Raw genomic sequence first — 144179 nt, forward strand, 5'->3', positions numbered from 1 at the left:
TGCTACATACTGAGTTCCTGAAAAGACCTTATAAAGTCAAACTCTGCCCTCCTTAAACAGAATCTTTTCTCCATGTTAAAAGTCAGTGTAAAAGTTGCCAACATATTTTTACTGATTATGTGGTAACTTCATATAATGTACATCACACTCTTTTTCCATTGCTCCCAGGTTCAAAACCTACCACCCATGTGTCACATTACAATTTATTTTCCATTTAAAATACATCAATTGAAGTATGTGTTCTTAATATGAACATTGCAACATGATCAGAGTATCAGTGCCAAGTCCCTTAAAGAAAACTGAGTCCATCCTTGCCATACCCTGCCAATACCGCAAGAATTATCCATAAGTCCTAAAGATGGATATACCTCATCACCTTGATCACAGTTTTTCTTATGTATTTATTTATTACAAAGTGTTCACTTTATTTCACCTCTGCTGCCTCCTTTCTCTTCCCCTTCTAGTCAAACCCACCCTCCTACGCAATTTCTAAAATTCACCTCATAGTTGAGGTCCTCCTCTCCCTTCTAATTAACCCTAGCTTGTCAGTTCTCATCAAGGCTAGTTGCATCATCTTCCCCTGCAGCCTGATTCTCAAGGTATTGTTTTCCTTGTGTCCTCAATTTCCTCTACTTTTGACACTCTTCCTGTCTCCTCTCCTGCAGGCTTCCCAGAACTGTGAGGGGAGGGAGAATTTCATAGGGGAATCCCATTTAGAGTTGGGTGTTTTAAGGTCTCTCTCAGCATAATATCAGATTGTGGGTCTTGTTGGTATAATGTTTTTGAAATGTATACACCTTATACTTGTTCATTCAAATGTTGATTTCTCCCCCCAACTCTCTGGTTTCAGTCCGGATATTGCATTGTGATACTTATTCTAAACATCCTGTCTCAACTGTGTATAAACAAGCCAAAATAAAGAAATTTTCCCAATAAGAGGTTGTCTGTCCTCTTCTTTAATAATTGGTAGTTGCTGGGATTTTAATCATTGTATTGCATGAAAAACTATCAGGATAACTATGTTTTGTTTTTTAGCCTAGAAGTCTGTCGATCTTCTTCCACTTTATGGTGGTTTGAATTATAATGTCCACTTGAAGCTTATGTATTTACTTGTTTACTCCCCAGTAAGAAAATGTATGGGAAGGGATAGGAAGTATGGCCTAGTTAGATAATATAATTCCTATTGGACTTATATTATAGGAGGTTGTGCTTTGAGGTTGATAGGCCAAAGGAAGGGATCAGATAGAATGGAGTCTCTGTCTCTTGGGCATGTAGCTTTATATCTTTGTTTCTGTTGGTTTTGGTCTCTCTATTTCTGCATCTGTCTCTAGATTTTTCTCTGTTGCTCTCAGTCTCCCTCTCTCTGCCTGCCGCTTGTGGTTCAGTATGAAAAAAACTCTTAGTTTTGCTGAAGGACTACAACAGATGACTGCTTGCTGACATGATATCCTGGATAGTGTCTGTAAATAATATAAGCAAAGTCCCAATTAATCGCTGTTTGTTCAAAGAGTTGCCTTGGTCAGGGAGTATTTTCACAGAAAGTAATTCACTGACTGAGGACATATATGTTCATTTAATATTTAATAATTGAAACTGTGATAATGTGAAAGTCACATGTCAAGGACACATGACTATTAATGAAAACTTGTAAGAAATATGTGACAATTTTCCTGAGCTAAAATTCTTAGGCACAGGAACTGTCATCCCTGGGTTCTGTGCTTTCAGCTGCTTGGATTGAGGCATGTAGGCTTGTTCAGACTTTCTCTCAAGCAGGCTCTCCCCTTGGCCCTTTTAAGAACTGGGTCATGAAACACTCACTGGCTCTCACCTATTTCACAACATCATTTTCTCTTTCAGCCAATCAACACCTGAGAGAATCTTGAGGTTGACATGGAGATGAGTAAGCAAAGTTTTCTCCTTGTCCATTATCTCTGATCCTGTGCACAAGTGACTTTTTCTTGTAAAACTCAGAAAGTGTTTATCTCATCCCTCTATCCAGATCCTCCACCTTTATTCCTATTTACCTCTGTGACAATGTCAGGTAGGAAATGAGACTTTAATGTTTATTTAATTAGACAGCTTTCTAAATAGGGTAACTTCAACAGGATGTAGGATTAAGGGGAATGTACCAAATGAAAAGGTGCTCTTCAACTGTCCTCTTGGATCTAAAATTTCCTAGGTTGTGACTTTGAATTGAACATTAACTGTTGTACTAACTAAATATACCTTCACATTCTTATTGATATAATAAGCTGGCAGGGTGTAGGGTTACCTGGGGTATTGAGTCTTTAAGAGCAAGGAAAAGAGAAAGAAACCTGATAATTTCTGGGACTGGTTTGGCTGAAACAGAGAAGGTCTATGAATGTAAAAGTAGATTTCATGGGCAATAAAATGTTTTATTTGAAAGCTGATGATGTTCCATGCTAGTGATGCCAAATCTCTATAAGCATGGTTGCCTTAGCTGACCTGGCTGGACTGGTAGCTGTGTCCTGCTCAGTGGTCAGTGAGCCATCCTCATCATTCTGTCATTTATAGTTAAAACTGGGCCTCACAGTTAATACCTTCAGGACTGGGCCTTCAGGACGGAGATATGTGCTATGTTATATAGCTAGGATACAAGAACAGCTGTGATTCCTTTAGTGGTCCTCTGGAGAAAGACTCTAAACATTGTGTTAGTAACAGGAATGATTGTTGAGACATGCCAACTGAACATCATGGGGTCTGAGGTAGCTGGGTAACCCCTCTTTCATGGTTATGATTTTCTGCTACATAATGACTTCCTGGAAAGCATGCCTTAAAAAGTCAAACTCTGCCCTCCTTTAGCAGAATCTATTCTCCATGTTAAAGTCTTTGTAAAAGTTGTGAACATGGGGGTGGGGGGCAAGATGGCAGGGCCGGGATAACACTGTATCTGAGAAGCAGGACAACACTCTTTGTGCAGTGACCATGAGACTGAAATCTGGGCCCTAAAACTACAGCGATCGTGTTTCCAGGTGAAGGGAGGCTCCCACATCATGGGAATAGGTCAGGTCCACTCTCCAGCGGCCCAGCCAGAACCCGGAAGAGATCCCCGGTAATGCAGGCTTTAAGTCTCCAGGCTGGAGCCGCACGCCTGTGTGTCCCAATCACTTTCCCAGGCTGATTGGTGGGCACAAGGGTGCCAGAGACTGGGAGTCCCAGTCTCAAGAAAACCCCATGGGGAAGGAGATCTGCGAGTCTGATCACGGGTCACGCAGTCTTTCCCTGGAAGGTCTCACTGACCACAGGTACCACAGCCATCACAACTGACCTCCCACCTTGCATGGAGAGCAGCTGCTCACCCAGCACAAAATCCCTCCTCCCTCTTCTGAGGAGGCAGGAGGCATCCAGCAGAATCTGCCACAGACCACATTGTCTATACCCCAACCTGAGATTGGGGCTGAGAAAACCCAATCCTTTCAGGCACTCCCCCAAACACCAGCATAACCCTGCCGCAGCTGAGCAGAAAGATAAAGAGGCACACAGTGTCTTCACAGTGCAAGGACCCCAGTGCTTCTGGCTGCTTCTAGCAAACTTCAGCTTGGGATCTGGGACTGTGGTCATTCAACACGTCCTGAGATTCTCCTGGGTCCAGTGCAATAAGGTCTAACACCAAGTCATATCACCAGCTCCCCCCACCCCGTTCCCTGGCAGAGAAACCCCAGCTCAGGATCAGACTGAGAAGTCCCAACCCCTTCTGACACTCCCCTGAGAGCACTGCCATAAGCTTGCCCTAGTGGAGGGGAAGGTCAGAGGGGAAGGACAGAGAGGCATTCTACCACAGAACACAGCACCCCCTCTCCAGCTCACCCAGCAGCCTCTGGCAGAGAAACCCAAGCTCTGGACCTGAGGACACTCAACCCTACCTGGTACTCTCTCGGGATCAGCAAATATAGGTTCTACCGCCAGGCTGCTTCTAGCAGAGAGATCTGGGCCCAGGATCTGGGATTGAGAACACTCAACCTAACTCTTTCCCGTGCTACCCTGGTACCAGTCAACATAACCCCTCCTGACAAAGGGAAAGGACAGAGAGGCAGCACACAGGAAAGGTGAACAGCAAGTCCTGCATCTACAGTGCCACAGAGCTGACTGTTAGCCTACCCGCCCATTTTCCGCAGCAGGACCAAATCAGAGAGTAGAGAACAAGGAAAACCCCTGTGCATTCCAACTGGTCCTGCAAGAGAGTGAGTGAGCCTTCTAGTGAGAGTTTCCCCAGACCCAGGGCCTCACCACAGAAGCAACCAGATGAGATCCCTGCCACCCACACCCCTAGTGTGGACATCATAGGGATTCTTGGGATAGCAACCCCAACATTGAAGCCTCTGTCTTGTGGGTCCACCAGTTTAATCCAGGCAAACAATCCCTGGATCTCAGGCAGAACTGCATAATAGTGGCCTGCAGGGCATTGCAATAGTCAAAGAATCCAGGCATGCACACTGCGACCGCTAAAAGCACATGCTAATAGCACCAGCGTCACATTCCTTAATTAGGCAAAACTGAAACCACAACACTTACTCCCAAACCAGTGAGCCTCTCTCATCTTCCTGAAAAAACAGTCCAGAAAACAGAAAGAGACGATCATAGCCTGAACTACAAACTCAAGGAACAGTGAGGTTTATAAATAACCAGAAGGCTAGAGGCAGACATAAGAACACTCCCAACAAAAATCCAGACAGAATGACCTCAAAAGCAACTCCACAAAACAATGGACACTTCAATTCACTAGATATACAAGAAAATGAACTCAAAACTATGTGTCTCCAGCTATTAGAGGCCCATAAAGATGAAATGAACAAAGCCTTCAGAGAAATAAACAAAGAAATCGAGACAAACCAAGAGGAAACAAATCAAGCTCTTAGAGAAATGACCACGGAAATTGAGGCAAACAAAGAAGAAATGCACAAAGCTCTCAAAGAAATGTCCACACAAATGAAGGCAAATAAAGAAGAAATAAACAAAGCTCTTATAGAAATATAGGCAATTATAGCCAAGGAAGTAGAGGCACAATTTGTGATACATAGAGAAGAAACAAACAAACAAACAAAAAATAGAAGCTGTCATTGAAAAGCAGGACTCCACATTCAAACAGATGAAGGAAATGATGCAAGACATGAAAACAGAATTAGAATCAATAAAGAAAACACAAATAGAGAAAAACCAGGATCTGGAGAACATAGAGAAAAAAATCGGGAACTACAAAGGTAAGCATCACCAACAGAATACAAGAGACGGAAGAAAGAATATCAGGAGCTGAAGATATACTTGCAGAAATTGACATGTCTCTCAAAGAAAAAATAATATCAGAAAAGTTCCAAACACAAAACATCCAACAAATCAAGGACACCATGAAAAGACAAAATCTAAGAATAATAGGAGTAGAAGAAAAAGAAGACATCAGTCTCAAAGTTCTGGAAAATAGTTTCAAGAAAATTATAGAAGAAAACTTTCCCAAATTAAAGAAAGAGATGTCCATAAACATAAAAGAGGCCTACAGAACACCAAGTAGACTAGATCAGAGAAGAAATTCTTCACGCCATGTCATAGTCAAAACACTGAATCTGCAGAACAAAGAAAAAAATCTAAAAGCAGCAAGGAAAAAAGGCCAAGTAACATATGAAGGTAGACCTATCAGAATCATACCAGAATTTTCAACAGAAACTATGAAAGCCAGAAGGGCCTGGACAGAAATCATACAGTCCTTAAGGGACCACAGATTCCAACCCAGACTACTATATCCAGCAAAACTTTCAATCAACATAGACAGAGAATTCAAAATATTCCATGACAAAATGAAATTTAAACAATATCTACATAGTAACCTAGCTCTAATGAAGTTACTAGAAGGGAAACTCCAAACCAAAGAAAACAACTACATCTAAGGAAACAGAAGAAATAGATAAGTACACAACAACAACAACAAAAAATTAAAAGAATACAAAAGAATCAAAAGAACTCAATGGCTGGCTATTTGAACTCCACCACATCCAGAGGGAAGAGCAGCCTTGCTAGGTCACAGTGGAGAATACTGCAGTCAGTCTTGAAGATACCTGATAATCTAGGGTCAGATGGAAGGGGAGGAGGACCTCCCCTATGGGTAGACTTGAAAAGGGGCAGCGAGGAGATGAGGGAGGAAGGTGGGATTGGGGAAATGAGAGATCAGGCTACAAAGTTAATAAACTGTAACTAATATAAAAAAATTAAAATGTAATTAAAACTGATCAACAAGTGAAAAAAGTTTCTAGCATTTGTCTATTTCCTCAAATGTGAGCAAATTTAAAACTAAATATTGTTTTGTTTTATTATTGCTAGCAGCCTCTTTGAGAAACTATAACAGATAGTGGATTCTTCAAAAGATAAATAGAAAACCCATGTCTCTGACATGATCTCAGGGCCTGGCTCTTTGAACATCTTCCCTTGATGGGAAAGCAGCCTTACCAGGCCATAGAGGAAGACAATGCAGCAGGTCCTGATGAGCGCTGATAGACTAGGGTCAGATGGAAGGGGAGAAGGACCTCCTCTATCATTGGACTGGGGGAGGGACATAGGAGAAAAAAGGAAGAGAGGGGGGATTGGGAGGGGATGAGGGAGGGGACTCCAGTTGGGATACGAAGTGAATAAATTGTAATTAATAAAAAAATAAATAAATTCTTAAAAAGCAGTAAACATATTATTAGAGTAGATTCTCATGGAACTGCATGCAAGTTTGCTAAGGAGCTTAAGGAATGAAGCTTTGAGGAGTTGCAACTCATAAAAGATGGCTATTTAAATGACATATCAACCTTGTATCACCCATGCTTTTGTAACTAACTTCAAATTGGCTTACTGGGGCTCTAAGCTAGGCTTATGTGGATTTGTTTCTTTATTCTTTGGTTGGTGTCCTATCTGATATGTATACAGTTTTTCCATTTCTCTTTAGGAAAAGCCATGTTACAAAAATTTGTTACCTATATTTAGAAATCTCATCATTAATAATTAAACTTTCACAGTCATGTCAAAAAAAAAAAAAAGAATACAAGCAATGAAACTCAGTGACACCACCAACCCCACATCAAAAGTAAATAACAATTGTTGGTCACTAGTATCTGTCAAAATCAACAGACTCAACTCCCCAATAAAAAGACACAGACTAACAGAATGGTTGTCTAAACAGGATCCAACATTCTGTTGCATCCAAGAAACACACCTATGCAACAAAGATAAACACTATCTCAGAGTAAAGGGCTGGAAAAATTGTTTTTCAAGCAAATGGTTCCAGAAAACAAGCTGGAGTAGCCATCTTAATATCTATTATTATGATATCAGAGGATTTTTTTGTTATCACAATGCTATTATGACATCACAATATTATGATATCCCAATAGTATTATCCTTTCACAATGTTCTTATGTCATTACAATGCTTTTATGATATCATGATTCCATTATGACATCACAATGCTTGATAACACACAATATTTTACAATATGATTGTGTTATGATAACACAATGGAATTATGATATTACCATGATTTTACAATGATATTAATACATCTAAATGCCATTAGGGTCAGATAGAAGGTGGTGAAGGACCTTAGTTCCCTATTAGAGAACTAAAAAAAAAAGGCATAGGTGTAGAAGAAGGAGGGAAGGAGATGAGGGAGGAGGCAGGTGAGGGGATTCAAATTAAACAAATCTTAAATGAATATAAAAAATACTGTGATCAAGGTGATGAAGTATATAGCTCTTCAGGACCTATGGTCTTCTTGCGGTGATACCCTGGTGTGGCAAGGATGAACTCAGATTTCTTTATGTAACTTGGCACTGAGACTCTGATTAAGTTTTAAAAGAGTATATGAACAACATATACTCTAACTGATGTATTTTAAAGAAAAAATTATATGTGTCTCATGGGTAGGAATTTAAACAAGGGAGTAATGTAATTGTAGTGTAATGTATAGTATATGAAATATCCAAATAAGAAAAATAATATGTTGACAACTTTTACCATGACTTTTAATATGGAGAAAATATTCAGCTAAAGGAGGGCTGAGTTTGACTTTGTAAAGTATGCTTTCCAGGAACTCATTATGTAGCAGAGAATCCTAGCCATGAATTAGTATTACCCTGCTACCTGTGACCCAATGAGCTCGGACAGCAACTCTGAACAAGCAGTCATGGCATTAACACTATGTTTAGAAAGTTTGTCTGGAGGATCACAGCAGAAAATACAGCTGCTCGTGTGTCCTAGGCATATAACACATACTCATTTCTCTGTACTGATGGCTCAGTTTTAACTGTAAACCTCCAGGACCAGAAGATTTCCTGACTCACTGTTGCAAATCCAGCCAGGTCAAGCTAGACAATCCTGCTCATAGAGGGTTGGCAATCTTTCTGTGGAATAGCACCAGATGTCAAATAGTTTATTGAGCCTCAGTTCTCCTTTTAAATTCACAGAACTTTCTCTGTTTCAGCCATACCAGTCCCAGGAATTGTCTAGTTTCCTTCTCTTTTCCCTTCTCTTAAGGACACAATAATCCATGGAAACGTAGACCTTGCCAGCTTATTATATCAATAAAAATGTGAAGATATATTTAGTGAGTACATGAGTAACTGCTCAATTCATAGTCACAATTTAGGAAATTTCAGATCTAAGACCACAGTAGAAGATCACCTTGTAATTTGGTACATTCTCCTCAACCCCACATCACTTTAAAGCTTCACTACTTAGGAAGAGGTCCAATTAAATAAAAATTAAAATTTCCTTTTCCTGACATTGTCAAGGAGGCAAACAGAAGTAAAGATTTGGGATTTGGATAAAGGGATGAGATAAAGGCTTGTTGGGTTTCACAAGAAAAAGCCATGTGTGCTCATCTCCCTAGATGCCAAAAAAAGCATTTGACAAAATCCAACACCTATTCATGTTTAAAGTCTGGGAGAGATCACGGATACAAGGAAGATAACTAAACATAGTAAAGGAAATATACAGCAAGTCTATAGCAAACATCAAACTCAACGGAGAGAAACTTAAATCAACCCCACTGAAATCAGGAAAAAGGCAAGGCTGCCCATTCTCTCCATATATCTTCAGCATAATATTTGAAGTCCTAGCTCAAGCAATAAGACAAGTAAGGGAGATCACGGAATACAAATCGGAAAGGAAGAAGTCAAAGTTTCACTATTTGCAGATGATATGATAGTATACTTAAGTGACCCCAAAATCTCAGTGAAGTGGCTGGATACAAAATTAACTCAAAAAAATCAGAAGCCCTCCTGTATACCCAAGACAAAGGTGATGAGAAAGAAATCATGAAACAACATGGGTGTTTCAACAATATCAATGGACTCAACTCGCCAATAAAAAGACACAGGCTAACAGAATGGTTAAGGAAACAGGATCCAACATTCTGATGCATCTAAGAAACTCACCTATGCAAAAAAGATAAACACTATCTCAGAGTAAAGAGCTGGAAAAATGTTTTTCAAGTAAATGGTTCCAGAAAACAAGCTGGAGTAGCCATCCTAATATCTAATAAAATAGACTCTCATCCAAAGTTAATCAAAAAAGATAAGGAGGGCCACTCTATTCTCATCAAAGGAAAAATCCACCAAGAAGACATCACAATCTTGAATATCTATGTCCGAATTCAAGAGCACCTACATTCATAAATGAAACATTATTAAAGCTTAAGTCATACATTGATCCTAATACCTTAATAGTGGGAGACTTCAATACCCCACTCTCGTCAAGGGACAGAACAACTAGACAGACACCAAATAGGGAAATAAAAGCACTCACAGAATCCCTAAATCAAATGGACCTAATAGACATCTACAGATCTTTTTACCCAAACTCAAAAGAGTATACCTTCTTTTCAGCATCACATGGAACCTTCTCCAAAATATAGTGGGTCACAAAGCAACTCAACAGATACAAAAGGATTGAAATAATCCCTTGTATACTATCTAACCATCATGGACTAAAGCTGGACATCAACAATAACAGAAACAACAAAAAGCCAACACTCACATGGAAACTGAACAACTTACAACTCAATGACAGCTGGGTTAAGGAAGAAATAAATAAAGAAATTAAAGACTTCCTAGAATTCAATGAAAATATACCCAAATTTATGGGACACATTGAAAGCAGTGCTCAGAGGAAAATTTATAGCACTAAGTGCCTGCAAGAAGAAATTCATAACATCACATACAAGCAACTTAATGGCCCAAGTGAAAACTTTAGGGAAAAAAAAAAGCAGATACACCCAAGAGGAGCAAATGGCTGGAAATAATCAAACTCAGGGCTGAAGTCAATCAATTAGAAACAAATAAAACTATTCAAAAAATCAATGACACAAAAAGAAATAAACCCACACACCTATAAATACTTGAGTTCTGACAAAGAGGGCAAAAACATTCAATGGAAAAAAGACAGCATCTTCAACAAATTGTGCTAGTCTAACTGAATGTCTACATGCAGAAACCTAGAATTGCTAAAACCATTCTTTACAATAAAAGATAATCTGGAGGTATGTCCTTTCAAGCTGTAATATAGATCAACAGTAATAAAAACTGCATGGTACTGGCAGAGAAACAGAAGAGTGGATCGATGGAAACAAATAGAACCCAGAAATAAACCCAAACTCTATGGAAACCTGATTTTTGACAAAGATGACAAAACCATACAACACAAAAAATATAGCATCTTCAACAAATGGTGCTGATCTAACACAATATCTACATGTTGAAATCATGCAAATAGATCCATACTTATCACTCTGCACAAAACTAAAGTCCAAGTGGATCAAATACCTCAATAAAAAAACCAAATAAACTAAATCCTGTAGAAGAAAAACTGGGGAAGAACTTTGAACTCATTGGCACAGGAGACAACTTCCTGAACAGAACACCAACAGCACAGGCTCTAAGAGCAACAATCAGTAAATGGGACCTCATGGCACTGATAATCTTCTGTAAAGCAAAGTTCATAGTCATCAAAACAAAAAGAATCCCTATAGATTGGGAAAGACTCTTCATTAACCATCTATGTGACAGTATATATGAAGAACTATATAAGTTGTAAAGCAATAAATCAACTAATCCAAATAAAAAAATTGGGGAACAGAGCTAAAGAGAAAATTCTTGATAGAGAATATCGAATGGCAGAGAAACACTTAAGGAAATGCTCAATGCCATTCAACATCATAAAAATGCAAATCAAAACAAACCTGAGATTTACCTTACATCCATCGGTTATGGCCAAGTTGAAAAAGAAATGACAACACAGGCTGGACAGGTTGTTGACAAAGGGGAACCCTCTTTTACTGCTAGTGGAAATGTAAACTTGTACAACCACTCTGTACATCAATCTGGTGCTTCCTCAGACAACTAAGAATAGCAATTCCTCAAGATTCAGTTATTCACCTATAGGCATATATCCAAAAGAGTCTCATGTACACAATAAGGACATTTTTTCAACCATGTTTGTAGCAGCTTTATTCGTAAGAGCTAGAACCTGGAAACAACCCAGATGCCCCCCAATTTAAAAATGGATTCAGAAATTATGATATATCTACACAATAGAATATTCCTCAGCAATAAAAAAACAAGGAAATCATTTAATTCGCATGTCAATGGTGGGAATTGAAAAAAATCTTCCTGAGTGAGGTATTCCAGAAGCAGAAACACACATACAGTATATCCCACTAACAGACATACAATATAAGACAGACCTACTAAAATCTGTACATCTAAAGACACTAATAAAGGAGGACTCTGGCTTAAATGCTCAATCCACATTCTAGAAGACAGAAAGAATGGACATCAGAAGAAGGATAAATCAGGGAACAAGTTAGGAGCCTGCCCCAGAGGACCTCTGAATGGTTCTGTCCTGCAGACTATCAAAACAGATGCTGAGACTTATGGTCAACCATTGGGAAAAATGGATGGAATATAATGAAAGAAGAAAGAAATAGTAAGATCTAGAGAGGCCAGGAGCTCTATAAGGAGAGCAACAGAACCAACATAATCTTAGTACAGGGGTGTTTCCTAAGATTTATACTCCATCCAAGTACTTTGCATGTATATATACTAGAACCTCTGCACAGGTGTAGCCCATGGAAGTTCATTGTCCATGTGGTTCCATAGTAATGGAAACAGGGACTACCTCCGACATGAACTGATTAGCCTTCTCCTCGATCATCTCACCCTGATGGGGGAGCAGCCTATCCAGGCCACAGAGGAAGACAATGCAGCCATTCCTGATGACATCTGATAGACTAGCATCAGAAAGAAGGAGTAGAATTTTTCCCCTTTCAGTTGGACTTGGTGAATGGCATGCGTTGAGAAGGGGGAGGGAAAGTAGGGTTAGCAGGGAAGAGGAGGGTTTTATGGTGGATACCAAGAGAATAAAGTGTAATTAATAAAAATTAAATAAAAATATTAAAAATACATAATTGCTTTTGGAGTTATAATATAGGATGGTGTGCTTTGATGTTGATATGCCAATGAAAGTGACCATACAGAAGGTAGTCTGTGTCTCTCAGTCTCTGTCACTTTATTTGTTTCTGTAGGTCTTTATTTTTCTATTTCTGAATCTATTTCTCTAGCTCTTTCTCTTTCTGCCTCCCTCTCTCTGCCTGCTGCTTGTGATTAAGTATGGAATGCTCTCAGTTCTGCTGAAGGATTACAACAAGATGACTGCTTGCTGATATGGCATCCTGAAGGTCTATGTAAATTATAAACGAGGTTCCAATTAAATGCTTTCTGTTCAAAGATTTGCCTTGGTCAAGGAGTGTTTTCACAATAGTTCACTGACTGAGGACATATCTGTGTATTTAATGAATCTGTAATAATGTAAAAGTAACATGATTTTATTAATGACCACATAAAGTAAATGTGTGACACTTTTCCTGAACTAAAAGTCTTGGACACAGCAACTGTCATCTTTGGTTCATGTGCTGAGTTTGAGGCATAGGGCTGCTCAGCCTTTTTCTCAAGTAGGCAGTCCACTTGGTGTTTTTAATAACTCACTCCCGAAAATATTACTGGCTTTCACCTTTATCATGACATCATTATTCCTATCAGCCAATCAACACCTGATATAATCTTGAGGTTTCCATGGAGATGGGTAAACAAACTTTTCTCAGTGTCCAGTATCCCTGATCCAGTGCACATGTGACTTTTTCTTGTGAAACTCAACAAATCTTTATCTCATCCCTTTATCCAGTTCCCCACCTTTACTCATCTTGACTACTGTGACAATGTCAGGTAAGAAATGGAACTTCAATGTTTATTTAATTTCCTAAGTAGGGAAGCTTCAAAGTGATATGGGATTAAGTGGAATGCACTAAATGACAAGGTGGTATCCTACTCTGTGATTTGATCTGAAATTTCCTAGGTTTTGACTTTGAACTGAGCAGTTACTGGGATACTCACTAAATGGACATTTAGTTCACCTTCTTATTGATATAATAGGCTGGCAGGGTCTACAGTTTCCTGGGGTATTGATTCTTTCAGGGCAGGGAAAAGAGAAAAAAAAACAGATAATTTCTAGAAGTGGTTTGGTTGAAATAGACAAAGAACAGTGTCTGAAAGAGAGAACTGAAGGGAAAGATATTATATGACAGCTGGTTCTATACCACACTAGTGTTGGCAACCCTCTATGAGCATGGTTGCCTATGCTGACCTGGCTAGATGGGCAGCTATATCCCTCAGTGATCAGTGAGCAAGTTTTCTGGTCGCTGGGTTTACAGTTAAAACTGGGCCATCAGGACAGAGAAATGGGTCAGTGTTATATGCCTAGGATACAAGAGCAGCTGTGGTACATGCTATGGTTTGCTAGACAAACCCTCTAAATGTAGTGTTAGATCCAGGAATGCTTGTTCAGACGTGCCACTGAAAGGGTTAGACTAACTTTGTAACCTGTATGTCTTCTAAAGCCTATAGTTTTGAGTTTTAGGTTCAGGTTAAGCTAAAGCCTCTTAGTGCCATTCCAGAGAATGGAAAAATGTGACTCTATCTATGAGGACAGATAGAAAAAAAAAAAGACAAACAAACAATGACCTTCACTCAGCAAAAAGAAGGACCAGACACTTGTCTTTGAGATAGTGTTTCTTAGCAATGAACCCAGACTTCTTCTATATAGCTTTAGACCTCAGCCAAAAGTCTGCAGCCCCTAATTTTCAAGGATGAGCTAACCACCCCCACCTTAAATTGCAGCTGCATCCACACTTGGCAGGACTAGCCAAGCTTGAGTACCTAATACTAACCAATTATCTTACTTTATAGCTTCCTCATCCAATCCTAAGTTGCCAAAACTGCAACTTCAAATTTCCCACAATTTTTCTTTTAAAAACCTAAATGCCTTTGTCTCCCAGTGCCACTGTTTGCCGACCAGCAGGGGTGGCCCCATTGCAGAATGGTTAAATTAAACATCTTGCTTTTGCAATGAGTTTTGTGGTCTGTGAGAGTTTCTGGGAATGGCGCGATCTGGAACTCCTGAGCTGTGAGACCCCAAGTCTTACACCACCTGAGCTCATGGGGTCTGACATAGCTGTAGAACCACTAGTTCATGGCAGGTATTCTCTGCTACATAATGAGTTCATGGAAAGAGTGCCTTACAAAGTAAAACTCTGTCCTCCATTAGCAGAATCTTTCCTCCATGTTAAAAGCCATTGTAAATGTTTTCGACATTTTATTTCTTTGCTGATTATGTGACAATTTCTTATTACGTATATTACACTCCTTTTCTATTGCTCTCAGGTTCAAATTCCTACCTAAGTGTCACACTATTTTTTTCTTTAAAATACATTAATTGAAGTAAGTTTTGTTCATATAATCATTGGAACATGATCAGTCTCAGTGCCGATTCCCTTAGAGAAAACTGAGTTTGTTCTTGCCTCATACTGCCCAAGAAGTGCCACATACTACACTCAAGAAGTCATCAGTCGTACAGATTTCTATACTTCATCACCTTGTTCATTGATAATCTTTCATATTTATTTATTACAAATTGTTCACTTTGTATCCCCTCTGCTGGCCCCTCACTCTTCTCCTTCCAGTCCTACCCACCCTCCTTCTTCTACCCCTATTCCCTTTTTCTAGTTCCCTTATAGGGTAGGGCCTCCTTACCCTAATATGTGGCAGTAGCTTATAAGTTCTCAAAAAGGCTGGCTGCATCATCTTCCTCTGCAGCCTGATTCTCAGGGTTTGTTCTCATTCCATCCTCAGCTTTCTCTACTTATGACACTCTTCCTGCTTCCTCTCCTACAGGCTTACTAGAGCTCTGAGGTAAGGGAGAATTTAATAAAGAAAGCACATTTAGAGATAGGTATTTTTAATGTCCGTGTCTGCATAATATCAGACTGTGGATCTCTGTATGCAATCCAATTTGAAGCAGAAGGAAGCACCTCTGTGGATCCAAGAACATGGCAATGATGTATCAGTTGAGGGCAGAGGGCAACATATTGTAATAATAATAGACTGGGTTAATTGACAATTTCTATAGGATGCCCTGATCCAACAGCACAATTAACTGCCATCCAATCCTCCTAGTGGAAGACTGGTTTGGTCACAACTGATGGCTTATTGTAACTTAATCCCACACTATTAGGAGACATCTTAATATGTTAATATATACCATACTTGTCTTTCTACACTTTAGTTACTTCATCCACCATAATTTTGATGGTTGCATTCATTTGCCTGAAAATATCTTGTTGTCATTTTCTTAGCTGATTAATACTCCCTATGGAAATATTCCATGTTGTCCCCAAAGGAGATTGTCACCCCTGTTCTTTAGACTTTGGAAGTTTCTGGGACTTTTCTCATTGTATTGAATGAGAAACTATCAGGATAACTATAATTTTTAGCCTAGAATTCCCTTCTTATTTCATTTCTTGGGGATTTGAATTTAATTGTCCCCTTGAAGCACATCTATATACATGTGGAGTCCTGTTGTAGATGGTATTAATATTTACTATAATTATCTTTTAGTAATGCTGCTGTTAATCATAAGCTGTGTAACCAAATCACTACACAGAAACTGGGTTTATTTAGTTAACCTAGATCACAATGCAGACCAATAGTTACTCTCTCCTAAACCACCAAGCCCACATAGTTTCCTAATATTTAGATATTACCCATTTTACTTGCTTCTAGTGATATATTAGGTCCAGTGCATCTCTCCATGTAGTTCCAAGATCTCTCCAGCTCTGCTCTCCCAGCTACCCTTGCTCTTTCTCATCCCACTCTTTTCCTGCCCTCTTGCTCCGCCCCTCTTTCCTGTCCTCTGGCTCCTCCAAGTTCAACATTGTGTCTAGTTGCTTTATTTTTTCTGTTCACACAAGAGTTGAGAAAGGATGCTTAAAGGAATGAGTATCACAATGCAATATCCAGATTGAAATCAGAGAGTGGGAAGAAGGGAGAAATCATCATTTGAATACAAAAGGGTCAGGAGTATACATTTTAAAAGAACATTATACCAACATTTCCTTCTTTAAGTTCAATAAAAGGGATCAATTCTTTCAATACAATAATAATTATGAAATTATGAAAACTGTTAGGTAAAATCTCCATGTGTAATGTCTAGTCCATGTTTATTTAGCAGCTTAGGAGAAAGTATCTGATTATCTTATCTATCTTGACAAATTAAAAGTTCTATATCTAAATTAACTTTTATCCTTATGGGGATTACCTATATGAAAGGATTTCTTAACTTCTAAACAAGTCAAGCTTAATTTGTGGCACTAGAACTATTTGGTCTTCAACCCATCAAAGACTTGAGAAGGAATTAAATTACTTGAGTAAATAGAAAGCACATGGTAAAAATAAAAAATAAATGACAGAAAACAGTTTCCTGCATGAACAGTCATCCAAAACTCTCTGTAATGTTGGAGCATCATTTTCAGCCTTCTGGCTCAGAATATTTGAGAGACATATATGCAAAGCAGGAAATATTTAAGACTTGCTTATCCTGTATTGGCAGAGTACGGCATTTGAATTTGCTGCTTTTAAGTGTGCCCATTTTTGGCAGAATTTGTCTGTTGTGAAGCAAGGGTATTTTCTTTCCCCGAGTGGCTTGTTTGCCACATTTGAAGCCATCTCCATATGGAGGTTCTTTGATGCTCATTATCTTCTTTGAGGTAGGCAGGGATTTGCCAGGAGATGACTTTTCTCATTGTCAAAGAATCTTTAAAATAATGAAAAAATATTTTAAATACCATATTCAGTAGATCTCTGAAGTTTTTGAACACTGCCTGTCTTTATATTTTCAATCTGTCTACAAAATCATATCTATTTGTTAAACCTAGAATGGATACTCCTGTGACAAAGTAGACTAGTGTCTGACATGATTATGAAGTCAATAACTAGCAATTAACTTGCATACCTAATATCCTAACCAGTTTTTAATAGCCCTTTAAAAGTATTGAAAATAACCTTGACTTCTATCAGTATACTAAAACTTATACCAATGTATCAATAATAAATTTATTTTTTCATGAATATGCAGAATAATATAGCAGAGTTAAAATTAACCTTATTTGGAAATAACAAATAAAACCCTAAGATGAGTAGATTCAATAATATAGCTTGCTTTCTCTTCCTATAAGATAATCCTGTATATTCCTTGTTTCACTTTGAATAAGACCTATAATAATAAACATCTTTCAATGACAATAAAATTTTGTAGCCATAGCAAACACCCAAAACATACCCAACTCCTCCTTAAGGAAAATTGGACAATGTTCTCATGGATTTCTTCTAGCTGATATATTGGACATGTAGAAATTTTGTAGGGAGCCCAAATAAAATTGGAAAGAATGGTTAATTAAGCAAGCAATAACATTTGTGATCCAGTCTTTGAATGTTGAGAAATTTCAGGCTTAATAAAAGTCCTCTTTGGAACAGTCTAAAATGCTGGACCAATTAAGATTAGTAGCCTTTCTTCAATGTTCTTTTGGGAACAGGCTTATATGAGAAAATTGCAACTGAAGAAGTTGAGGCAGGAACAAACAGAATGCTGGAACATGCAAGATGCTGGAACAGATGTGTCAATGTCTCAGTATGCTGAAATGATTCTGTCACTTTTGATCCAGCATCTCTGGTTTCCACTTCTTTTGTTCCGCAAACTTATAATTTCTCATGAGCCTTATACAGTTCTAAAATTATAAATGTATGAGATGTTCAGGATGAAACTAAACTGTAAGCCAATTTAATCTATATCAATTAAATGGTTAGCTAGTACATTTTGAGGATATTATAGCCAAGGATTTATTGGCCAAGTATTGTTGAAGTTTTGGCTAAAGACACATTTTTATGTCTCAGTTTTTGAGTTGTACCCATGTAAACGTATTAGCATCATAAGTTACCATTTTTATTGAACATACAATCATTATCAATCAAAACAAGTTTGGATAAATTAAAATATCTTTTTGGGCTCTTGTGTGTCTGTTGTATTAGGCCAAGCTGCTACCTATTTCTCTAATGAGAAGCCTCCCATTAGAGAGACAATCTGATTTCCTTGAGCAATAGAAAATGCATGTTTTAAGGAAACTTTATATAAACACCTTTTTTAATTTAGAATTAAGCATACCATAGGTATCTTGTACGTTTTTTGAGGTTTAACCCTAGATTTTTATATATGTTGTAGCTATTTGTCCTATCCCCTTGTTTATATAGAATGGACAGTTATGCCTTTATAACCAAACTGTATTTAAACTCCCTCTTACCTTTAGCATTTGTGCATACCCTAGGCATCTTGTACCTGGGCTTTACATTGATAAGCATACCTTAGGCATTTTGTACCTGGGTTTTACATTGTTTGTGGCTATACTTTGGCCTGTCCCTTATTTATACTGGATGGGAAGTTATGCCTTGGTAGCTAAACTTTATTTAAACTCCTTCTTACCTTTATCATTTATATAAACTCTCTTAGTATTAGCATATAAACTCTTTTACCCTTAGCATTTCAGCATGTCCTAGGCATCTTGTACCTGGGCTTTACATTGGCTATTCTTTGTCTTGCCCTTTATTGATATGGGATGGACAGTTTTGTTTTTTAAACACATGAATATAATTTTGAGTTTTTAAGACTAAACTAGGTTGGCATATACTTTTCAAACTGTAAGCCTCTTATGTCTTTTTTGCATCAGGCATGGCCAACATTTTTCCCTCGTGAAAATATCTCATGTTTGAAAGGACAAGGTAGTTTCCAGAGCAGTGTGACATTATCTCTCTTTACATAAACATAAAAATGATGTGAATCCAACTTCTAGACAAGTAAAGATATAACATCTATTATTAAGAAAATAGAATTTACATGGTAACCTTAAAGAAAATTTTGTTGTTTTGAATCTTTTACTATCTCTGCAAATGGCTAAAAAGCAGGAGTTGCCATCCTGGCTTTTATAATGTAAATAAGCTTGATTCAGAACTCAGAGATCTACCTGTTTCTTTTTACTTTGTGTTGGGAAGGACAGCATCTGCCTTCACCAACATATGTGTGTGTGTGTGTATACATATATATTATATATATATATATTATATATACGTGTATGTATGTATTTTTTCTTCAAATCAGTATCATTGTAACTCAAAGCCTTTAAATGGAAATCAAACAAAAAGACAAGAAAATTTTAAGTTTGGGGTCAGTTGTTACAATTAACACTCTAATACACAAATCCCAGTTGGTTATTTTTATTGATGTTTCAGTGAATTTATGGACCCTTACCAGAAAGAGCTGACAAGTATCTTGCAGCCAGAAAGCTTTGAATTTTAGCTGTTATTAATATAATTTTTAGGAAGAGTGCCCTTTTATTGTCTGTAACTTAGTATTCCAATCCTTGTTTTTTTTTTCCTCATTTTCTCCTTGAACTTTCTTGGAGAAGACATGGAGAAGAACCAAGAACATTAAACATTTTGCAAACAGATCCATGACTATGACAGCCAAAATGAAGCCAAAAGGGATTAAAACACCCATTGCCATGACATTCTTTTTTATTTTACATGCAGTTTAGGCCAAACTCTGTCTAGAGGTTTGTCTGCCTCCAGTTCCTTGCCCCCCCCCCCCGCCCCACCATGGCTGTGGAGCTGAGCCAGCCACAGTATAAAGGAGACTTGCTTGCTTACCCCTGAGTTAAAGTACAGCAGCAGCCAGTTTCATTATGGAAGTCTTAGGCCTGCCCACAGAGGCTGTTTTTGCTCCTGAGCAGGTTTAAGAGTGTCTCTTAAAGAGATAGTAATTAACCTGGGAGTTTTTCAGTTTTAAGTTTGGGTTTTATCACTGGGAGCTTATCCCACCCTCCAAATTATGTTTAAGTATGATTTAAAGGGTGTAGATTTTTATGTTAGTTGGGCTCCATTTGTTGTAGGTGGTAATAATATTTACTATAATTATCTTTTAGTAATGCTGCTGTTAATTCTAGGCAGCTGTATAACCAAATCATGACATGGACACTGAGTTTATTTAGTTAACCTAGAACACAATGCTGAGCAATAGTTACTCTTGCCTAAACCTCCAAGCTCTCATAGTTTCCTAACATTTAGATTTTACCCATTTTACTTGCTTCTAGTGATATATTAGGTCCAGTGCATCTCTCCATGTAGTTCCAAGATCTCTACTCCAGCTCTGCTCTCCTTGCCCTTTCTCTTCCCACTCATTTCCTGCCCTCTAGCTCCTCCCAGTTTAACATAGTGTATAGTTGCTTTATTTTTTCTGTTTAGAAATGAGTTGAGACAGGATGCTTAGAATGAGTATCACAATGCAATATCCAGATTGAAACCAGAGAGTGAGGAGAGAAATCAGCATTTGAATGAAAAAGAATAAGGAGTATACATTTTAAAAGAACATTACACCAACAGAGTCCCCAATGATGAAATGTTTGGTTAGGGTTAGGAGGTATGGCCTTGTTAGAAAACATAATCCTTTGTTTCCCTAATTTCTTTCTCAGCCCTTTTGTCTTTTATATAAAAAATGGCTACTAATATTTTTGAGTTAATTTTGTATTTAGCCACTTTTGCAAAGATGTTTATCAGTGGTAAGAGTTCTCTGGTAGAATTTTTTGGGTCCTTTGGTACAGTATCATATAATCTGCAAATAGTAATACTTTGATGGTTTCCTTTCTGATTTGTTTCCTCTTGATCTCATTCATTTGTATTATTGCTCTAGCAAGCAATTACAGAACTATGTTGAAGAGATATGGAGAGAGTGGGCATCCTTGCCTTCTCCCTGATTTCAGTGGGATTGCTTTATGTTTCTCTCTGTTTAATGCTGATAGCTATAGCCTTGCTGTATATGGCATTTACTATATTTTGATATGTGTCTTGTATCCCTGATCTCTCCAGTCCTTTAAATATGAATTGCGGTTGGATTTTTGTCAAATGATTTTTCAGGATCTAAGGAGATTATCATGTGTTTTATTTTTCTTTTAGTTTGTTAATATGGTAGATCACATTGATGGATTTCTGCTTATTGAACCAACCCTGCCTAATTGGAATGAAGCCTACTTGGTCATTGTAGATGATATCTTTGATGTGTTCTTGCATTTGGGCAAAGACATAAAGTCCATTGCTATATCCCTAAACAAGCAAGTCAAAGACTTGTATGAAAAAAATGTCAAATGCCAGGGACCGGCCCAGTCAGGCTCCCGCCATCTGAGGGAGAACAAGGCTTTGGAAAGGAAGACACGGATTCAGCGAATTGACAGACCAGTGAGGCTTTGTAATCTGCTGCACTTTACTGAAATCAAGCTAGTATTTTTATAATGATTTCCCAAAAAGGCACCTTAAAGTTGGCATACTTCCCAGAATATTTAGACTTTTACCAAGAATACAAAGTTTACATTTTAACATAATGGAGTGCCCACAAGAAGTCTTGGCCTATAAACCTTTGATCAAAGCAGACAAAGGAAAAGAAACCTCAAATGCAGTTTCATTATTGCTAACCAATGAATAGGAAAGTCAGGAGCTAAGTCAGATGCCTGCCAAAGTCTAAACACACTTTTGTCAACCATCCTCCCATATGTCCTGTTAAAGATTTACGATCTTCCCTAGAAACAAGACAATAAGGGGGGCAAGCTCGAGTCAGCTGTACTTCTCATGCTATTTTTTTAAGAAGGAGCCTATTATTTTTTTTACTATTCTTATAATGCCTATTGATACTGAATCTGATTTTATTACTTTTATTAAGCTTATTCTTTTTACATTTTATTCTTATTAAAGCCTTTAATAATTTACTAATGATAAATTTCTTTATAGAGTTTGTTGTGCTGTTTCAGGAATCATAAAGAAAGATCAAAAATCATTAATCCAGCCCCACAACCGCAACCAAAAAAGCATAGAAATCTCAAAATGTGTCTCTTTGCCAGGCGGGGGGGCTGCCAGGGACCTCCAGAGAGCATAATCCCAAAGGACACATATCTCTTAGTCTGAGTAGCATTATCTATTGACATGCTACACCAGGCACTGGAGTGGGTGTGGCAGTCAAGACTCTGAAGAAAGAATTAGAAGAAGATGTCAGAAGATGGAAAGATCTCCCATGCTCATGGCTTGGCATGATTAGCATAGTAAAAATGGCCATCTTACCAAATGCAATCTATAGATTCAGTGAAATTCCCATTAAATTACCAACACAATTCTTTACAGAACTTTACAGAAAAATTTTCAAATTCAAATGGAAAAACAAGAAACCCAGAATACATATAGCAAACGTCTACTATTAAAGAACTTCTAGAGGTATCACCATCCCTGATCAAAAGCTGTATTATAGAGCAAACATTAAAAAAAAAAACCCTACATGTTGCTGGAAAAGAAACATAATGGTGGACCAATGGACCCAAATAGAAGATCCAGGAATAACCCCAAACTCTATGGACACCAGAATTTGACATAGATACCAAAACCATACAAGGGAAAAAAGATAGCCTCTTCAACAAATGGTGCCAGTCTAACTCAATATCTACATGTAGAAAACTGCAAATAGATCCATACTTATCACCCTGGACAAAACTAAAGTCCAAGTGGATCAAAGACACCAACAAAAAATCAGACACATTAAATCAGAAGGAAAAGAGAGGAAGACTCTAGAAGTCATTCTTACTGGAGACAACTTCCTGAACAGGACACCAAGAGCACAGTCTCTAAGAGCAACAATCTTTAATGAGACCTCGTGAAACTGGAAAGCTTCTTTAAAGTAAAGGACACAAGCATCAAAACAAAACGAATGCCTACAGATTGGGAAAGAATCTTCATCAACCCTCTATGTGACAGTGGGCTATTATCCAGTATATATAAAGAACTAAAGAAGTTGAAAAGCAATAAATCAAGTAATCCAATTAAAAAATGGGGAACTGAGCTAAATCGAGAATTCTCAATTGAGGAATATGGAATGGCAGAGAGACACTTAAAGAACTGTTCAATATTATTAGCCATTAGGGAAATCAAATGAAAATGACACTGAGATTTAAACTTACACCCATCAGAATGGCCAAGTTCAAAAACTCAAGTGACAACACATGCTAGAGCCCTCCTCAACTGCTGATGAGAATGTAAACTTGAAACACTGTTAGTGGGAATGTAAACTTATACAACCACTCTGATAATCAAACTGGTGCTTTGTCAGACAACTAGGAATAGTGATTCCTCAAGATCTAGTTATACCACTCCTAGACATATATCCAAAAGTGACTCAAATACACAATAAGGGCATTTGCTCATAAATGTTAGTAGCAGCCTTATTTACAATAGCAGAACCTGGAAACAATCCAGATACCAGCCAAGTGATTAATGGATACAGAAATATTGGTACATCTACAGAAAGGAATATTACTCAGCAATGAAACACAGGGAAATCATGAAATTTGCATGTCAATGGTAGGAACTGAAGTGAGCTATCCCAGAAACAGAAAGACACACATGGAATATTCTCACTCATATAGACATATAATAAAGGATAAACCTCCTAAAATCTCTAGACCTAAAGAAACTAATCAAGAGGAAGAACTCCGGCTAACATTCTCAATTCCTATCCTGAACGGCAAAGAGGATGGACATCAGATAAATGAGAAAACAGGGAACAATTTAGGAGCCTGCCACAGAAGCCCTCTGAAAGCCTCTAAGGCTCTGCCCTGCAGATGCTAAGATTTATGGTCAAATGTTGGGCAGGGTGCATGGAATCTAATGAAAAAAAGTGGGAAATAGAAAAATATGGAGAGGACATGAATTCCACAAGGAGAACCAAGAAATTGAGCCCAATTGTCTGAGAAAGCGCCAGATTGACTTCCAAAGTGGTTGTACCAGTTTACATTCCCACCAGCAATGGAGGAGGGTTCCCCTTTCTCCACAACCTCTCCAACATGTGTTGTCATTTGTGTTTTTCATCTTGGCCATTCTGATGGGTGTAAGGTGAAATAGCGCTTCCTCAAGACCCAGCTATACCACTGCTAGGCATATACCCAAAATTTGCTCAAGTACACAATAAGGACATTTGCTCATCCATGTTTGTAGCAGCTTTATTTGTAATACGCAGAACCTGGAAACAACCCAGATTTCCATCAAAGGATGAATGGATACAGAAATTGTGGTATTTTTACACAATGGAATACTACTCAGCAATCAAAAAGGAGGAAATCATGAAATGTGCAGGCAAATGGTGGGATCTAGAAAAGATCATTCTGAGTGAAGTATCCCAGAAGGAGAAAGACAAACATGGGATATACTCGCTTATATAGACTTAAAAGATATGATAAACATAATTAAATCTATACACCTAAAGAAGATAATCAAGAAAGCAGACACAGTGTATGATGATCTATCCTCATTTAGAAAGACAAATGGGATATGCATTGAATGTATGACAGGAGTTTACCGCAGAAAGCATCTGAAAGACTCAACCTAGCAGTGCTCCAAAGTAGATACTAAGACTCATAACCAAACCTTCGGCAGAGTGCAGGGAATCATATGAAAGAAGGGGAGTTTGATATGGAAAGGATAGGAGCTCCACAAGGACCAAACATATCTGGGCACAGGGTTATTTCTGAGATGGACACTCAACCAAATATGATGAGAGGATAAAACCTAGAACCTCTGCTCAGATGTGACCCGTGATAGCTCAGTAATCAATTGGTTTCCCATAGTAAGGGGAACAAGGACTATTTCTAACAGGAACTCAATGACTGGCTCTTTGATCTCCCAACCTTCCAAGGGAGGAGCAGAACTGTTAAGCCACAGAGGAGGACTTTGCAGCCAGTCCTGAAAATACCTGACAAAAGGGAGTCATATGAAAGGGGAGGAGGTCCTCCCCTATCAGTGGACTTCGAAAGGGGCAGGGAGGAGATGAGGGAGGGAGGGTGGGATTGCGGAGGGAATGAGGGATACAGCTGGGATACAGAATTAACAAAATGTAAATAATGAGAAAAATAAAATAATAAAAAAAAAAACACAACAAAAAGAAATTGAGCCCAGAGGTCTTTCCTGAACCTAGTACTCTAACCAAAATACCATGCAGGGAGATAACCTACAGTCCCTGCCCAGATGTAGCCCATGGAAGTTCAGTGTCCAAGGGGGTTCCACTGTAATGGGTACAGGGAATGTCTCTGATATAAACTGATTGATTTTTTTTTCTTTGATCGTAACACCCTGATGAGGGAATATCTTTACCAGGCCCTAGAGGAAGAAAATGCAGCCACTCCTGATGAAATATCATAGACTACGAACCTAAGGGAGGGGAGGAAGGCCACCCCTATCAGTGGACTTATAGAGGGGTCTGGTGGACAAATGAGAGCAAAGGTTAGATTGGGAAGGGTGTTATTGGGGGATATAAACTTAATAAAGTGTAACTAATAAAAATTGAAATAATGTTAAAAATATAATTTCTGCTGTTATATTATATGAGGTTGTGCTTGAAGTTTGATATGCCAATAAAAGTGATCAGACAGAATGGAGTCTCTGTCTTTTGTTCTCTGTCAATTTGTATCTTTGTTTCTGTTCTTCTTTATCTTAATATTCAGAATCTGTTTCTCTAGCTCTTTCTCTCTCTTGCTCTATCTGTCACCCTCTCTCTTCCTGTCACCTGTGGTTAAAAGTATGAAAAGCTCTCAGTTCTGGTGAAGGACTACAATAAGATGATTCCTTGTCAATGTGACATCTTGGATGGTCTCTGTAAAAATGTAAGCAAGGTCCCAATAATTTTTTGTTGTTGTTGTTGTTAAAAGATCTGCCTTGGTTGGGGAATGTTTTCCCAGTAAGTAAGTCACTGACTGAGGACATATCTGTGCCCTTAAGAAATAATAATGGAATATGTGATAATGTGAAACTCACATATCAAAATCACATGACTTTATTAATGACTACTTGAAAGAAATATGTGAATGCTTTCCTGAACTACAACTCTTGGACACAAGAATTGAAATCTCAGTGGTGTGTATTTTCAGCTGCCCAGATTGGCCTCATGGAGGGCTGCTCAGCCTTCCTTTCAAGCAGGCAGTACACTTAGCCCTTTTAATAAATGCTTCCTGAAATACTAACAGGCTTTATATTGTTTCATGACATCATTCTGCCTCTCAGCTCTCAGCCAATCAATGCCTGAATGAATCTTGAGGTATCCATGGAAATGAGTAAACAAAATTTCCTCAGTGCCCAGTACCTTTTATCCTGTGCACAGGTGACTTTTTCTTGTGAGTCCCAGAAAGCCTTTATCTCATCCTTATATCCAGATCCCACACCTTTACTCCTGTTTACCTCTGTGACAATGTCAGGTAGGAAATGAAACTTTTATATTTATATAACTGGACAGCTTCCCAAATACAGAAGCTTCAAAGTGATGTTGGATCAAAGGAAATGCACCAAATGACAAGGTGGTCTCCTACTGTGGTCTTGGATCTGAAATTTTCTGGGTTGTGACTTTAAGCTGAGCAGTTACTAGTGTACTGAATAAATGTACCTTCAAAGTCTTATTGATGCCATAGGCTGGCAGTGTTTAGGGTTCCCTGGGGTAGTGCATCTTTAAAAGCAGGGGAAAAAAAGGAAACCAGATAATTCCTGGGACTGATGTGGCTGAAAAAGAGAAAAATCTATGTATGTAAAGGAGAACTGAGGGGCAATAAACTCTGACAGCTGTTGCTGTTCCACACTTGTACTGGCAACCCTCTATGAGCAGGGTTCTCATAGCTGACCTTGCTGGATGGACAGCTGTGTCCTACTCAGTGGTCATTGAGCAATCTTGGTCTTGGTGTTTACAATTAAAACTGGTCATTTAGGAGAAAATTGGGTATGTGTTATATGCCTAGGACACAAGAGCAGAAATGTTCCTAGATGTTGTCCTCCAGACAAACTATCTAAATGTAGTGTTAGTGGCAGAACCCTTCCTTCAGAAGTGCCACCTGAGCTCATGTTGTCTGAGGTAGCTGTGTAACCACTAGTTCATGGCTAGGATACTCTGCTCCATAATGACTTCCTGGAAAGCATGAGTTACACAGTCAAACTCTACCCACCTTTAGTGGAATCTCTTTTCCATGGTAAAAATCATTGTAAAAGTTGTGAACATACTATTTTTATTGAATATCTGGGAATCACATAATATACATTACAGTCCTTTAATAGACATTACTGTGGCTCGCACTACCGTCTCGCCAGCAAGAACAACGCAGCACACACAGGATCCTTCTGCAGTAAAGCTTTAATGCATCTTGAGAGGGAGAGCATAAGCTTACAGCGAGTAGAAACGAAGACCCCAAATGGCAGATACCCATCCCTTATATAGGAAACTGTCCTCCGCCTAGGATGTGTCAGTCCCTGACTGGCTGTTGCTCATTGGGCAAGATGACGTATCATCACCTGATTGGCTGCTCACCCATCACCCCTTATGTCGCCCCAGGCTGGGCTGGTGACAATGGTTGCCCAACAGTCATAACGGTTTACCAGTTTTGAGGGCGGAAGCCAGCGCCATGGCAACCAAACCCCGTCTCTCCACACATTACAGTCATGTGATATACATTACAGTCCTTTTCCATTGTTCCCAGGTTCAAATTCTGACCTTGAGTCACACAAAGTTTTTTTTCTTTAAAATACATCAATTTGGGAGTACAAGATGGTGGAGCCAGAAGAACTGTGTCTGAGGAGAAGGAGAACTTTTTCCATACAGCAACCATGAGCCTGAACTCTGGACCCTAAAAGAACAACCATAGTGTTTCCCAGGTGACAGGAAACCCCCATGGCATGGGAATCAGTAGGGTCCACACTCAGGTCACCCAGCCAGAACCCGGAAGAGATCCCAGGTTGTGCAGGCACTAGGTCACCAGACCAGAGCCACATGCCTATATGTCCTGATCACTTTCCTAGTCTGATCAGTGAGCACAAAAAACACCAGAGACTGGGAGTCCTCGTTAAGAGAACACTCCACAGGGAAGGAAGGAACTAGTATTGACTTGGGTTACCCAGTCTTTTCCTGGAAAAAGTCTCACTGACCAGCAGGTAATAGCCTCCATCAGTGAATTTGGCTCCAGGCATAGACACAGGCAGCTGCTGCATGCCAGATCTCCAGAACAGACAGAGCTGAGTGCCCCAGGGCAACAGAGACTGGGAGTCCCTGTCCCCACAGGGAACAAAGCAATTCCCCACAGGGAACAAAGCAAAGGGGACAGACCTAGGCTACCCAGTATATTCCTGGAAAAGGTCTAGCAGACTGGCCCAACCCAGGTACCTGATTTTTGCCAGATAGCCTGCAATACCAGGAGAGCAGTACCCACCCACCACCAATTATTGCTTAGATACTGGGGCACAGAGGCCCAATCTCAGACCTACAAAAGCCCGGAATCCCCGAGATCAACCCCCAGATAACTGGTTGCCTCCAAGGCAGTTATTCCTACCAAAACTGACCAAACCACGGGACACACAGTTTACAGCAGCAGATCACTAAATTTACAGCAAGAAACCCAGAAGCAGGGCAGCTGTCGTCAGGACTTTTCTGGGTGAGAGGAGAACCCTCTCGACTAACAAGGACCACAGTTACCACTAAGGTCTCTAGGTCTCTATGCCGGATCAACTCCTGAAAAACACTGGCCATCCAGGGACTATACACAAAAAGCTAAGAAGGCTTCCTTCATGAAAAACTATCTTTCTGCCAAGGGGATTCTATCCACCACACGATTCCAGGAACCAACAGAAACTAACCCCAAACATCTAAGAGAGCCCATTGGGCAGAGGCCAGCATAAAATGGCAACTAACAAGAGAGAGAGCAATATGGCATCTCCAGAACCCAGTTATCCAGAGGCAAGTAGCCCTGGACACATAAGCATAATTGAAATCCAAGATGACCTAACATCTATGTTCATGAAGAGGATAACAGAGGAAACAAATAAAATACATAAAGACCTAGAAGAAGATAAACTCAAATATATTAAGGCCATTCATAAAGAAATAGAGTTAGATAAAAACAAGCAGATTATGGCCATCCATGAAAAATACAGGAAGTTGCAGCCAACCAGTTTGTGGACTTTAGAGAGGAAATGCTTAAAACACTGAATCAAATAAAAGAAAGAGAAGACTGTTCAAACAAACAGCTGATGGAATTGATGAAAAAACAGGAAAATACAGTCAGACAGGGGAAGGATATCAACAAAATGACTCAAGATTTAAAGATAGAATTGGAAAAATTAAAGAAAACACAAATGGAAATTGTAGAGAGAAAGAAAGGGAAGAAAACAGGAATTACAGCATAACCAATAAACTACAAGAAGAACCTCAGGTGTGGAAGATACAATGGAAGAAATTGATGTATCTGTCAAAGAAAATGTTAAAGCCAAAAAATTTCTGACATGGACCATCCATGAAATTCAAGACAACATAAAAAGAGAAAACCTAAGAATAATAGAAATAGAGGAAAAAGAAGATTTCTTGCTCCAGCGCCCAGAAAACATTTTCAACATAATCATTGAAGAAAATTTACCCAAATTAAAGAAGAGGCCAATAAGAATACATGAGGACTACAGAACATCCAATAATTAAACCAGAAAAGAAAATCCTCCCACCATGTAATAATCAAAACAGTAAGGATACAGAGCAAAGAAAAAAAATACTAAAAGCTGAAAGGGAAAAAGGCCAAGTAACGTATAATGGCAAACCCAATAAAATCACATCTGACTTTTCAACAGAGACTATGAAAGCCAGAAGGGCCTGGATGGGTATCATACAGACCCTAAGAGAACACAGATGTCAGCCCAGGCTACTATACCCTGCAAAACTCTCAGTTCTCAAAGATGGAGAAAAAAAGATATTCAATGACAAAAACAAATTTCAATAAATCCTACACAAAAATTCAGCATTACAGAAAATACCAGAAGGGAAAACAGAACACAAGAAAACTAGCTACTTTCAAGAAAACACAGGAAATAATTGACCTCACTACAGTAAAACAAAAAGCAACCAAGCACACAACCTTATTACCATAGCCAACATCAAAATCAAAGGATCTAACAGCCACTGGTCATTAATCTCTCTCAACATCAATGGACTCAGTTTTTCAATAAAAAGATCTAGAAAAACAGAATGAGTATGTAAACAAAACGCAGCAATCTGTTGCATACAAGAAACACACCTAAGGCACAAAGATAGACATTACCTGAGGGTCAAGGGTTGAACGACAGTTTCCAAGCAAATGGACCCAAGAAGCAAGCAGGAGTAGCCATTTTAATATCTGATAAAAGAGACTTTCAACCAAAATTAATCAAAAGAGATGGGGAAGTACATTTCCTACTCATCAAGGGAAAATTCCATTAGGAAGACATTACAATCCTCAACATCTATGCCCCTAATACAAAGGCATTTGTAAAAGAATCATTGATAAAACTTAAACCATATATAGTTCTCCACACATTAATACTGGGAGACTTCAACACCCCACTCTCAACAAAGGACATGTCAGCAAAACAGAAATTAAACAAAGAAACAATGCCTCTAACAGAGGTCATGAATCAAATGGACCTAACAAATATTTACAGAACCTTACACCCAAACACAAAATAATTTACCTTCTTCTCAGCACCTCATGGAAACTTCTCCAAAAGAGACCATAGGGTTGGGCAGAAAGTGAGCCTCAACAGATACAAGATGAGTGAAAAAAAAAAGTCCCTTGTATCCTGACTGATCACCATGGAATAAAGCTGGAACTCAACAACAACAGAAATAGCAAAAAGTCTACACAAACACACACACATGGAAACTGAACAACTTGCTACTAAATGACAGCTAGGTCAGGGAAGAAATAAAGAAAGAAATTAAAGTCTTCCTAGAACTCAATGGAAAAAGAAGACAGAACACACCCAAACTTGTGGAACACAATGAAAGCAGTGGTAAGAGGAAAGCTCACAGCACTAAGTGCCTTCAAGAAGAAATTTTAGACAGCTTATTCAAGCAACTTAATGGCTCACTTAAAAACCATAGAAAAAGAAGAAGTAGACACACTAAGAAGGAGTAGACTGCTGGAAATAATCAAACTCAGGGCTGAAATCAATCAGTTAGAAACAAGTAAAACAATTCAAAGAATCAATGAAACCAAGAGCTGGTTCTTTGAGAAAATCAACATGACAGACAAACCTTTAGCCAAGCTAACTAAAAGGCAGAGAGACACCATCTAAAACAACAAAATCAGAAATGAAAAAGGGGACATGACTACAGATACTGAGGAAATCCAAACAAACATTAGGACTTACTTCAAAAGAATATATGCACAAAATTTGAGAATCTAAATGAAATGGCCAATTTTACTTGATTGATTCAACTTACTAAAGTTGAATCAGGACAGGGTAAATCAATTAAATACTCCTATATCCCACAAGGAAAAATAAGTGATCCTTGAAAGTCTCCCATCCAAAAAAAGCCCAGGAACAGATGGTTTCAGTGAAGAATTCTACCAGACCTTCAAAGAAGAATGAACTCCAGCTCTCTTCAAACTATTCCACAAAATAGAAACAGAAGAAACATTTGCAAACTCATTCTATGAAGCCACAGTAACCTTGGTACCTAAACCTCACAAAGATCCAACAAAGAAAGAGAATTTCAGACCAATCTCCCTTATGAATATTGATACAAAAATACTCAACAAAATGCTTGCAAACCAAATAACAGAACACATCAAAGATATCATCCACTATGACCAAGTAGGCTTCATCTCAGGTATGCAGGTGTATGGAATTCCATCAATGTGATCTACCATATTAACAAACTTAAAGAAAAAAAAATCCATATGATAATCTCCCTAGATTCTTAAAAAGCATTTGACAAAATCCAACATCCATTCATATTTAAAGTATTGGAGAAATCAAGGATACAAGGCACATCTCTGAAGTTAGTAAAGGCAATATACAGCACACCTATAGCCAACATCAAACTGAATGGAGAGAAACTTAAAGCAATCCCACTGAAACCAGGGAGAAGAAAAGGCTGCCCACTCACTCCATATCTTGTCAACATATTTCTGAAAGTTCTTCATAGAGCAAAAGACAGTTGAAGGAGATCAAGGGGATACAAATTGGAAAGGAAGAAATCAATTTACTACTATTTGCAGATGACAGTATATGTGATTGACCCCAAAAACTCTACCAGGGAACTCCTACAGCTGATAACCACCTTCAGCAACGTGGCCAGATACAAAATAAATTAACTAATATATATAATATATAATTATTAGTTTATATATATTATTAGTATATATATATATGTAATAAGTAGCTCTCCTATATAAAAAAACACAAAAGGGCTGAGAAAGAAATTAGGGAAACAACACCCTTCACAATCGCCACAAATGACATAAAATACCTTGGTCTAACCCTGACCAAACAAGTAAAAGACTTTTATGAAAAAAAAAAATCAAGTTTCTAAAGAAAGAATTGGAAAAAGATATCAGAAGATGGAAAGATCTCACATGCTCATTGCTTGGCAGGATTAACATTTTAAACATGGCCATCTAACCAAACAATCTACAGATTCAATGCAATTCCCATGAAATTACCAAGACAATTCTTTACAGACTTGAAAAGAAAAATTCTCAACTTCATGTGGAACTACAAGAAATTCAGAATTGATAAACCTATCCTCTACAATAAAGGTCTTCTGGAGGTATCTCAATCCCTGATCTTAAGAAGTACTATAGAGCAATAGTTATAAAAACTGCATGGTACTGGCAGAGAAACAGAATGGTGAATCAATGGAACCGAAGAGAGAACCAGGAAATAAACCCACACACTTATGGACACCTGATCTTTGACAAAGATGCCAATACCATACAATGGAAAAAAGATAGCATCTTCAACAAATGGTGCTATTCTAACTGGATGCCTACATGTACAAAAATTATAAATAGATTCATACTTATCATCCTGCACAAAACCAAAGTCTATGTGGATCAAAGACCTCAACATAAAACCAGATATGTGTAATTGGTTAGAAGAAAAAGTGGGGAAGAGCCTTGAACTCATTGGCACAGGAGACAACTTCCTGAACTGAACACCAACAGCACAGGCTCTAAGAGCAACAATCAATAAATAGGACCTCATGAAACTGAAAAGCTTCTTTAAAGCAAAGGATACCGTCATCAAAACAAAACTACTGCCTACAGATTAGGAAAGAATCTTCATCAACCCTTTATCTGACAGAGGGCTAATACCCAGTATATATAAAGAACTAAAGAAGCTTTAAAGCAGCAAATGAAGAAATCCAATTAAAAATTGGGGAACAGAGCTAAACAGAGAATTCTCTGTAGAGGAATATGGAATGGCGGAAAAACAGTTAAAGATATGCTCAATGTCATTAGCCATTTGGGAAATGAAATCAAAACAACCCTGAGATTTCTCCTTATACCCATCAGAATGGCCAAGATGAAAAACTCAAGTGACAACATATGCTTGAGAGGTTTTGGAGAAAGGGGAACCCTCCTCTACTTCTGGTGTGAATGTAAACTTGTACAACCACTCTGGAAATCAATCTGGTGCTTTCTCAGACAGCTAGGAGTAGTGCTTCCTTGATATCCAACCATACCACTCCTAGGCAAATACCCAAAAGAGGCTCAAGTACACAATAAGGACATTTGCTCAACCATGTTTGTAGCAGCTTTATTTGTAATAGCCAGGAACTGGAAACAGCCCAGATGCCCCTCAACTAAAAATGGATACAGAAACTGTGTTACATCTATACAATGGAGTATTACTCTGTAATGAAAAATAAGAAAATTATGAAAATTAATGGTAGGACCTGGAAAGGATCATCCTGAGTGAGCTGTCCCAGAAGCGGAAACACACACATCCTCACAGTATATTGCAGGTGCAATATTTAACCCATGGAAGCACTCTTCCTATCTCCTGCAGCAGTAAATTAACCTTCCCCCTTTTCCTGCCTTCTCCCTATATAAGTTAGGTAAAAAGAATTAATAAAGCTTGGATCAGACAAACAGACTTAGCCTTCACTTTTTGTGCTTCTTGTTTCTCCCCTCCCCCATTCCTTCCAGTTTTCTCCTTAGGAACCCCATTGAAGCCCCATGGAGAGGGGCATATCTGGCGCCCAATGTGACCTAAAATATCAGAGATCTGGATTGAATGTCACTAGTTCTTCAAGTGGCCACTAAAATACATAAGGATTCAGGATTTCCATGGGGAACTAAACTGCATAAGAGATCTCCACAGAGCCGCCTGTCTGTGAGCTTGATCTGAGAGGTAAATCAGAAAGACAAATTTTGGACAAGATTTGAGTAAACAAGATTTATTCTTACAGGGACTGAAGGAGTCCCCCAATGCTCGAGGAGTAAGGGTTAAGAAAAATGATTTAGTTAGCTTCTTTGTTTTTATTATTAATATTTGCCCCTGGTTTCCACAAGAAGGTACTGTTGATGTAAGATGCTGGCAGAGAGTTGGAAATTGTCTTAAAGAATTTTATGAATATGTGGTTCACAAAAGGTGCCTGTCCAGGCATTTTCCTACTGGAATTTGATTAATGATATCCTTCAGGTCAGACATTCCCAACCTGACCTGGCTGAGGTAGTTTCTCAAACTGAAAAATTCCTCAAAAACAATTCTAGGGACAGTCCCAAATCCCTTGAATTAGGTAGGGATGAGACTGCACTTGCCCAACTTTCCCAAACTCCCTCTGTATATTCTATCTCCATACCTATGCCTGAACTGATTCTAGTTCAGCCTGAAGCCAGTTCTCTCTACCCCTCCCTTACCGCCCTCCACTCACAGATGCAGCCCTAATGTTCAGCCTTTCCCTAAAAAAGCCACTTCCCTTGAGGAGAAAGCCAGATACAGTAAGTTAGACTGGCAACCACTCCTGTCTTTCCCAGCTTCAGCAGCTACCCCTTGTTTACCGCCTCCATATATTAAAGCTCCTCCTTTCTGTGCACCAGCCTTACATTTTGATTCTGACTTAGAGGATGCCAACTCAACAAGCTAAAACTAAACTCTGTCAGGAGGTCAAATTCCTCAGGGAACTTCTTCAAAAGAAAAGGGAGCATTTAATACTCCTTAAAGAACTGTGAGAATTAGATCTTGAATTGTCCCAAACCCCTCCCATGGCTGCCTCACTCCCGCCCAAGACAAAGAAAAAGGCTCCTAATAGCCTTCAGGCTTTTCATGTAACTCCTAGTAGAGTGCAGGCTCCTGCCCAATCCCTTGCCAAAGAGGTCAGGTCCACCTCAGGCCCTATAGTTGAAGGAGAAGATGATGAGGAGAATTTCACCTCTGGTGATGAGGTCCCTACTGTCAAAAATGAAATTTCTGTCACCTCAGATGGGTGGGAAAGGGGATGGAATGTATGAACATCAGTATCGTCGCCTTGGACTTAGATATATTAAGGAATTTAAGAATGCAGTTTCAGAATATGGCCGGGTTGCTCCCTTCACAGTGTCCATAATTGAAACTCTGAGTGACCGGTGGCTCACACCCAATGATTGGTATTTTTTGACTCGTGCTGTATTATCAGGGGATGATTTTGTCCTCTGGAAATCAGATTTTACTGAATTTTGCAGACAAACTGCACACCGTAAAGCAGTGGCTGGCAAAAATTACGAGGGCATAGCCCCTATGATACCAATGGGCAACAAGCCAAGTACCCTCCTGGTCTTCTTTCTCAGATAAAAACTGCGGGATTTAAGGCATGGAAATGGCTCCCCCCTAAGGGAGCAGTAACAACCTTCCTACCTAAATCCAGCAAGGACCAGAGGAGCCCTATAGGAATTTCATCAGCCATCTTACCGACGTGGCAGAATGGCTTCTGGGCTCACCTGAAAACGAGAGTGAATTCATAAAACATCTCGCTTTCGAAAATGCTAACCCTGCCTGCCAAGCTGCCATACGGCCATACCACAAACAGCAAGGACATTTCTGACTATATCAAGCTCTGTGCAGGCATCAGCTCAGCGCAATCTATTGGTGTAGCCATCCAAGCTGCATTCCAGGGCTTAACTCATAGCTCCTTCCTTAAAGCTTGTTTTAATTGCAAACAACCAGGGCATTTTGCCAAGGAATGCAAGGCTGTTAAAACTGAGCACCAGCCACCTTCTACTTTGTGTCCAAGGTGCAAAAGAGGGAAACACTGGGCCTCCGAGTGTTACTCTAAAATGGATACTCAAGGCAATCCCCTACCAAAGCAGGGAAACTTTTCAAGGGGCCTGCCCCTGGCCCCCAACATGAGACAAACCCCTGGAGCTATAGGGTTTGTCCCCCAAACATCAACCCCTCAAGTTCAGGCAGCCCAAGTATTTCCCCCATTCCCAAACAATCAGGCCTTTCCTCCCTTCCCCGAGCAACTGCAGGAAGTGCAGGGTTGGACTTGTGTTCCTCCACCAGCACGATACTAACACCTGATATGGGAATAAAGGTCTTGCATACAGGAGTTTTTTTTCCCCTGCCTCCTGGTACCTTTGGAATATTTCTTGGTCTCCCTAGTTCAACTCTCCAGGGACTACATATTTCTCCCAGAGCTATTGACAATGATTATAAAGATCCTAGCTTCTTCCACTTCTGATCCCTTAACTATTAACCAGGGACAAATAATTGCTTGGCTGTTACTGTTTCCCCTCACCCATTTTAACCAGAAAAAGTTTTCAAAAATCCAGAGGCAGCAAAAATTTTGGCTCCTCAGACGCTTATTGGATTCAGACAATTACTTAGGATAGACCCTCCTCAATTTAAAATTGGACGGAAAAAGCATTGAAGGGCTTGTAGATACTGGAGTGGATGCCACCATAATTTCACACACAAAAAAAAATTGGCCTCCCTCCTGGCCCCTCACAGCCTCCTTAACCCACCTCAGGGGCATAGGACAAATGTCCAAACCCAGCAAAGTTCTAAAGTCCTCACTTGGACCGATGAGAAAGGTAATACAAGCTCCATTCAACCTTATGTGGGACCTGGCCTACCTGTTAATCTCTGGGGTCTGGATATCTTTCCCAGTTAAATCTCATTTTGAGTAGTCCAAATGAAATTTTTGCCCACCAAATGCTAAAAAAGGGCTTCCTTCCTGGACAAGGCCTAGGAAAACATTCACAGGGAATAAAAGAACCTATCCAGGTAATTGAAAACATTGACTGCACAGGATTAGGCATGACAAATTTACCCTAATGGCTGTTGGTATCCCTGTACCCCATGCAGACAAAATCACTTGGAAATCTGATGAAGATGTTTGGGTTGACCAATGACCTTTAAACTCAGAAAAGTTAGCAATGGCTATGGTGTTAGTATAGGAACAACTTGCCACTGGTCACATTGAACCTACTACTTCTGCTTGGAACACACCTATTTTTGTTGTTAAAAAAGGGTCTGGCAAATGGCGGTTATTACAAGACCTAAGAGAAGTTAATAAAACTATGCTTTCCATGGGTGCTTTACAACCAGGACTGCCTACCCCTGTAGCCATCCCTGCTGGCTTTTATAAGATAGTTATAGATCTTAAAGACTTTTTTTTTGTTTTTTTCTTTTTACCATCCCCCTACACCCAGAGGATAAAAAGTGCTTTGCCTTTAGCCTGCCAGTAACAAACTTCAAAGGGCCAATGCCTCATTTCCAATGGAATGTTTTGCCCCAAGGCATGGCCAATAGACTGACTCTATGTCAAAAGTTTGTAGCTCAGATTATTGATTTTTTTAGAACACTCTGGCCTTCTATTTATATAATATATTGTGTGGATGATATCCTTTTAGCTGGACCTGATGGTTCATTGTTGCTTCATTGCTGTCAAAAGCTTTCACAAAAACTAATAGATTATGGTTTACAAACTACACCAGATAAAATTCAATTAAAAGACCCATATTTTTATTTAGGATTGAGCTCCATCATCAAAAAATTACTACACAAAAAATCCAGTTAAAAACTAGCCATTTAAAGACTCTAAATGATTTGCAAAAGCTCCTTATCTTAAACTCACCACAGGGTAACTTAAACCTCTCTTTGACATTCTCAAGGGAGACTCTAACCCCTCCTCCTGTTGCTCATTAACCTCTGCATCGACATAGGCCCTTCAGATTGTGGAAACAGCTATCAAAAATCAGGGAGTTACATTTATTTCCTATAAGGAACCCCTTCTCTTTGTCTTGTGTACCTCATCCCATACACCCACTGGAATGTTTTGGCAGCATAATCCCCTGCTGTGGATTCATCTTCCCACCTCTCCCACTAAGGTTCTTGCTCCCTATACTACCTTGGTTTCAGATCTCATTCTTTTGGGGTGCAAACAAAGCCATCATTTTTTTTGGCAAAGATCCTGATAAAATAATACTGCCCTATTCTAAAGATCAGTTAGAATGGCTCATGCAAAGTACTGATATTTGGCCCATTGTCTGTTCTTCTTTTCAGGGATAATTGATAACCATTATCCTGCTAATGAGTTACTTCAGTTTATTAAAACCCACCCTTTCATCTTCCCCAAAATTACTTCCTCTCAACCATTATTAGAAGCACATTTAGTGTTTATAGATGCCTCTTCTAATTGTGCCACTGTCTATACTATTCATGGAAAAACCAATTCTATCCAATCTCCTTTTAAATTGGCACAGCTTGTAGAATTTTTTGCAGTAGTTAAGGCTTTTCAGGTTCTAGGAAATTTCCCTTTTAATCTATATAATGACAGTGCCTATATTGCCCACTCTGTTCCACTTCTTGAAATGGTTCCCTATTTTAGACCTTCTACAAATGCTGTTCCTCTTTTTGTCAAGCTCCAGGAGTAAATTGACTCTAGAAGTAAACCCTTTTATCTTGGTCACCTCTGTGTGCACTCTGACCTTCCTAGTCCTCTTGAATAGGGAAATTTGTGTGCTGATGCTGCCACATACTTGACATTCCCCATTTCAGTAAACCCTGTTGAGCAGGCCAAAAAAAAAAAAAAAAAAGAAAGAAAAATGCCCTGCATCATTTAAAAGCCCAAACACTTCAACTGCTTTTTAAAATCACCAGGGAGCAGGCACACCAAATTGTCAAACAATGTCCTGCCCTTGTCTCTCACTTGTCCACTCCCCATTTGGGAGTTAATCCCAGAGGCCTCATCCCAAATGACATCTGGCAGATGGATGTTATTCACTTACCTGAATTTGGCAATCTTAAATGTCTTCATGTAATTATAGATACTTTTAGTTGATTGAAGTTTGCCAGTTTACATACAGGAGAAGCCTCAAAAAATGTTATAGATCATGTTTTAAATTGCGTCTTGGTTATGGGAAAACCTAAGGTTTTAAAAATGGATAATGGTCCTGGTTACACTGGAAAAAAAAAACTTTCAGGAATTTACCATCAATTACAAATTAAACACATCACTAGTATTCCATATAATACTAAAGGACAAGGCATTGTTGAGCATGCCCATCAAACTATTAAAAGCATGCTTCATAAGTTAAAGAAGGGGGAGTTATATCTCATGAAAGGATCTCCAAGAAATATTCTTCATCATGCACTGTTTGTTCTTAATTTTTTAACCTTGGACACCTATGGCAAGTCCTCTGCTGATCACCTTTGGCACTCTGAAACAAATAAAAATTATGCCACAGTCATGTGGAAAGAACCCCTCACTTCCAAATGGAATGGCCCAGACCCAGTCCTTATCTGGCATCGAGGATCAGTGTGCCTGTTTGACACCAAGGATGGGGCAGTCAGATGGCTGTCTGAAAGGCTGGTAAAACAAATAGATGGCCCCTCCTCTAAACAGCAGAAAAAAATAGAGCCACCTGGAGACAAACCATGTACTCCTGACATCCAGGGTGGCAAGCCCCCCCCCCCCCCCGAGATCCTTCTCTTTTCTTTACAGATGAGACCACTTTGAATAATATTCCTCGGAGTGATGATGCAAAGCCAGAAGGTCATTACAGATCAGAAGAACAATGTCCACCAACCCTACAAGTATACTTGGGAAGTTTTTGGAGAATATGGTGAGGTATATTATATACAATCACAAGTCACTTCTGATACTGAGTGGTACCCCAATATGTCCTTTCATGCTCCTGAGTCACTCTTCATCTGTGAGCAATGGGAACTAGCAATTGGGCTTTATGCCTGCCCAAATTATAAGAGGATTAAGGGAGTGGAGGTGCTGGTGACTTATGCTGCACCTCCTGGGGATGTGAAACTTCAGCTGTAATAGCCACAGGAAGCTGGGGACATCTTAATAGTGATGATTACATTGTAATAACTATTATATCTAAGATTGATATTAACTCCGTGAAATCACATTATTTGACAAATACCTGTGACAAGCTAAGACTGTCCTCAAGCTGGCAACAGCTCCAGCTCCCCATCTTAAAGCTATCTTTCACTTCTAAAGGAAAACAAAAATCAGTTCCCTGGCATAAAGGCCTCACTTGGCACCTACACCTATACTATGGGTGGGCCAAGAATGGTCCAGGAGTTATCATTTACCTCACCCTAAGAAAAGAATCTGCTATTCCACCTGTAGCTATTGGACCCAATCCTGTCCTCGCCCCTCCTGCACAGATAGAACCCAAGAAAAATTATTTTCCTGCATTAACAGAGCCTAAGCAGAATGTCCCTGCCTCCCTGATTCCTTCCTTTACTGATAAGCTTATCCCCTCCTTGATTGAAGATGGGATTGATACACGCCATATTATTTTAGACCTTGTTAATTATACCTTTTTAGCCCTGAATCATAAATGTCCCAAGCTTACTGAGTCCTGTTGACTTTGTTATGATTCTGCCCCTCCCTTTTATGTAGACATTGCTGTCACTGAGGAAATCTCCTACTCCTCTGACCATTCTAAATGCAGATGGTCATAACAGGCTGAAGCTAGATTGACGCTGACTTCTGTTTCTGGCCTTGAGTTATGTATAGGCAATAGTAATAGTATTCCTCAGAATTACAAACATCTTTGTAATGTAACCATTACACCATCAAGCCACCTTCCCAATTATATCCTCCCAGGCGACAATATTGGGTAGACTTGCAGTGATGGCCTTACTTCCTGTATATACACCCCTCACCTCAAAAGCAATCTTAGTACCTTCTGTGTCCTTGTCCAATTAATTCCTGGACTGACTTATTATTCTGGAGAAGATTTTGCCTGGTTTTGGGCATGACCATGCATTGCTTAGAACAAAAAGAGAGTCCATAACAGCTGTTACACTAACCGTCCTCCTCAGCCTCGGAGCTGCAGGTGCTGGGATGGGTATAACCTCTCTCGTTCTCTCCAATATGCATTACTGTGACCTTCGCCAGATAATTGACAAAGATGTTGAGAGAATGGAGAATGGCATCACCAACTTGGAGAAATCCCTCTTCTCACTGTCTGAAGTTGTCCTACAAAATCAAAGAGGGCTAGACTTGCTTTTCCTCCAGCAAAGGGGACTGTGTGCTGCCCTTAAGGAAGAGTGCTGCTTTTACACAGATTATACTGGGATTATAAGGGACAGCATGGCTAAGGCTAGGGAGGGCTAAAAAGAGAGAAAGAAACAGAGAGAACAAGAGGAAGGTTGGTTTCATAATTGGTTTTCATCCTCTCCCTGGCTCACCACCCTCCTTCCTTCAACCTTGGGACCCTTGGTGGGTTTCCTTCTCCTCGTATCTTTTGGCCCATGGGCAATTAAAAGACTCACTGCCTTTGTAAAACAGAAAATTGACTCCCTGGCATCTAAACCCACACAAGTTAATTATCACAGACTTGATTTGGCTGATAGAGGCTTGGCTGAGCCAGAGGAAGACTTCTGACAGCCCATCATATGGGTCTTGACTGCTTAGGTTTGGGTCTCATGAGAACAGCATGAAACTCAGATAAATGCTTTCCTGGATACCTGTAATGAGGTGCAAGATGACATTGCAAGGGGAGGGCCCAATTGCCCACTTCTGAGTCTCCTGAGAAGCAAAACTGATTGCATTGAGTTTGGTGTCTGATTACCCCTAACCACAACCTGCTGGGGATGCCCTCAGGTTTTGATTGGGTTTTCCTCTCCTCCCCAAAAAAGCACCCAAAAAGGCTGCAGAAAGCCTTGAGAGGATCAGGTCACTACTTCCCCCTCTGGTTAATGCCCACCTTTTGCAAAAGACCTCATGTTCAAAATCTACCTGCTAGCCTCGTAAATTGTTTTAGAAGGGAGGAGATGCCAGGAGCCAAAGCTATCTACTGAAGCCAAAGTCAAACAGTGAGCCAAAGCTATTTAGTGGAGACAAAGCTATTTACTGAAGCCAAAGCCAAGTAGTGAGCAAAGGTCATTTGGTGGAGACCTAAAGCTATTTATTTGAAGAGTTACCTAGGACCCAAAATCATGGGTGATAGATTGTGAGGACATCTGTTTGTTGGTTTTAGAGCATCCGTGAGATAGCTCAAGAAAATATCCTTACAATATCTTGCAGGTGTAATTTTTAATGCATGGAAGCACTCTTCCTATATCCTGCAGTAAATTAACCTTCCCACCCTTTCCTGCCTTCCTCCTATATAAGTTGGGTAAAAATTTTTAATAAACGAGAGGCTTTAATCAAACAGGCTTAGCCTTCATTTCTTGTGCTTCTTGTTTCTCCCCTCCCCCATTTCTTCCAATCTCCTCCTTGGGATCCCCGTTGAAGCCCCATGGGTCGGGGCAGTATGTACTCACTCATATAGACATATAACATAGGATAAACCTACTAAAATATGTACATCTAAAGAAACTAATCAAGAGAGAGGACCCTGAATAAAACTCTCAATCCCCATCCCAAAAGGCAAATAGGATGGACATCAGAAGAATAAGAAAACAGGAAACAACCTAGGAGCCTGCCACAGAGGGCCTCTGAAAGGCTCTGCCCTGCACACTATCAAAGCAGATGCTGAGACATATAGCCAGCTGTTCGGCAGAGTGCATGAAATCTTATGTAAGAAGTGGGAAATAGTAAGATCTGGAGAAGACAGGGACCCCACAAGGAGAGCAACAGAATTGGAAAATTTGAACACAGGGGTCTTCCCAGAGACTCATACTCCAACCAAGTACCAGGCATGGAGATAACCTAGAATCCCTGCACAGGCGTAGGCCATGGTAGTTTAGTGTCCAAGTGGGTTACATAGTAATTGAAAGAGGGACTGCACCTGACATAAACTGATTGGCCTGCTCTTTGATCACCTCCCCCTGAGGGCAGAGCAGCCTTACCAGGCCACAGAAGATGACAATGCAGCCACTCCTGATGAGATCTGATAGACTAAGATCTGAATGAAGGATAGGAGGACCTCCCCTATCAGTGGACTTGGGGAGGGGTATAGGTGAAGAAGGGGGAGAGAGGGTGAGATTGGGAGGGGAGTAGGGAGGGGCTTATGGGGGATAGAAAGTGAATAAAGTATAATTAACACAATAAAAATAAAATACATCAATTTTAGTATGTGTTGTTTATATACTCATTGGAACATGTCCAGAATCTCAGTGCCAAGTCCCTTAAAGAAAACTGAGTTTATCCTTGCAGCACCCTGACACTATCCTCAAGAAGAGGCCATCAGTCCTGAAGAGCTTTATACTTGATTACCTTGATCATAGTTTTTCTTATGTATTTATTTATTATGATTTATTTACATTGTATCCCCACTGCTACACCTTTCCAATTCTTCCAGTTCCACCCACTCTCCTTCTACTACCCTCATGCCTTCTTTCTACTTCCCTGATGGGTGAGGTCCTAGTCCTTCTTCTATTTGACCCTAGTTTCTCAGGTATCAGCAAGGCTGGCTGAATGTTTTTCTGCAGCTGGATTCTCAAGGCATTGTTCTCTTTGTGTCCTCAACTCCCTCTACTTTTGACAATCTCCCTGCCTCTTCTCCAGCAAAATTCCAAGAGCTCTGAGACAAGGGAGAATTTCATATAAAAATCCTATTAAGAGCAGGGTATATTACATCTCTCTGTGCTAAATCTCCAACTGTGGATCTCTGTATGCAATTCCTTTTGATGCAGAAGGAAGCATCTCTGTGGATCCAAGAACATGACACTGATCTATCTCTTGAGGGCAGAGAGACACATAGTTTAATAACAACCGCCTGGGTTGCTATAAAATTTCTGTTGGATGGCCTAACCCAACAACTCAATTAACTACCACCCAATCCCCCTAATGAAAGACTGATTTGGTCACCAAGGATGGTCCAATGAAACTTTATCTTCCACTATTAGGACATAATAATAAGTAACATTTATTTCTGCATTTTAGTTTCTTAATCCTGAATGATTTTTTTTGTTCCATTCATTTGCATAAAAATATCATGATACTGCTTTCTTAGCTGAATAATTCTTCATTGTGGAAATATTCCACATTATCCCTAAAGAAGATTGTCAGACCTAATCTTTAGAAACTGTAAGTATTATGTCTTTAAACATTGTATTAAATGACAAACTATCAGGATAACTATGTTATTTTAGCCTAGAAGTCCCTCCATTTTTTTCCACTTCCTGGTGATTTGAATTGCAATGTCCCCTGCAAGCTCAGCCATTTACATGTTTAGTCCCCAGTTCAGAAATGTATGGGAAATGTTAGGAGAATGCACTTGTTGTATAATATAATTCATTTAGGAGTCATATTATAGAATGTTGTACTTCAAGGATGATATGCCAATGAAATTGACCAGAGTGGAGTCGCTGTCTCTCTCTGTCTCTGTCACTTTTTATCTTTGTTTTTGTCAGTCTCATTCTATTTCTCAATCTGTCTCACGAGCAATTTCTCTCTGTGTCTATCTTAGTCTTCCTCTCTCTGCCTGTAGCTTGTAGTTCAGCATGAAAGCTCTCAGTTCTGCTGAAGGACTTCAACATGATGAATGTTTGCAGAGGTTACATACTGGATGGCCTCTGTAAAAATATAAGCAAATTCCCAATAAATCCATTTTTGGTCAAAAAGTTGCCTTGGTCAGATAACATTTTCCCAGTAAATATTTCCATAACTGAGGACATATATGTGCATTTAACTAATATTAATGGAATCTGTGATAATGTGAATGTCACTTGTCAAAAACATATGATTTTACTAATGACCACTTGTGATAGTTTTCCTGAGCTAAGAGTCTTGGACACAGGAACTGTCACCTCTGGGTTGGGTGTTTCAGCTGCCAGATTGAGGCATGTAGGGCTGCTCAGCCTTTCTCTCAAGCAGGATGTCCACTAGGGCCATTTTAATAACTGGTTCCCTAAACTTTTACTGGCTTTCACCTGTTTCAGACATCATTCCCTCTCTCAGCGAATTAGCACCTGAGAGAATCTTGAGGTTTTCATGGATATGAATAGACAAACTTTCCTCAGTATCCAGTGCACAGGTGACTTTTTTTTGTAAAACCCAACAAGCCTTTATCTCATTCAGTTATCTAGATTCCACAACTTACTCACTCCTGTTTACCTCTGTGACAATGTCAGGTAGGAAATAAAACTTTAATGTTTTTTTTTTTTTAAGTTGAAAGCTTCCTATGTAGTGAAGCTTCATAGTGATGTGGGATTAAGTTGAATGTACCCAATGACAAGGTGGTCTCATAATGTGGTCTTGGATGTGAAATTTCCTAGGTTGTGACTTTGAAATGAGCAGTTACTCCTGTACTCACTAAATGTACCTTCCCATTCTTATTGATATAATAGGCTGGAAGGGCCTAGGTTTCCCTGCTGTATTGAGTCAATAAGAACATCTATTTGTCTGAGAATATCAGGATGTCATTTTCTTAGCTGAATAATACTCTATTATGGAAATATTCCACATTTTCTCCAAAGGAGATTGTCAGTCCTGTTCTTTATTCCTTGGAAGTTGCTGGGAATTTACTCATGGTATTTAATGATAAACTATCAGGATAACTATATTTTTTTATCCTAGAAGCCCCTCCATATTCTTTCACTTTCTGGCGATATGAAATGCACTGTCCTCTTGAAGCTCATCTATTTACATGTGGAATCCCCATTAAGGAAATGTCTGGGAAGGGTTAAGAGGTATGGCACTGTTAGATAATGTAATTCCTATTTGAGTTATATTGTAAGAGGGTGTGCTTTCAGGTTGATACGCCAATGAAAGTGACCTGACAGAATTGAGTCTGTCTCTCAGTCTCTGTCACTTTACATCTTTGTTTCTGTAGGTCTCGGTCTCTCTATATCTTAATCTCTCTCTCTAGCTCTTTCTTGCTCTGTTTATTTCTGTCTCCCTCTCTTTGCCTGAAGCTTGTGATTCAGTATGAAAAGCTATCAGTTTTGATGAAGGATTAGAAATAGATGACTGCTTACTGTTGTGACATGCTGGATGATCTTTGTAAAAGTATAAGCAAGGTCCTAATCAAACACATTTTGTTCAAAGAATTGCCTTCATAAACGGAGGGCTCTCACAGTAAGTACATGACTGACTGAAGACATACCTGTGCATTTAACAAATGAAAACTGAATCTGTGATAATGTGAAAGTCATGTGACATTATTAATGACCCCTTGAAGGAAATAAGTGACACTTTTCTGGAACTAAGAGTCTTGGACACAGGAACTGTCATCTCTGGGTTGGGTGCTTTCAGCTACCAAAATGGAGCCATGTAGGGATGCTCAGCCTTTCTCTTAAGAAGGCTGTCTACTTTGACCTTTTAATAACTGGCTCCTACTGGCTTTCACCTGTTTCATGACTTATTCTCCATGTCAGCCAATCAGCACCTGAGAGAATCTTGGGTTTCCTTGGAGATGAGTAAACAAACTTTCCTCAGTGTCCAGTATCTCTGACACTGTGCACACCTGACTTTTTCTTCTCAAACCCAACCCTTTATCCAGATCCCATACCTTTACAAATCCTGTTTACTTCTGTGAAAATTTCAGATAGGAAATGAAACTTTAATAATACTTTATTTAAGACAGCTTTCTAAATAGGGAAATTTCAAAGTGTTGTGGGATTAAGGGAAATGTACCTAATGACAAGGTGGTCTTCTACTGTGGTCTGAAATTCCCTAGGATATGACTTTGAACTGAGCACTTACTGGTGTACTCAATAAATGTACCTTCACATTCTTATTGATATAATAGGCTCGCTAGGTCTGGGGTTGCCTGGGATATTGAGTCTTTAAGAGCAGGGAAAAAAGAAGGAAATCAGACAATTCCTTGGACTGTTTTTGCTGAAACAGGGAAAGAGAGGTGAGTATAAAAGGAGAACTGAGGGACAATAAACTCTGAAAGCTGATGCTGTTCCAGACTAGTGTTGCCAACCCTCTATGAGCAGGTTTGCTTTGAGTGACCTGGCTGGATCAGCAACTGTGTCCTACTCAGTGGTGAGTGAGAAACCATCCTGGTCCTCGGGTTTAGAATTAAAACTGCACCATCACAACAGACACATTGGTTGGTGTTATATGCCTAGAACACAAGAGCAGTTGTGTTTCTTGCTGTGGTCCTTCACACAACCCCTCTAAATGTAGTGTTAGTGCCAGGACTGCTTAATCAGATGTATCACCTGAGATCATGGTGTCTGAGGTAGCTGGGTAACCACTACTTCATGGCTATGATTCTCTGCTACATAATGAGTTCATGGAAAGAATGCCTTAAAAAGTCAAACTCTGCCATTTTTAGCAAAAACTTATCTCTGAGTTAATGCATTATTAAAGTTGTCAATTTTTATTGCTTTGGTGGGCATTTCATATAATATAAATTACACTCCTTTAACATTGTTCCTTTAACATTTGAACAAGGTTCAAATATCTTCCCATGTGTCTCACTAATTTTTAAATACATCAATTGAATTATGTGTTGTTTATATACTCATTGGAACATGATCAGTCTCTGTGTCATGTCCCTTAAAAAAAAACTGAATTCATCCTTTCCATACACTGCACCACCCCCAAGAAGAAACCAGCAAGTCCTGAAGAATTATGATTTGTTCACTTTGTATACCCTCTGCTGCCCCATCCCTCTTCTCCTTCCAGTCCCACCAACCATCCTTCTTCTACCCCTATGCCATTTCTCCAGTTTCCTGATTGGGAAGTGTTCCTCCCCCTTTTTATCTGACCTGAGCTTCTCAGGTCTCAAGTCAGGCTGCATAATCTTCCTCTGTGGCCTCATTCTCAGGGCATTGTTATCCTTGTGTCTTAATTCTCTCTACATATGACACTCTTCATGCCTCTACTCCTTCAGACTTCCCAGAGCTCTGTGGGCATGGATAATTTCATAGGGAAATACCATTTAGAACTGGCTGTACTTTATTACAGGATATGGATATATACAGGAGCATATATATATATATATATATGTATATATATATATCCTGGTTTAACAGATAGATTTGATTTTTTAGACAGATTTATTTATTTTATAAAGATAGGTAGTCTTCAAAAACTTCAGAAACCTAAAAATTACTGCACTTAAAATATTTTTATTATTTTGAAGATTCTTTGTTGATGAGACTGGTCATCTCTTGACACTACCCTGTCTGCCTGAAAGAAGATAATGAGCATTGAAGAACCTCCATATGGAGATGGCCTCAAATGTGGCAAATGAGCCACTTGGGTAAAGGAAATTCCCTCACTTTTGACAAATTCTGCCAAAAATGGGCAAGCAAATGCATGACAAATTGGCTGCCAAACTCTGCCAAGATAAGGTAAGCAAGTCCTCAATAGTTCCTGCTTCACATATATGTCTGTCAAATATTCTGAGCCAGAAGGCTGAAGATGATTTATAGAGAGTTTTGGGTGACTGTTTATACAGAGTTTATAGGGAGTTATGGGTGACTGTTCAGGCAACAATGTGTTTCCGACATTTTTCTTTTTGGAAGCTGCTAACATGCACTATGTATTTACTCCAGTAATTAATTTTATTCCTTCTCAAGTCTCTGATGGGATTGAAGACCAAAGAGTCATAGTGCCACATTTAGGATTAAGTTGTTTAAAAGTTAAGAAATCCTTTCATATAAGAAATACCAATAAGGATAAAACTTAATTTAGGTATAGAACTTTCAACTTGTCAAGATAGATAGGATAATCAGACATTTTCTCCTAAGTTGCTAAATACACATGGACTAGACATTGCACATGTTGATTTTACTTAACAATTTTCACAACTAATGATGTCTTGAAAGAAAAGGAGCTTTTTATTTGACTTAAAGGGGAAAATGTTGGTATAATGTTCTTTTGAAATATAGATACCTTACCCATGTTCATTCAAATGCTAATTTTTATCCCCCACTCTCTGGTTTCAATCTGGAAATTGCATTATGATTCTTATGGTAAGCATCCTGTATAAGCATCTAAATGTTAGAAAACTATGAGGGCTTTGAGGCTTTTAGGATGGCATAACTATTGCCCACCATTGTGTTTACGGTTAACAAAATAAACCCAGTCTCTGGTGATTTGGGTATACAGCTATTTAGGACTAACAGCAGCATTAATAAAAGATAATTATTAATAAATATTAATTACCACCTACAACAAATGGTGCCCAACTAATCTAAGTATCCACATACTTTAAATCATACTTTATCATAATTTGGTGGGTGGAATAAGCTCCTAATGATAAAACTCAAATTTAAAACATGAAAACTCCCAGGTCAATTACTGGCTCTTTTAGAGAGACTCTTAAACCAGCCCAGTTTCAAAAGACAGCATCCTATGGGCAGACCTGAGATTTTCATAACAAAACTGGCTGTTGCTCCAGTTTAACTGAGGGGTAAACAAGCATGTTTCTTTTCTGCTGTGGCTAACAACACTTGCTCAGCTTCACAACCATAGCAGGAATTAAAGGAATTGGAGTCAGACAGAACTCTAGAAAAAGTTTAGCCTTAACTGCATCTAAAATTGCCATGGCAGAGGGTGTTTTAATCACTTTGGGCTTCATTTTGGCTGTCCCATTCATGAATCCGGTTGCAATATGTGGAATGGTGTTGGTTCTTCTCCATGCCTTCTCCAAAAAATTCAAGGAGAAAATGGGGAAAAAGCCAAGCATTGGAATACTAAGTTACTGTTAAGAAAAGGGGCCCTCTTCCCAATAATTAGACTAATAATGGCTAAAATCCAAAGCTCTCTGTTTGCAAGATACTTGTTAACTCTTTCTGGTAAGGGTCGACCATTTCACTGAAACATCAACAAAAAATAAGCAACGAGGCTTTGTTATAGCATAAATTGCCACAACTGACCCCCAACTTAATTTTTTTTTCCTCTTGGCTTGATTTTCATTTAAAGGCTTTGAGTTATAATGATACTGATTTGAAAAGAAAAATGCAAAACGTGAAAACAATGTCGAATTTTCCTTAAAGGGGGTTGGGTATGTTTTTGGATGTTTCTACGGCTAAAAATTTTATTGTCATTGGGAGATGTTTATTATTAATGGTCTTATTCAAAGTGAAACAGGGAATATACAGGGATATCTTATAGGAAGAGAAAGCAAGGTAGATTATTGAATCTACTCAATTTAGAGTTTTATTTGTTATTCCCAAATAAGGTTAATTTTAACTCTGGTATAGCATTTTGCATATTGTTGGAAAAATAGGTCAATTTTTAATACATTGGTATAAGCTTTAGCATATTGATAAAAAATCAAAGTTAATTCCAATACTTTTTAAATAGCTATTAAAAACAGGTTAAGGTATTAAGTAAAGGAATTTAATTGCTAGTTATTGAACTTATAGTTATTTCAGACAGTAGTCTAATTTATCACAGGAGTATACATCCCAGGTTTAACGGATAGATATGATTTTGTAAACAAATTGATTACATAAAGATAGGTAGTATTCAAAAACTTCAGAGACCTACAGGTAAGTACATTTAAAAATATTTTTATTATTTTGAAGATTCTTTGATAATGAGACAAGTCATTTCCTGGCAGTACTCTGCCTACCTGAAAGAAGATAATGAGCATTGAATAACCTCCATATGAAGATGGCTTCAAATATGGCAAACAAGCCACTCAGGTAAAGAAAATAACCTTACTTCACAACAGACAACTTCTGATAAAAATTGGCAAACTTACATGCAGGACAAGTTGACTGCCGAACTCTGCCAAGACAGGATAAGCAAGTCCTAAATATTTCTTGATTCACATATATGTCTGTCAAATTTTCTTAGCCAGAATGCTGAAGATGATGCTCAGATGATGCTCCAATGTTACAGAGAGTTATGAGTGACATTCTGGCAGCAATTTGTCTCTGTCAATTTTTTAACTTTTGGAAGCTGCTAACATGCACTTCCTATTTACTCTAATAACTAATTTTATTCTTTCTAAAAGTCTCTGATGGGGTTGAAGACTAAATAGTTATAGTGCCACAATTAACCTTGAGTTGTTTAGAAGTTAAGAAATCTTTTCACATAGGTAATACCAATAAGGATAAAAGTTGATTTAGGTATAGAACTTTTAACTTGTCAAGATAGATAAGATAATCAGACACTTTCTCCTAAGTTGCTAAATACACATGGACAGGACTTACCCATGTCGATTTTACAAAACGATTTTCATAATTTCATAATTATTATTGTATTGAAAAAAAGGAGCCTTTAATTTTACTTAAAGGGGGAAATGTTGGTATAATGTTTATTTTGAAATGTATACACCTTACCCTTGTTCATTCAAATGCTGATTCCCCCCCACACACACACACACACTCTCTGGTTTCAATCCAGATATTGCATTGTGATAGTCATTCTAAGCATCCTGTCTTAACTTGGTGTAAACTTTCAAATAAAGCAACTAGACACAATTCTGAGCTTGGAAGTGACACAGGACAAGAAAGAGGGGAGGAGCTAGAGGGCAGGAAATAAGTGGGAGGAGCTAGAGGTAAGGAAATGAATGTGTGGAGAAGGGGAAAGAGGAGAGCTGAGAGACAGAGCTGGAGGAGAGATATTGGAGGACCTGGAGCATGAACCAGACCTAAGATATCACTAAAAGCAAGTATAATGTGGAAAATCTAAATGTTAAGAAACATTTAGATTAATGTTAATAAATGTTTTCATATTGGTAATACCAATGAGGATAAAAGTTAATTTACATAAGAACTGTAAATGTGTCAAAATAGATAGGATAATTGGATACTTTCTCCTAAGTTACTAAATATACATGGACTGGACATTGCACATGTAGATTTTACCTAATAGTTTTCAGAATTTCATAATTATTGTATTGAAAGAAAAGGACTTTTCATTGGACATTAAGGCAGAAATGTTGGTAAAATATTCTTTTGAAATGTATACACCTTACTTTGTTCTTTCAAAAGCTGATTTCTCTTCCCCGCACCCCCCCAATCTCTATGTTCAATCCCAATATTTCATTGTGATACTTATTCTATGCATCTTGTCTCATCTTTGTGTAAACAGGCAAAGATAAATCAACTAGCCGCAATGTTGAGTAAGGATAGGAGATGAGCCAGAGGACAGGAAAGAAGGAAGGAGCCAGAGTGAAGAAAATGAGTGGGAGGAAAAAGGGGCAGAGCTACCCAAGCTGGTAGGAGAACGAGGAACTAGGTGAAGAATGAACCAGACATAAGATTTGTCAAAAAAGTAAGTGAAATGAATAAAATCTAAATGTTAGGAAACTATGAGGGCTTGGAGGCTTAGGAGGGAGTAATTATTTGCCAGCATCGTGTTGTAGGTTAACTAAAGAAGACTAGAATCTCTGTGGAGATTTGGTTATACAGCTCTGTAGGAATAACAACAGCTTTACCAGAAGATATATCAATAGTAAATATTAACTGACACATACAACAGAGGTGTCGTACCATTGTAATGAAATAATAGCATTGTTATGTCATAATAGCACTGTGATGTCATAATACCACTGTGAAGTTGTGATACCATTGTGATATTATACTAGCATTTTGATGTCATATAACATTATGAAATCCTAATAGCACAGTGTTGTTATGACAGTATTGTGAAATCATAACACAATTAAGATGTGATACCATGTGGTGTCATAGAATTGTGATGTCATCATACCATTATGATGTCATATCATTAAGGCATAATAGTATTGTGATGTCATAGGAACATTGTGATGTCAAAATACCTTTGTGAAGTCATCCAGTTGTGAAATCATAGTAGCATAGTGATGTTATAATAGCATTGCTTTGTCATAAAACCATTGGGATGTCATGCCACCATTTTGATGTCATCATATCATTGTGATATCTTAACAGTGTTTTGATGTCATAGTAGCATTCTAATGTCATCATAGAATTGTCATATCATTGTGGTGTCCTCATACCATTTTCAAATGATAACATTATGAAGTCATAAAAGCATTGTGATGTCCTAAAAACATTTTGAAGCCATACCATTGTGAATTCATAAAAGAATTTTGTTGTCATAATACGTTGTGATGTCATATCATTGTGTTTTCATAACAGCATTGAGATGTCATACCATCACAATGTCATCATAGCATTGTGATGTTATAATGGCATTGTGAAGTCATACTAAAATTGTGATGTCAGTATTGCATTGTAATGCTGAAATAGCATTGTGATGTCTTGATACAATTGTGAATTCATATCTTTATGAAGTCATAAAACAATTGTTATGTTATCATAGCATTATGAATTCATAATGCCATTGTGATGTCCTATCATTGATGGGTCATAATAGCATTGTGATGTGATTACACCATTATGATGATATATCATTGTGAAGTCATAATAGCATTTAGATATCATGGCATTGTGATGTCATATCTTATTGAGGTAATAATAGCATTGTGATATCATCATAGCATTGAGATGTCTTATAGCATTATAAATTCATACCATTGTGAAGTCATACTAATATTGTGTTGTCATAAAACCATTGTATTTTCATAATACCATTCCACAGTCATAATAGCATTGTGATATCATAGTAATAATGCGATGACATAATAGCATTTTAATTTCAAAATTCCATTGTGATGTCATATGGCAACCATATTGTAATAGCATTGTAATATAAGAATGGCATTGGGATGTCAAGATGAATTTGATGTCATGATGCCCTGACGATGTCATAATAGCATTGTGATGTCATAATACCTTTGTGAGTTCATATCTCTGTCCACTCTCTCCATATCTTTTCAACATTGTTCTTGAAAGTCCTAGCTAGAACAATAAGACAATTGAAGGAGATCAAGGAGATATAAATTGGAAAGGAAGAAGTCAAAGTATCACTGTTTGTAGCTTATAGGATGGTATGCCTGAGTCACCCTAAAAACTCTACCAGGGAACTCCTACAGATGATAAACACCTTCAGCAAAGTGGCTAGATACAAAGATAACTCAAAAAAATCAGTAGCCCTCCTGTACACAAAAGGCAAAAGGGCTGAGAAAGAAATTAGGGAAATAACACCTTATACAATAGCCACAAATGACATAAAGTACCTTCTTGTGAACCTAACCAAACAAGTCAAAGACTTTTATGAAAAAAATTTGAAGACTCTGCAGAAAGAATTAGAAGAATATTATCAGAAGATGGAAAGATCTCCCATGCTCATGGTTTGGCAGGATTAATATAGTAAAAATGGCCATCTTACCAAAAGCAAACTACAGATACAATGCAATACCCATCAAATTACCAACACAATTCTTTACAGACCTTGAAAAAAAAATTCTCACCTTCATATGGAACAAGAAGAAACCGAAAATTGCTAAAACAATTCTCTATAGTAAAAGATCTTTAGGGGGTATCTCCATCCCTAATCTCAAGCCTTACTATAGAGCAACAATACTAAAAACTGCATGGTACTGGCATAGAAATACACTGGTGGATCAATGGAATTGAAAAGAAGACCCTGACATAAATCTATACACTTATGAACACCAGATTTTTGACAAAGATGCCAAATCCAATCAATGGAAAAACGACAGCATCTACAAAAAATGGCACTGGTCTAACTGGAAGTCTACATGTAGAAAAATGCAAATAGATCCATACTTATCACCCTGCACAAAACTAAAGTCCAAATGGATCAAAGACCTCAACATAAAACCAGACAGAGTAAACTGCTTAGAAGAAAAAGTGGGGAATACGCTTGAACTCATTGGCACAGGAGACAACTTCCTGAACAGAACACCAACAACACAGGCTCTAAGAGCAACAATCAATAAATGGGACCTCATGAAGCTGAAAGCTTCTGTAAAGCAAAGGACACTGTCCTCACAACAAAATGGCAGCCTACAGAATGGGAAAAGATCTTCACCAACCCTTTTTCTGATAGAGGGCTAAAATCCAGTATATATAAAGAACTAAAAATGTTAAACAGCAAAAAACTAAGTAATCCAATTAAAAAATGGGGTACATTTTTTTAAACAAAGAATTCTCTGCAGAGGAATATCAAATGGCAGAGAAACAGTGAAAAAATGCTCAACCTCATTAGCCATTAGGGAAATGCAAATCAAAACAACCCTGAGATTTCACCTTACACCCATGAGAATGGCCAAGACCAAAAACTCAAGTGACAACACATGCTGGAGAGGTTGTGGAGGAAGAGGAACCCTCCTCCACTGCTGGTGGGAACGTAAACTTGTAAACCACTATGGAAAGCAATCTAGGGCTTTCTCAGACAACTAGGAATAGTGCTTTCTCAAGATCCAGCTATGCTACTCCTAGGCATATATCTGAAATGTTCTCAAGTACACAATAAGGACATTTGCTCATCCATGTTTGTAGCAGCCTTATTTGTAATAACCAGAAGCTGGAAATAGCCCAGATGACCCTCAGTGAAGGAATGGATGCACAAATTGTGGTATATTTACACAATGGAATATTACTTAGCCGTAAAAAAACAAGGAAATCTTGAAATTTGCAGGTAAATGGTGGGATCTGGAAAATATCATCCTGAGTGATCTATTCCAGAAGCAGAAAGATGCAGTTGGTATATACTCACTCATATAGGCATATAATATAGGATAAACCTACTAAAATCTGTACACCTAAAGAAATTAATCAAGACGGAGGACTCTTGCTAAAATGCTCAATTCCCATCCAGAAAGGCAAAGAGGCTGGACATCAGAAGAAGGAGAAAAGAGGGATCAAGTCAGGAGCCTGACACAGAGGACCTCTGAAAAGCTCTGCCCTGCAGACTATCAATGTAGATGCTGAGACTTATGGGCAACCTTTGGGCAGAGTGCAGGGAATCTTAGGAAAGAATTGGGAAACAGTTAGATCTGGAGAGGACAGGAATTCTACAAGGAGAGCAACAGCACCAAAAAATCTGAGCCAAAAGAGACAGGTATTTCCTGAGACTGATATTCCAACCAAGGACTATGCATTGAGATAATGTAAGACCCTTACACAGATGTAGCCCATGGCAGTTCAGTATGCAAGTGGGATCTGTTGTAATAGGAACAGGGAATGTTTCTGACATAAACTGATTGGCCTGCTCTTTAAATACCTCCCCCTGAGGGGGAAACAGCATTACCAGGCTACAAAAGAAGACAATGCAGCCACTTTTGATGAGACCTAATTGACCAGGATCAGAAGGAAGGAAAAGAAGTCCTCCCCTATCAGTGGACTTGGGGAGGGGCATGCATACAGAGGGTGAAGGAAGGGAGGGATTGTGACGGGAGAAGGGAGGGAACCATGGGGGGATACAAAGTGAATAAAGTGTCATTAATAAAGCAAAAAAATAAGAATAGCATTGGGATATCAAGATGAATTTTGATGTCATGTTGCCCTGATGATGTCATAATAGCATTGTGATGTCATAGTACCATATGATATCATAATACCATTGCGAGCGAGCTTATATCATTGTGATATCATAATAGCATTTCAACATCATACGATTGTGATTTCTTAATACACTTTTTAATCTTAATACCATTGTGACATCAGAATAGCATTGTGATGTCATACCATTATGATGTCATAATAGCATTGTGAAGTCATAACACCATTATGGTCTCATAATATCATTGTAAAATTCTAACAGCATTGTGATGTTACAATATCATTGTGTTGTCAAAATTCTATTGTGATGTCATACCACAGTTATTTCTTAACAACATTGTGATGTCATAATAGCATGGTGATGTCATAATCGCTTTGTGATGGCATAATGGCAGTGTGTTGTCTTAAGAGCATTGTGCTGTCATATCATTGTAATGTCCTAATATCATTTTGAACTCATACTGATATAAAGCCTTATTAGCATTGTGACATCTTAATATAATTCCTATGTCAAAATACCATTGTGATGTCATAATAGCATTTTTCAGGTCTTAATGCCATTGATATGTCAAAATGCCACTGTGATGTCATACCACAATCATATTGTATTAGCATTATAATGTCATAATAGTATTGTGATATCATACCATAATGATATCATACCATTGTGATGTGATTATAGCATTGTGATGTAACAATAGCATTGAGAAGTCAAAATAGTCTTGGTAAGACAGCATTTTTACAGTATGTAATCAGTGACTGAGGACTTATTTATGCATTTAACAAATAAAAATGGAATCTGTGATAATGTGAAACTCACTTATCAAGGACTGTTGACTTTCTTAAAGATCACATGATAGAAATATATGACACTTTTCCTGAACTAAGAGTCTTGGACACAGGAACTGTTATCTCTGGGTTGTGTGCTTTCAACTACCCAAATGAAGGCATGCAGGGCTGCTCAGCCTTTCTCTCAAGCAGTCTGTCCACTTTGCAATTTTAAGAACTGGCTCATGAAAATCTTAATGGCTTTCACCTGTATCATGACCTCATTCTGCCTCTCAGGCAATCAGTGCCTGAGAGAATCATGAGGTTTCCATGGAGATGACTAAACAAACTTTCCTCAGTGTCCAGAATCTCACATCCTGTGCACTAATGACTTTTTCTTTTGAAACCCAACTAGCCTTTATCTCATCCCTTTATCCATATACCACACCTTTACTCCTGTTTACTTCAGTGACAATGTCAGGTAGGAAATGAAACCATACTGTTTATTTAATTGGACAGCTCCCTAGGTTGGGAAGCTTCAAAGTGATTTGGGATTAAGGGGAATGTATGGAATGACAAGGTGGTCTCCTACTGTGGTCTTGGATCTGAGATTTCCTAGGTTGTAAGTTTGCTTTGAGCAGTTACTGGTAAACTGACTAAGTGTACCTTCACATTCCTATTAATATAATAGTCTGGCCAGATCTAGGGTTCCTTATGGTAACAAGAAATTAAGAGCACAGAAAAGAGAAGGAAACCAGACAATTTCTAGGACTGCTCTGGGTGAAACAGAGAAAATTGGTAAGTGTAAGTGGAGATCTGAGTGTAAATAAACCATTTCACAGCTGGTGTTCTTCCACACTAGTTTTGCCAACCCTCAGGGTTGCCTTGGCTGACCTGCCTGGATCGGCACCTGTGATGTTCAGAGTGGTCAATGAGGAACCCTCCTGGTCCTGGGATTAACAGTTAAAACTGGTCCCCCAGGACAAAGAAATGAGTCTGTGTTATAAGCCTAAGACAGAAAAGTAGCTGTGTTTCCTGCCTAGGTCGTCCAGACAAATCCTCTAAACATAGTATTAGTGCCAGGACTACTTGTTCAGAAGTGTCCATGAAGGCATGTAGGGTTGCTCAGCCTTTCTCTTAAGCACAATTTATTTTGGCACTCTTAATAACTGGCTCCTGAAACACATACTGGCTTTCACCTGTTTCCTGACAACATTCTGCCTCTTAGTCATTCAGCACCTAAGAGAATCTTGAGGTTTCCATGGAGATGAGCAAACAAACTTTCCTAAGTGTCCAGTATATCTGATCCTGTGCACACATGACATTTTCTTATGAAACCCAACATGCCTTTTTCTCATGTCTTTATCCTGATCCCACACATTTACTCCAGTTTACCTGTTAGGTAGGAAATGAAACTTTAATGTTTATTTAACTGGATAGCTTCTTAAATAGGAAAGCTTCAATATAATGTGGGATTAAGGGGAATGTACCAAATAACAAGGTGGTCTCGTTCTTTTATCTTGGATTTGAAATTTCCTACTTTGTGACTTTGAACTGAGTGGTTACTTGTATCCTCACTAAATGTAGTTTCACATTCTTATAATAGTCTGGCAGGGTCTAGGGTTTCCTAGAGTATTGAGTCTTCAAGAGCAGGGAAAGGAGAATGAAACAGACAATTTCTGGGACGGGTTTAGTCGAAAGAAGAAAGATCCCTGTGAGTAAATAGAGAACTGCAAGACAATAAACTATTTGACATCTTGCAATTATCCACACTAGTGTTGGCAAGACTACAAGCAGACTTGGCTGACGTGGCTGGATTGTGTGCTGTGTCTTACTTGGTGGTCATTGGGAAATCTTCCCGCTCCTGGGGTTTACAATTAAAACTGCTCATACAGAACAGAGAAAATGGTCTGTGTTATATGCCTAGGACTGAAGAACAGAAATGTTTCTTGATGTAGTGCTCCAAACAAACCCTCTAAACATAGTGTTAGTGGAGAACTGCTTGTTCAGAAGTGCCTCATGAGCTCATGGGGTTTGAAGTAGGTGGGTAACTGCTATGTCATGGCCAAGATTCTCTGCTACATAATGAGTTCCTGGAAAGCATGCCTTATAAAGTCAAACTCTGCCCTCCTTTTACAGACTCTTTTCTCCATATTAAAAGTCATTGTAAAAGTTGTCAACATATTATTTTTATTGATTATGTGGGAATTTCATATAGTATATATTAAACTCATTTTCTATTGCTCCCAGGTTCACACTATTTTTTTTCTTTAAAATACATCAATTCAAGTATTCATTGTTCATCTACTCATTGGAACATGATCAGAATCTCAGTGCCAAGTCCCTTCAAGAAAACTAAGTTCTTCCCGGAGGAGTCTCTCAGTTACCTGATTCTAGATGTATTCAGTACATGGTTAGCCACTTTTTTCCTGGCAGTGTAGAAAACTCTGTTTTGCATTGATCACCCCCTTCACTCACCAATTTTGGTGTTGCAGGCATTTGCCCCTCAGCTAAAATGCACACTAGCTGCCGCTATCTTCTTTCATGTTGTGTTCACTAATTTACTCACAGATTGAATGCAATTTCCATGAGAATACCAACATAATTCTTCATAGACCCTGAAAGAAAAATTATCAACTTTATCTAGAGAAAAAAGAAAACCCAGCATTCAGCATTTCCAAAATGATAGTGTCCAACAACAGACTATCAGGAGGCATCTACATCCCCAATTTCAAGCTGTACTACAGAGCAGTAGTAATGAAAACAGCATGGTATTGGCATAGAAATAGAATAGTGGATCAATGGAACCTAATAGAAGACCCAAAAATAAACCCACATACCTGTAGATACTTGATTTATGACAAAAAAGGCAAAAGAAGCCATTTAGTGGAAAGAAGACAGCATCTTCAACAAATTGTTCTGGTCCAACTGGTTGTCTACATGCAGAAAAATGAAAATAGATCTATACTTATCACCCTTACAAAACTAAAGTCCAAGTGGATCCAAGATCTCAACATAAAACCAGATACACTAAATCACTTAGAAGAAAAAGTGGGGAAATACACTTGAACTCATTGGCACAGGAGACAACTTCCTGAACAGAACACCAACAGCACAGTCTCTAAGAGCAACAATTTATAAATGGGACCTCATGAAACTGAAAAGCTACTGTAAAACAAAGAACATAGTCATCAAAACAAAAAGACAGCCTACAGACTGGGAAAGGATCTGCACCAACCTATATCTGACAGAGTGCTGATATCCAGAATATATAAATAGCTAAAGATTTTAAAAAGCAGCAAATAAAGCAATATGGTTAAAAATTGGATTACAGAGTTAAACAGAATTCTCAGTAGAGAAATACACAATGGCAGAGAAACACTACAATACTCAATGTCCTTAGGCATCAGAGAGATGGAAATCAAAACAACACTGAGATTTCAATTGACACCCACAAGAAAGGCTTAGATCAAAAACTCAAGCACAACACATGCTGGAGAGTTTATGTAGAAAGGGGAACCCACCTCCGTTGCTGATGGAATACAAACTTGTACAACCCGTTTGGAAATCAATCTGGCACTTTCACAGACAATTAAGAATTGTGCTTCCTTAAGATCCAGCTATACCATTCCTAGGCATATATACAAAAAATGCCCAAGTACACAACAAGGACATTTGCTCAACCATGTTTTTAGCAGCTTTATTCATAATAGCCAGAACCTGGAAACAACCCATATGTCCCTCAATTGAGGAATGGATACAGAAATTGTGGTACTTTTACACAATGGAATACTACTCAGCAATTAAAAAAGAGGAAATCATGAGATTTGCAGGCAAATGGTGGGACCTAGAAACTATCATCCTGAGTGAGGTATCCCAAAAGCAGAAAGACACACATGGTATATACTCACTTATATAGCCCTATAAAATAGGATAAACATACTGAATTCTATACACCTAAAAAAGATAAACAAGAAAGAGTACCCGGGGTATGATGATCATTCCTCACTTAGAAAGACAAATGGAATGGACATTGGATGTAGGAGCAAACAAGTAACAGGACAGGGGTCTTTTATGAGATTGTTTCTCCAAACAAGTACCATGTGTGGAAGCAACCTAGAACCTCTGCTCATATGTAGCCCTTTGAAGCTCCATATTCAAGAGGGTACACTAATAAGGGAAACAGGGAATGTTTCTGACATGAACTCAGTGGTCATCATTTTGACCTCTATGCCCAATAGAGGAGCAACCCTGCTACTCCACAGAGGAGGACTTGGCAGACTGTCCTGAAGACACCTGATGAACCAGTATTAGATGAAAGAGGATAATGTTCTCCCCTATCAGTGGACTTGGAAAGAGGCAGGGAGGAGATGAGGTTGAGAGGATGGTATTGGGAGGGAAAGAGGGAGCTGGATATAGCAGAGATACAAAGCTAACAAACTGTAAATAATATTAAAAAAATAAAAATAAAAAATAAAACAAACAAACAAATTAAAAAAAACAAAGCTGGTGTTCATCCTTGCTGTACCCTGACACCATCCCCAAGAAGAAGCTAACATTCCTGAAGAGATTTATACTTTATCACCTTGATCACAGTTTTTCTTATGTTGTTATTTATTACAATTTGTTTACATTGTATTCCTGCTCCTGCCCCCTCCCTCTTCTCCTTCTAGTCCCACATACCCTCCTTCTACTTCTACTACCCCTATGCACTCACTATAGTTCACTGATAGGGGAGTTCCCTCCTCCCTCTGCTCTCTGACCCTAACTTACCAGGTCTCAACAAGGCTGGCTGCATTGTCTTCTGTGGGACAGGGAATTGTTCTTCTTGTGTCCTCAACTCCCTCTGCTTATGACACTCTTCCTGCCTCTTCTCCTGCAGGTTTCCCAGAGCTCTGAGGGGACAGAGAATTTCATAGGGAAATCACATTTAGAACTGGGAGTTTTAAGGTCTCTTTCTGCATAATATCGGACTGTTGGTCTCTTGAAATTCCATTTGATGCACAAGGTTGTATCTCTGTGGATCCAATATATGGCAATGATCTATCAGTTGAGGACAGAGAGCAACATATTTTAATAATAACAACCTGGGTTACTTTAAATTTTCTGTAGGATGGCCTGGACCCAAAATAACTAACAGTCACCCATTCCTTCTAATAAAAGACTGGTGTGCTCACAAACGATGGCTGAATGTAACTTTATCCCCCAATGTTAGGAGACCTCCTAATAATTGAGTACATACCATATTTCTTTCTGCATTTTAGTTAGTTCACCCAAAATGCTTTTACCTAGTTCCATCATTTGCCTGAAAATATCATGATGTCCTTTTCTTAGCTGAATAATATTTTTCTATGGGAATATTTCACATTTTTTCCTAAACGATATTAGCAGTCTTGTTCTTTAGTCTTTGCAAGTTGTTTGGACTTTAATCATTGTATTGTATGACACACTATCAGGATACCTATGTTCTTTTACCCTAAAATTCCCACCATCATCTTCTACTTCCTAGTGATTTGAATTTTTATTGCTTATGTGGAAATTTCATAGAATATACATTACACCCCTTCTCCATTGTCCCAGCTTTAAATTCCTACCCATGTTTCACACTAAAATATTTTTTCTTTAAAATACATCAGTTCTAGTATGTGTTGTTCATATACTCATTGAAACATGATCAGAGAGTCTCAGTGCCAAGTCCCTTAAAGAAAGCATACTTTGTCCTTACCACACACTGGCATCACCCACAAGAAGAAGCCATCATGCCTGAAGTGCTCTCTATTTCATCACCATGACCACAAGTTTTCTTATATATTAATTTATAACACGTTGTTTCCACTCTGCTGCACCCTCCCTCTTCTCCTCACAGTCCCACCAACCATCTTTATACCCCAAGGCCCTTTGTCTAGTTCTGTAATAGGGGAGGTCCTCCTTCCACTTCTAACTGGCCCTAGCTTATCAGCTGCCATCTTGGCTGGCTGCATCATCTTCTTCTGTGGTCTGACTCTCAGGGTTTTGTTCTTCTTGTGTCCTCAATTCCTTCTACTTATGACACTCTTCCTCCTTCTTTCCTGCAGACTTCTAAGAGATCTGAGGGATGGAGAATTTCATAGTGTAATCCCATGTGAACTGGGTGTTTTAAGGTCTCTCTCTGCGTAATATCAGACTCTGTATGTGGGTCTCTGTATGCAATCCCATTTGATGCAAAAAGAAGCATCTCTGTGGATCTAAAAATATGGCATTAATTTTTCCTTGAGGGCAGAGAGCAACATATTTTAATAACAAATAGCCTGGGTTGCTTGAAAATTTCCTTAGGATGCTCTGGCCAAACAATTCAATTACCTGCCATATAATCCCACTAGTGGAAGTCTGACTTTTTCACAATAGATGGCCAATTGAACTTAATCCCCTGCTATTAGGAGACCTCCTAATAACTAAGTACATACCATATTTGTCTGTCTACATTTTAGTTACTTCACTAGGATGATTTCTCCTGGTTCCATTCATTTGCTTGAAAATATCATGATGTCATTTTCTTAGCTGAATAATCCTCCATAATGGAAATATTCCACATTTTTTCCCCAAATTAGATTGTTAGTCCTATTCTGTAGTCCTTGGAAGTTGTTGGGACAAGTTTTTATTGAATGACAAACTTTCAGAATAACTATGTTCTTTTAGCCTAGAAGTTCCTCCATCTTCTTCCACATTTTGGTGAATTGAATTACAATGCCCCCTTGAAACTCATCTATTTACATTTATTGTCCCCAGAGAGAAAATGTAGGGGAAGCATTAGGCAATATTCCTATGGGATTTATATCACAGGAGGGTGTGCTGTGAGATTGATATGCCAAAGAAAGTGACCAGACAGAATGGAGTCTCTGTCTTTTGGTCTCTGTCACTTTATATTTTTGTTTCTGTCCATATATGTTTCTCTATTTCTGAATCTGTCTCTCGATCTCTTTATCCCCAGTGAATAAATGTCTGTAATATGGGATGAAGGGGAATGTACCAAATGGCAAGGTACAGTCTTGGATCTAAAACTTCCTAGATTATGACTTTGAACTGGGCAGTTACCGGCATACTGACTAAATGTACCTTCACATTCTTATTGATATAATACGCTGGCAGGGTCTAGGGTTCCCTGGGGTATTGAATCTTTATGAGCAGGGAAAAGAGAAGGCAATCTGATACTCCTGTAGGCTAGTCTAACAGGATCCACCTGAAAGAGGGAGTGTAAATGTGAGGACAGAGACATGAAGAATGGACACAAGACAGATTTGTTTTCAAGTCTTAGTTTACTGTATGTGCAAACAATGCTTATAAACAAAGGTAAAAACAAAACTTTTTTCAGAGTAGCAACACATCTGTGCCACCTGGCAAGGCATTCAGTAATTCACTCAAGGTTACACCAAGTTTGCTGACTAGTTCCCAAGGTTGCAAGGAGCTTGCTCTCCTCTTCTCAGGCCAACCGACTTGAAGAGAAAAACAAGGACAGTCTCTGAGACATGGAACTTAGATAAGACCTGCATCTGTCAAGGCCGTGAATCAGAATTCCAATTACCAGACTCCTTCAGTTCTCCCTTCTTTGTATTGTAGAGAGCCTGTCTTACTTTGGCAATATATGCATTTTTTCCTTATTCATCATCGAGGCCTTGGATGTGATTTTTAGGAGCCTCTTTCTTAGATTGGAAATACCACAATTTTACTGTTACACGTCATTGACTTACCTCCATATCAAATGGGGTTGTTAGAGATATTTAATTTAAATTTATTCAGCTACACTTGCATGCATTGCATTTGTTGAATAAGGAACTGTAACACATAAGGAAGGCAGGCACAGGCCAACAAACCCATACATGCCAAGCCCCCAAATGTCAGACCCGACTTAAGCACAGATTCAACTGATAGAAAAGGCTTTCTGAGGCTAGTAAATACATTCCAGGATGTAATGGGTTGGCAGATTCTATGTCATGGATCTTATTTCTCATTGTTAACAAGTCCAATGAGAAGTTTTTGCTAGACCAAATATGAGCAAGGTGATTCTGAACCTGAGTCCAATTAAATTCTGTTTTATCATATCAAGAATCAGAAGCCCTAACAGGAATCATAAGCAAAGCAGGTTGCTTAACAATAAATACTGAAAGAGCATTATTATCAGCATTAACACAATGAGGATGATTGTAGTATACATATTCAATTGAATAGGTATCATTGTTCTTAAAATATATTAGTACAATGTTTCCAAATAGCAGTAAATAAGGAGGATTAACATGAGGAAAAACAGAATATACTTGATGACTTTAGCAAAGTTACTTGCATTCCCAGAGAGAATCCCTATATATCCCAACACAGCCCCAATTTCCATACATAGGTTTGCCAATTTTTATTTAAAGTCCTCCAAAGTCTAGCACTAACAGCTTTTTCTAAAACAAAGGAATTTTTACTGCCTTTACCAGGAGCCAAGTTCTTAATATCCTTAATAAGAGACAAGTCTAGTCCCTAACTGTAAATGCATGGTCATTGTTCCAGGAGTATATGGTGGGAGTTTCTCAATACCTCTTGTCCAAGGAACCATCAGTTGAGGACAAGTGTGTTTATCCCATTTCTCACAGGGTGGGTAACTCATTGGAGATGTAAGACTGTCATTCTTAGCTCCCATAAGAAGGGACAATAATATTCCTCCAATGATCTACTTTGCCTGCTTGCAAAGGGAGGCTTGAGCTGCCCACCCCAACTTTAGAGTAGTATGCATTCTGACATATTACCTGGACAGGGGAGACTTGTAAGCTGTCCTAATGAATAATCTCTCTGGTAAAGCAAAGAGGATGACTGTTTCCTAGTCCTGAAAAGTTAAGAGTCTGTTTTACTTACATTCCTTCAAAAGCAGGAAAACCTGGCAACCAAGTGTTGTTGACATAAAGAAGGAATTCTGGATCATCTCAGGATGTACTAGAAGTGGATTAGGAACATATGCCCAATAAACAGTCATCTTGACTTGACCAGAGTGGTCTTCATTGACATCATTATAATTGTCAGGAGGAAACTACTCATCCACTTATCACACCAGATATTCTGGTAACCATCCAGCTGCATAATTATCCTGTGAAAAAAACACAGACAGATCATAATTTGAGTACAGGGTTGGTTCTATGCCATTGATTTGTTAAAGGATCTCTCCAGTTTACTTTAGCAAGTTTTCTTGGTTTCTCTATGACAAAATCTATCTGCTGCAGATTTACCATGCTTATCCAAATTTAAAAAATTCAGAATGAAAAGAACATGATTATAATGATCCTTAGGTTTTCAGGCAAGTAGTTCCCCTTTCTTTTTTCTTTTCTTTTCTTTTTTTTTTTTTTTTTTTTTTTTTTTTGCAAATGAATCTTAATTATTATTTAGTGGGCATGTTCTACCATGCCTTGTCCTTGATGATTTTTTTTTAATTTTTAATGTCTTTTTTTGTTTTTATTAATTATACTTTATTCACTTTGTATCCCCCCTCTGTGGTTCCCTCCTCCTTCTGTCCCAATCCCTCCCTTCCTCCACCCTTTGCATGCCAGTCCCTCCCCAAGTCCACTGATAGGGGAGGACTTCTTTTCCTTACTTCTGATCATAGAGGATTTTAAGGTATTTTAGTTATATGAGAAACTTGAAACAACAAGTTTCAAGGTTGTATGGTTTAACAGTCCAGATTGAGGCCTGTAGGGATGACTACCCTTTCACTCCAGCAGGCTGTCTATTTTGAAGCATGTGATTTTCATCTACTCATTGGAACATGACCAGAGTCGCAGTGCTAAGTTCCATAAAGAAAATGCAATTCATCCTTGCCCCACCCTGGCACCACCCCCAAGAAGAAGTCCTCAGTCTTGAAGAGCTCTATACTTCATAACCTTGGTCACAGGTTTTCTTATGTATTTATTTATTAAGATTTTTTTACTTTGTTTTTTCCTCTGCTACCCCCTCCCTCGTTTTTCCAGTTTCACTCAGACTCTTTTTTTCTACCCCTATGACTTTCTCTAGTTCTTTCACAGGGGAGGGCCTCCTCCCCCTTCTATCTGACCCTAGCTTATCAGGTGTCATCAAGGCTGGCTGCATCTTCTTACTCTGTGGCCTGATTCTCAGGGCATTGTTATCCTTAAGTCCACAATTCACTCTACTTGTGATATTCTTCCTGCCTCCTCTTCTGCTGGTTTCCCAGAGCTGTGAGGAGAGGGATAATTTCATAAGGAAATCCTAATTAGAGCTGGGTGATTTAGGATCTCTCTCTGCATAATATGGGAATGTGGGTCTCTGTATGCATGCCCATTTGATGGAGAACTAAGCATCTCTGTAGATACAATCTAATCTATCAGTTGAAGGCAGAGAACAACATATTTTAATAAAAAGAGACTGGGTTGCTTGAAAAATTCCATCGGATATCCTGGTCCAACAACTCAATTAACTGCTACCCAATTCCAAGACTGGAAGACAGGCTTGGTCACAGTAGATGGCCTATTAGAACTTTATCCCCACCATTAGGAGACCTAATAAGTGAATACATACCTGATTTGGTTTTCTGCATTTTAGTTACTTCACAAGGTGATTTTTTTTCTGGTTCCATCCATTTGCCTAAAAGTATCATGATGTCATTTTCTTAGCTGAATAATACTTCATTATGGAAATAATACACATTTTTACCAAAGGAGATTTTCAGTACTGTTCTTTATATCTTTGAAGTTGATGGGATTTTAATCATTTTATTAAATGGCAAACTATCTAGAAGGCCTTCCACCTTATTCCACTTCCTTTGATTTGAATTGCAATGTCTCCCTGAAGATCATCTATTTACAAGATTAGTCCACATTGAGGAAATGTCTGGAAAAGTTTAGATGATATGGCCTTGTTAGACAATGTAATTCCTAATGGAGTTTTGTTATCGGATCATGTGCTTTGAGGTTGATATGCCAATGAAAGTGACCAGACAGAATGAAGTCTCTATCTCTCCATATCTGTCACATCATATCTTCATTTCTGTCTGTCTCAGTCTCTCTCTTTCTGAAAATGTCTGTCTAGCTAGTGTCTTGGACCCAGGAACTGTCATCTCTGGGTTGTATGGTTTAGCTGTCCAGATTGAGGCCTGTAGGGATGACTACCCTTTCACTCCAGCAGGCTGTCTATTTTGCCCTTTTAATAACTGGCTCCTGAAACTCTTACTGGCTTTCACCTGTTTCATGACATTATTCACCCTCTCAGCCAATCAGCACCTGAGTGAATCTTGAGGTTTCCATGGAATCGAGAAAACAAACATTCCTCAGTGCCCTGTATCTCTGATCCTGTGCACATGTGACCTTTTCTTGTGAAAACCAGCAAGCCTTTATATCATCCTTTTATAAAGATCCCACACCTATATGCCTGTTTACTTCTGTGACAATATAAGATAGGAAATAAAAAATTAATTTCTAATTGAACAGCTTCCTATGTAGGGAGCTTCAAAGTGATGTAGGATTAAGGGGAATGTTCCCAATGACAATGCGGTCTCCTATTGTGGTCTTCGATCTGAAATTTCCTATGTTGTGACTTTGAAATGAGCAGTTACTTGTGTACTCACTAAAGTACCTTTATATTATTATTCATAAAATAGGCTGGCAGAGTCTAGGGTTTCCTGGGCTATTGAGGCTTTAAGAGCAGGGAAAAGTGAAGGAGACCAGACAAATCCTGGGATTGGTGTGGCTGAAATAGAGAAAGATTGGAGTATTTTGAAAGAAGAACTGAGAGGCAATAAACTATTTGACAGATATTGCTCCTAATAAGAGAATACATGCCATATTTTTTGTCTGTATTTTATTTACTTCCCCCAGGAATATTTTTCCTGGTTCCATCCATTTGCCTGAAAATACCATGATGTCATTTTCTTAGCTGAGTAATTGTCCATTGTGGAAATAGTCTATGTTTTTCCCAAAGAAGAATATGAGGGCTGTTCTTTAGTCTTTGGAAGTTTTAGGCACTTTAATCACTGTATTGAATGACAAACTTTCAGAGTAACTATGTTCTTTTAGCCTAGAAATACCTCCATCTTCTTCCACTTTTTGGTGGTTGAATTACAATGTCCCCTTGAAGTCCATCTCTTTACTTGTGGAGTCCCCAGTGAGGAAATGTCTGGGAAGTTTTAGGAGTTAAGGCATTGTTAGCTAATATGATATCTTTTGTTTTCCTAATTTCTTTCTTGCTGTTATTGTACTCACAGTCTAGAGTAGTGGTTCTCAACCTTCCTAAGGCTGTGACCTTCAAAAAATCCCCTTATATTACAGTGACCATGATCCAAAATAAAACATCATGTGTGTTACTTTAAAACTATAGTGTCATGAATCATAATGTAAATATCTGATTTGCAGGACATGTGATAGGTGAACTCTATAAAAGGCTTACATGTCCCCACCAAAAAGAAAAGGAGTAAAAAACTCACAGAAGGAGAACCATTTGTCTATGGGAACATGCAAGGATCAATCTAGTCACACAGCTCCCATCAACACTACTAACTGATATGAGTAAGTAGGTAAAATAAAACATGATTATATAAGGGAATTCAAATGAGTCATTTCTATTCCCATCTTGCTTGGAATCTAAATGAAGTAGTATGTAGTAAGTGAACTTTTTTTTTAAAGATAAAATAGTGATTTATTTTTTTTTTTCAATGCAGTTTATTCAGGAAACTTGAACAATCATTGGACTCTGGGGAAAGCCAGCTCACAGCTAAAATAGCCTCTGGGTAGCCAACCCCAGCATGCCACGTGGGCAATGCAGATAGGTCCACATACATGGAAGCAACCCAGATCCTCAGCCTTAGCCAAATGTGGAATTGTTCGTGACAGAGAGCACTCACCATCGGGAAGGTGGAAGGCGGAAACCAGCTCCATCTTTAAGGCATAGCATTCCGCAGCTCTCTACAGTTCCCCCTTTTTGTTTTAGACGCATCAGGCAAGAGTAGAGGTCTGATCTCTGATACTGGAAATCAATTGGGACTTTGTACCGATGTTCATTTAGGTGTCATCCACCCAAAGAGCATCAGACCCGTCCGATACCTTTTTCTCAGAGGCGGGACCTGGGGCATCAACCCGCATGCAATCATACTTGCTCTTCTCTGGGTCGAAAGTGGCTGACCCTGAGTGCAGTGCTTAGCCTCGCATCCTGAGAATAACATTTTAGCTTTTTATGGTAGCCAACCATTCTTGGGGAGACTGTCCTGCTTCAATGGCTATAAAGGTCTGAATGATCAGGGCTGCATTACACTGTTGTGAGACTCTAATCTTGCATATACACCACAGGCAAACCAAGGAGACCAACACCAAAAGGCCTGCTAATGCTCCCATGCCCGCCCATTCCTTCAGATGATTCATGGCTGCAGCAATCTATGGTGATAATCCTGTGGCTAGTCCTGCATCCACTCTGGTAGAATTTACTGTGATAATGACCACTCTCAGCTGCTCTGTCGTAGTATCGAATTCTCCAGTTCAATTACCTAAAATATAGCTAGACAATTGTTTAGACAGATTTGCAGCACAGGAAAAATTCTCATGTTGTATGCTAGTAACTCAAAGTCCAGCATAATTTAATTGACAGCCCGGTTGAGCCATTTGACATAGGGTATCAATTTGCTCCTGCACGAGGTCAATCCTCTGATTGAACACCATCAAGCCTCCTTTTAGTTGAGCATTAATTCCTTTATGTACAACTAAGGCATGAGCTACATTGGCTAAAAGATTATTCAGGGTCTGAGCAGTCTGCACAGTATGACTCAGGGCTAATGCCACGGTGGTAGCTCTAACAGCCACCAATTAGATGGCAGTAACAGTGGCGGCTGTAGTTCCAAGATCCCTTTTCTGTCTGAAGAGAGTCATAGCGTGAGGGGCATCAATGGGCATAGGCATCCAGCGAGGCATGCGAGTAACCAGGGCATACCTAAATTCACTAGCATTCCAGCATTGGGCAAAAAAGCAAGTATCATCACCACAATTACTTGGCTCTATCTGGCTAATAATGAATAAAAATGGGGGATATAAACAAACAGGTGTGGGCTTATAGGAAATATTATGAGAAGCCTTAACCCCCTCATTGGAACATCTTGCATCAGTTCTAGAACTAGCAGTGGTGGTGTCCGAGGTCTGAGTAGGTTCAGGAGACCATTGCCCCCAGGGGTGAGACATGCTCCATGCCAATTGACTAACTCCATGTTTTGCTCCACTTTTGAAAGTCATTTAAGGTTCTTAAATTATTTTCCCCCCCTTTTTTAAATTTTTCCTCAATTACACTTTATTCATTCTGCATCCCCCCATAAGTTCCTCCCTCCTCCCCTCCCAATCCCACCTTCCCTCCTCCCTCTGCCTGCATGCCACTTCCCAAGTCCACTGATAGGGAAGGTTCTCCTCTCCTTTCTGATCTTAGTCCATCAGTTCACATCAAAAGTGGCTGCATTGTCCTCTACTATGGCCTGGTAAGGCTGCTTCCCCAAGGGGGAGGTGATCAAAGAGCAGGCCAATCAGATTATGTCAGAGGCAGTCCCTCTTCACATTACTATGTAACCCAATTGGACTCTGAACTGCCCTGGGCTATATCTGTGCAGGGGTTCTGGGTTATCTCCAAGAGTAGACCTTGGTTGGAGTATGAGTCTCTGGGAAGTTCCCTGTGTTCAAATTTTCTTGTTCTGTTGCTCTCCTTGTGGAGACCCTGTCCTCTCCAGCTCTTACTATTACCCAGTTCTTACATAAAATTCCATTCACTCTGCCCAACACTTGCCCATCAGGCTCAGCATCTGCTTTGACATTCTGTAGGGCAAAGGGTTTCAGAGGCCCTCTGTGGTAGGTTCCTAGGTTATTTCCTGTTTTCTTCTTCTTTTGATGTCCATCCTCTTTGCCTTTCCGGATGAGGATTGGACATTTTAGTTAGGGTCCTCTCTCTTGCTTAGTTTCTTCAGATGCACAGGTTATAGTGGGTTTGTCTTGTGTTGTATGTCTATATGAGTGAGTATATACCATGTGTGTCTTTTTGCTTCTGGGACAACTCACTCAGGATGATCCTTTCCAGATCCCACCATTTACCTGCAAATTTCATGATTTCTTTCTTTTTCATTGCTGAGTAATATTCCATTGTGCAGATGTACCACAATTTCTGCATCCATTCTTCAGTTGAGGGGCATCTGGGTTGTTGCCAGCTTCTGGCTATTATAAATAAAGCTGCTACAAACATGGTTGAGCAAATGTCCTTTTTGTGTACTTGAGCCTCTTTTGGATATATGCCTAGGAGTGGTATGGCTGGATCATGGGGAAGCACTATTCCTAGTTGTCTGAGAAAATGCCAGATTGATTTCCAGAGTGGTTGTACAAGTTTACATTCCCACCAGCAGTGGAGAAGGGTTCCCCTTTCTCCACAACCTCTCCAGCATGTGTTGTCACTTGAGTTTTTGGTCTTGGCCATTCTCATGGGTGTAAGGTGAAATCTCAGGGTTGTTTTGATTTGCATTTCTCTAATGGCTAGTGAGGTTGAGCATTTCTTTAAGTGTTTCTCTGCCATTTGGTATTCCTCTACAGAGAATTCTCTGTTTAGCTCTGTTCCCCATTTTTTAAGTGGATGACTTGGTTTGCTGCTTTTCAGCTTCTTTAGTTCTTTATATATACTGGATATGAGTCCTCTGTCAGATAAAGGGTTGGTGAAGATTCTTTCCCAATCTGTAGGCAGTTGCTTTGTTTTGATGATGGTGTCCTTTGCTTTGGAGAAGCTTTTCAGTTTCATGAGGTCCCATTTATTGATTGCTGCTCTTAGAACCTGTGATGTTGGTGTTCTCTTCAGAAAGTTTTCTCGTGTACCAACGAGATCTAGGGTATTCCCCACTTTTTTTTCTAGCCGATTTAATGTGTCTGCTTTTATGTTGAGGTCTTTGATCCACTTGGACTTCAGTTTTGTGCAGTGTGATAAGTATGGATCTATTTTCATTTTTCTACATGTAGACATCCAGTTGGACCAGCACCATTTGTTGAAGATCTTATCTTTTTTCCATTGTATGGTTTTGGCACCTTTATCAAAGATTAGGTATCCATAAGTGTGTGGGTTTATTTCTGGGTCCTCTGTTTGGTTCCATTGATCCACTATTCTGTTATTATGCCAGTACCATGCAGTTTTTAAAACTGTTGCTCTATAGTACAACTTAAGATCAGGGATGGATATAACTCCAGAAGATCTTTTATTGTAGAGGATTGTTTTAGCAATTCTGGGTTTCTTGTTATTCCATATGAAGTTGAGAATTTTTCTTTCCTTGTCTGTAAAGAATTGTGTTGGTAATTTGATGGGAATTGCATTGAATCTGTAGATTGCTTTTGGTAAAATGGCCATTTTTACTATGTTAATCCTGCCAAGCCATGAGCATGGGAGATCTTTCCATCTTCTCATATCTTCTTCTAATTCTTTCTTCAGAGACTTGAAATTTTTTCATACAAGTCTTTGACTTCCTTGGTTAGGGTTACTCCGAGGTACCGTATGTCATTTGTGGCTATTGTGAAGGGTGTTGTTTCCCTAATTTCTTTCTCAGCCCTTTTGTCTTTTCTATATAGGAGGGCTACTGATTTTTTTTTTTTTTAGTTAAATTTATATCCGGCCACTTTGCTGAAGGTGTTTATCAGCTGTAGGAGTTCCCTGGTAGAGTTTTTGGGGTCACTCATGTATACTATCATATCATCTGCAAATAGTGATAATTTGACTTCTTCCTTTCCAATTTATATCCCCTTGATCTCCTTCAACTGTCTTATTGCTCTAACAAGGACTTCCAGCACTGTTTTGAAGAGATATGGAGAGAGTGGGATTGCTTTAAGTTTCTCTCCATTCAGTTTGATGTTGGCTATAGGTTTACTGTATATTGCCTTTACTCTGTTTAGATATGTGCCTTGTATCCCTGATCTCTCCAATACTTTAAACATGAATGGATGTTGGATTTTGTCAAATGCTTTTTTGGCATCTAGGGAGATTATCATGTGGTTTTTTTTCTTTCAGTTTGTTAATATGGTGGATCACATTGATGGATTTCCGTATATTGAACCACCCCTGCATACCTGGGATGAAGCCTTCTTGGTCATGGTGGATGATATCTTTGATGTGTTCTTGTATTCGGTTTGTGAGTATTTTGTTGAGTATTCTTTCATCAATGTTCATAAGGGAGATTGGCCTGAAGTTCTCTTTTTTTGTTGGGTCTTTGTGAGGTTTAGGTACCAAGTTGACTGTGGCTTCATAGAATGAGTTTGGTAATGTTGCTTCTGTTTCGATATTGTGGAATAGTTTGAAGAGAACTGGAGTTAGCTCTTTTTTGAATGTTTGGTAGAATTCTGCGCTGAAACCATCAGGTCCTGGGCTTTTTTTGGATGGGAGACTTTCGATGACTGCTTCTATTCCTTGGGGGATATAGTACTATTTAATTGATTTACCTGGTCCTGATTTAGCTTTGGTAAGTGGAACCGATCAAGAAAATTGTCCATTTCATTAAAATTTTCAAATTTTGTTGCATATAGACTTTTGAAGTAAGTCCTAATGATTTCTTTGAATTTCTCAGTGTCTGTAGTTATGTCCCCCTTTTTGTTTCTGATTTTGTTGATTTGGATGGTGTCTCGCTGCATTTAGTTAGCTTGGCTAAGGGTTTGTCTATCTTGTTGATTTTCTCAAAGAACCAGCTCTTGGTTGCATTGATTCTTTGAATTGTTTTATTTGTTTCTAATTGATTGATTTCAGCCCTGAGTTTGATTATTTCCAGCCGTCTGCTCCTTCTTGGTGTGTCTGCTTTTTCTTTTTCTGGGGTTTTTAAGTGAGCCATTAAGTTGCTTGAATGCGCTGTCTCAAATTTCTTCTTGAAGACACTTAGTGCTATGAACTTTCCTCTTAGCACTGCCTTCATTGTGTCCCACAAGTTTGGGTATGTTGTGTCTTCATTTTCATTGAGTTCTAGGAAGATTTTAATTTCTTTCTTTATTTCTTCCCTGACCCAGCTGTCTTTTAGTAGCAAGTTCTTCAGTTTCCATGTATGTGTAGGCTTTTTCCTATTTTTGTTGCTACTGAGGTCCAGCTTTATTCCATGGTGATCAGACAGGATACAAGGGATTATTTCAATCTTCTTGTATCTGTTGAGGCTTGCTTTGTGACCAACTATGTGGTCTATTTTGGAGAAGGTTCCATGAGGTGCTGAGAAGAAGGTATATTCTTTTGTGTTTGGGTGTAAGGTTCTGTAAATGTCTGTTAGGTCCATTTCATTCATGACCTCTGTTAGAGATATTATTTCTTTGTTTAATTTCTGTTTTGTTGACCTGTCCTTTGTTGAGAGTGGGGTGTTGAAGTCTCCCACTATTAGTGTGTGGGGATCTATGTGTGGTTTAAGTTTTATCAATGTTTCCTTCACAAATGTGGGTGCCCTTGTATTTGGGGCATAGATGTTCAGGATTGTGATGTCTTCTTGGTGGAATTTTCCCTTGATGAGTATGAAGTGTCCTTCCCCATCTCTTTTGATTAATTTTGGTTGAAAGTTTATTTTATCAGATATTAGAATGGCTACTCCTGCTTGCTTCTTGCATCTATTTGCTTGAAAAGCTGTCTTCCATCCCTTTACCCTCAGGGAATGTCTATCTTTGTGACTTAGGTGTGTTTAATGTAGACAACAGATTGCTGGGTTTTGTTTACACATCCATTCTGTTAGTCTGTGTCTTTTTATTGGAGAATTAAGTGCATTAATATTGAGAGAGATTAATGACCAGTGGCTGTTAGATCCTTTGAATTTGATGTTGGCTGTGGTCATATGGTTGTGTGCTTGGTTGCTTTTTGTTTTACTGAAGTGAGGTTATTTATTTCCTGTGTTTTCTTGAATGTAGCTAGCTTTCTTGGGTTGTATTTTCCCTTCCAGTGTCTTCTGTAATGCTGGATTTGTTTGTAGGTATTGTTGAAATTTGTTTTTGCCATTGAATATCTTGTTTTCTCCGTCTATGAGGACTGAGAGTTTTGCAGGGTATAGTAGCCTGGGCTGACATCTGTGCTCTCTTAGGGTCTGCATGATATCAGTCCAGGTCCTTCTGGCTTTCATAGTCTCTGTTGAAAAGTCAGGTGTGATTCTAATGGGTTTGCCATTATATGTTACTTGCCGTTTTTCTCTTGCAGCTTTTAGTATTTTTCTTTGTTCTGTATACTTACGGTTTTGATTACTATGTGGCGGGAGGATTTTCTTTTCTGGTCTAATTTATTGGGCGTTCTATAGTCCTCTTGTATTCTTATTGGTCTCTCCTTTAAGTTCGGGAAATTTTCTTCAATGATTTTGTTGAAAATATTTTCTGGGCCTTGGTACAGGGAATCTTCTTTTTCCTCTATTCCTATTATTCTTAGGTTTTGTCTTTTTATGTTGTCTTGAATTTCTTGGACGATCTCTGTCAGGAATTTTTTAGATTTAACATTTTCTTTGACAGATACATCTATTTCTTCCATTGTATCTTCCACACCTGAAATTCTTTCTTCCATTTCTTGTATACTATTGGTTATGCTAACCTCTTTAGTTCCTGCTTTCTTCCCTAAGTTCTTTCTCTCCACAATTTCTTCCATTTGTGTTTTTTTTTTTTAATTTTTCCAATTCTATCTTCAGGTCTTGAGCTATTTTGTTGGTTTCCTTCCCCTGTCTGACTGTATTTTCATGTTTTTCCATCAATTCCTTCAGCTGTTCGTTTGAACTGTTTCTTTTATTTCATTCAGTGATTTAAGCATTTCCTCTCTAAAGGCCACAGACTGTTTGGCTGCAGCTTCCCGTATTTCTTCACGGATGGCCATAATTTCCTTGTCTTTAATTTCCTCCATTTATTTAAGGATAGCCATGATCTGTTTGTTTTTATCTTCCTCTAATTCTTTTCGTATTTTATTTGTTTCCTCTGTTATCTTCTTCATGAGCATAGATATTAGGTCATCTCCTTGAATTTCATTTATGCTGGGGTGTCTAGGGCTATTTTCCCCTGGATAACTGGGTTCTGGAGATGCCATATTGCTCTGGCTTTTGTTGGTTGGACTTTTACGCTATCCTCTACCCATTGGGCTATCTTAGTTGTTTGAATTTAGTTTCTGGTTGTTCCTGGACTCTTGTAGTGGAGAGAATCCCTTTGGCAGGAAGATGTTTTTTCCTGAAGGAAGCCTTTCCAGCTTTTTGGGTATAGTTACTGGATGGCCAGTGTTTTTCAGGAGTTGCTACAGCTCACCTCAGGCATAGAGACCTGGGTAATAACTGTGTTCCTGATTAGTCTAGAGGGCTCTCCTCTCACTGGGAGAAGTCTTGGAGACAGTTGCCCTCTTTCTGGGTTTCTTGCTGTAAATTTAGTAATCAACTGCTGTAACCTGTGTGTCCCGTGGTTTGGTTGGTTTTGTTAGAGATAACTGGTTACCCCTTGGAACAGTATCTGGGGGGTTGATCTCAGGGTTCCTGGTCTTTTGTAGGTCTGAGGCTGGGGCTCTGTGCCCCAGAACCCAAGAGGTAATTTGTGCCAGGTGAGTACTGCTCTGGTGTCTTGGGGCGCACAGTTCTGCCTGTAAGGTGTATTTGGTACAATGCAGGCCTCTGGGCTGGTGGAGCATGAGCCCGTCTGCTTGTCTGCAGAAGCTGAGTTCCAATCACTCTGTGCTCCCTTTTTGGGCCCAAATCTGTGATGGTTGGGTGTACTCACCTGTCTGCGATTTGCAGGCTGCTAGACTTTTCCTAGGTGACCCCAGCAGCACGGTTTCTTCCTTCCCTGTGGGGTCCTCTCTGGACAGGGGTTCCCAGTCCCTGTTGTACTGGGGCGCACAGTTTGTCTGTACCCCTGAGCTGAGCGTGCAGATCTCTGAGTGGCAGGAGCTCAGTTGTGTTGGCGGTTGGTACCCGCCGTCCTAGCGACCTTCCTGGGATAGACTGGGTGACCCGTGATCAGTCTGGCAACTTTGCTTCCCAGTGGGGTCCCCCCGCAGCTAGGACTCCCAGCCTCAGGCACCCTTGTGCTCATGGATCAGCCTGGGAAAGTGATTGGGACCGTAAGTGAACTTTTTAATATGCACTTTATATTATTCTTTTGGAAACCAATTTATTTTGCTATTTTCCCTTAATTGCCACAATTATACGAAGAACCAAAAGATGTCAGCATAACTATGTTAGTTGTCCCAGGATGAAGTCAGATTCCATCTTTCAGGTAAGTTATAATTCATTAGAAAATTAGGAAGAAGAAGGGTTTGAAGCAAGTGTACACAAAGTGCTTGGAAAGATGCATTAGGCAGAAACTAGGACCATTTACCCATGTGGCTTTCTGCCATTTTTATAAATACAGTAATCCTATATATTCACCTTTATGAAGACAATGACAGGTACATTTCCACCTTTAACAGAACAGATCTGGAGAAAATGACTCAAGTAATATTCAATCTAAGAAGATATGGGTATTCCAAACTTTCTTGGATATTTAATTGCTTAGAATTTGTAGTTCATATTAAAAACAAGGTCACAGATCAGCCTGTAACGCTAGAAAATGATTTAAACTGCCCGGTTCTGGAGCCTTGCTTTGTGGTTATAAAGTAAACAAATTTTCAGGATAACAATGTTCTTTTACCCTAGAATTCCCTCCATCTTCCTCTACTTCCTGGTGACTTGAATTGTATTGTACCATGAATCCCATCTATTTACATATGGAGTCCCCACTGAGGAAATGCCTGGTTGGGTTTAGCAGATATGGCCTTGTTAGATACTACAATTCTTTTTGTTTCCCGAATTTCTTTATTATTTCTATTATCTTTTGTGTAAGGTAGGGCTACTGATGTTTTTGAGTTATTTTATATCAAGCCACTTTGCTGAAGGTGTTTACAGTTGTAGGAGTCCCCTGGTAAAATTTTTGGAGTCACTCAGGTATACTATCATATCACCTGCAAATAGTGAGATTTTGACTTCTTCCTTTCAGATTTCTATCCTCATGCTTGCCTTAAATCATCTTATTGCTCTAGCAAGGACATTTAGATCTATGTTGAAGACATATGGAGAGAGCAGACACCCTGGCCTTGTCCCTGATATCAGTGGGATTGTTTAACTTTCTCTCTGTTGAGTTTGATATTGACTACAGGCTTGCTATATATTGCCTTTACTAAGTTTAGGTATGTGTCTAGTATACCTGATCTCTCAATACTTCAAACATGCATGGATTTGCGACTTTGACAAATGCTTTTTCAGCATCTAAGGACATTATCATGTGTTCTTTTTTCTTTATATTTTTAAAAAAATGGTGCATCACATTGATGGATTTCCTTATGTTGAACCACCCCTGCATACCTGGGATAAAGTTGACTTGGTTATAGTGGATGGTATCATTGATATGTTCTTGTATTCAGTCAAAGACATAAAGTACCTTCATGTTGCCATAATCAAGCAAGTCATGGACTTGTATGAAAAAAAAATCATGACTTTGAACAAAGAATTAGAAGAAGATATCAGAAGATGGAAAGATCTCCTATGCTCATGGCTTGGCTGGATTAACATAGTAAAAATGGCCATCTTACCAAAAGCAATCTACAGATTCAATGCAATGCCCATCAAATTACCAACACAATTCTTTACAGACCTTGAAAGAAAAATTCTCAACTTCATATGGATAAACAAGACACCCAGAACTGCTAAAACAATTCTCCACAATAAAAGATCTTTTGGAGGTATCACCGTCCCTGATCTCAAGATGTACTATAAAACAACAGTAATAAAAACAACATGGTACTGACATAGAAATGTAATGGTGGATCAATGGACCCGAGTAAAAGAACCAGAAATAAATCCACACACTTATGGACACCTGATCTTTGACAAAAATGCCAAAATCATACAGTGGAAAAAACAGATAGCATCTTCAACAAATTGTGCTGGTCTAACTGCATGTCTACATGTAGAAAAATGCAAACAGATCCATAATTATCAGCCTGCACAAAGCCAAAGTCCATGTGGATCAAAGAACTCAAAATAAAATCAGACATATTAAATTGGTTAGAAGAAAAATTGGGGAAGAGCTTTGAACTCATTGGCACAGGAGACAACTTCCTGAACAGAACATCAACAGCACAGTCTCTAACAGCAAGAATCAATAAATTGGACCTCAGGAAACTGAAAAGCTTCTGTAAAGGAAAGGACACCATCATCAGAACAAAACTACAGCCTACAGATTGGGAAAGAGTCTTCACCAACCCTCTATGTGACAGAAGGCTATTATCCAGTATATATAAAGAACTAAAGAAGTTGAAAAGCAACAAATCAAGTAATCCAATTAAAAAATGGGGAACAGAGCTAAACAGAAAATTCTCAATATAGGAATATCGAATGGCAGACAAACACTTAAAGAAACGCTCAACGTCATTTGCTCTCAGGGAAATGCAAATCAAAACAACCCAATAATTTGACCTTACACCTATCAGAATCGCCAAGATGAAAAACTCAATTGAAAACACAGGGTTTTTTCCTCAGGCCCATACTCCAACCATGTACCAAACATGGACATAACCTAGAACCTCTGCACAAATGTAGCCCATGGCATTTCAGTTGTAAAGTGGGTTCCATAGTAATGGGAACAGGGACTGCTTGTGACATGAACTGATTAGCATGATCTTTGATCACCTACCCATGAGAGGGAAGCAGTCTTAGAAGGCCACAGAAGATGACAATGTAGCAACACCTGTTGAGATCTAGTAGACTATGTTCAGAAGGAATGAGAGGAAGACTTCCCCTTTTAGTGGACTTGAGGAGGGGCATGCATGGAGATGGGGGAGGGGAGTTGCAATTGGGAGGGGCAGAAGGAGGAGTTTTGGGGGAAAGACAAAATGAATAAAATATAATTCATAAAAAATAAAATAAAAAATAAAGGGAAAATGTGAGACTTTTCCTAAACTAAGAGTATTGGACACAGGAACTGTCATCTCTCGGTTGTGTACTGTCAGCTGCCCAGATTGAGCCATGTACAGCTGCTCAGCCTTACTCTCAGGAAGGCTGTCCATTTGGCTCAATAACTGGCTCCTGATACTCTTACTGGCTTTCACCTGTTGCATGATGTGGTTCTACACCTAATCCAATCAGCCCATTGCTGGGAGCCAAAGCTATCTACTGAAGCCAAAGTCAAAGCTATCATGTGGAGCCAAAGCTATCTACTGAAGCCTAAGTCAATTAGTGAGTCAAGGTATCTAGTGGAGACAAAAGGTGTTTACTAGGCCAAAGCCAAATAGTGAGCAAAGGTCATTTAGTGGAGACCTAAAACTATTTAGTGAAAGTTATCTAGGACCCTATCTATCATGGGTGATAGACTGTGAGGACATCTGTTTATTAGAGCATCCGTGAGAAAACATTCCTATGGTATCTTGCAGGTACCCTATTTAACACATGAAAGCACTCTTCCTGTCTCCTGCAGCAGCTAATTACCTTCCCCCTTATTCCTGCCTTCTCCCTATATAAGTTGGGTAAAATTTTCTAATAAATGAAGCCTTGATCAGACAAACAGACTTGGCTTCCTTCCTGGCACTACTCGTCCACTCCCATTCCTTCCACTCTCCTCCCTTAGGAACCCATGTTGAAGCCCCGATGGTCAAGGCAGCACATGAGAGAATCTTGAAGTATCCCTGGAGATGAATAAACAAACTTTCCTCAGTGTCCAGTATCCCAAATCCTGTTCACACACGACTTTTTCTTGTGAAACACAATAAGCCTTTATCTCATCCTTTTATCCAGATCCCACACCTTTATTCCTATTTACCTCTTTGACAACGTCAGGTTGGAAATGAAAATAATATTTATTTAGTTGGAGATCTTCCTAAATAGGGAAACTTCAAAGTGATGTGGAAGTAAAGGGAATGTATCTAATGACAAGGTTGTCTCCTACTCTGGTCTTGGATCTGAAATTTCCTAGGTTGTGACTTTGAACTGAGTAGTTACTCGTGTATTCAACAAATGTTCCTTCACAATATTGGCTACAATAGACAGGCAGGGTCTAGGCTTCCTTGGAGTATTGAGTCATTAAGAGCAGGGAAAAGAGAAGAAAACCATACAATTCCTGGGACTGGTTTGGCTGAAAAAGAGAAAAATTGGTGTATGTGAAATGAGAACTGAGGAGCAATAAACTATTTGACAGATGGTGTTGGTCCATACTAGTGTTGCCAACCCTGTATGATCAAGGTTTCCTTGCCTGACCTGGCTGGTTTAGGAGCTTTGTCCTACTCAGTGTTCAGTGAGCAATCTTCCTGTTCCTGAGGTTTACAATTAAAACTGGGCCTTCAGGAAAGAGAAATTGTTCCATTACTTTTCTTTCTTTTTAAATTCTTTATTAATTACACTTTATACACTTTGTGTCCCCCCCCCCGTGGTTCCCTCCCTCCTCCAGTCCCAATCCCTTCATTCTTCCATGCTCTGCATGCATGCCCATCCCACGCCTACTGATAAGGGAGGTCTTCTTTCCCTTCCTTCTAATCCTAGTCAATTAGGTCTCATTAAGAGTGGCTGCAATTCATGTCAGAGCAGTCCCTGTTCCCATTACTATGGAACCCACTTAGACACTGAACTGCCATGGGCTACATCTGTGCAGGGGTTCTAAGTTATCTTCATGCATGGTACTTGGTTGAAGTATGAGTCTCAGGAAAAACCCTTGTGCTCAGATGTTTTGGTTCTGTTGCTCACCTGGAGAGCTCTTGTCCTCTCCAGATCTTACTATTTCACACTTCTTTCATAAGATTTCATGCCCTCTGCCCAACAGTTGGCCATAAGTCTCAGCATCTGCTTTGATATTTTGCAGTACAGAGCCTTTCAGAGGCCCTCTGTGGCAGGCTCCTAACATGTTCCCTGTTTTCTCCTTTTTTTGATGTCCTTCCTCTTTCCATTTCTGGATGGGGATTTTACATTTTAGCAAGAGTCCTCCCTCTTGATTAGTTCCTTTAGGTGTACATATTTTAGTAGGTTTATCCTGTATTATATATTTATATGAGTGACTATATACTGGATATTGCTTTCTGCTTCTGGGATGGCTCACTTCCAATTCCCACCATTTACCTGCAAATTTCATGATTTCCTTGTTTGTTTATTCCTGAGTAATTTCCATTGTGTAGACGGACCACAATTTCTGTATCCATTTTTCAGTTGGGGTCATCTGTGTTATTTACAAATCCTGCCTATCTTAAATAAAACTGCTACAAACATGGTTGATCAAATGGCCTTATTGTGTACTTTAGCCACTTTTGGATATGCCTAGGAGTGGTATAACTGGATCTTGAGAAAGCACTCTTCCTAGTTGTCTGATAAAGTGCTAGATTGATTTCCAGAGTGGTTGTACAAGTTTACATTCCCACCAACAGTGGAGAAGTTTCCATTTTCTACAACTTCTCCAGCATGTGTTGTCTCTTGAGTTTTTGATCTTAGCCATTCTTGTGGGTAGAAGAGGAAATCTCTACATCATTTTGATTTGCTTTTTCCTGATGGTGAATGACATTGAGCATTTAAGTGTTTGTCTGCCATTCAATATTCCTCTATCAAGAATTCTCTGTTTAGCTCTGTTCCCATTTTTTAATTGGATTACTTATTTTTTTTTTGCTTTTTAATTTCTTTCATTCTTTATATATACTGTATATTAGCCCTTTGTCAGATAAAGGGTTGGTGAAGGTTTTTTCCCAATCTATAGGCATTCATTTTGTTTTGATGATGGTGTCCTTTGCTTTACAAAAGCTTTTCATGTTCATGAGGTCTCATTTATTGCTTGTTGCTCTTAGAGCCTGTGCTGTTGGTGTTCTGTTCAGGAAGTTGTCTCCTGAACCAATGAGTTCTAGGGTCCTCCCCACTTTTTCTTCTGATTTCACATATCTGGTTTTATGTTGAGGTCTTTGATCCACTTGGACTTAATTTTGTTCAGGGTGATAAGTATGGGTGTATTTGAAGTTTTCTACATGTAGATATCCACTTAGCCCGGCACCATTTGTTGAAGATGCTATCTCTTTTCCTTTGTATGATTTTTGTATCTTTGTCAAAGATCAGGTGTCCTAAGTGTGTCAGTTTATTTCTGTCTCTTCTGTTTGGTTCCATTGATCCACCATTCTGTTTCTATGCCAGTACCATGCAGTTTTTATTATGGTTGGTCTATAGTACAGCTCGAGATCAGGTATGGTGATACCTCCAGAAGATCATTTTATTGTACAGGATTGTTTAAAAATTCTGGGTTCCTGGTTTTTACATATGAAGTTGAGAATTTTTCTTTCAAATTCTATAAAGAATTTTGTGGTAATTTGATGGGGATTGCATTGAATCTGTAGATTGCTTTTGGTAAGATGGCCATTTTTACTATTACTTTGCCAAGCCATGAGCATGAGAGATTTTTCTATCTTTTGATATCTTCTTCTAATTCTTTGTGGAAAAAGCACTTGTCAAACTAAAACATCCATTCATGTTTAAAGTATTGGAGTGAATAGGGATACAAGGCTCATATCTAAACATAGTAAAGGCAATATAGAGGAAGCCTGTGGCCAACAATGAACTAAACTGAGAGAAACTTAAAGCAATCCCACTGAAATCAGAAACATTGTAAGGCTGCCCACTCTTTTCCTATCACTTCAACATAGTTCTAGAAGTCCCTGCTAGTACACTAAGTACTTTGAACAAGATCAAGTTGGTAGAAATCAGAAAGAAGTCAAAGTGTCACTAATTGCAGATTTTATGATGGTATATCTTAGTGAACCCAAAAATTCTACATGGGAAATCCTACAGCTGATAAACATCTTCAGCAAAGTGACTAGATACAAAATTAACTCAAAAAATTCAGTAGCCCTCCTGTACAGAAATACAAAATGGCTGAGAAAGAAATTAGGGATACAAAAGATATTATATCATCCATCAAGGACATAACTCCTAACACTTCCCAGACATTTACTTTCTGGAAACTCCAAATGTAAATAAATGAGCTTTAAGTGGCCATTGCAATTCAAATAACCAGGAAGTAGAAGATGGAGGCATTTCTAGGCTAAAAGAACATAATTATCCTGATATTTTGTAATTCAATACAGTGATTAAATTCCCAGCCACTTCCAAGGACTAAAGAACATGACTGACTATCTCCTTTGGGGAAAATGTGGAATATTTTCATAATGGAGTATTATTCAGCTAAGATAATGACATCATGATATATATTCAGTCAAATGATAGAACCAGAAAAAAATCATCCTGGGTGATGTAAGTAAAATGCAGAAAGAGAAATATGGTATATATTCACTTATTAGGAGGTCTTCTAATGTTGAGGGGTAAAGTTGCCATAGGCCCTCTATTGTGAGAAAACCAGTGTACCAGGGGGTTTAGGTGGCAGTTACTTGTTTTGTAGGCAAGACATCCTATGGAAAATTTCAAGCAGCCCAGGCTACTATTATTAAAATATGTTGCTTTGTGCCCTCAACTGATAGATTACTGATAGATATCCATGTTCATGAATCCATAGAGATGCTTCCTTCTTCATCAAATGGAATTGCATACAGAGACTCACAGTTCAATATTATGCATAGACCTTAAAACACCCAGTTCTAAAAGGGATTTCTCTATGAAATTTTCCCTCCCCTCAGAGATCTGGGAAGCCTGCAAGTGAGGAAGCAGGAAGAGTGTCTTGAGTAGAGGGAATTGTATACACAAGGCATTATTCAATGCCCTGAGAATCAGGCAAAAGAGGAAGGTAATAAAGCCAGCCTTGATGAGACCTGATAAACTAGGTTTAGAAAGAAAGGTGAGGAGGTCCTCTCCTATCAGGGAACTAGAGAAAAGGCATAGAGGTAGAAGAAGGAGGGTGGGTGGGACTGGAAGGAGAAGAAGGAGGGGAAAGCAGGAGGAGATACAAAGTGATCATTCAGTAATAAATAAATATGTGAGAAAAACTATGATCAAGGTAATAAAGTATAGAACTCTTCAGGACTTATGCCTTCTTCTTGGGGGTGGTTCTAGAGTGCAGCAAGGATGAAGTCAGTTTTCTTTAAGGGACTTGGCTCTGAGATTCTGATCATGTTCCAATGAGTATATGAACAACACATACTTCAATTGATGTCTTTTAATGAAAAGAAAAACATTTTGGTGTGACACACGTGTAGGAATTTGAACCTGGGAGCAATGGAAGAACAATGTAATATATGTTATGTGAAATTCTCACATAATCAATAAAAATAATATGTTGACAACTTTTACACTGACTTTTAACATAGAGAAATGATTCTGCTAAAGGAGGGCAGAATTTGCATTTGTAAGGCATGCTTTCCAAGAACTTACTATATAGCAGAGTGTACTAGCCATGAACTAGACCCCCTACCTCAGACAACATGAGCTCAGTTGGCACTTCTGAACAATCAGACCTGGCACTAACACTACGTTTAGAGAGTTTGTCTGAAGGACACAGCTGCTCTTGTCCTAGGCCTAATACACAGACCCATTTCTCTGTTCTGAAGGCCCAGGTTTAACAGTAAACCCCAGAACCTCAGGAGAATTTCTCACTGACCACTGAGTAGGACATAGCTGCTGGTTCAGCCAGGTCACCCCAGGCAGCCTTGCTAATAGAGTGTTGGCAAAACTATTGTGGAATATCACTAGCTATCAAATAATATCTTGCACCTCATTTTTCCCTTTATACTCACAGATCATTCTCTGTTTCAGCCAAACCAGTCCCAGCAATTGTCTAGTTTCCTTCTCTTTCCCCTGCTCTTAAAGTCTCAAATTCTAGGGAACCATAGAACCTGCCACCCTATGATATCAATAAGAATGTGAAGGTAAATTTAGTGAGTATGCAAGTAACTGCACAGTTAAAAGTCACAACCTAGGAAATTTCAGATCCAAGAGTACAGTAGTAAACCACCTTGTCATTCAGTACATACCCCTTAATCCCACATCACTTTGATGCTTTCCTAATTAAGAAGCTGTCCAATTAAATAAACATTAAAGTTTCATTTCCTACCTGACATTGTCACAGATGTAAACAGGAGTAAATGTGTGGGAAATGGATGAAAGGAATAGATAAAGGCTTGTTGGGTTTCCCAAGAAAAAGTCACCTGTGCACAGGATCAGAGACACTGGACACTGATGAAAGTATGTTTACTCATCTCCACTGAAACCTCAAGATTCTCTCAGGGGTTGATGGGCTGTGAGGGTGAATGTTGTCAAGAAACAGGTGAAAGCCAGTAAGAGTTTCAGGAGCCAGATATTAAAAGGACCAAGTGGACAGATTGCTTGAGAGAAAGCTTGAGGAGCCCTACATGCCTTAATCTGGGAAGTTGAAAGTACAAACCCAGAGATGACAGTTCCTGTGTCCAAGACTCTTATTTCAGGAAAATCATCACATATTTCTTTTAAGTGGTAATTACTGAAGTCAACTGTCCTTGACATGTGACTTTCACATTGTCACAGATTCCATTATTGTTTGTTAAATGCACAGATATGTCCTCAGTCAGTGAATTACTTACTGTGGAAATGCTGCCTGACAAAGACAACTATTTGAACAAAAAAACATTTAATTTGCAGCTTGCATATATTTTATAGATACCATCTAGGATGTCACATCAGCAAGCAGTCATCTTGTTGTAGTTCATCATTTCTCAGAGTGTTTCATAAGCTACAGTCAGATAGAGGGAAACAGAGAGACAGAGATAGAAACAGCTAGAGAGACACATTGAGATGGAGAGATGGAGAACCACTGAATCAAAGATATAAAGTGATAGAGACTGGGAAAAAATACTTCATTTGTCTGGTCAATTTCATTGGCATATCATCCTCAAAGCACACCCTCATATAGAACTCCAATAGGAATAATATTATCTAAAAAGGCCATTACTCCTAAAACTTCCCAGACATTTTCTTAATGGGGACTCAACATGTAAATATATAAGCTTCAAGTGGACATTGCAATTCAAATCACCAGGAAGTGGACGAATATGGAGGCACTTCTAGGCTAAAAGAACATACTTATCTTGATACTTTGTCATTCAATACAATGATTAAAGTCCCAACAATCTACAAGTTCTAAAGAACAGGACTGACATTCTACTGTGGGTTAAGTGTGTAATATCTCCAAAACAGAGTTTTATTTTTCTAAGAAAATGACATCAAGATATTTCAGGCAAATGGACTGAACCAGGAAAACTCATCCTGGATGAATGAACTAAAATGAAGAAAGACAAATATGGTATGTATTCACTTATTAGGAGGTTTCCTAATAATGGGTGATAAAGTTCCAATAGACCTTCTATTGTGACCTAATCAGTCTACAACTAGGGGAATAGAGTGGCAGTGAATTTAGTTTTTTTGCCAGGTCATCCTATGGAGATTTTCAAGCAACCCAGGTTGTTGTTAATTAAATATGTTGCTCCCTGCCATCAATGGATAGATAAATGCCATGTTCTTGTATCCATGGAGATGCTTCCTTCCTCATCAATGGGATTTCATACAGAGTCCACAGTCAGATATTATACACTGAAAGAACTTGAAACTCACAGCTCTAAATCTGATTTCACTATGAAATTCTCCCTCACCTCAGAGCTCTGGGAAGCCTGCAGGAGAAGAGGCAGGAAGAGTGTCATAATTAGAGAAAATTGAGGACACAAGGAGAAAAATGCCCTAAGAATCAGGCTTCCAGGATGATGATGCAACCAGCCTTGATGAGACCTAATAAGCTAGGGTCAGATAGAAGGGAGAGGAGGACCAATACCTATCTAGGAACTAGAAAAGGGTATAGGGGTACAAGAAGGGGTTTGGGTGGGTTTAGAAGGAGAAGAGGAAGGGGACAGTTTAGTGGATAGAAAGTAAACAAATCTTAATAAATGTAAACATAGAAAAACTGGGATCAAGGTTATGAAGTATAGAGCTCTTCATGACTGATGGTTTTCTTATGGGTGGTGCCAGGGTATGGCATGGATGAATTCAATTTTCTTTAAGAGATTTGGCATTGAGACTCTGATCATGTTTTAATGAGTATGTGAACAACAAATACTTGAACTGATGCATTTTAAAGAAAAAAATATGTGTGACACATGGGTAGGTATTTGAACCTGCAGCAATGGAAATGTAGTGTAATGTATATTATAGGAAATATCCAAATAAGAAAAATAATGTGTTGCCAAATTTTACAATGACTTTTAATATGGAGAAAAGAGTCAGCCAAAGGAGGGCAGAGTTTGACTTTAGTAAGTTATGCTTTCTAGGAACTCATTATGCAGCAGAGAATCCTAGCCATGAATTAGTGGTTACCCAGCAATTTCAGAACCAATGAGCTCAGGTGGCACCTCTGAACAATCAGTCTTGGTACTAACACTACATTTAGAGGCTTTGTCTGGAGGGCCACAGCAGAAAACACTGTTGCTTTTGGGACCTACACACATAAAACAGACCTATTTCTGTCCTTAAGGCTGAGTTTTAACTGTAAACCCCAGGACCAGGAGTTTCCAACTCACCACTGTTTGGGACATAGCTGTCAATCCAAACAGGGCAACTGAGGCAACTCTGCTCATAGAGTGTTTGCAACTAGTGTGGAATAGCACCAGCTGTTAAAGAGTTTATTGCCACTGAGTTCCTTGTTTACTTACAGAGATTTTTCTCTGTTTCTGCCAAACCAGTCCCAGGAACTTTCTGCTTTTCTCCTCTTTTCCCTACTCTTAAAGACTAAATAGCAAAGGGAACCATAGACCCTGCCAGTCTATTACATAAATAAGAATGAAAAGGTATATTTAGTGAGGATTCGAGTAATCACTCAGTTTAAAGTCACAACCTAGGAAATTTCAGATCCAAGAAAACAGTAGGAGACCATCTTGTCTTTTGGTAAATTCTGCATAATCCCACATCATGTTGATACTTCCCTACTTAGGAAGCCGTCCAATTAAATAAATATTAAAGTTTCATATCCTACCAGACATTGTCATAAAGGCAAACAGGGGTAATGGTGTGGGATCTGGATAAAAAGATGAGATAAAGGCTTGTTTGGTTTCACAACAAAAACTTCACTTTTGCACAGGATCAGAGATACTGGACACTGAGGAATGTTTGTTTACTAATCTCCATAGAAACCTCAAGATTCTCTCAGGTGCTGATTGTTTGAGAGGGAGAATGATGTCATGAAACAGGTGAAAGCCAGGAAGTTTTGGGAGAGAGTTTTTAAAAGGACCAAGTGGACTGCCTGCTTGAGAGACAGCCCTACATGCCTTAGTCTGGGCAGCTGAAAGTACACAATCCCTGACAGTTCATGTATCCAACACTTTTAGTCCAGGAAAATTGTCATATATTTAAAGTGTTCATTAATAAAGTCATGTATCCTTCACATGTGCATCTCAAATTATCACAGATTCCATTATTATTTGTTAAATACATAGATGTGTCCTCAGTCCCTGAATTACTTACTGGGAATATGCTCGTTGACCAAGGCAAATCTTTGAACAAACACATTTTATTTGTAACTTGTTTATGTTTTTATGGAGACTATTCATGATGTCACATAGGAGAGGAGTCATCTTCTTCTCGTTTGTCAATAGAACTGAGAGCTTAGAATAGTTAACAGGCAGGCACAGAGGGGTGACAGAAAGAGAAAGAGCTAGAGAAACCAATTCATAAATAGACAAAAAACAACAGAAACAAAGATATAAATTGACGGAGAGATAGAGAATCCATTCTGTCTTGTCACTTTCATTGGCATATCATCCTCAAAGCATTCCCTTCTATAAAATAACTCTAATAGAAATTAGATCATCTCACAAGGCTATATGTCCTAACTCTTCCTAAACAATTCCTCAATGGGGACTCCACATATAAATATATGAGCTTCAATGGGACATTACAATTCAAATCACAAAATAGTGGAAGAAGATGGAGGGGTTTCTAAGCTAAAAGAACTTAGTTACCCTGATGGTTTCTATTTCAGTAAAATTATTAAAGTCCCAGTAAATTCCAAAGTCTAAAGGACAGGTTTGACAACCTCCTGAGGGAAAATGTAGATTTTTTTATAAAGGAGTATTCCTTAAGTAATAACTGATATCATTATATTTTCAGGCAAATGGATGGAACCAGAAAAAAATTATCTGTGTGAATTTCAAAGATGGTGGCTGCTAGTGTGCAGCTTAGCTGAAGGGGAGAGGACCCGAAATGTGGAAATTGGTGACTGAAGGTGTTGATCATCCCAGAACAGAGTTATCTAGACTTCCAAGAAGAAAGAGACTAACCATGATATGAGTCCTCCTAGAATCAGGTCACTGCAGACTCCTCCAGGAGGAAACACCACGAGAGGTGATCCCCAGGCACTTCCCGGCACCCAAAACCCTACTCTGTCTATGGAGGAGGAAGGAGGCATCCAGCTGAATCTGCCACAGACCACACTGTCTGTAGCCCAGCCCCAGCAAGAGCTGCAGGACCCACCAAAACAAAAAACAAAACAAACACACACACACACAAAAAAAAAAAAAAAAAAAAAAAAAAAAACGGAGGTCAGGGCTGAGAAAACGTAATCCTTTCTGAAACTCCACAGAGAACCAGAACTCCCCCATAACCCTGCCCCTGAGGAGCAGAAGGATAAAGAGGCATACAGCAGCTTCACAGTGCCCGGACCCAAGTGCTGCCTACTGCTCCTAACAAACAAACTTCAGCTCAGGATATGGGACTGTAGTAATTCAACACAGCCTGAAACTCTCCCTGGTCCAGCGTAATAAGGTCTAGCACCAAGTCCTAACACCGGTGGCCCCCCGAACCCTGGCAGAGAAACCCCAGCTCAGGATCGGGACTGAGAAGTCCCAACCCTGTCTGGCACTCCCCTGAGAGTGCCACCATAAGCTTGCACTAGCAGAGGGGGAGGTCAGAGGGGAAGGACAGAGAAGCAGCCTGCCACAGGTCACAGCACCCCCTCTCCAGCTCACCCAGCAGCCCCTGGTAGAAAAACCCAAGCTCTGGATCTGAGGACACTCAACCATACCTGGTACTCTCTCGGGATCAGCAAACATAGGTTCTACAGCCAGACTGCTTCTGGCAGAGAGATCTGGGCTCAGGATCACTCAACCTAAATCTTTCCCACGCTACCCTGGGACCAGTCAACATAACCCTTCCTCAAAGAGGGAAAGGACAGAGAGGCAGCACACAGTAAAGTTGGACATTGAATCCTGTGGCCACAGTGCGACAGAGCTGACTGTTAGCCCACCTACGCATTTCTGCAGCAGGACCAAATCAGAGAGTAGAGAGCAGGGGGAACCCCTGTGCATTCCAACTGGTCCTGCGAGAGAGTGAGTGAGCCTTCTAGGGAGAGTTTGACCCAGACCCAGGGCCTCGCCACAGAAGTAACCAGACGAGATCCCTGCCACCCACACCCCTAGTGTGGGCATCATATGGATTCTTGGGATAGCGACCCCAACATTGAAACCTCTGCCAGTGGGTCCACCAGTGTAATCCAGGCAAACAATCCCTGGATCACAGAGAGAACTGTATAATAGTGGCCTGCAGGCCACTGCAATAGTCAGAGAATCTGCACATCACATGCACACTGTGCCCACTAAAAGCACATTCAAATAGCACCAGCATCACATTCTTTAATTAGGCAAAACTGAAAGCACAATGCACACTCCCAAACCAGTGAACCTCTCTCATCTTCCAAAAAAAAAAAAAAAAAAAACAGTCCAAAAAACAGAAAAAACTAAAAACTAAACTAAAAACTCAAGGAACAAATAGTGAGGACTATAATAAACAGATGGCTAGAGGCAGACGTAAGAACACACCCAACAAAAATCAGGAGATAATGACCTCACCAGCAACCCCACAAAACAATGGATACATCAATTCACTAGATATACAAGAAAACGACCTCGAAACTATGTTTCTCCAGCTATTTGGAATACTACTCAGCAATCAAAAAGGAGGAAATCATGAAATTTGCAGGCAAATGGTGGGATCTAGAAAAGATCATTCTGAGTGAAATATCCCAGAAGGAGAAAGACAAACATGGGATATACTCACTTATATAGACCTATAAGATATGATAAACATAATGAAATCTATACAACTAAAAAAGATAATCAATTGAGCGGACATGGGGTAAGATGATCAATCCTCATTTAGAAAGACAGATGGGATGTTCATTGAACGTATGACAGGAGTCTACTGAGCGCATCTGAAAGACTCTAACTAGCAGTGTTTTCAAAGCAAACACTCATGACCAAACCTTTGGCAGAGTACAGGGAATCATAAGAAAGAAGGGGAGTTAGTCTGATGGGGAAAGGATAGGAGCTCCACAAGGACCAAATATATCTGGGCACAGGGTCTTTTCTGAGACTGACATTCAACCAAGGACCATGTATGGATATAACCTAGAACCTCCACTCAGATGTAGCCTGTGGTAGCTCAGTAACCAATTGGTTTCCAAAAGTGAGGGGAACAAGGACTATTTCTAACAGGAACTCAAAGACTGGCTCTTTGGTCTCCCTAACCCCAAAGGGAGGAGCAATCCTGTTAGGCCACAGAGGAGGGCTTTGCAGCCAGTCCTGAAGATACCTGATAAAACAGGATCGGATGAATGGGGAGGAGGTCCCCCCTATCAGTGGACTTGGAAAGGGGCACGGTGGAGATGAGGGAGGGAGGGAGGGACTGGGAGGGAATGAGGGATCAGGACATGGCTGGGATACAGAGTTAATAAAATGTAACTGATAAAAAAAAGAAAAAAAAGAATATAAAAAAAGAATATAAAAAAAAAGAGGCCCATAAACATGAAATGAACAAAGCCCTCAGAGAAATAGACAAAGAAATCGAGACAAAGAGGAAACAAATAGAGCTCTCAGAGAAATGACCACGAAAATTGTGGCAAAAAAAAGAAGAAATGAACAAAGCTCTCATAGAAATGTCCACACAAATGAAGGCAAACAAAGAAGAAATAAACAAAGCTCTCATAGAAATACAGGCAATTATAGCCAAAGAAATAGAGGCACAATTTGTGATACATAGAGAGAAAACAGACAAAAAAATAGATGCTGTCATTGAAAAGTAGGACTCCACATTCAAACAGACGAAGGAAATGGTGCAAGACATGAGAACAGAATTAGAATCAATAAAGAAAACACAAATAGAGAAAAACCAGGATCTGGAGAACATAGAGAAACGATCAGGAACTACAAAGGTAAGCATCACCAACAGAACACAAGAGACGGAAGAAAGAATCTCAGAAGCCGAAGATACACTTGCAGAAATTGACATGTTTCTCAAAGAAAAAATAAAAATCAGAAAATATCCAAACACAAAACATCCAACAAATCAAGGACACCATGAAAAGACAAAATCTAAGAATAATAGGAATAGAAGAAAAAGAAGACATCAGTCTCAAAGTTCTGGAAAATAGTTTCAAGAAAAATATAAAAGAAAACTTTCCCAAATTAAAGAAAGAGATGTCCATAAACATACAAGAGGCCTATAGAACACCAAGTAGACTAGATCAGAAAAGAAATTCTTCATGTCATATCATAGTCAAAACCCTGAATCTACAGAACAAAGAAAAAATTCTAAAAGCAGCAAGGAAAAAAGGCCAAGTAACATATGAAGGTAGACCTATCAGAATCACACAAGAATTTTCAACAGAAACTATGAAAGCCAGAAGGACCTGGACAGAAATCATACAGTCTTAAGGGACCACATATTCCAACCCAGACTACTATACCCAGCAAAACTTTCAATCAACAGAGACTGAGAATTAAAAATATTCCATAAAAACCAAATTTAAACAATATCTACATAGTAACACAGCTGTACAGAAGTTACTAGAAGGGAAACTCCAAACCAAAGAAAACAACTACATCTAAGGAAACATAGGAAATAGATAACTACACAACATTAACAACAACAAAAACCAAAAAAATACAAGCAATGAAACTCAGTGACAACACAAACCCCACATTAAAAGTAAGTAACAATTGTTGGTCACTAGTATCTCTCAAAATCAACAGACTCAACTCCCCAATAAAAAGACACAGACTAACAGAATGGTTGTGGAAACAGGATCCAACATTCTGTTGCGTCCAGGAAACACACCTATGCAACAAAGATAAACACTACCTCAGAGTAAACCGCTGGAAAAATGTTTTTCAAGCAAATGATTCCAGAAAACAAGCTGGAGTAGCCATCCTAATATCTAATAAAATAGACTTGCAACCCAAGTCAATCAAAAAAGATAAGGAGGGTCATTATATTCTCATCAAAGAAAAAATCCACCAAGAGGATATCACAATTTTGAATATCTATGCTCCAAATACGAGATCACCTACATTCGTAAATGAAACAATATTAAAGCTTAAATCACACATTGATCCTAATACCTTAATAGTGGGAGACTTCAACACTCTACTCTCACCAAGGGACAGATCAACTAGACAGAAAACAAATAGAGAAATAAAAACACTTACAGAGTCCCTAAATCAAATGGACCTAATAGTCTTCTGTAGATCTTTTCATCCAAACTCAAAAGAGTATAAATTCTTTTTAGCACCGCATGGAATCTTCTCCAAAATAGACTATATATTTGGGCATAAAGCAAGCCTCAACAGATACAAAAAGATTGAAATAATCCTTTGTATTCTATCTGACCACCATGGACTAAAGCTGGACATCAACAAAGATAGAAATAACAAAAAGCCAATACACACATGGAAACTGAACAACTTGTTACTCAATGACATCTGGGTTAAGGAAGAAATAAAGAAAGAAATTAAAGACTTCCTAGAATTCAATGAAAATGAAGGCACAGCATACCTAAATTTATGGGCTACATTGAAAGTAATACTCAGAGGAAAATTTATAGGACTAAGTGCCTTCAAAAAGAAACTTGTAACATCACATACAAGCACCTTAATGGCCCAACTGAAAAACCTAGAAAAAAAAAGAAGCTGATACAACCAAGAGGAGCAGACCCCTGGAAATAATCAAACTCAGGGCTGAAATCAATCAATTTAGAAACAAATAAAACTATTCAAAGAATAGAATCAAAGAATCAATGAAACAAAAAGCTGGTTCTTTGAGAAAATCAACAAGATAGACAAACCCTTAGTCAAACTAACTAAAAAGAAGAGAGAATCTATCCAAATCAGCAAAATCAAAAATGAAAAGGGGGACATAACTACAGACACTGAGGAAATTCAAACAATCATTAGGTCATACTACATAAACCTATATGCCAAAAAAATTGAAATCCTAAATGAAATGGACAATTTTCTTGATAGATACCATCTTCAAACATTAAGTCAAGATCAGGTAGAAAGACTGAATATCCCTATATTTCCAAGGAAATTGAAGCAGTCATTAACAGTCTCCCCTCTAAAAAAAGCACTGGGCCAGATGGTTTCAGCACGGAATGCTACCAGACCTTCAAAGAAGTGCTAATACCAATTCTCCTCAAACTATTCCACAAAATAGAAACAGAAGGTACATAACTGAAGTCATTCTATGAAGGCACAGTCACCCTGATAACTAAATCACACAAAGACCCAACAAAAAAGAGAACTTCAAACCTATCTTTCTTATGAACATTGACACATAAATACTCATTAAATACTTCCAAACCAAATACAAGAATACATCAAATGTATCAACCACCATGACTAAGTAGGCTTCATTTCAGGCATGCAAGGGTGGTTCAATGTACAGAAATCCATCATTGTAATCCACCACATAAACAAACTGAAGGAGAAAAACCACATGATCATCTCCTTGGATGCGGAAAAAGCATTTGACAAAGTCCAACACCCATTCATGTCTAAAGTCTTGGAGATATCAGGCATACAAGGCACATATCTAAACATAGTAAAGGCAATACACAACAAGCCTATAGCCACCATCAAACTCAATGGAGAGAAACTTAAATCAATCCCAATGAAATTAGGGACAAGACAAGGATGCCCACTCTCTCCATATCTCTTCAACATAGTACTTGAAGTCCTAGCCAGAGCAATAAGACAACTAAGGGAGATCAAGGGGATAGAAATCAGAAACAAAGAGGTCAAAGTGTCACTATTCCCAGATGATATAATAGTATATATGAGCCCAAATCTCAACCAGAGAAATTCTCTGGCTTTTAAACACCTTCAGCAAAGTGGCTGGATACAAAATCAACTCAAAAAAATCAGAAGCCCTCCTGTATATCAAAGACAAAAGGGCCAAGAAAGAAATTAGGGAAACAACACCCTTTACAATAGCCACTAATAACAAAGTACCTTGGGGTGACACTAACCAATCAAGTGAAAGACCTGTTTGAGAAAAACTTCAAGTCTCTGAAGAAAGAAATTGAAGAAGATATCAGAAGATGGAAAGATCTCCCATGCTCATGGATTGGTAGGATTAACATTGTGAAAATGGCCATCCTACTAAAAGCAATCTACAGATTCAATGCAATTCCCATCAAAATACCAACTCAATTCTCTACAGACCTTTAAAAAAAGATTCTCAGCTTCGTATGGAGAAACAAAAACTCAGAATCTCCCAAACGACCCTATACAACAACAGGTCATCTGGAGGTATCTCCATCCCCGATCTCAAGTCTACTACAAAGCAACAGTAATAAAAACTGCATGGTATTGGCATAAAAACAAAAAGGATGATCAATGGTATCCAATAGAAGACCCAGAAATAAACCCACACACCTATGAATACTCGATTTTAGACAAAGAAGCCAAAACCATTCAATGGAAAAAAGACAGCATCTTCAACAAATGTTGCTGGTCCAAATGGATGTCTACATGCAGAAAAATGAAAACAGATCCATATTTATCACCCTGCACAAAACTAAAGTCTAAGTGGATCCAAGACCTCAACATGAAACTGGACACACTAAATCTGTTAGAAGAAAAAGTGGGGAACAGCCTAGAACTCATTGGCACAGGAGACAACTTCCTGAACAGAACACAAACAGCACAGGCTCTAAGAGCAACACTCAATAAATGGGACCTCATGAAAATGAAAATCTTCTGTAAAGCAATGGACAGCATCATCAAAACAAAATGACTGCCTACAGAATGGGAAAGAATCTTCACTAACCCTTTATCTGACAGAGCACTAATATCCAGTATATACAAAGAACTAAAGAAGCTGAAAAGCAGCAAGCCAAGTAATCCAATTAAAAAAATTGGGAAAAGTGCTAAACAGAGAATTCTCGACAGAGGAATATAGAATGCCACAGAAATGCTTAAAGAAATGCTCAACCTCACTAGTCATTAGGGAAATGCAAACCAAAACGTCCCTGAGATTTCACCTCACACACATCAGAATGGCCAAGATGAAAAACTCAAGTGAAAACACATGCTAGAGAGGTATGGAGAAAGGAGAACCCTCCTCCACTGCTGGTGGGAATGTAAAGTGGTACAACCACTTTGGAAATCTATCTGGTACTTTCTCAGACAATTAGGAATAGTGCTTCCTAAAGACCCAGCTATACCACTGCTAGGTATATACCCAAACTTTTCTCAAGTACACAAAAGGGATACTTGCTCAACCATGTTTATAGCAACTTTATTTGTAATAGCCAGAACATGGAAACAACCCACATGTCCCTCAAAGGAGGAATGGGCCCAGAAATTGTGGTATTTTTACACAATGGAATACTACTCAGCAATGAAAAAGGAGGAAATCATGAAATTTGCAGGCAAATGGTGGGATCTAGAAGAGATCATTTTGAGTGAAGTATCCCATTTGTGTTTTTCATCTTGGCCATTCAGATGAGTGTAAGGTGAAATCTCAGGGTTGTTTTCATTTGCATTTCCCTAATGACTAATGACATTGAGTATTTCTTTAAGTGTTTCTCTGCCATTCTATATTCCTCTACAGAGAATTCTCTGTTTTAGGGACCCTGTAAGTGCTTTTATTTCCCTATTTGGTTTTTGTCTAGTTGATCTGTCCCTTGGTGAGACTGGGGTGTTGAAGTCACCCACTATTAGGGTATTGCAATCAGTGTGTGGTTTAAGCTTTAATAATGTTTCATTTATGAATGTGGGTGCTCTTGTATTTGGGGCATAGATGTTTATAATTGTGATGTCTTCTTGGTGAATTTTTCCTTTATGAAAATGTAGTGCCCCTCTATGTCTTTTTGATTAGTTTTGGTTGAAAATCTATTTTATTAGATATTAGGATAGCCACTCCTGCTTGGTTTTGGGGTCCATTTGCTTGAAAAAGTGTTTTCCAGACTTTTACTCTGAGGTAATGTTTATCTTTGTTGCGTAGGTGTGTTTCTTGGATGCAGCAGAATATTGGTTCCTGTTTCCACACCCATTCTGTTAGTCTATGTCTTTTTATTGGAGAGTTGAGTCCATTGATGTTGATAGATAATAATGACCATTGAATGTTATTTCCTATTATTGTGGAGTTGGCGATGTTACTGTGAATCATTGCTTGTTTGCTTTTGATTTTTGTTGGAAATTATCTTTAACCCATGTTTTCTTGGGTGTACTTGTTTTCATTAGATAGGAATTTTCCTTCTATTATCTTCTGTAGGGCTGGGTTGCTATTCAAATATTGCTTAAATTCAGTTTTGTCATGGGATATTTTATTTTCTCCATCTATGTTGATTGAAAGCTTTGCTGGGTAAAGTAGTCTAGGTTGGCATCTGTGGTCCCTTAGGGCCTGCATGATATCTCTCCAGGCTCTTCTGGCTTTCATAGTTTCTGATGAGAAGTCTGGTGTGATTCTGATAGATTTTCCTTTATATGTTACTTGGCCTTTTTCCCTTGTTGCTTTTAGTATCTTTTCTTTGTTCCGTAGATTAAGTGTTTTGACTATGATGTTGCGTGAGGAGTTTCTTCTCTGGTCTAGTCTATTTGGTGTTCTGTAGGTCTCTTGTATGTTTGTGGACATCTCTTTCTTTAGATTGGGAAAATTTTCTTCTATGATTTTCTTGAAATATTTTCTGGACCTTGTAACCTGGACTCCTCTTCTTCTTCAATTCCTATTATTCTTATATTTTTGCCTTTTCATGGCATCCTTGAATTCTTGGATGATTTGTGTTTGGGATTTTTTGATTTTATTTTTGCTTTGAGAGAAGTATCAATTTCTGTGAGTGTATCTTCAGCACCCGAGATTCTCTCTTCCATCTTTTGTATTCTATTGTGATTCCTTCTCTTTTCTCTAAGTTCTTCAGTTCCAGGGTTTTCTCAGTTTGTGTTTTCTATATTGATTCTAATTCTGTTTTCATGTCTTGCAACATTTCCTTCATCTGTTTGAGAGATTTGTTGGTTTCCTCTTTATGTGCCTCAAATAACTGGCTAATCATAGCTTTAAAATCATTTTCTTTTTCTGTTTCTGCTGAGTTGGAGTGTCCAATAATTTTGGAGGTTGCCGGTGAAGCCATGAATCTTGATTTGCGTTGGTTGTGTTCTTTCGCCGACCTCTGGCCATTTGGTTATCTGTCATGTTCACTGTCTGTTCCTGGATTCTGCAGGTCAGACTGTTTTTTCTCTAGTATCTGGATAATTCTTCAGGAAAATTAAGGTCTAGTGAGGTCTAGTGGTTTCAGTGTGTGCATTGGTTATTCGGCTATACCTATAGAAGGAAAGTTTGCAGGCGCAGAAGGGCAAATGCGGGGTAGCGTGTGTTTGAACGTGTGCTTGTGGGTGTGTCCTAAGGGACAGGGTGCTGGTAAATGAAGAGGCCTTCAGTGTGTGAGAGGGGTGCTTTGCAGGCACTGAAATTGTTGCAGGCGCTAAGGGATCGCAAGCGCTGTTGAAGAATGATCACGTGCATGTTGATTTTACAGGTCTGCTGGTCTTTGGTGTCTATTCATCTGGTTTTCTGCCACTGAGGGGTTGGATGGCCCATACAATCACTGGCTGGGCAGCCCTGTGTAGTCTGTGCTGCCACTTGCAGGCTTAGGATCTGGGAAGGGTTGTACTGTGGGTCTGAGTCTCTGTGGCTAGCACTGTGTTGGGCGGGCGTGTGTTCTGGCGGGGTGGAGTTTCGGCAGTGCATGCACTCCTGCAGAGCCGGGTGGTGGTGGTGGTAGTAGGGAGTATGTTCAGAGGGTCAAGAGCTCGGCGAGAGGGCTTTAGGTCGGGTGTGTTCTCCTCTGAGTAGTGGTGTTCATCAGGTCATTACTGCTCTCCGCTGCGGCTGCGGGGTCTGGAGCCCTGCCTCCCTGCCTCCACCGGTCTTGGGTCCCAGACGCTGAGCTTTGCTGCTTTGGTTTCCAGGAAGAATTGTATTGTGGATCTGATTCTCTGTGGTTAGCACTCAGTGGTTGGAGCTCTGTGATTGGGTCTGCACTCTCCTGTGAGGAGGTTTCTGGGGTTATTGCACTCTGGCCGCTTGGGACATGAGCTCTGCTGCACTTCCTGTTGCGGTCTAAGCTGTGGGATCTCGTCAACCTGATGGGGGAGGGGATGCTCCTTGGGACCGGAGGGCCCTGACTGTGATGTGTGTCCAAGGGGGGACAGGTGTTCAATGGGTGGTTACAGCAGACCACTGCTGTAAGGGGCCCGGAGCACTGTCTCTGCTGCCTTGATCTCCCAGATGTGAGCTTTGTGCTCAGCTGCCTGGTGCTATGTGCGGGGATTCCCCATAGGAGGCCCGGACACGGGAAGTGCCCTATTTCCTTCCCGGAGAAGTCTACACCTGATCTAAATCTACAAGCAATCTTCACTTCTGTGGTGTCCCTTCTTCTTTAGAAAGCCCAAAAGTCCAAATTCTAGCTTTGATTGACTTTCCACTCACCTATTACGGAGATTCATGTCTTCTGCCTCTCCAAAACGGTGCGCTCTGCTAGTGGCCATCTTGGAGTCCCCTCACTGTCTCTTTTAATCTTCCTTTTTCTGACTGCTGTTTGTGGTTCAGTATGAAAAAGCTCTCAGTTTTGCTGGAGGTCTACAAAATGATAACTGACTGCTTGCTGATATAACATCCTGGATGGTCTCTGTAAAAATATAAGCAGGGTCCCAACTGAATGCCTCATGTTCTAAGAGTTGCCTTGGTCAGGGAGCAATTTTCCAGTAAATATTTCCATGACAGAGGACATGTCTGTGCATTTAACAAATTATTATGGAATCTATAATGTAAAAGTCACATGTCAAGGACACGTGTCTTTATTAATGACCACTTGAAAGAATTATATGACACAGTGCCTGAACTAAGAGTCTTGGAAATAGGAACTGTCAACTCTGGGTTGTGTGTTTTAGCTTCCCAGATTGAGGCTTGTAGGGCTGCTCAGCCTTTCTCTCAAGCAGGCTGTCCACTTGGCCCTTTTAGTAACTGGCTCCTGAAACTCTTACTGGCTTTCAACTGTTTCATGGGTATCAATCTCCCAATAAGCCAAATAATACTTGAGAGATTCTTAATGTTTCCATGGAGATGAGTAAATAAAGTTTCCTCAGTGTCCATTATCTGTGATCCTATGCACAAGTGACTTTTTCTTGTGAAATCCAACAAGCATTTATCTCATCCCTTTATTCAGATATCACACCTTCACTCCTGTCTACCTCTGTAACAATGTCAGGTAGGAAATGAAACTTTAATGTTTATTTAATTGAACAGCTTCCTACCTAGGGAAGCTTCAAAGAATGTGGGGTTAAGGGGAATGTATAGAATATAAGGTGGTCTCCTATTGTGGTCTTGTTTCTGAAATCTCCTAGGTTGAGACATAGAAATGAGCAGTTACTTGCATACTCAGTAAATGTACCTTCACATTTTTATTGATATAATAAAAAAACCAGTCCTAGGGTTACTTGGAATATTGAGTGTTTAAGAACAGGGAAAAAAGAAACAAACCCAACAATTCCTATGAATGGTTTGGCTGAAACACAGAAAGATCAGTGAGAATGAAAAGAGAAATTAGGGCAAGATAATTTTTGATAGTTGATGGTGTTAAACATTAGTGTTACAACACTCTATGACCAGGGTCTGAACTGGCTGGATTGGCAGTTGTGTCCTATTCAGTGGTGATTATGAAACTCTCCTGGTCCTGGGGTTTACAGTTAAACTTGAGCCTTAAGGAAGAAGAAATGAGTCTGCATATATGTCTAGGACAAAAGAGTAGCTGTGTTTTCTGCTGATGTCCTCCAGACAAACCCTCTAAATGTACTGTTAGTGCCGAGACTCCTTGTTCAGAGGTGCCACCTGAGCTCACTGGGTCTCAGGTAGCTGGGTAAACAGTAGTTCATGCCTAGGATTCTCTGCTACATAACGAGTTCCTGGAAAGCATGCCTTACAAAGGCAAATGCTGCCCTTGTTTATCAGAATCTATTTTCCATACTCAAAGTCATTGTAAAAGTTGTCAACATATTGTTTTCCTTATTTGGATATTTCATATAATATACATTGCACTACTTTTCCATTGCTCCAGCTTCAAATACCTACATGTGTGTCACACATAATTGTTTTTTAAATACATCAATTGAAGTATATGTTGTTCATATACTCATAAAAACATGAGCAGAGTCTCAGTTGCAAGTTAGTTAAAGAAAACTGAGTTCATCCTTGTCACACACTGGTACCACCCTCAAGAAGACCATTATTCCTGAAGAACTCTATACTTCATTACCTTCATCATACTTTTTCGTATGTATTTATTTATTAAGATGTGTGTACTTTGATTCCCTATTCTGGGCCCTACCCCTTCTCCTTCCAGTCCCACCCAACATCCTTCTTCTACCCCTATGTCTTTTTTCTACTTTCCAGATAGGTGTTAGTCCTCCTCCCCCTTCTTTCTGACCCTAACTTATCAGGTCTCATCAAGTCTACCTGAACAATCTTTTTTTGCGGCCTGATTCTCAGGGCATTGTTCTCCTTGTATCTTTAATTCCCTCCACTTATGACAGTCTTCCTGCCTTCTCTCCTGCAGGCTTCCCAGAGCTCTGAGGGGTGGGAATATTTCATGTGGAAATTCCATTTACAGCTGGGTGTTTTAATATCAGACTGAGGGTCTCTGTATGAAAACACGTTTGATGAAGAAAGAAGCATCTATGTGGATACAAGAACATGGCACTGATCTATCAGATGAGGGCAGAGAGCAACATGTAAATAACAACAGCCAGGGTTTCTTGAAAATTTCCCTAGGATGACCTGGCTCAACAACTCAATTGACGGTGATCCAAAATCTCTATGGAAGACTGGTTTGGTCACAATAGATGGCTTGTTGGAATTTTATTTCCCACTATTAGGAGACCTCCTAATAAGTGAATACATACCATAGTGCCTTTCCACACTTTAGTTACTTCACCCAGGATGATTTTTCCTGGTTCCATCTATTTTCCTCATTGACGTGCAAATTTCATGATTACCTTGTTTTTTTTTCTATTGCTAAGGAATATTCAATTGCATAGATATACCACTATTTCTGTATCCATTTTACAGTTGGGAAGCATATGGATAGTTTCCAGGTTCTGTCTATTATAAATAAGGCTGATACAAACATGTTTGAGCAAATGTCTTTATTGTGTAATTGAGCCACTTTTGGATATATGTCTAGGATTGTTCTAACTCTATCTTGAAGAAGCACTGTTCCTAGTTGTCTGAGAAAGCTCGAGATTTATTTCCAAAGTGGTTGTAAAACTTTACATTTCCACCAGCAGTGGAGGAGGGTTCCCCTTCTCCACAACTTTTCATGCATGTGTTGATCAATTGAGTTTTTGATCTTGGCCATTCTGATCTTTGTTAGGTGAAATCTCAGTGTCATTTTGCTTTGCATTTTCCAAAAACATTGAGCATTTCTTTCAGTGTTTCTCTGCTATTTGATATTCCTCTATCAAGAAATCTGTTTAGCTCTCTTCCCCATTTTTTAATTGGATTACTTGATTTGTTGCTTTCTAACTTCTTTAGTTATTTAGATATATGGATATTAGCCCTCTGTAACATAGAGGCTTGGTAAAGAGTCTTTCCCAATCTGTAGGCATTTGTTTTATTTTGATGAGAGTGACCTTTGCTTTACAGAAGATTTTCAGTTTCATGAGGTCCCATTTATTGATTGTTGCTTTTAGAACCTATGCTGTGTTGTTCTGTTCAGGAAGCTGTCTCCTATGCCAATGAGTTCAAGGTTCTTCCCATTTTTCTTCTAAGAGTTATAATATGGCTAGTTTTAGGTTGAGGTTTTTGATCACTTGGACTTTAATTTTGTACTGGGTGATAAGTACATTTTTTTTTGTATGTAAACATCCAATTAGACCAGCACCATTTGTTGAAGATGCTTTTGTCCATTTTATGGTTTTGGCATCTTTGTCAAAAATCAGGTGTCAATAGAGCATGTGTTTATTTCTGGGGCTTCTATTTGGTTCCATTGTTCCACCATTCTGTTTCTTTGCCATTACCATGCATTTTTTATTACTACTGCTCTGTAATACAGCTTGAAATCAGGGATGGAGATACTGCCAGAGATCTTTTATTGTAGAGGATCATAATAGAAATTCTGGTTTTCTTGATTTTCCATGCAAAGTTGAAAATTTTTCTTTCAACTCTGTAAAGAATTGTGTTGGTACCTTGATGGGAATTGCATTGAATCTGTAGATTGCTTTCAGGAGATGGCCATTTTTATTATGTTTATCCTGCAAAGCCATGAGGATGGGAGATCTTTCCATCTTCTGATATCTTCTTCAAATTCTGTGTTTAGAGAAATGAAATTATTTTCATACAAGTCTTTGACTTGCTTGGTTAGTGTCACATCAAGTTACTTTATGTATTTGACTGAATACAAGAACAAATCAAAGATATCATCCACTATTACCAAGTAGGCTTCATCCCAGGTAGGCAGGGGTGGTTTGATATATGCAAATCCATCAATGTGATCCATATGTTAACATCCTGAAAGAAAAATACTCCATGATAATCTCCTTAGACGATGTAAAAGCATTTGACAAAACCAATATCTGTTCATGTTTAAAGTATTGGAGAGATCAGGGATACAAGGTACTTACCTAAATATAATAAGCCTATAGCCAACATCAGGAAGCTTATAGCCAACATCAAACTAAATGGAGAGAGTTAAAGCAATCCCACTGAAATCAGGGAGAAGTCAAGGATGCCCACTCTCTTCATATCTCTTCAACATAGTTCTGGAAATCCTTGCTAGAGCAATAAAACAATTGAAGCAGATTAAGGGGATAAAAATGTGAAATGAAGAAGTCAAAGTATATGCAGATGATAGGATAATATACCGGAGTGACCCCCAAATTTCTACATTGGAACTCCTACAGCTGATAAATGCGTTTGGCAAAGTGACTGGATACAACATTAACTCAAAACATCAGTAGCCCTCCTGTATAAAAAAAAAGACAAAAGTGCTGATAAAGAAATTAGTGAAACAAAAGGAATTATATTATCTAACAAGGCCATACACCTAAATTTCCCCACTGGGGATTACAGATGTAAAGAGATGACCTAAAGGGGATTTCCAATTCAAGTCTCTAGTAAGTGGAAGAAGATGGAGGGACTTACAGGCTAAAAGAACATAGTTATCATGATAATGTTTCATTCAATACAATCCCAAAATTTCTAAGGACTAAAGAACAGGACTGACAATCTCCTTTGGGAGAAATGTGGAATATTTCCATAACAGAGTATTATTCTTCGAAGAAAATGACATCATGGTATTTTCAGGCAAATGGTTGGAACTTGGAAAAATCATCCTGGGTGAAGATTCTAAAATGCAAAAGACAAATATGGTATGTGTTCACTCATTAGGAAGTCTGCTAACAGTGTGGATAAATTTCCAAAAGGCCATCGATTCTGAACAATTCAGTCTTCCACTAGAGAGATTGAGTAGCAGTTAATGGAGTTGTTGGGACAGGGCATCCTATGGTAATTTTCAAGCAACCCAGGCTCTTGTAATTAAAATATGTTGTTCTCTATCCTCATCATGTAGATCAGTGCCATGTCCTTGTATACACAGAGATGCTCCCTTCTGCATCAAATGTGATTGCATACAGAGAACCACAGTCAGATATTATACCCAGAGAGACCTTAAAAAACACAGATCTAAATGGGATTTCCCCATGGAATTCTCCCTCCCTTCAGGGCTCTGGAAAACCTGCAGGAGATGAAGCAGGAAGAATGTAAAAGTAGAGGGAATTGAGGACACGAGGAGAACAAAACCCTGAGGATCAGCTCGAAGAGGAAAATGACACTGCAAAGAGCCTTGATGAGAACTGATAATCTAGATTCAGATAGAAGTGTGAGGAGGATTTAACCTAGAACCTCTGCTTGGATGTAGCCCATGGTAGTTCAGTAACCAATTGGTTTCCCATAGTAAGGGGAACAAGGATTATTCCTAACAGGAACTCAAGGGTAGGCTCATTGACCTCTTCACCCCCAAAGGGAGAGCAGTCCAGTTAGGCTACAGAAGAGAACAGTGCAGCCAGTCTTGAAGATACCTGATAAAACAGGGACAGATAAAAGGGGAGGAGGTCCTTCCCTACAAGTAGACTTGGAAAGGGGTAGGGAGGAGATGAGGGAGGGAGGGTGAGATTGGGGAGGGAATGAGAGAGAGGGATCCAGCTGGGATACAGAGTTAACAAAATGTAACTAATAAGAAAAATAAAAAAAATTAAAAAAAAGGAAGTGTGAGGAGGACATCCAATATCAGGGAAGCAGAGAAAGGGCATAGGGTTCGAAGAAGGAGATACAATGCAAACAAATCATAATAAATAAATACATAAGAAAAAAGGTGATCAAGTTGATGAAGTATAGAGATGTCTTCTTTTTCAGTGGTGTCAGGGTTGGGCAAGGATGAACTCAGTTTAATCTAAGAGACTTGACACTGAGACTCTAATCATGTGCAAATGTTTAGATGAACAACACATACTTCAATTGATATATTTTAAAGAAAAAAATATTTAGATTGGCACATGGGTAAGAATTTGAACCTGGGAGAAATGGAAAAGGAGTGTAATGACTATTATATCAAATTCTCACATAAGTAATAAAAATGATATGTTGACAACTTTTATATTGGCTTTTAACATGGAGAATCGCTTCAGCTAAGGAAGGGCAGAATTTGTCTTTGTAAGACATGTTTTCCAGGAACTCATTATGTAGCAGACAATCCTAGCCATGAGCTAGTGAGGTACCCAACTACCTCACATCCCATTAGCTCAGGTAGCAACTTTGAACAATCAGTCCTGGCACTAACACTAGGTTTACAGGGTTTGTCTGGAAGACCACAGCAGGAAACACAGCTGCTCTTGTTTCCTAGGCTTATAACATGGACCCATTTCACTGTCCTGAAGGCTCAATTTTAAATGTAAACACCAGGACTAGGAGGGTTCCTCACTGAAAACTGAGTAGGACATAGCTGCCAATCCAGCCAGGTCACTCAAGGCAACCGTGCTCATAGAGGTTTGGCAACAACAGTGTCGAACAGAACTAGCTGTCAAATAGTTTATTTCCTCTCATTTCTCCTTTTACACTCACAGATTTTCTTTTTTTCAGTCAATCTTGTCTCAGGAATTGTCTGGTTTCTGAAGTAGTCTCTAATTGGAATTCCCCTCCTGGTCTTGGCAAATGCAGGTCTTATCTTAGTTATATATCTCTGAGAATTTCCTTGATGGTCTCTGCAAGCTGGGTATTCTGAGTTTGAGAAGTAGAGAGCAAGCTCCCTACAAACCTGGGAACCAGAATGCAAACTTTGTATAACATTGAGTGAATTCCTGGATGACTAGCCAGGTGGCAGAGATGTGTTGCTACTGTGAAAAAAATTTCTTGTAACCTTTGCTTTATAAGTGTGTTTGCTCGTTCACTAAGGTGAAACTTGATCAGGAATCTGTTTTGTCTCTATTCTTTGTGTATCTGTCCCCCCATTTATACACACTCTTTCAGGGGATCGTTTTTCTGTTGATATAATGTGTTTTTTTGAAATATATTCATTATTCATGAAAATGAACAAGGGCAAGGTGTATACATCTTCCACTCACAAGTCTCTGCTTTCAATCTGGATATTGCATTGTGATAGAGAGGCCAAAATAAAATAACTAGCCACAATGTTGTGCAAAGGGAGGATCCAGAGGACAGAAAAGAGGGGAGGAGTCAAAGGACAGGAAATGAGTGGGAAAAAGGGTGAGAGAGCTTGGAGAGAGAGCTGGAGGATAGATCTTGGAACTACATGGAGATGGACTGGAGAATTTATTTCACAAAAAGCAAGTATAATGGGTAAAATCTAAATGTTAGGAAAGTATGAGGGCTTGGAGGTTTAGGAGGGAGTAACTACTGCCCAGCATTGTGTTCTATGTCAACTAAATAAACCCAGTCTCTGTGTGGTGATTTGATTACACAGCTGTTTGGGATTAACAGCAAGATTTACTAAAGATAATTATTAGTAAATATTAATTTCACATGGAACACTTTTCGACAAGCATGAAGGATGGGTCAGTTGGCACCTGAACAAGGGACCTTGAAAACAAGGGGCAACATGAGCAAGGCTGTTCTTTGGAACTCCAAAGGCCTGAGAGATAAATGGGCTTCATGTTGAACCCCTGTTGCAGAGAGGAAGACAAGGAAGGCAGGCAGTAAAATCACGGGGGGAGGGGGGTGTAGGGGAAGGGAGGCAGAAATAGCAGGGAGATGTTAATGAGGACTTTAAATCAATACTATTAAAAGGGAGGAGTTGGAGGAAATGCCCTATCACCTTTAGTTTGTAAATGATGTTTGTCCTATGTTGCCAATTGAACATACCATAAATGAGGAAACTTAAGAAAAGGAATCTCATAAGCTAAAGAGTTACTTGGGGAAATCGGAGTGGCCAAACAGGCAGAAAAAAAAATGTACTTCTCCACTTATTTCAAATTTTCATAAAGGAGATCAAACAGATTTATGTAATTTGAGAGCAAAAAATAATTTAGCAGCTAGATGAGGATGAAACTGAGTCAGAGGAAGAAACTGCCAAGTCTTATAATTCAAACTGGCATCCTGTACCCTCTGCCCACATGGCTTTCCCTGCCACATGTGCAGGAAATAAGGGACCACTGCAGGAAGATATTACTGTTCTCAAAGAGAAAGCCCAATTACAAAGGGAATGATTTCAGTTATTAAGGGATTTAGAGAAATTAAAATTACAAAATAATAATAATAATAATAATAATAATAATAATAATATTGGATTGTTTACATTGGTAATTTTTTATTAACTACCCATTATTCACATTGTATCCCCCATAAGCCATTCCCTCATCTCCTCCCAATACCACCCTCCCACCCCTTCTTCAGGCATGCCCCTCCCCAAGTCCACTGATAGAAGAGATCCTCCTCTCCTTCCTGCTGATCTTAGTCTTTCAGGTCTCAGCAAGAGTGGCTGCATTGTCAGCTTCTGTGGCCTGGTAAGGCTGCTCCCCTCTCAGGGGTAGGTGATCAAAGAGCAGGCCAATAAGATTATGTCAGAGGCAGTCCCTCTTATTATTATATAACTCACTTGGACACTAAACTGTAATGGGCTACATCTGTGCAGGGGTTCTAGGTTATCTTCATGCATAGTACTTGGTTGGAGTATGAGTCTTTTGGAAGACCCTTGTGTTCAAATTTTCTGGTTCTGTTGCTCTCCTTCTGGAGTTCCTGTCCTCTCCAGATATTACTACTTCTCACTTCTTAAATAAGATTCCATGCACACTGCCCTAAAGATAGCCATAAGTCTCAGCATCTGCTTTGATAGTCTGCAGGGCAGAGCCTATGAGAGGCCCTCCTTGGCTCATTTCTATCTTGTTTCCTCTTTTCTTCTTCTTCTGAAGTCCTTCCTCTTTGCCTTTCAGGATAGGGATCTAGCATTTTAGTAACTATCCTCTCGAATAGTTTCTTTAGATATACAGATTTTAGTAGGTGTATCCAAACTATATGTATATATGAGTGAGTATATACCAGGTCTCTTTTTGCTTCTGGGACAGCTCACTAAGGATGATCCTTTTCAGGTCCCACCATTTAACTGCAAATTTCATGATTTCCTTATTTTCATTGCTGAGTAATTCTCCATTGTGTAGATTTACCACAATTTCTGCATCCATTCTTCAGTTGAGGGGCATCTGCGCTGTTTCCACCTCCCGGCTATTACATATAAAGCTGCTACAAACATGATTGAGGAAACATCCTTTTTGTGTACTTGAGCCTCTTTTGGATATATTCCTAGGAGTGGTATGGCAGGATCTTGAGGAAGCACTATTCCTAGATGTGTGAGAAAGCTCCAGATTGATTTCAAGCATGGTTTTACAAGTTAGCATTCCTATCAGCAGTGGAGGAGGGTTTCCCTTTTTTCAACAAACTCTACAGCATGTATTGTCACTTGAGCTTTTCATCTTGCCCTTTCTGGTGGGTGTAAGGTGAAATCTCAAGGTCATTTTTATTTTCATTTCCCTAATGGCTAATGATGTTGAGCATTTCTTTAAGTGTTTCTCTGCTATTCTATATTGCTCTACAGAGAATTTTCTGTTTAGCTCTGTTTACCATTTTTTAATTGGATTACATGGTTTGCTTCTTCTCATCTTCTTTATTTCTTTGTATATACTGGATATTAGCTCTCTGTCAGATAAAGGGTTGGTGAAGATTCTTTCCCAATCTGTATGCAGTCAAGGGAATACACATCAGAAAGGAAGAAGTGAAATTATCACTATTTGCAGATGATATGATAGTATACCTGAGTGATCCCAAAAATTCTACCAGGGAACTCTTACTGCTGATAAACACCTTTAGCAAAGTGCCTGGATACACAATTAACTAAAAAAAATCAGTAGCCCTCCTATATACAAAAGACAAAAGGGCTGAGAAAGAAATTAGGGAAACAACACCACTCACAAAAGCCACAAAGGACATAAAGTACTTTGGTGTAAACCTAACCAAGTAAGTCAAACACTTGTATGAAAAAAATATTCAAGTCTCTGAAGAAAGAATTAGAAAAAGATATCAGAAGTTGGAAAGATCTCCCTTGCTCATGGCTTGGCAGGATTAACATAATAAAAATGGCCATCTAACCAAAAGCAATCTACAGATTCAATGCAATGCCCATCAAATTATCAAAACAATTCTTCACAGACCTGGAAAGAATAATTCTTAACTTCATATGGAATTACAAGAAACCCAGAATTGCTAAAACAATCCTCTACAATAAAAGATCTTCTGGAGGTATCTCCATCCCTGATCTTAAGATGTACTATAGATCAACAGTAATAAAAACTGTATCATACTGGCATAGAAACAGAATGGTGGATCAATGGAACCTAACAAATGACCCAGAAATAAATCCACACACTTATGGACACCTGATATTTGACAAAGATGCCAAAACCATACAATGGAAAAAAGATAGCATCTTCAACAAATGGTGCTAGTCTACCTGGATGTCTACATGTAGAAAAATGCAAAAAGATCCATACTTATCAGTACGCAGAAAACTAACGTCCAAGTGGATCAAAGACCTCAACATAAAACCAGACATATTAAGTTTCTTAGAAGAAAAAGTGGGGAAGACCCTAGAACTCATTGGTACAGAAGACAACTTCCTGAACAGAACACCAATAGCACAGTCTCTAAGATCAACAATCAATCAATGGGACCTCATGAAACTGAAAGCTTCTGTAAAACAAAAAAACACCTTCATCAAAACAGAACAGCTGCCTACAGAATGGGAAAGAATCTTCACCAACTCTTTATGTGACAGAGGGCTAAATTCCAGTATATATAAAGAAGTAAAGAAGCTGAGAAGCAGCAAACCAAGTGATCCAATTAAAAAATGGGGAACATAGCTAAACAGAGAATTCTCTGTAGAGCAATATAGAATGGCACAGAAACACTTAAAGAAATGCTTAATGTCATTAGCCATTAGGAAAATGCAAATGAAAAGGACCCTGAGATTTCACCTTACACACATCAGAAAGGCGAAGATGAAAAACTCAAGTAAGAACACATGCTGGAGAGTTTTTGGAGAAAGGGGAACCCTCCTCCATTTCTCCATGTTAAAAGTCATTGTAAAATTGTCAACATATCATTTTTATTGATTATGTAGGAATTTCACATAATATCCATTTCACTCCTTTTACAATGCTCCCAGGTTCACACTATTCTTTTCATTTAAAATACATCAATTCAAGTATGCTTTGATCTTCTGCTCATTGGAACATATCATTATATCAATGCCAATTCACTTAAAGAAAATAGAGTTCCACCTGGAGGAGTCTGCTCGTGACCTGATTTTAGATGGACTCAATTCCTGTTTAGTCTCTTTCTTCCTAAAAGTGTAGATAACTCTTTTCTGGGTTGATCGATCCCCTTCACTCATCAATTTCAGCGTTGCAGGTGTTTTGCCCCTCAACTAAGTTGCACTCTAGCTCCCCCCTGCTACACCCACAACAGTGTCGCCATAGTAGCATAAGCTACAGGGTGGGGGATATGATTTCCCTGGAAATAAGCCCCCTGGTAGGTCCCTGGCAAACTCATCCCACTTGGAAAAGAGACATGTTCTGAGATTTCTACTCTTCTTCAGTTGTGGCTCTGGGGCTGGAATAAGGAATTCTTTGATCTTTCTCTGTGACATCTGAAACAGCACAACTAACTTTATAAAGAAATTTATTATTGGTAGATTGTTAAAGGCTTGAAGATAAATAATAATATAAATAATATAAATAAGTTTAAGAAAGGTAATGAATTAGATTTAGTATTAATAGGCATTAAGAATAGTGTAAAAATAATAGGCTCCTTTTTAAGAAAAACTAACATGTGAAGTAGAGCTGGAATGAGTTTACCCCTCCCTTCAGCGTCTTATTCCAGGGAAGATCATAAATCTTTAGCAGGACATAAGGGAGGATGGTTGACAAAGGTGTGTTTAAACTTTGGCAGGTATTCAACTTGGCTTGGAGGACTATTACAGCTCCTGACTTCACTAGTCAGTGATAATGAAACCATAGTTTGAGGCTTTTGTTTCTTGTTTGCAATTGATCAGAAAGTTTCTAGGCAAAGATTTCTTGTGGGCACTGCCCTATGTTAAAACATAAACTTTGTATCCTTGGTAAAAGTCTGAATGTTCTGGAAAGCATGCCAATTTTAAGGTGCTTCCCTGTGAGATCACTATAAAAATACTAGCTTGACTTCAGTAAAGTTGCAGCAGAGTAAAAACCATCAAGGTGTTTCTTTATGCCAATTCTTCACAGAAACCATCTCTTCCTGTCTAAAGCCTTGTTCTTCCGCAGATGATGGGAGCCCGACTGGGCTGATCCGTGGCACCCCCCATCTTTGTTCATGTCTTCACTTATTTACTCAAAGATTCAATGCAATTCCCATCAAAATACCAACACAATTCCTCATGAATCTTGATAGAAAAATCAACTTACTACGAAGAAACAAAAAACAGAATTTCCAAAATGATCCTGTACATCAACAGATTAACTGGAAGCATCTCCATCTCCAATCTCAAGCTGAACTACAGAGGAATATTATTAAAAATGTCATGGTATTGGCATAGAAATAATATAGTGGATCAATGGAACCTAAGAGAAGATACAAAATTGAACCCATACTTATGGATATTTTTTTTGACAAAGAAGCCAAAACCATTCAGGGGAAAAAAAGATAATATCTTCAACAAATATTGCTGTTCCAACAGGATGTCTACCTGCAGAAAAATGAAAATAGATCCATACTTATCACTCTGACCAAAACTAAATTACAAGTGGATGAAAGATCTTAACAAAAAACAAAATACACTAAATTGTTTAGAAGAAAAAGTGGGTAAGACATTGAAACTCATTGGAAAAGGAGACAACTTCCTGCACAGAACACCAACAGAAAAGGCTCTAAGAGCAACAATCAATAAATGGGACCTCATGAAACGGAAAAGCTTCTGTAAAACAAAGGACATAGTCATCAAAACAAAATGACAATCTACAGACTGGGAAGGATCTTCACCAACCCTATATCTGACTGAAGGCTGATATCCAGAATATATAAAGAGCTGAATAAGTTAAAAAGCAAGCAAAGCAAGCAATCCAATTAAAAATTAGGGTACAGATCATAACAGAATTCTCAGTAGAGAAATACAGAATGGCAGAGAGACGTAAAGAAATGCTCAAAGTCCTTAGGCATCAGAGAGATGCAAATCAAAATGCCACTGAGATTTCACCTGACACCCACCAGAATGACTAAGATCAAAAACTCAAGTGACAACACATGCTGGAGATGTTGTGAAGAAAGGGGAACCCTCTTCCATTTCTGGTGGGAATACAAACTAGTATAACTGCTTTAGAAATCAATCTGGCATGAACACTACGTTTAGATGGATTGTCTGGAGGACAACATCAAGAAATACTTCTGTTCTTCAATCCTAGGCATAAAACACAGACACATTTCTCTTTCCTGAATGAGCAGTTTTAATTCTAAACCCCAGGACAAGGAGGATTTCTCAGTGACCACTGAGTAGGACACAGCTACCTATCCAGCCAGGTCAGCCAAGGAAACTCTGCAAGTAAAGGGTTGTCAACAACTAGTGTGAATCATTACACACTGTCAAGTAGTTTATTGTCCCACAGTTCCCCTATCAAGCTCACCAATCTTTCTGTGTTTCAGCTAAACCAGTTCCAGAAATTGTATGCTTTCATTCTCCTTCCCCTGCTCTTGAAGACTCAATATACTAGGGAACCCTAGAACCTGCCATCCTATTATATCAATAAGAATGTGAAATTCCATTTAGTGAGTTTGCAAATAACTGCTCAGTTCAAAGTCACAACCTAGAAAATTGGAGATCGAAGACTATAACATGAGACAACTTTGTCATTTGGTACATTCCACTTAATCCCACATCACTTTGAGGCTTTCCTTCTTAGGAAGCTGTCCAGTTAAACAAACATTAAAGTTTCATTTCCTAACTAACATTGTCACAGACATAAAAAGGAATTAAGGTATGGGATCTGGATAAAGAGATGAGATAAAGGCATGTTGGGATTCACAAGAAAAAGCAATGTGTGCACAGAATCAGATATACTGGACAATGAGGAAAGTTTGTTAGCTCATCTCCATGGAAATCTCATGGTTCTTTCAGGCGCTGTTTGGCTGAGAGGCAGAATGATGTCATAAAACTTGTTAAAGGCAGTAAGTGTTTCAGGTGCCAATTATTAAAAGGGCCAAGTAAACAGTGTGCTTAAGAGCAAAGCTGAGCAGCCCTCCATGCCTCAATCTGGGCAGCTGATAACACACAACCCAGAGTCCTGTGTACAAGACTCTTAGTTCAGGAAAGCTGTCACATATATTTTTCAAGAAGTTATTAATAAAGTAATGTGTCCTTAACATCTGAGTTTCACATTATCACAGATCCATTATTATTTGGTAAAGGCACAGATATATCCTCAGTCAATGAATTACTTAGTGGGAAAAAGTTCCCTGACAAAGTCAAATTTTGAGCACAAAGTGTTTAATTAGGGCCTTGCTTGTATTTTTCAGAGACCATATATATACACGTTTGCAAGCAGTCATCTTGTTGTGGTACTACAGCAGAGCTGAGAGCTTTTCATACTGTACCACAAGCAGCAGGCAGAGAGAGGTAGTCAGACAGAGAAAGAGAGAGAGAGAGAAAGAGTTAGAGAGACAAATTCAGATAAAAAGACCGAGACTAACAGAAACAAATATACAGTGAAAGAGACTAAGAGACAGAGACTCCATTCTGTTTGGTCACTTTCATTGCCATATCAATATCAAAGCACACCATCCTATATTATAACTCCAAAACAAATTATATTCTCTAACAAGGCCATAAGTCCAAACATTTCACAGACATTTCCTCACTGGGGACTCAACATGTAAATCAATGAGCTTCAAGGGGACATTGCAATTCAAGTCACAATACTGTGGTACAGTATGAAAAGCTCTCAGCTCTCCTCTAGTACCACAACAAGATGACTGCTTGCAGACGTGTACCTAGATGGAAGAAGATGAAGGGACTTCTAGGCAAAAAGAAAATAGTTATCCTCATAGTTTGTCATTCAATACAATGATTAAAGACCCAGAAACATCAAAGGACTGGTTTAACAATCTCCTTTGGTAAAATGTGTAATATTTCCATAACAGATTATTCTTCTGATAAGGAAATGACATGATATTTTCAGGTAAATGGATGTTATCATCCTGGCTGAAGTATCTAAAATTTAAAATGACAAACATGGTTTGTACTCACTTTTTAGGAGGTCTCCTAATAGTGGGTGATAAAGTTCCAATAGGCTATCTATTGTTACCAAACCAGTCGTTCGTTATTGCAATTGGGTGACAGTTAATTGATTTTTTTGGGCCAGGCCATCCTACCAAAATTTTCAAGCAACCCAGGCTGTTGTTATTAAAATGTGTTACTCTCTGCCCTCAAATGATAGATCAGTGCCTTGTTCTTGCATCCACAGAGCTGCTTCCTCGGCATCAAGTGGGATTGCATACAGAGTCCCACAGTCTGATATTATGCAGAGAGAGACTTTAAATCACCCAGTTCTGAATGGAATTTCAGTATGAAATTCTCTCTTCCCTCAGAGCTCTAGGCAGCCTGCCAGAGAGGAAGCAGGAAGAATGTCAAAAGTAGAGGGAATTGAAAACACATGGAAAAAAATGCCATAAGATTCAGCCCACAGAGGAAGATGATGAAGAGAGCCTTGATGAGAACTGATAAGATAGTCTGAGCTATAAGGGGGAGGAGGACCTCCACTATAAGGGAACTAGAAGAAAGGATATAGGAGTAGAAGAAGGAGGGTGGGTGGGACTGGAAGGAGAAGAGGGGGGGCACAGGAGGGGATAAAAATTGAAAACATATTATAATAAATACATAAGAAAAACTGTGATCAAGGGGATGAAGTATAGAGCTCTTCAGGACTGATGGCTTCTTGGTGGTGGTGCCAGGGTGTGGCCCGGAAGAACTAAGTTTTCTTTAAGGGACTTGGCACTGAGATGGATCATGTTCCAAAGAGTAGATGAACAACACATACTTGAATTGATGTATTTTAAAGAAAAAATATTTTAGTGTGACCCATCGGTAGGAATTTGAACCTGGAAGCAATGGAAAAGTAGTGTAATGTATATTATATGAAATTCCCAAATAAGCAATAAAATTAATATGTTGACAACTTTTACAATGACTTTTTACATGGAGAAAAGATTCTGCTAAAGGAGGGCAGAGTTCGACTTTGTAAGGCATTCTTTCCTGGAGTTCATTATGTAGCAGAGAATTCTAGCCATGAACTACTGGTTACCCTGCTATGTCAGACCCCAAAACTCAGATGGCACCTCTGAACAGTCATGGCACTAACACTATATTTAGAGAATTAGTATGGAAGACCTAAGCAGAAAACACAGCTTCTCTTGTGTCTTAGGCTTATAAAACGAACCCATTTCTCTCTCCTGGGGGACCAGTTTTAACTATAAATCCAGGTCCCGGAGGGGTTCTCATTGACCACTTTGAACATCACAGCTGCTGATCCAGCCAGGTCAGCCAAGGAAACCCCAAGGATTGGCAAAACTACTGTGAAAGAACACCATCTGTGAATTAGTTTATTTAAAATCAGATCTCCATTTACACTCACCAATTTTCTCTGTTTCTAGTCCCAGGAATTGTCTGGTTTCCTTCTCCTTTCCCTACTCTTAAAGTCTCAATACCACAAGGAACCCTAGACCCTGCACACCTATTATATCAACAAGAATGTGAAGGTACGTTTATTGAGGATGTTAGTAACTGCTCAGTTAAAAGTTTCAACCTAGGAAATTTCAAATACAAGACCACATTAGGAGACCACCTTCTCATTGGGTACATTCCTCTTAATCCCACATCACTTTGAAGCTTTCCTACCTAGGAAGCTGTCCAACTAAATAAACAGTGAAGTTTCATTTTCTACCAGACATTGTCACAGAGCTAAACAGGAGTAAAGGTGTGGGACCAGGATAATGAGATGAGATAAATGCTAGTTGGGTTTCACAGGAAAAAGTCACATGTCCACATGAGTAGAGATACTGGACACTGAGGAAAGTTTGTTTACTCATCTCCATGGAAACCTCAAGATTCTCTCAGGCATCGATTGGCTGAGAGGGAGAATGATGGCATGAAACAGGTGAAAACCACTAAGAGTTCCATGAGCCAGTTACTAAAATTGCCAAGTAGACAGCCTGCTTGAGAGAAAGGCTGAGCAGCCCTTTAATGCCTCAATCTGGGTAGCTGAAAACACACAATTTAGAGATGAAAGTTCCTGTGCCCAAGAATCTTAGTTCAAGAAAAGTGTCATATATTTCTTTCAAGTGGCCTTTGATAAAGTCACAAGTGAAACATTCACATTATCACATATTAGATTAGTATTTTTTTAAATGAGGACAGATATGTCCTCAGTCATGGAAATATTTACTGAGAAAATGTTACCTGACCAAGGCAACTCTTTGAACAAAAAAAGGTTTAATTAGACCTTGCTTATATTTTTACCGAGACCATCCAGGATGTCATTTCAGTAAGCACTGATCTTACTGTAGTCCTTCAGCAAAACAGAGAGCTTTCATATTGATCCACAAGCAGCTGAAAGATACAGAGAGAAAGTGCTAGAGAGACAGATTCAGAAATGGAGAGACTGAGACCAACAAGAAACAAAGGTATAAATCATCAGAGATGAAAAGACAGAGCTCTACTCCATTCTATTTGTTCAGTTTCGTTAGCATATCAACCTCACAGCAAACCCTCCTATGCTATCACTCTAAAGGAATTATATTATCTAACAAGGCCATACATCCTAACCCTCCCCAGATATTTCTTCACTGGGGAACATGTAAATAGATGAGCTTCCAGGGGACATTGCAATTCAAATCACCAGCAAAGTAGAAGAAGATGGAGGGATTTCTAGGCTAAAAGAACATAGTTATCTTGATAGTTTGTCAATCAATAAAATGTGTATGGATCCAATTACTTCCAAGTTCTAAAGAATAAGACTGACAAACTCCTTTGGGGAAATTGTGGAATATTTCCATATGGAGTACTCCATAATGGAGTATTATAATACTCCATAATGGAGTATTATTCATCTAAGAAAATGACATTATAATATATTCAGGCAAATGGATGGAACCAGGAAATATTATTCCAGGTGAAGTAACTAAAATGCAGAAAGAAATATTGTATGCATTCACTTATTAAAAGGTCTCCTAATAGTGGGAAATAATTTCCATTAGGCTATCATTTGTGAACATACCAGTCTTTCACTAGGAAAACTGGGCAGCAGTTTATTGAGTTGTTGGGCAAGAGCAGCCTATGGAAATTGTTAAGCAACCCAGCCTGTTGTTATTAAAATATGCTGCTCTTTGCCCTCCACTGAGAGATGAGTACCATTTTCTTTGATTCACAGAGATGCATCCTTCTGTCTCAAATGGAAATGCATAAGAGACCCGCATTTTGATATCATGTAGAGAGAGACCTTAAAACACCCAATTGTAAATGGGATTTCCCTATGATATTCTCTGTCCCCACAGAGCTCTGCAAAGCTTGCAAGAGAAAAGATAGGAAGAGTGTCATAAGTAGAAGGAATTGAGGACACAAGGAGAATAATGTCCAGAGAGTCAGGCTGCAGTAGAAGAAGATGCAGCAAGCCTTTTTGAGACCTGAGAAGCTAGGGTCAAATAGAAGGGTAAGGAGGACCTATCCTATCAGGGAACTAGAAAAAGAGCATAGGGATAGAGGAAGGAGGGCGGAAGGAGGGGGACTGGACAGAGAAGTGGAAGGCAGCTGCAGAGGGGATACAAAGTGACCAAATCATAATAAATAAATACATAAGCAAAACAGTGATCAAGGTGATGAAGCATAGAACTCTTCAGGAATGATGGCTTCTTCTTGGGGATGGTGCCAGTGTGCTCCAATGATGAACTCTGTTTCCTTTAAGGTAGTTGGTACTGAAAATATGATCATGTTCCAATGACTATATGAACAACACTTACTTCAATTGATATATTTAAAAAAAATTAGTGTGACACATAAGAATTTGAACCTAGGAGCAATGGAAGAGGATTGTAATATATGTAATACAGCTGCTCTTGTATCTTAGGTCTATAATATGGACCCATTTCTTTGTCCTGATGCCCAGTTTTAACTGTTAACCCCAGGACCAGGAGGATTGCTTACTGACCACTCAGTAGGACACAGCTGCAAAACTGGACAGGTCAGTCAAGGCACTAACGCTATATTTAGAATGTTTGTCTGGATGACAACATTTTTAATAAACCCCTCTGCTCTTGTATCCTAGACATATAACACAGACTCATTTCTCTGTCCTAAATGACCAGTTTCAATTTTTAACTGCAGGACTTGGAGGATTGCTCACTGACCATTGAGTAGGACACAGCTGCCAATCCAGCCAGGTCAGCCAAGGTAACCCAGCTCATAGAGAGTTGCCAACACTAGTGTGGCACAGCTCTAGCTGTCAAAGAGTGTATTGCCCCTAGGTTCTCCTTTTACATATACAGATCATTCTCTGTTTCACCCAAACCAGTCCCAGCAATTGTCTGGTTTCCTTCTCTTTTCCCTGCTCTTAAGACACACTACCCCAGGAAACCCTAAAACCAGCCAGCCTATCCCATAGTAAGAGGAACAGGGACTATCTCTGACAGGACCTCAATGGCAGGTTCTTTGACACCCCCCCAACCAAGGGAGGAGCAGTCCTGCTAGGCCACAGAGAAGGACTCTGCAGCCATCCCTGAAGATACCTGATAAAACAGGGCCAGACAAAAGGGGAGGAGGTCCCTTTTGGAAAGGGGCAGGGAGAAGCTGAGGGAGGGAGGATGGGACTTGGAGGGAATAAGGGAGTGGGATACAGCTGGGATATAGAGTTAATAAAATGTAACTAATAATAATAAACAATAAAAAAGAAGTTAAAAAAAGAATATGAAGGTACATTCAGTGAGTATGTGAGTAAGTGCTCAGTTCAAAGTCACAACCTGGGAAGTTTCAAATCCAAGACCATATAATGAGACCACCATGTCATTCGATGGTCTTAATTCCCCTTAATCCCATATCTCTTTGAAGCTTTCCTACTTAAGAAGTGCTCCAGTTAAATAAATATTAAAGTTTTATTTCCTACCTGATATTGTCACAGAGTTAACCTGGAGGAAAGGTATGGGATCTGGATAAAGGGATGATATAAAGGCTTGTTGGGTTTCACAAGAAAATTTCATGTGTACACAGGATCAGAGATACAGGACAATGAGAAAAGTTTGTTTGCTCATCTTCATGGAAAAGTCAAGATTCTCTCATGTACATTTTTCTGAGAGGCAGAATGATGTAATAAAACATGTTAAAGCCAGTAAGTGTATCAGGAGCCAGTAATTAAAAGGGCCAAGTTGACAGCCTGCTTGAGAGAAATGCTGTGCAGCCCTACATGACTCAGTCTGGAAAGGTGAAAGAACACAACACAGAAATGTCGGTTCTTGTGTCCAAGCCTATTAATTAATGTAAGCTATCACATATTTCTTTCAAGTAGTCATTAATAAATTTACATGTTCTTGACATGTGAGTTTCACATTATCACAGATTCTATTATTATTTGTTAAAAGCACAGGTATGTCCTCATTAAGTGAATTACTTAGTAAGAAAATGCTCCCCAATAAATGCAAATCTTTGAACACAAAGTCTTTAATTGGGAAGTTGCTTATAATTTTACAGAGACCATCTAGGTACAAGTCTGCAAGCAATCATCTTTGTAGTACTTCAGGAGAACTGAGAGCTTCTTATACTGTACTACAAGCACCAGACAAATAGAGGAAGACAGAGAGAGAAAAAGAGTGAGAGAGAGAAAGCGTTAGAGAAACAGATTCAGATAGAGAGACAAAGACCTTCATAAACAAATATGTAATGTGACAGAGACTGAGAAACAGATACTTCATTCTGTGTGGTCACTTTCATTGGCATATCAACCTTAAAACACACCCTCATATATTATTATTCCAAGAGAAAGTATATTACTAACAAGGCCATATCTCTGACCATTTCCAAGATATTGCCTCACTGGGGACTCAATATGTAAATAGATGTGCTTCAATGAGGCATTGCATTGCAAATCACCAGGAAGTAGATGAAGATGGAGGGACTCCTAGGCTAAAAGAACATAGTTATCCTGATAGTTTGTCATTCAATACAATGATTAAAATCACAGTAAATTCTAAGGATTAAAAAACTGGACTGAGAAATTCTTTGGTGAATTAGTCGAATATTTCCATAATGGAGTATTATTTAGCTAAGAAAATGACATAATAATATTTTCAGACAAATGGGTGGAACTAGGAAAAATCATCTAGATGAAGTAACTGAAATCCAGAAAGAAAAATATTGTGTGAATTCACTTATTAGTACATCTCCTAATAGTTGGGGATTAAGTTCCAATGGGCCATCAATTCTGACCAAACTTGTGTTCCACTAATGTGATTGGGTGGCAGTTAATTGATTTGTAGGGTCAGGCCATCCTCCAGAAATTTTAAATAACTCAGGCTATTGTTATTAAAATATGTTGTTCTCTGCCCTCAAATTATAGGACAGTATCATGTTCTTGCATACAAAGAGATGCTTCCTTCTGCATCAAATGGGATTGCCTACAGAGACATACAGTTTGACATTATGCAGAGAAATATATTTTGAAACTCCCAGGTCTAAATGGGATTTTCCTATGAAATTCTCCGTCCCCTCAGAGCTCTGGAAATCCTGCAGGAGAGGAGGCAGGAAGAGTGTCATAAGTAGAAGGAATTGAGGACACAAAGAGAAAAATGACCTGGCCACCTAAGAAGAAGATGCAGCCAGCATTGTTGAGACCTGATAAGCTAGGGTAAGAAAGAAGGGAGAGGAGGACCTCCCCCATTAACAAACTAGAAAGAGGGCATAAGGGTAGAAGAAGGAGGGTGGGTGGGGCTGGAAGGAGATGAGGGAGGGGACTGCAGAGAGGGAACAGATCATAATAAATAAATACGTAAGAAAAACTGTGATCAAAGTGATGAAGTTTAAAGCTCTTCAGGACTGATGTTTTTCTTGGTGGGTGGTGACAGTATATGGCAAAGATGAACTCAGCTTACTTTAAGGGACTTGGCAGTGAGTTTTTGATCTTGTTCTAATGAGCATATGAACAGCACATAGTAGAAGTGATGTATTCTAAAGAAAAAAAATTAGTGTGACTCATGAGTAGGACTTTGAACCTGGGAGCAATGTAAAAGGAGTATAATGTATATTATATAAAAGTACCACATAATCAATAAAAATAGTATGTTGACAACTTTTACAATAACTTTTAAAATGGAGAAAAGATCATGCTAAAGGAGGGCAGAGTTTGACTATGTAAGGCATTCTTTCCAGGAACTCATTATGTAGCAGAGAATCCTTGCAATGAAGTACTGGTTAGCCAGCTATGTCAGACCCCATGAGCTCAGGTCACACTTCTGGCACTAGCACAATGTTTAGATGGTTTGTCTGGAGGACAACATTAATACACACCCCTGCTCTTGTGTCCTGGGCGTATAACAGAGACTCATTTCTCTGTCCTAAATGACCAGTTTCAATTTTTAACTGCAGGACTTGGAGGATTGCTCACGGACCATTGAGTAGGACACAGCTGCTGATCCAGCCAGGTCAGCCAAGGCAATCCATCACATAGAGGGGAACTAGTGTGGAACAGCTCTAGCTGTCAAAGAGTTTATTGCCCCTAGGTTCTTCTTTTACATACACAGATCATTCTCTGTTGCACCCAAACCAGTCCCAGGAATTGTCTGATTTCCTTCTCTTTTCCCTGCTCTTAAGACACACTACCCCAGGGAACTCTAGACCATGCCAGCCTATTATATCAATAAGAATATGAAGGTACATTTAGTGTGTAGTGAAGGTACATGAGTAGCTGCTCAGTTCAAAGTCACAACTTGAATTTCAGATTCAAGTCCACATTACGAGACTACCTTGTCATTCAGTATATCCCCCTTAATCCCACCTCTCTTTGAAGCTTTCCTACTTAGGAAGCTGTCCAGTTAAATGAACATTAAAGTTTCATTTCCTACCTGACTATGCACAGACGTAACCAGGAGTAAAGGTGTGGGATCTGGATAAAGGGATGAGATAAAGGCTTGTTAGGATTCACAAGAAAAGTTCATGTGTGTCCAGGATCAGAGAAACTGTATACTGAGGAAAGTTTGTTTACTCATCCTAATGGAAACCTCAAGATTCACTCAGGTTCGGTTTGGCTGATAATCAGAAAGATGTCATGAAACAAGTTAAAGCCAGTAAGTGTTTCAGGAGCCAGTAATTCAAAGGGCCAAGTCAACAGCCTGCTTGAGAGAAAGGATGAGCCACCCTGCATGTCTCAATCTGGGCATACAATCTGAAAGTACACAACAGAGAGAAGTCAGTTCTTATGTCTAATATTCTTAGTTCAGGAAAGCTGTCACATATTTCTTTTAAGCAGTCATTAATAAATTCACATGTTCTTGACATGTGAGTTTCACATTATCACAGATTCCATTATTATTTATTATATGCACAGATATGTCAGATATGTCCTCATTAAGTGAATTAGTTAGTGGGAAAACGCTCCCCAACAAATGCAAATCTTTGAACACAAAGTGTTTAATTGGGAACTTGCTTATATTTTTAAAGAGACCATCTAGGTACAAGTCTGCAAGCAGTCATATTGTTGCAGTACTTCAGGAGAACTGACAGCTTTTCATACTCTTCCACAAGTGACAGGCAAAAAGATGTTGACAGAGAAAGAAAGAGAGAGAGAGAAAGAGAGAGAGATACAGATTCAGATAGAAAAACCGAGACCAAAAGAAACAAATATATAAAGTGACAGAGACTGAGAGACAGAGATTCCATTCTTTGTGGTCACTTTCATTGGCATATCAACCTCAAAGCAAACCCTCCTATAATAAAACTCTAAAAGGAAGTATATGATCTAACATGGGCTTACTCCTAATCCTTCCCAGATATTTCCTTACTGGAGAATAAACATGTTAATACATATGCTTCAAGGGGACATAGCAATTTAAACCAGGATGTGGAAGTAGATGGAAGGACTTCTAGGCTAAAAGAACATAGTTATCCTGATAGTTTGATAGTGAAAGTCCCAGCAACTTCCAAGGACTAAAGAACGGGACTGACAATCTCCTTTGGGGAAAATGTGGAATATTTCCATAAGTATTATTCATCTAAGAAAATGACATTATGATATTTTCAGGCAAATGAATGGAACCAGCAAAAATCATGCTGTGTGAGGTAACTAAAATGCAGAAAGACAAATGTGGTAGGTATTCACTTAATAGGAGTATTCCTAATAGTGAGGGATAAAGTTCCAAAAGGCCATCTATTGTGACCAAAGTATTCTTCAACTAGGGGAATTTTGGGCCATCACATCTAACGGAAATTTTCAAGGAACAAACGCTTTGATATTAAAATATGTTGCTCTCTGTCCTCAACTGATAGAGCAGTGCCATGTTTTTGCATCCCATGAGATGCTTCCTTCTGCATCAAATGGGATTGCATACAGAGAGGCACAGTCTGATATTATGCAGAGAGAGACCTCAAAACACCCAGCTCAAAAAGGGGTTTCCCTATGAAATTCTGCTATCAGCGCTCCTGGAAGCCTGCAGCAGAGGAGACAGGAAGAGTGTCATAAGTAGAGGCAATTGAAGACTCAAGGAGAACAATACTAATCAGGCTGCAGAGGAAGATGGTACAGCCAGCCTGTTGAGACTTAATAAGCTAGGTTCAGATACAAAGGGGAGGATAGCCTCCCTTATCATGGAACTAGAGAAAGGGCATAGGGGTAAATGAAGGAGGCTGGGTGGGATTGGAAGGAGAAGGGGAGTGGGCTGCAGAGGGGATACAAAATGAACAAATCGTAATGAATAAATATGTAAGAAAAATTGTAACCAAGGCAATGGAGTACAGAGTTCTTCAGGACTGATGGCTTCTTCAAGGGGGTGGTAACAGTGTGAGGCAAGGATGAAATCAGTTTTTGTTTTGTTTTGTTTTGTTTTCTTAAGGTTCATGGCACTGAGACTCTGATCATGTTCAAATGAATAGAAGAATAACACATACTGAAATTGATGTATTTTAAAGAAAAAAAATAGTGTGAATATTGGTAGGAATTAGAACCTGGGAGGAGTGGAAAAGGAGTGTAATGTATATTATATGAAATTCCCACATAATAAATAAAAATAATATATTGACAACTTCTACAATGACTTTTAACATGAAAAAAAGATTCTGCTAATTGAGGGCAGAGTTTGACTTTGTAAGGCATGCTTTCCAGGAATTCATGGAGTAGAAAAACCTGGCCATGAACTAGTGGTTACTCAGCTATGTCAGACCCCATGAGCTGAGGTGGCAAGACTTCACAAGCAGTCCTGGCACTAATACTATGTTTAGAGAGTTTGTTTACAAGACCACAGCAAGAAACACAGCTGCTCCTTTTTCCTAGGCATATAACATGGAACCATTTCTCTGTCCTGATGGAAAAGCGTGATCTGTAAACCCCAGGACCAGAATGGTTCATCACTGACCACTGAATAGGACACAATTGCTGATCCAGCTGGGTCACCCAAGGCAACCCTGCTCATAGAGGGTTGCCAAAACTAGTGTGGAACAGCACCAGCTGTCAAAGAGTTTATTGCCCCTAAATTCTCCTTTTACACTCACTGATCTTTCTCTGTTTCATTGAAATTAATATCAGGAATTGGTTTCCTTCTCTTTCCCTGCTCCTAAAGACTCAATACACCAGGGAACCCTAGACCTTGCCAGCCTATTACATCAATAAGAATGTGAAGGTATATTTAGTGAGTATAAGAGTAACTGCTCAGTTCAAAGTCACAACCTAGGAAATTTCACATCCAAGACAACATTATGAGACCACCTTGTCATTCTGTACATTCCCATAATCCCACATCACTTTAAGGTTCCCTATTTAGGAAACTGTTCATAAATCATATTGTCACAGATGTAAACAGGTGTAAAGGTGTGAGAGCTGGATGAGGGATGAGATAAAGACTTGTTGGGTTTCACAAGAAAAAGTCATGTATGCACAGGATTCGAGATACCTTATCCTGGAGAAAGTTTGTATACTCATCTTTCCTCCTTCCTTTTCCTCCTTTACATCTTTCCTCCCCCTTCTACACACATGTCCCTTGACAAGTCCACTGATACTGGAGGTCTTCCTCTCCATTCATTTGATCCTAGGCTATCAGATCGCATCAGGGGTGACTGCATTGTTTTCCTATGTGGACTGGCAAGGCTGCTCTGCCATCAGAGTGAGGTTATCAAAGAGCAGGCCAATCAGTTCATGTCAGAGTCAGCTCCTGTTCCTTTTACTATGGAAGAACCTTGGACAGTGAACTTCCAAGGGCTACAACTCTGCAGAGGTTCTAGGTTATCTCCATGCATGGTACTTGGTTGGAGTATGAGCCTCAGGATAGACCAGTGTGCTCAGGTTTTCTTCCTTCCTTTCTTTCTTTCTTTCTTTCTTTCTTTCTTTCTTTCTTTCTTTCTTTCTTTCTTCCTTCCTTCCTTCCTTCCTTTCTTTCTTTCTTTCTTTCTTTCTTTCTTTCTTTCTTTCTTTCTGTATTCTGTTTCTCTCCTTGTGGAGCTCCTGCATGATCCAAATCTTACTAATTCCCACTTTTACATAAGATTCCTTGCGCTCTGCCCAACAATTGGCCATAAATCTCAACATCTGCTTTGATAGTCAGCAAGCAGAGCCTTTCAGAGGCCCTCTGTGGCAGGCTCCTAACTTGTTCTCCGTTTTCTCCTTCTTCTGATGTCCATTCTCTTAGTCTTTTGGGATGGGGATTGAACATTTTAGCCAGAGTCCTCCCTGTTGATTAGTTTCTTTATGTGTACAGATTTTAGTATGTTTATTCTATATTACATGTTTATATAAGTGAGTACTTACTGTGTATCTTTATTCTTCTGGGATAGCACATTTGGGATGATCTTTTCCATTTCCAAATATTGACCTGCAAATTTCATGATTTCTTGTTTTTTTTTTTTTTCCTGAGTAATATTCCATTATGTAGATATACCACAAGTTCTCTATCCATTCTTTAGATTCTGGCTATTATAAATTAAGCTGCTACAAACAGGGATGAGCAAATGTCCTTATTGTGTACTTGAGCCTCTTTTGGATATATGCCTAGTTATGGAATAACTGGATCTTGAGGAAGTGCTATTCCTACTTGTCTGATAAAGTGACAGATTGATTACCAGAGTGGTTGTACAAGTTTACATTCCAACCAGCAGTGGAGGAGGGTTCCCCTTTGTCTACTACCTTTCCAGCATGTGTTGTCACTTGAGTTTTTGATCTTGGCCATTCTGATGGGTGTAAGGTAAAGTCTCAGTGTTGTTTCAATTTGCATTTCCCTGATGGCTAATGAAGTTGAGCATTTCTTTAAGTGTTTCTCTGCTATTTGATATTCCTTTACAGTCAATTCTCTGTTTAGCACTGTACTGCATTTTTTAATTGGATTACTAGATTTGTTGCTTCAACTTCTTTAGTTCTTTAAACATACTAGATAATAGCCCTCTGTCACATTGAGGGTTGGTGAAGATTCTTTCACAATCTGTAGGAATTAGTTTTGTTTTGATGATTGTGTCCTTTGCTTCTCAGAAGATTTAAGTTTCATGAGGTCCCATTAAATGTTTGTTGCTCTAGGAGCCTGTACTGTTGATGTTCTGTTCAAGGCTCTTCCCATCTTTTTCTTCTAACTATTTTAATGTGTTTTGTTTTTTGTTGAGGTTTTGATCCACTTGGGCTTTAGTTTTGTGCAGTCTGATAAGTATGGATATATTTGCATTTTTCTACATGTATACATCCAGATAGACCAATACCATTTGTTGAAAATGCTATCTTTTTTCCATTGTATGGTTTTGGCATCTTTGTCAAATATCAGGTATCCATATTATTTCTGGGTCTTCTATTTGGTTCCATTGATTCACCATTCTGTTTCTATGCTAGTACCATGCAGTTTTTATTACTGTTGCTCTAGAGTACAGCTTGAGATCATGGATGGAGATACCTTCGGATGATCTTTTAATGTAGAACATTGTTTTAACATATCTGGGTTTCTTGTTTTTCCATATGAAGTTGAGAATTTGTCTTTCAAGTTCTGTAAAGAATTGTGTGGTTTTTTTGATGGGCATTGCATTGAATCTGTAGATTGTTTTGGTAAGATGGCCATTTTTACTATGTTAATCCTGCCAAGCCATGAGCATGGAAGATCTTTCCATCCTCTGATATCTTCTTCTAATTCTTTCTTCATAGATTTGAATTTTTTTTTCATACAAGTTTTCGACTTGCTTGGTTAGGGCCATACCAACATACTTTATGCCTTTGACCAAATATGACAACACATCAAAGATTTCATCTACTATGACAAAGTAAGCTTCATCGCAGCTATGTAGGGATGGATCAATACAAATCCCATCAACGTGATCCACCATATTAACAAATAAAAAGTAACATACCACATGATATTCTCCTTAGATTATGAAAAAGCATTTGACAATATTCAACCTCCATTCATATTTAAAGTATTGGAGAGATCAGGAATAAAAGGCATATATCTAAATATAATAAAGTCAATATTCAGGAAGCATATAGCCATCACCGAACTAAACTGAGAGAAACTTAAAGCAATCCCACTGAAATCAGAAACATTGCAAGGCTGCCCACTTTCTCCATATCTCTTCAATGTAGTTCTGGATGTCCTTGATAGAGCAATAAGAAACTTGAAGGAGTTCAACTGGATAGAAATCGGAAAGGAAGAAGTCAAACTATCACTCTTTGCAGAGGATATGTAGTGTATCAGTGTGATCCCCCCAAAAAAATCTACCAGGGAACTCTTACAGCTGATGAACACCTTTGGAAAAGTGGGTGGATACATTATTAACTCAAAAAAATAATCCGTATCCCTTCTGTAAACAAAAGACAAAAGGGCTGAGAAAGAAATTAGGGAAACTACAATAATTATTTTATCTAACAAGGCTATACATCCTTACCATTCCCAGGCATTTTGTCACTGTGAACCACACATGTAAATAGATGAGCAGCTAGGGGACATTGCAATTCATATCACCAGGAAGTGGAAGAAGAAGGAGGGAATTCTGGGCTAAAAGAACATAGTTATCCTGATAGTTTGTAATTCAATACAATGATTAAAGACCCTGCAACTTCCAATGACTAAAGAACAAGACTGACATCTCTTTTGGGGAAAATGTGGAATATTTTCATTATGGAGTACGATATTCAGCTAAGAAAATGAGATCATGATATTTTCAGGCAAATGGATGGAGCCCAGAGAAATTATCTTTGGTGAAGTAACTAAAATGAAGAAAGACAAATATCTTATATATTCACTTACTTGGAGATCTCCTAATAGTGGGGTTTAAAGTTCCCAAAGTCCATTAGTTGTGACCATAACAATATTCCACTAGGGGCAGTGGGTGGAAGTTAATTGAGTTGTTGGGCCAGGGAATCCTAAGGAAATTTTCAAGTAACCCAGACTGTTTTTATTAAAGTATGTTTCTCTCATCCCTCAACTGGTTAATCAGTACCGTGTTCTTCTATCCACAGAGATGCTTCATTCTACATTATATGGGATTCTATACAGAAAACCACAGTCTGATATGTAAAGAGAGACCTTAAAACACAAAGCTCTAAATAGGATTTTCCCATGAAAATTCCATCCCCTCAGATCTCTGAGAATTCTGCAGGAGAGTTGGCATAAAGAGTCTCATAGGTAGATGGAATTGAGGACACAAGGAGCCCAATGCCCTGAGAATTGGGCCAAAGAGAAAGGTGATGAGACTTGACAAACTAGGGTCAGTGAGAAGGGTGAGAAGGACCACCCCTATTAGGGATCTATAAAAAGGTCATAGAGATAGAAGAAGGAGGCTGGGTGGGACTGAAAGGAAAAGAAGGAGGGGGCAGCAAATGGGATTTAAAATGAAACAGTCCTAATATATAAGTGTATGAGAAAATCTGTGATCAAGGTGGTAAAAGATAGAGATCTTCAGGACAGATGGCTTCTTCTTGGGGGTGGTTCCAGGGAGCAGCAAAATGAACTCATTTTTCTTTAAGGTACTTGGCACTGAGACTCTGATCATTTAACAATGAGAATATGAACAAAACATACTTTAATTGATGTATTTTTAAAGAAAAAAATAATTTAGTGTGTAGCACATGGGAAGGGATTTGAAGCTGGGAGCAATGGACAAGGAGCATAATGTTTATTATATGTAACTCCATATGATCAAAAAAATAAGTTGTTGAAAACTTTTACAATGCCTTTTAACATGGAGAAAAGATTCTGCTAAAGGAGCACAGAGTTTGACATTGTAAGGCATGCTTTCCTGGAACTCATTATGTAGCAGGGAATCTTAGCCAGGAACTAGTGGTTACTCAGTTACCACAGACCCCATAAGCTCAGGTGGCACCTCTGAACAAGCAGTCCTGGCACTAACACTACTTTTACAGTATTTGTCTGGAGGACACAGCCGCTCTTATGCCTTAGGGTTATAACATGGACTGATTTCTCAGTCTCAAAGGCCCAGTTTTAACTGTAAAATCTAGTACCAAGAGGGTTCCTTACTGACCACTGAGTAGGAAACAGCTGCTGATTGAGCCAGATCAGCTATGGCAACCCTGCTAATAGAGGGTTGGCAACAGTAGTATTTAACAGCACCAGCTGTCAAAAAATACCTTACCCTCAAGTCTTCTTTTACACTCACAAGTCTTTCTCTGTTTCATGCAAAACCAGTCCCAGGAATTGTCAGGTTTCTGCTCTTTTCCCTGTTCTTAAATTTCAATGCCCAATGAATCCTGGAGCCAGTCTGTCTACTACATCAATAAAAATGTGAAGGTACATTTACTCAGTTTGCGATTATTTGTTTGAGTTCTAAGACACAACCTAGGAAATTTCATAACCAAGACCACAGTAGGAGACCACCTTGTCAGTCAGTACATTTCCTTTAATCTCTTGTAGCTTAAAACTTCCATTTAGGAAGCTGTCCAATTCAATAAACATTAAGGATTTGTTTCCTTACTTACACTGATACAGAGCTAAACAGGAGTGAAGGTGTGGGATTTGGATAAAGGGATGAGATAAAATCTTGTTGGGTTTCACAAGAAAAAGTCACATGTGCATAGGAACAGAGATAGTGGACACTGACAAAAGTTTGTTTACTCATTTCAAAGGAAAACTCGAGATTCTTTCAGGTGCTGATTTCCTGATAGAAAATGATGTCATGAAGCAGATGAGAGACAGTAAGAGTTTCAGGAGTCAGTCATTAAAAGGGTCAAGTGGACAGCCCATTTGAGAGAAAGGCTGAACAGTCCTACATGCCTCAATCCTGGTAGGTTAAAGCACACAACCCAGAGATGACAGTTCCTGTGTCCATGACTGGACTGTTAATTCAGGAAAAGTATCACATATGTTTCTCAAGTGGTCATTAATAAAGTCACATCTCCTTGACATGTAACTTTCACATTATCACAGATTTCATTATTATTCGTTAAATACACAAATATGTCTTCAGTCAGTGAAATACTTACTGTGAAAAAGTTCCTTTACCAAGGCAATTCCTTGAAGAAAAAAAGCATTTAATTGGGTCCTTGCTTATATTTTTACAGAGGCCATCCAGGATTTCATGTTAGCAAGCAATTACCTCGTATACTCCTTCAAAAGAACTGAGAGCTTTTCATACTGAACCACATGTGGCAGACCAAGAGAGGAAGACAAAGAGAGAAAGAGCTAGGAAGATCAATTCAGAAATAGAAAGATCAAGACCAATAGAAACAAAGATATAAAGTGACTTTTGTTGGCATACCATCCTCAAAGGATATCTTTCCAATCATAACTCCTAAAGAAATTATTTTATCTTACAAGGCCAAACATCATAACTATTCATGATATTTCTCACTGGGGACTCATGTAAATAGATGAGCTTCAAAGGACATTGCAATTCAAATCACCAGGAAGTGGAAGAAGATGAAGGAAATTGAGGCTAAAATAACATAGTTGTCCTGATAGTTTGTCATTCAAACAATGAGTAAAGTCCCAGCAACTTCCAAGGTCTATAGAACAGGACAGAAAATCTAGTTTGGAGAAAATGTGGGATATTTCCATAATAGAATATTATTTAGTTAAGAAAAAGACATCATGATAAATTCAGAACAGTGGATAGAACCAGGAAAAATCATCCTGGGTGATGTAACTAAAATACAAAAAGAGAAGTATGGTGTGTATTTACTTATTAGGAGGTCTCTTAATAGTGGGGGATAAAATTCCTATAGGACATCTATTTTGAAAGTACCAGTCTACAAACTTGGAGACTGGATGGCAGTTAATTGAGTTGTTGGGCCAGGGCATCCTATGGAAATTTTCAAGCAAACCAGGCTGTTGTTATTAAAATATGCTTCTCTCTACCTCAATTGATAGATCAGTGCCATGTTCTTGGATCCAGAGATGCTTCCTTCTGCATCAAATGGGATTACATACAAAGAACCACAGTCCAATGTTATGCAGAGAGAAAGCTTAAAAAAAAACAAAACAGTTCTAAATGGGATTTCCCTATGGAATTCTCCATCCCCTCAGAGCTCTGGGAAGCCTGAAGGAGAGGAGGCAGGAAGATTGTCATAAGTAGAGGGAATTGAGGACACAAGGAACAAGGAGAACAATGTCCTGAGAATCAGGTCGGAGAGGAAGATGATACATGCAGCCTTGATGAAACCTGATAAGCTAGAGTAAGATACAACTGAGAAGAGGACATCACTTTTCACGAAAATATAGAAAAGGTATACAGGTAGAAGAAGGAGGGTGGGTGGGACTGGAAGGAGTAGAGGGACTGGGCAGCAGACAGCATACAGGGTGAACAAATCATAATGAATAAATACATAAGAAAAACTGTGCTCATGGCGATAAAATATGCAGCTCTTCAGGACTGATGGCTTCTTATTGGTAGTGCCATAGCAAGGATGAAATTAGTTTTCTTTAAGGAACTTGGCACTGAGTATTTGATCATATTCCAATGAGTATATCAACAACACATACTTTGATGTATTTAAAGGGAAAAAAGTTAGTGTGACACATGGGTAGGAATTTGAACCTGGGAGCAATGAAAAAGGAGTGTAATGTATGTTACGTGAAATTCCCACATAATCAATAAAAATAATATGTTGACAACTTTTACTTTTGAATGACTTTTAACATGGAGAAAAGATTCTGCTACGTAATGTATTTTTTTTTCCTGGAATTCATTATGTAGTAGAGAATCCTAGCCATTAAATAGTGGTTACCCGTTTACCTCAGACCCCTTGGGCACAGTTGACAACTATTTACAAGCAGTCCTGGCACTAACATTATGTTTAAAAGGTTTGTCTGTAGGACACAGATGCTCTTGTGTCCTAGTCATATAACACAGACCCATTTCTCTGTCTGGAAGGCCCAGTTTTAACTGTAAAATCCAGTACCAAGAGGGTTTCTCAATGACCACTGAGTAAGAAACAGCTGCTGATCTAACTGGATCAGCCATAGCAACCCTGCTCATAGAGGGATGGCAACAGTAGCACTTAACAGCACCAGCTGTCAAAAAATACCTTACCCTCAATTCTTCTTTTACGCTCACTGATCTTGCTCTGTTTCATGCAAAACCAGTCCCAGAAATTGTCTGGTTTCCTTCTCTATTCCCTATGCTTAAAGACTCAATATCCCAAGTAAACCTAGGCCCGGTCTGCATATTATAACAAAGAGATTGTGAAGGTTCATTTAATGAGTATGCGAGTAACTGCTCAGTTCTAAGTCATAACCTAAAAAATTTCAGAACCAAGACAACAGCAGAAGAATTCATTGTCATTCTGTACGTCACCACTAATTCCACATCATTTTGAAGCTTCCTTATTTAGGACGCTGTCCAATTCAATAAACATTAAAGATTCATTTTTTTTTTAATTTTATTTTTTCTTATCAGTTACATTTTATTAACTCTGTATCCCAGACATGTCCCGATCCCTCATTCCCTCCCAGTCCCTCTCTCATCTCCACCGTGCCCCTTTCCAAGTCCACTGATGGGGGGGACCTCCTCCCCATTCATCTGACCCTGTTTTATCAGGTATCTTCAGGACTGGGTACAAGGAGAGATGGCTCAGACGTTAAAGGCTAGGCTCACAACCATAAATATAAGATTCATTTCTTACCTGACATTGTCACAGAGCTAAACAGGAGTAAATTTGTAGGATCTGGATAAAGGGATGGGATAAAGACTGTTGGTTTATACAAGAAAAAGTCACATGTGTACAGGATCAGAGGTACTGGACACTGAGAAAAGTTTATTTACTCATCTTCTTGGAAACCTCAAGATTCTCTAAGGTGCTGATTGTCTGAGAGGGTGAATGATGTCATGAAACAGGTCAAAGCCAGTAAGAATTTCAGGAGCCAGGTATTAAAAGGGCCAAGTGAACAGCCTGCTTCAGAGAAAGGCTGAGTATCCCTACATGCCTCATTCTGAGCAGCTGAAGGCACACAAACCTGAGGAATCAGTTCCTGTGTCTAAGAATCTTAGTTCAGGAAAAGTGTAACATATTTCTTCCAAGTGGTCATTAATAAATTCATGTTTCCTTGACATGTGACTTTTAAATTATCACAGATTCTATTATCATTTGTTAAATGAATAGATATGTCCTTAGTCAGTCAATTACTTATTGGGAAAAAACTCCCTGGCCAAGGCAAATCTTTGAACAAAAAGCGTGTACTTGGGGCCTTGCTTATATTTTTACAGAGACCATCCAGGATGTCACGTTACGAAGCAGTCATCTTGTTGTAGTCCTTCAGTAGAACTGAAAGCTTTGCAACCACAAGAGACAGGCAGAGAAAGAGGGAGACAGAGAGAGAAAGTGCTGGAGAAACAGATTCATAAATAGACGAAAACCGACAGAAACAAAGATATAAATTGACAGACACCTAGACACAGAGACTCCATTCTGTCTGGTCACTTCAATTGGCATATCATCCTCAAAGCACGCCCTCCTATGATATAACTCCACTAGGAATTACATTATCTCACAAGGCCATATCTTCTAACCCTACCTAGACATTTCCTCAATGGGAAATCCACATATAAATAGATGAGTTTCAAGGGGACATTGCAATTCAAATTACCAGGAAGTGGACAAAGATGGAGGGGTTTCTAGGCTAAAAGAACTTAGTTATCCTGACAGTTTGTAATTCAGTACAATGATTAAAGTGCCAGTAACTTCCAAGATCTAAAGAACATGACTGACAATCTCCTTTAGGGAAAATGTGGAATATTTCCATAACAGAATATTATTCCGCTATGAAAATGACATCATGGTATTTATCGGCAAATGGATGGAACCAGGAAAAATCATCCTGGGTGAAGTAACTAAAATGTAGACAGACAAAGATGGTATGTATTGACATATTAGGAGGTCTCCTAATGGTGGGGGATAAAGTTCCAATAGACCATCTATTGTGAACACATCATTCTTCCACTAGGGCAATTGGGTGACAGTGAAATGAGTTTTGTGGCCAAGATATCCTACGGAAATATTCAAACAACCCATGCTGTTGTTATTAAAATATGTTGCTCTCTGCCCTCAATTGATTGATCATTACCATGTTCTTAGATCCACAGAGATGCTTCCATCTGCATCAATTGGAATTCCATACAGAGACCCACAGTCCGATATTATGCACATTATGATATTATAAATCACTCAGCTCTAAATGGGATTTTCCTGTGATACTCTTCCTCCCCACAGAGCTCTGGAAAGCCTGCAGGAAACAGGGAAAGAGGTGTCATGAGTAGAGGGAACTGAAGACACAAGGAGAACAATGCCCTGAGAACCAGACTGCAGAGGAAGGTGATGCAGCCAGCCTTTATGATAACTGATAAGCTAGGGTCAGATATAAGGGTGAGAAAGCCCTTCCTTATCAGGGAACTAAAAAACAGAGTAGGGATAGAAGAATTAGGGTTGGTGGTATTGGAAGGAGAAGAGGGAGGTAGAAGGAGAGATGATACAAAGTGAACCATTAGTAATAAATAAATACATAAGAAAAACTGTGATTACATTGATGAAGGACAGAGATCTTTAGGACAGATAGCTTCTTCTTCAGGGTGGTACCAGAGTGCAGCAAGGATGAAATCAGTTTTCTTTAAGGGACTTGGAACTGGGACTCTGATCATGTTCCAATGAGTATATGAACAACGCATACTTTACTGATGTGTTTTAAAGATAATAGAATTTTAATTGTGACACATGGGTAGGAATTTGAACCAGGGAGCAATGGAAAAGGTGTGTAATGGATATTATATGAAATTCCCCCATAATCAATTAAAATAATATGTTGATGACTATTACAATGACTTTTAACATGGTGAAAAGATTCTGCTAAAAGAGGGCAGATTTTACAATTGTAAGGCATTCTTTCCAGGATCTCATCATGTAGCAGAGAATCATAGCCATGAACTAGTAGTTACTCAGTTACCTTAGATCCCCTGGGCTCCGGTGGTACTTCTGAACAAGCAGTCTTGGCACTAACACTATGTTTAGAGAGTTTGGCTGGAGGACCACAGAAAGTAACAGAGCTGTTCTTGTGTCCTAGGCCTTTATCACTGAACCATTTCTCCATCCTGAAGGATCAGTATGAACTCTATACCCAAAGATGAGGATGGTTTCTTACTGATCAGTGAGTAGGACACAGCTGCCAGTCCAGCCAGGTCGGCCAAGGCAACCCTGCTCATAGAGGTTTGCCAAATCTAATGTGGAAAGCACCAGCTGTCAAAGAGTTTATTGCCACTCATTTTTTCCTTTTACATATTCAGATTATTCTCTGTCTCACCAAAAACAAGTCCAAGGAATTGCCTGATTTCCTTCTCTTTCTCCTGGTTTTACTCAATATCCTGGGAAACCCTAGACCCTGCCAGGTTATTATATCAATAAGAGTGTGAAGGAACATTTAGTGAGTACAGGAGTAACCGCTCAGTTCAAAGTCACAACCTAGGAAAGTTCAGATGCAAGACCATAGTTCAACACCAACCTAGGAAATCTGAGATCCAAGACCACAGTTCAAGACCACCTTCTCATTATGTACATTCCCCTTAACTCACATCACTTTGAGGCTTGCCTATTTAGGAAGCTGTCCCATTAAGTAAACACAAAAGATTCATTTCCTACCTGACATTGTCACAGAGGTAATCAGAAGTAAAGGTGTGGGATCTGGATAAAGGGATGAGATAAAGGCTTGTGGGATTCACAAGAAAAATTCACGTGTGCACAGGATCAGAGATACAAGACACTGAGGAAAGTTTGTTTATTAATCTCCATTGAAACCTCCAGATTCTCTCGGGCACTGATTGGCTGACAGGGTGAATGATGTCATGAAACAGGTCAAAGCCAGTAAAAGTTTCAGGAGCCAGTTATTGAAAGAGCAAAGTGGACCGCCTGCTTGAGAGAAAGGCTGAGCAGCCCTACAATGCCTCAATCTGGGCATCCGAAAGCACATATCCAGAGATGACAGTTCCTGTGTCCAAGACTCTTAGTTCAGTAAAAGTGTTACATATTTCTTTCAAGTGTTAATTAATAAAATCACATGTCCCTGACATGTGACTTTCAGATGTTCATGGATTCCATTCTTACTTGTTAAATGTACGGGTATGTCCTCAGTCAATGAATTACTTACTGTTGAAATGCTCCCTGACCAAGGCAAGTCTTTGAACAAAAAGTGTTTAATTAGAACCTTGTTTATATTTTTACAGAGACCATCCAGTTTGTCATGTCAGCAAGCATTCATCTTGTGGTAGTCCTTCAGCAGAACTGAGACCTTTTCAACTGAACCACAAGTGTTGGCAGAGAGCAGGAGACAGAAAGAGAAAGAGCTAGAGGGACAGATTCAGGAATAGGGGGACAGAGAGGGACAGAAACAAAGATAAAAAGTGACAGAGACTCCATTTTGTCTGGTCACTTTCATTGGCAGATCAACCTCACAGCACACCCTCCTATATTATCACTCTAATAGGAAGTATATTATCTAACAGGGCCTTACCTCGTAACCCTTTCCAGACATGTATTTACTGGAGAATAATTATATAAAGAGATATGCTTCAAGGTGACATTGCATTTCAAATCATCAGGAGGAGGAAGTCTATGGAAGGACGTCTAGGTTGAAAGAACAGAGTTATTCTGATCATTGTTCATTCAATACAATAATTAGAGACCCAGCAACTTCCAAGGACTAAATAACAGGACTGACAATCACGTTTGGGGAAAATGTGGATAATTCCATAATGCAGTATTATTCAGCTAAGAAAATGTCATCATGATAATTTCAGGTAAATAGATGGAACCAGAATAAATCATCCTGGGTGAAGGTACTAAAATTCAGAAAGACAAATATGGGATGTCTTCACTTATTAGGAGGATTCCTAATAGTGAGGAATAAAGTTGCAGAAAAAAACTAACAAACAAACAAATGAACAAAAACCAATAGGGCATTTATTGTGAGCAAACCAGTCTTCAAATAGGGGAATTGGGTGGCAGTTAATTGAATTGTTGGATCATGACATCCAACAGAAATTTTCAAGGAACCCAGGGTATTGTTATTAAAATATGTTGCTTTCCTCCCTCAACTGATAGATCAGTGCCATGTTCTTGGATCCACAGAGATGCTTCCCTCTGCATCAAATGGGATTGCATATAGAGGCCCACAGTCCAATATTGTGCAGAGAGAGAACTTAAAACAAAACAATCTGAATGGGATTTCCCTATGGAATTCTCCCTTCCTTCAGACCTCTGGGAAGCCTGTAGAAGAGGAGACAGAAAGAGTGTCATTGTAGAGGCAATTGAGGACACAGGAGAACAATGCCCTGAGAATCAGGCCTCTGAAAAGAATGATGAATCCAGACTTGATGAGACCTGATGAGTCACGTTCAGATAGAAGGGGAAGAGTGTCTCCCCTATCAGGGAAATAGAGAAAAGGCATAGGGATAAATGAAGGCTGAATGGGGTGGGGGAGGGGGCTGTAAGGAGAAGGGGAGTGGGCAGTAGAATGGATTCAAAATGAACAAATCATAATAAATAAATATATAAGAAAAACTGAGATCCAGATAATGAAGTATAGAGCTCTTCAGGACTGAAGGCTACTTCTTCAGGGTGGTACCATGGTACAGCAAGGATGAACTCAGTTTTCTTTAAGGGACATGGCACTGAGATTCTGATCATGTTCCAATGAATAGATGAATAACACATACTTCAATTCAAGTATTTTAAAGAAAACAAAAAAAAAAAAAGAAAGAAAGAAACCAGTGTGACACATGGGTAGGAATTTGAACCTGGGAGCAATGGAAATTGAGTGTAATGTATGTTACATGAAATTCCTACATAATCAAAAAAAAATAATATGTTGAAAACTTTTACAATCACTCTTAACATGGAGAAAAGATTCCAGTAATGGAGTGCAGAATTTGATTTTGTACGACATGCTTTTCAGGAACTCATTATGTAGCAGAGAATGGTAGCTGTGAACTAGTAGTTACTAGCTACTTTAGACCCCATGACCTCAGGTGGCACTTCAGAGCAAGCAGTTCTGGCACTAACCCTATGTTTAAAGGGTCTGTCTGGAGAACCACAGCAAGAATCACAGCTGCTTTTGTGTCCTAGTTATATAACATGGAACCATTCCTCTGCCCTGAAGGATCAGTTTGAACTCTAAACCTCAGGACCAGGACAACCCCTCACTGACCATTGAGTAGGACACAACTGCCGATCCAGCCAAATCACCCAAGGCAATCCAGATCACAGCAGATTGGGAAAACTATTGTGGAAAATCACCAGTTGTCCAAGTGTTTATTGCCCCTCAGTTCCTTTTACACTCACCCATCTTTCTTTTACCCAAACAAGTCTCAGGAATTTTCTGTTTTCCTCCTCTTTCCCCTGCTCTTAAAGACTCAATATCCTGGGAACCCTAGACTCTGCCAGCCTATTATATCAATAAGAATGTGAAGGTACATTTAGTGAGTACAGCAGTAACTCCTCAGTTCAAAGACACAACCTAAGAAATTTCAGATCCAAGTCCACAGTTCAAGACCACCTTGTCATTCAGTACATTCACCTTAATCTCACATCACTTTGAGGTTTGCCTACTTAGGAAGCTGTCCAATTAAACAAACACAAAAGTTTCATTTCCAACCTGACATTGTCTCAGAGGTAATCAGAAGTAAAGGTGTGGGATCTGGATAAAGGGATGAGATAAAGGCTTTTTGGGTTTCACAACAAAACGTTGCATGTGCACAGGATCAGATATACTGGACACAGAGGAAAGTTTGTTTGATCATCTCCATGGAAACCTCAAGATTCTCTCAGGTCTTGACTGGCTGAGAGTGAGAATGATGTCATGAAACAGGTTAAAGGCAGTAAGAGTTTCGGAAGCCAGTTATTAAAGGGGCCAAGTGGACAGCCTCCATGAGAGAAAGGCTAAGGAGCACTACATGCCTCAATTTGGTCAGCTGAAAGCACACAACCCAGATATGAGAGTTCCTGTTTTCAAGACTCTTAGTTCAGTAAAAGTGTCACATATTTCTTTCATGTAGTCATTAATTAAAGTCATGTGTCCTTGACAAGTGACTTCCAGATGTTCACAGGATCTATACTTGTTTGTTAAATGTACAGATATGTCCTCAGACAGTGCATTACTTACTGTTAAAATGCTCTCGGATTAAAACTAATCTTTGTACAAAAAGCTTTTAATTGGAACCTTGCTTATATTTTTACAGAGACCATCAAGAATGTCATGTCAGCAAGCAGTCATCTTGTGGTAGTCCTTCATCAGAACTGAGAGCTTTTCATCCTGAACCTCAAGCTGCAGGTGGAGAGAGGGAGACAGACAGACAGAGAGAGAAAGAGCTAGAGAAACAGATTCAGAAATAGAGAGATGGAAACCATAAGAAATGAAGACATAAATTGACAGAGATTGAAAGCTAGAGACTACATTCTGTATGGTCACTTTTATTGGCATATCGACCACAAAGCACACCCTCCTATCATATAACACCAAAAAATAATTAAATTTTTTAAATATTTTTATTTTATTCACTTTTAATCCCCCCATAAACCCCTCCCACCTTGCCTCAGAATCCAACATTCCCTTCTCCCTCTCCGCGCATGCCCCTCCACAAATCCACTGTTAGGGGAGGACAGATACTCCTTTCTTCTGATCCTAAACTATTAGATCTCATCAGGAGTGGCTGCATTGTGTTCCTCTGTGGCCTGGTAAGGCTGCTCCCCCATCAGGGTGAGGTGATCAAAGAGCAGGCCAATCAGTTCATTTTATAGGCAGTTCCTGTTTCAATTACTGTGGAACCCGACTGGACACTGAACTGCTATGGGCTACATATGTGCAGGGATTCTACATTATCTCCATGCCTGATACTTGGTTCTAGAATGAGTCTCAGGAAT

Source organism: Meriones unguiculatus, assembly GCF_030254825.1.
Source record: "Meriones unguiculatus strain TT.TT164.6M chromosome Y unlocalized genomic scaffold, Bangor_MerUng_6.1 ChrY_unordered_Scaffold_25, whole genome shotgun sequence".
Lineage (NCBI taxonomy): Eukaryota > Metazoa > Chordata > Mammalia > Rodentia > Muridae > Meriones > Meriones unguiculatus.